We start from the raw sequence: 120119 nt of genomic DNA on the forward strand, positions 1-120119 counted from the left end.
CCCAGTACCCGACACACACACACACACACACACACACACACACACACACACACACACAAAGAGAGAGAAAAAGAAAAACTTTGGCAATACACAAAATGCTATAACACCAGAATGAATGTGTGAATGAGAAATCAAGTGGTACACACCATGGAAGAACTCACTTTCACACTGTCCACACGTGTGTGTGGAGGGGCTGAGTGCTGGAGGTGGAAGCCCTTGAGTTGCACCCCAGGCCCTAACACTGTACTCTTTGTATATTCATTACTATTCCCCCACTGGAACTCGAGTTTACCTAATTCCTATTTAGTATAAAATCTTCTGTGTTGTTGGCAATCCTGAAAATTTCCACTGCACTCTGAATCTTGAATTAGAGATTTTTTTTTGAGACAGGGTTTTGCTATTCCAAGCTGGCCTTGAATTCACTATGTAGCCCAGACTGGTCTTGAAATACACAGACCCTCCTGCCTCAACCTCCTGAGTGCTGGGATGACAAGTGTGTGCCACCAAACCTGGCTCCTGAATCTTGAAAGCCTTCTTTCTGTAACCTGAATCTCAAAGTGCTGGAGGCACAGTCCTCCACGCCACCCTCCACACCCTCATTTCTAAGGCACCACCATCCTGGGTCTGAAGGCCTCCTTTAGGGCCTGAAGGTGTCCCTGTCCGACTTGAAGAGGGAGGACAACTCCAGATGGGAGGAGAGCTCCATGTCCTCACAGAAGGCCCAAGATGCACAGGTGCCAGGAGCCAGCTGGCCTCCGGCCAGGGCCAGGACCCATCAGTGAGGGCTCTGCCAGTGTCCTCAGTGTTTTCTCTGTTGCTAGGAAACCTTATTTCACTGCAGCTCATTGATTAGCACCCCCTCTCGTGTCCATGCCCAGTAATAGCACTAGAGTTTGCACCTAGAGCCTCCTTTCCTCTGCGGGCCTTTTTGCTTGCTTTCTTTCCTTCTTTTTCTTTTTCTTCCTGCCTTCATTCCCTCCCTCCCTCCTTCCCTCTGTCCCTTCCTTCCTTCTTTCTTTCTCTTTTCGTTTCCTTCCCCCTCTTTTCTTCCCTCTCTCTTCCTCTCCCTCTTGCTCCCCCCCCCCATCCCCGAGTTCTGGGGATTGAACCTTTTTATTTTTTTGTTTTGAGACATGGTCTTGCCAAGTCACTCAGTTGTCCAGGTTGGGTTTGAATTTGCAATTCTCCTGCCTCAGCCTCCCAGAGTGCTGGGATTACAGGAGTGTGCCACCATACCCAGATCAATTGCATTCTTTTCTGTACTTGCAGGTGTTTCCCTTGTAGCTTTTCTTTGTAGGAATGCTAAGACAGTCTTGGTTTTGTCTGTTGGAGAACTTTATGTAAATAAAATTTTACTCAATATCATGTTTGTAAGGTCCATCCGTGCAGGTTGCTCTTCCATTTTTGTTGCTGTATAGTGTAGGGAACAGGGGAAGGGGACGTTACCAGAACCTCTGCAGTAAGTCCTAGTCTCCTGCGAGCCAAGGCAGCACACAGCGAATTACAGGAAAGGTAGAAAAATGAGACTGAGAAGAAGCTGAGCTCTGGGTCTGATCCGTGCTGCTCTGGGCAGCAAAGACAATAGCCCCCAGCTTACCGCACCTTTTATTCAGTACCTCGTAACAAATGACTTGCAGAGAATTCAGAACATCGGGAGAAACAAATGTAACAAATGACTTGCAGAGAGTTCAGTAGTTCACATTGGGACGAACAAGGTGTAACAAAAGGCTTGCAGAGAGTTCAGTACATCTCGGGTAAACAAGATGTTAACAGTTCAAGAACAATGAGGAACTGAGCAGATGTTTGTTCTCCTAGGATGTTTCTTGTCCTGGAGAATCACAGCATCACTGGATCACTGAAGTCTCAGTTGTGACCGGAGGCCAAACTGGAGTTATTCTGTAGCTGGGCTGTAGGCAAGAGAACTAGGCTAACCAAATGATTTCTCCCTAGAATTATGTAGCATTGCTCCCAACATCCCAACACATCAATAAGTAAACAGGAATTTTAAAAAGGACTGCTTTTAAATATGGCTGATTTGTGTTTTGTTTTGTTTTCTGAGACAGGGTCTCGCTATGTAGTTCAGGTGGCCTGGAACTCATGGGGATCCTCCTGCCTCTCCCAAGTGCTGGGATTATAGACCGATGAGTCAGGCAGGGATATTAGAGGTGGTCAGATAGGCCAGGCCCTATCTGAAACACCACAGCTGCACCAGAGGGAGACACATCGGTTGGAACGTGGGCCTCAGGATAAAGACAAGCTGACCCAACCTGCATACTTGGTCAAAGAGCAAGCACTGGGCCTAGTGAAGCTGAGACAGACATCGGCCACCCTGGTGGGTGACCAGAGACCTCTGGACCCAGCACTTCCTAGGAGAATCTTTGTCTTTCCATCCACGCTTGTTACGTGACTTATCTCCCTATTGGACACCATTGGCTAAGCGACTGCACTTGTAACCTTATTGGATGGTCAGGGCTGTGGCCCACATTGTACCCTCTGTAAAGTTTAAAGATCCCTATCAGTCCTAGTTATCCCACCCTTTGTTCCGGACACCACTATCTATAGAACAATCTACAAAGCATCTGCTGACTAACAGTACATGTCTTGCTAATTAACATACAAATGTAAGACCACTGAACTTTTGTTCCTTCTTCTGTAAACTTCACCTGTTAACTCTCCTGCAAGCCCCTATAAAAAGAGCCTCGGACTCTGGACTAGGCCTCTCTAAGCTACTTTGCTTTGGGAGTGCCCTCTGGCCAGACTAAGGTCTGTTTCACTTTCCAATTTGTCCGGTGTGTTCCTTCCTGGGTGTTCTCCACTGCAGTCAGCTCCTTGGATCATTTGGTAAGGCCTTTGGTCTTACATTCTGGAGGCACCGCTGGGACCCCCAAGTGTGCTCCACTCCGGCTCCTTGGAGCATTTGGTAAGGCCTTTGGTCTTACATTCTGGAGGCACCGCTGGGAACCCCGGGTGTGCTCCACTTCAGCTCCTTGGAGCATTTGGTAAGGCCCTTGGTCTTACATTCTGGAGGCACCGCTGGGATCCCTGGGTGTGCTTCACTATAGTCAGCTCCTCAGAGCTTTTGGTAAGGACAGAGGTCTTACATTTTGGAGGCCCCAGCGAGATCCCTGGGTAAGGAACCCCGGTTCAGCCGAGACTCTGGCAGGATCCAGCAGGAGACTCTCAGGCACAGACCTCAGAAAACCTCTGGAGGTAAATTTTTGGCCGGTTGCAACCGTTTGTTGTCAGGAGTGAGGTGGCTGATGGGCCGGTAAGCCTCCCGACTCCAGGTTCCTGACGAGGAACAAGGGAAGATTTAGTTTTATTTTTGTTGTGGCGCCTGTTCGTCTTGTCGTTTATAAGTTAGTGTCCTATCCGTTGTGTGTTTAATTTTGAATTTCTTTCCAAACCATCAAGGACAGAGATGGGAGGATCCTGCTCCAAGACTACCCCATTGGACTGTTTCCTCACTAATTTTAAATTGGCTTTTTCCCCCGAGCAGGAGGACGAATATGGGGTTAAATTTTCTTGCGGAAAACTTCACTCCCTGTGTCAATTGGAATGGCTGGCCTTCGGAGTTGGATGGCCAGCCGAGGGCTCCTTTGAGCCAAGCCTCTGTCAGGTGGTATGGAAAAGAGTAACCGGGTACCCTAGCCATCCTGATCAGTTTCCATATATAAATATCTGGGTTCAGGCTTGTCAAGAGCCTCCGGCTTGGTTGAAGCATTGTTCCTTGTGAACAAACTCTCGCATTTTGGTTATGGCCCCAAGGGAACCCCGAGAGGTCAAAGCTCAGGCTCCCAAGCCAGTGCTCTCACAAGATCCTGATCTCTTAGACCCCTTTGTAAGACCTCCACCCTGTGTGGAGCCATCCTCTCCTCTGATAAAACCGGCCCCAGATCTCGAAACCCTTTCTACTCTCCTCTTCCCGAAGAAGAAAAATCTCTGGATTCTGTAACCTCCCCCTCCCACATGCTAACAGGGTCTGCTTATGGTCCCAGCGGGGCTCCCACTGAAGGGACTAGTTCAGTTCCTCTTCTGCCTCTTAGGGAAATAGAACAGGGTCATTATGTCTATATCCCTTTCTCTACCAGTGATTTGTATAATTGGAAACATCAAAATCCCCCCTTTTCAGAAAAAAACCCAGGCTTTGATCTCCCTCCTAGAATCTGCTTTTCATACCCATGACCCAACCTGGGATGATTGTCAACAACTTCTCCAAGCCCTTTTTACCTCCTAGGAAAGAGAAAGGATCAGAGGGCAAGCCATAAAGTCAGTGTTAGGAGGAACGGAGGGCCCACTCGATGAACAAGAGCGGGCCCGTATTGAGGCGCAACTTCCGTCCACCCATCCCCCGTGGCAAGCTAATTCCTTGGGCAGGAGAGAAGCTCTCCACAGCTACCACCAGCATCTCCTAGCCAGCTTGAGGGGAGCCGCTCAAAAGCCTACCAATTTGAGCAAAGTAAGCGAGGTCCTTCAAGGACCTGAGGAATCCCCTTTCTGCCTTTCTGGAGCGTCTGTTGGAAGCATACCGTATGTATACTCCAATTGACCCAGATGCCCCTGCAAATTAACAGGCGATTAATTTGGTTTTTGTTACTCAGTCGGCCCCAGATATTAGGAAAAATTACAGCAGATGGAGGGGTCTGAGGGAGAAAACAGGGAAAAGTTGATGAGTGTGACAATGAAGGTGTTTAACAACAGAGATCCTTTTGAGGATAGAATGGCTATATTCTTGAAAAGGGAAAGAGAAGGCTGGCAGAATTGAGAGTATCCACAATTCTCCAGATTCTGAAGCCAGGCTCAAAGAAACAGGTGCGAGAGTTCCTAGGAGCCATTGGCTATTGCAGGATTTGGATGCCTGGCTTTGCTGAGATTGCCAAGCCCCTGCACGAGGCCACTGCAGGAGGAAATACACCCCTCGAATGGACTGAGGCTCACCAGCACGCATTTCAATTGCTTAAGACTGCACTTGCATCAGCACCAGCCCTGGCATTGCCAGACTTAAACAAGCCCTTTACCCTGTATGTGGCAGAGAAAAGTGGGGAGTGATTACTCAGCTTTTGGGCCATGGAAGTGGCCTGTGGCATACCTCTCAAAGAAGCTCAACCCAGTGGCCTGAGGGTGGCCTACTTGTTTGAGGACAGTAGCAGCAGCAGCTGCTTTAACCCAAGAGGCTGACAAATTGACCTTTGGACAGGATTTGACTTTGAAAAAATAAGACTGAGATATTGGCATTGCTACAAGCAATCTGGTTGCCTTGAGAGGTCGCCATCACCCATTGCTGCGGGTACCAGAAGGGGCTTAGCCCCGAGATGATTGGTAATAATGCTACTGACCAGGCAGCAAAACAAGCTGCCCAAAAATCAGTGGGGAAGCAAATGGTTCTGTTTCCCACACGGGTACTCCCAGAAAAACCTGAATACACAGATAAAGAAGTAGCGGAAATGAACAGGAGACGCTGGACTCAAGGATGGTGGATGACTAAGGATGAAAAGGTGGTGCTCCCAGCCGCTGTAGCAGATACATTGCTGCGAGAACTACATGAGTCCACCCACCTCGGTGAGAAAAGGATGATGGCTGCCCTGCAACCTCATTTTGTCAGCGAGGGATTAGCCCAAAAGGCCCAGAACATGGTGAGACGATGCCCCACCTGCCTCAAGATAAATGCAAATCGGGTAACCGGGCCCCCTGGGGTCCGACACAGAGGACTAACTCCAGGAGAACATTGGGAATTGGACTTTACTGAAATGAAGCCTGGCATGTATGGGTACAAATACCTGCTAGTTTTTGTGGATACATTTTCAGGATGGGTAGAAGCATACCCCACTAAGAGGGAGACAGCTGAAGTAACAGTTAAAAGGCTCCTGACAGAAACAGTTCCCTGTTTTGGTTTGCCCTTAGCTCTGGGGTCTGACAATGGTCCAGCCTTTACGGCTAAGATATCTAAATTAATTAGTAATATTCTTGGAATAAAGTGGAATCTACACTGTGCCTATAGGCCTCAAAGTTCAGGACAGGTAGAAAGAACAAATCAAACTTTAAAGGAGATTCTGACTAAATTATGCTTGGAGACTGAACTAGGTTGGGTAGAGCTTCTCCCTTTTGCCCTCCTCCGAATGAGGTGCACTCCCAAGCCTCCCCTCAATTTGTCCCCCTTCCAGATTGTTTACGGGTGATCTCCCCTAATCATTCCATTAATAGATGTAGAATTAAAGGAAAAGTTTTCCCACCTTCGACTCCTTAAATCCTTAAAAGCAGTTCATCAGCTTCGGTCAGAGCTACGAGACATTACAAAAGAAAATGTCTAGTCCAAATGAAAAACCTCTACAACCTTTACCCTATAGGCCGGGAGATTTGGTTTTTATTCGCAGGTTTGATTCCAAGACCCTGGAACCTCGTTAGAAGGGACTGGTTCCTGCTGTCCTGTCAACTCCCTTGGCGGTGAAGGTGGCTGGACATTCTGCCTGGATACATCGAGACCATCTGAAAGCAGGACCCCCAGCAGACATCTAAAAGGACAAATGGAAGGTTATCAGCCAACCAGGCGACCAAAAGCTAAGATTGGAGCGGGTTGGAGATGTTTCACCTTCATGATAATATAATCTGGGACACTGGCATTATTGCCCCCAAGAGGACTAGATCAAAAAAAAAAAAAAAAAAAAAAAGAATGTATGGATTCAATTGGCAAACTTGCTTAATTTGTCTGAATTTTATCTAAATGTTGATGTAAATTTCCATCATGTATTGGGGACGTGACCCATGTCGTAAACCTAAAAATGTTGTCGAATTATACACCCAAGGTAATTATGTCAAATAATACCCAATGTGCTATGTATGAAAATTATACAACTAAATGTCTGAGGATAAAACAGTCGGAAGGGATGTCCTGCATATAAAACAATTGGAAGACTTGGCTCAAAGGGTACATAATGAAGATGGCTGGGACTTGAGCCAATGGCTAACTAAATGGCTGCCCAACCTACAATGGTTAAAACAACTTTTTCTAGTCATTACAGTTGTGTGTATATGCTTAATATTGTCATACTGTTGTATACAATGGATGCCTATGTCTATAAGTAAGATTACTTAAATTGTAAAATCAGTGGGGAATGTAAAACTGCATAACTCTGTAATCATAAAACTCCCCTAGCCCCAACTGTGATTGAATATGAGTAAATAGATAAAGATGCTTCGTAGTTCCGGGACACTAGATAAGATCCCTATCAGTCATAATTATCCAACCCTTTGTTCCGGACACCACTATCTATAGAGCAATCTACAAAGCATCTGCTGACTAACAGTACATGTCAGGCTAATTAACATACAAATGTAAGACCACTAAACCTTTGTTCCTTCTTCTGTAAACTTCACCTGTTAACTCTCCTGCAAGCCCCTATAAAAAGAGCCTCGGACTCTGGACCAGGCCTCTCTAAGCTACTTTGCTTTGGGAGTGCCCTCTGGCCAGACTAAGGTCTGTTTCACTTTCCAACTTGTCCGGTGTGTTCCTTCCCGGGTGTTCTCCGCTGCAGTCAGCTCCTTGGAGCATTTGGTAAGGCCTTTGGTCTTACATTCTGGAGGCACCGCTGGGACCCCCGGGTGTGCTCCACTCCAGCTCCTTGGAGCATTTGGTAAGGCCCTTGGTCTTACATTCTGGAGGCACCGCTGGGACCCCCGGGTGTGCTCCACTCCAGCTCCTTGGAGCATTTGGTAAGGCCCTTGGTCTTACATTCTGGAGGCACCGCTGGGACCCCCGGGTGTGCTCCACTCCAGCTCCTTGGAGCATTTGGTAAGGCCTTTGGTCTTACATTCTGGAGGCACCGCTGGGACCCCTGGGTGTGCTCCACTCCAGCTCCTTGGAGCATTTGTTAAGGCCTTTGGTCTTACATTCTGGAGGCACCGCTGGGACCCCTGGGTGTGCTCCACTCCAGCTCCTTGGAGCATTTGTTAAGGCCTTTGGTCTTACATTCTGGAGGCACTGCTGGGAACCCTGGGTGTGCTTCACTATAGTCAGCTCCTCAGAGCTTTTGGTAAGGACAGTGGTCTTACACTTACATTTGGGCCACCTTGTTTTGGTGGCGCCCTGAGGGTGGCAGGCAGCAGCAGCACAGGGCTGTCAGGCAGCCTCTGATGCTCCTCTTCAGAGCCTTCCAGCATAGCCTCCCTCTGCTGCTAGGGGTGAAGGTAGGGCTGGACCTAGAGCAGGAAGCCCCAGGGCCAGGCTGGCAGAACACCCTGGGAGCGGCAGGGATAGGCTGGCAGAGCATGCCAGGAGTTGGGGTCCTGGGGATGGGAATGGGTGACTGGGAGCTTCCGCCGCCCTGCCTTCCTGTGGGCTCCACCCCAGGAAATAAGAGGCCCGTGCAGGTGACAGGTGAGCTGGCACTCCTCCAGGGGATGAGAGATGAGGGTGCAGGAGCTGTTGAGGATGATGCTATTTCATCTGGATCCTCATCCTCAGGTGCCCACGCAGTCTTCACATGGACCCTTAAGGGTGGCCCCTGGAGTCCCTGGCTCTGCGGCAGCAGGAATGTGGTCATCTCCTTTGTCCTCACTGAGTCGACGACCTCCCGTGGGTTAAATCCCATGCCATCCATAACGTTGATTGCCATTTGGGGGGCCATAGGGAGCAGCTCAGGAGGACTGGGGGGTGGGACACCTTGGAGCCAGTGGTGCTGCAGCACCTCCTGCACTGTGGGCCACATCCTGGGGTTGGAGTGCATGAGGTTCCAGATGAGATCTTGTGCATCCCGGGAGATGGACTGGGGGCAAGAGCACCTCCCAGATAGAATAGCTCTCATCTGTGGGGTATCCCAATTAAAGGGGAGCGGCCCCATGAGAAGTTCAAAAAGGATAATTCCAAGGGACCAAACATCCAAGGGAGGGCCTCTATAGCTCTCAGGCAAGAGCCACTCTGGGGCACAGTATTTCCGAGTGCCATAAGTCAGGGCCACGTCCTGCCCAGGGAGGAACCGGGATCCCACCCCAAAGTCACAGATTTTGGCGTGACCTTCAGCATCGATTAAAACATTTTGGGGTTTGAGGTCCGCGTGTACAATTCCCTGGGTATGACAATAATCCACAGCTCCTGCAATATCCCGAAATATCCCTCGGGCCTCCTCCTCTGGCAGCCTGTGGTTTTCAGTCCTGCGGATCCATCCCCACAGGTTTCCCCCCGTCACATACTCTAGGACCAGGTATACTTTGTCCTTGCTTTCGATGACCTCCAGTAGCTGTATGATATTGGGGTGTTGAAGGTCCTTCAGCATCCCCACCTCTGATATAATGCAGGCTGCTGGCATCTTTGTCTTCACTATCGCCTTCACAGCGACCAGCATCCCTGTGCCACGGTGTTTGGCCAGGAGGATCTCACCAAAGCCGCCTTTGTCAAGGAGGCGCAGCACCTCATAGTTTTCCTGGAGGCTGTCAGTGCTGGAGCTGGTGGAGAGGCCCAGCCAAGATGTTCTATCAGACTCATGACCCAGAGGCCACATCTCGATGGAAACACAAGCTCCACTCTCCACACCACCAACCCGATCACCAAATCACCACCAACACTTGCCATCCAACTCCTACGTCACCCACAAACAATTCACCTGAGCCTCGGCCTTATATAGCTAACAACTGTGACCTCACACTGGGTTCTGTGAGGTAGCGGAACCAATGGGCCCAGGCAGATCTGGCCACACCCCCTAGGGCCACCTCACTCTTGCCCACAAGGACCCTTTGTTTGTCATAAAAAAGGTTACACAGTCCTTGCTTGTGTGGGTTATGGAGATTTTAAGTTTTTAAGTTTTTTTTAAGTAAGTTTTTAAAAATGAAAATCCATAGGATGCTCCAAAATCCTTTTCCCTTCTGCTCTGAGAATCTGTGATACCTTTTGCTTTTAGAGATCTCATGATGTCTACGCTCAACATATCCAATTCATTTTTCTTTAAATTCTTACTGGTCTCAGAGTGATGCTACAATTTCATTGCCATTAGAATAATGTACTGTTCTGTTTCTGAAACCTGTCAAGGCACATTAATGCCTATGAAGCTGACAGGAAGATACCTATCATTGTCAGGTAAAAGGGCCGAAGACCAAGACCAGACCAGGCCACAACAAGCCTTTATTAGGGGAATAGATCTGCCAGGCTGTCTCTGAACAAAGGAGAGACAAAAGCAATATGGCTGGGGCAGGGAGAGTCTTTTACAGAGACTGGGGTGGGGTTTGTAGGGGCTGAGGCGGGGTTGACTGAGGTAGTGACTAGGGAATGGAGGAGCTGGTGATGTCACTAGGTGGTAGGAGGTGAGCGAGTATTAGGTTACTCTCTAGGTGGGAACGGGCATGCTGGGAAGAAGGGTTTGTTCTTTGGTGGGAGCAATCATCTTGGCATGACATCACACAGGGGAAGGGGCAAGGCACCATAGGAAGAGGGCAGCTACTATACATAATAGCTGCTGAGGTGGTGGGAGACCTATCAATCATAATCACAGACAAGAGCAAGAGACTGGGATGCAGGGTCAAAAGCTGATTCCAGCCAGCTTCTGCACAGAGCAGCATGTCACAGGGTGCATGAGGCTCAGGTCGAAACAAGGTTTCCTTTGACTCACAGTGTGAATGGTGTCACCCACAGGTGCTTTGGGGGAAAGTGGACACCTCAGGACAGCTGGGAAGCAAAGAGAAAGAAAGCAGGGGCTGGGGTCCCATTGTCTCCCCCAAGGACGTGCCCCCATTGACCTGCTTCCCCTAGCTAGGCTCCACCTCCTAAAGGCTCCCCCACCTCCCATCAGCTGGGATTTGACCAAGCTTTGGCCACCTGGGGCCCTTTGGGATCCAAATTTGGGTTGGCAGGCTGGGGAGATTTGGCTAGGGAAGGACATTAAGCGGGTTGGGGGCACAAACCCCAGGGATCACAGGCAGTCTTGGGGAGCTAACAGGCAGAAAGGGGCAGTGTCTCTTAGCCCTCTCTGAACCTCCAAACACCCCAGGGGCTGGTCAGAAAGCGATTTCCAGCTCTCAGGGCACCATACCCCCCCCCACCCCCCGAGCACCAAGGAGCAGAGCCCCCCCCCCCCCCGGGGAACCAAGGAAGTGAGCCACTTGGGCTCCAGCATCACCCTCCACCACAGCTATGCCGAGCCATTACTTGGATCCACACCGCAGAGTTGCAGGGGTCATAAAGAACATTGTTTTGTGCTCCAGATGATAGAGCAGAAGTGAACATCAGAGAGGGCCTCTCTGAGGCTCCTTGATGAAAATTAAGGCCCATTGGAAAAGTGAGTCTGAAAGAATATCCCTGCAATATGGGCACACCAGACCACCTTAGTTGGGGGAGCAGTGGTGTGGACCAGAGCAGTGTGACTGCAAGCAGATCCCAGCCAGGGCTCCGCCCCGACCCCATAGGCTGGGGCACACTGGCCCAAGCCAAGCGTACCTGGAAAAGAGCTGCACAGGTGCACAAGCAACAGCCAGAGGCTCGCCCTAATACCATTGATATGTGCATGAGACCCTAGCCAGAAGCTTGCTCACACAACAGGAACTGGGGTACAAAGCCCCCAGCCAAAGGCCCTCCCAGACAACAGGTACATAGGGGCCTTAGCCAGAGGCACACCTAGATACCACCCCAAGTGTACACAGGCCCCAGCCAGAAGCCCACCCAGATAACAGGTCAGCTCAGAGATCCAGAAGGCCGCCACTGAACCCAGGAATTAGTGTGCTGGTGGGCAGCCAGGAAAAGACAGGTCAGTGGCTTGCTGAGAATTGAAAACCACTGGGTGGCAAAAAGTTGCCTCAACAAGGGCACAGCAGGCTGCATCTGTTGAAATGAGAAGACTCGTAAATAAATCTCAAAACCAGACTTCCAGATCACCTAAGGCAACCCCAAAGGGCAACAAGATGGAACAATCTGATACTCAACCACCTGGACTCCCTGAACTGGCAACAAAAGAGAATCTGGAAAAAAAAAGAGAGAGAGAGAGAGAGAGAGATTTCCAGGCCAGACCCCTGCAACTGTGATTCAGACAACTTGGGGTGCCTAGCAGTGCACACTGAAGGGGTTCTGGTTTGGGGCTGCATGGTGTGTTGCTAGGCCGTAGCAGTTACCTCTAGAATCCTGGCTGGCCCTCTGGCCCATCGGCTGCTGCTAGTCTATTGTCTGTTCCCACAGGCATCGAGGGCCATGGATGGCACAGTAGCTTGGCAGCAGAACACTGGGCACACTGCCCCTCAGTGGCAACTGTGAGTTGCTGAGCCTGTCACAGGGCTGGCTGGGGACTTGGTCTCAGTCTCTAGCCTGGGCCTACCTTCGTGCAGGTCCCCCTGCCCACCAGGGCTCTCCTGGCTCCTCAGCACCTCTGAACTTCTGCCAACACAGCACCGATGGCCGAGGGGTGTGTCTGTGTTCCCTAGAGGCTTGGGCAGGGGGACCCTGGGGACAGGGCAGGCCATGCAGACAGGACACTGAGCCCCAACAAGCTGTGAAGAGTCTTTAAGAGGGAGTGGAGTGTCCGCTGGGCCAGGACTGTGGGACTGCATAACTCTGTAATCATAAAACTCCCCTAGCCCCAACTGTGATTGAATGTGAGTAAATAGATAAAGATGCTTGTTAGTTCCGGACACTAGATAAGATCTATATCAGCCATAAGGTCCCAAAGTAAATTATTCAACTCTTTGTTCAAAAACTGATGTTCCAGGACACCTCTATCTATAGAACAATCTACAAAACATCTGCTAACCATCAGTACGTGTCAGGCTAATTAACATACAAATGTAAGACCACCAACCTTTGTTCCCTCTTCTGTAAATTTTGCCTGTTAACTTCCCCGCAACCCCCTGTAAAAAGAACCTCGGACTCTGGGCTTGCTGCCTCTCTAAGCTACTTTGCTTTGGGAGTGCCGTCTGGCCAGACTAAGGTCTGTTTTACTTTCCAACTTGTCCTGTGTGTTCCTTCCCGGGTGTTCTTCACTGCAGTCAGTTCCTCGGAGCGTTTGGTAGGGCCCTTGGTCTTACATTCTGGAGGCACCGCTGGGATCCCTGGGTGTGCTTCACTACAGTCAGCTCCTCGGAGCATTTGGTAAGGCCCCCGGTCTTACAATGGTAAATTCCAGCCCAGCCTGGGCTACACAGGGAGTTCAAGGCAAGACTGTACCACAGAGCAAGACTCTGTCTCAAAACAAACAGGCCAGGCATAGTGGAACTAGCCTGTAATAGCAGCATTCAAGAGGCTGATGCAGGATTACCATGAGTTCGAGGCCAATCTGGGCTACTTAGTGAGTTCAAGGCCAGCCTGGGCTACACAGTGAGATTCTGTCTCAAAAAAAAAACCAAATCAAATGCAGGGTGTGGTAGTACATGGTTGTAATCCCAGAACTCTGGAGGCTGAGGCAGGAGGATTCCCCTCCAGTTTGAGGTCAGCCTGGGCTACATAGTGAGTTCAAGGGCAGCCTGAACTACATGGTGAGAACTTGGCTCAAAAAAACCAAACCAAATTAAAAATCAAAAAACAAACACAGAAAGAGTGATGGGGTCTTGCTCTGTTGTCCAGGTTGGCCTCAAACTCCTGTGCTCAAGCGATCCTCCTACCTCAGCCTTCTGAGCAGCTGGAACTACGGGTATGTGTCACTCCACAAGCCACCAGCAACTCTGGGTCAGTTATCATCCAAGCCAAGTGGCACATACAATAGGTGCCTAAGGATGGTTTGTGTTTTGTTTTGCAGTGCTAGGGATTGACCCAGGTCCTGTGCTAGGCAAGTGCTCTACCTTCTGAGCTATGTTTCCAGCCCACTAGTGATGCTTCTGAACAAGAAATCAAGGTCACCCCAGTGGCCAGGTGTGGCGATGCACACCTGTAATCCCAGCACTCAAGAGGCTGAGGTAGGTGGATTGCCAGGAGTTTGAGGCCAGCCTGGGCTACATAATGAGTTCCAGGCCAGCCTAAACTGCGTAGTGAGACCCTGTCTCAAAAAATTGAAAACTTTCATTTTTAAACTATTTCTTTCCTTTGAGATAGGGTCCCACTGTGTAGTCAAGGCTGGTCTTGAACTCAGTATGTAGCCCAGGCTGACCTCGAACTCACAGCAATCCTCCTGCCTCAGCCTCCTGAGTGCTGGGATTACAGACGTGTAACACCCCAGGCAGCAAAAAAAAAAAAAAAAAAGAAAAATTTAAACCCAGAAAGCTAGGTGTGAAGACAGTCTGTCCCTCCACAGCCATATGTCCTTTAGCAGTGGACACAGCCTTCCAGAGGGTCAGTTTTTGTGAAGTAAACAGCACAAAGATATTTCCCTGGCTTTTTCTCTGGGTAAGGTAGGGATAAAGTACATGCAGAGTCCTGTCCCCTCTGAGTCCCTGAGAAATGCCAGCACTTGCATCATGATCTCCTTGCTCCAAATGGTCACAACTATTACAACCACCTCAACTATTACAATCCCAGCACTCCTGAGTGTGCATCACCACACCTGCCCACTGGGTGACTGATTTCTTGTTTAGAGAAACAAGTGGGCTGGGGACATAGCTCAAAGGTAGAGCACTTGTCTAGCACTGACACAGGGTGGGGTTATATTCATTACCTGTTTCCTTTTTGAGTCAGGGTCCTAGAATGTAGTTTAGGGAGGTCTTGAACTCACTATGTAGCCCAGGGCCTTGAACTCACAGTGATCCTCCTCTTCTCCTCCCTCAGCTCCCAGAGGGCTGGGATTGCAGGCGTGTGCCACCATGCCCAGCCCACATTTATTATTTTATCCTAAAGAAAAAAAAGTCTGAGATATTTATTGCTAGGGATGGAACCCAGGACTTCTCACATGCTAGGCAAGTGCTCTACCACTGAGCCACATCCCAGTCCTAATTTTTACTCATAGCTTCCACTGCATGGGCTCTGTTTCCCATGCTGTGTTTTCCACATGTTACACAACAGTGGTGTTCAGTAAGTTGAGTGGCTTCTAAAGTGGGTATGAGCCTGGAATCTCATTTTATGAGACTGGAAACTGTGCCGAAAGCTAGAGTGGTCCTGAGTCTCCCTGTTACATCCAGGGGCACCTAGGTTAGGCCCTGGGTCACTCATGGACAGCCAGACAAGGGGGCTTCGGGCATCTTCACGCTCCGCTGCTGCAAAACTAGACGTAAAAAGAGAGAGTTGGTGCCCCCTAGTGGGCACAAGAGGACATCGCAGGGAAGGACAGGGAAATTCTCAGTATACGCCTAAATTTTTTTCCCTCGGGAACAGGAGGTAGTTTAAAATAATCTACACTAATTTTTAAAGCTACATTTTTATAGAGATGCTCATAGATCTAGATGCAGTTATAAGAAGTAATGCAGAGAGATCTTGTTACCCTTTGCTCAGTTTCCTCTGATGACAACATCTTTCAAAACTAGAGTATGTACTGGGGGAGATGGCTCATCCAGCACTCGTGAGGTCTTGGGTTTGACTGCCAATGCTGAAGGGAACAGAAAGGTCTAATTCTTTCTTTGGGGGGTTTCTTTGAGATAAGATTTCACTTTGTAGTCCAGGCTGGCCTCAAACTCATAGTGATCCTCCTGCCTCAGCCTCTGAGTGCTGGGACCACATGCCCTGCTCCCTTTCTTCCTTTCTTTTTTCGTTTTTTGGAGACAAGGTCTTGCTGTGTAACCCAGACTGGCCTTGAACTCATGGCAATCCTCCTGCCTCAGCCTCCCAAGTTCTGGGGTTGCAGGCATGCACCACCACACCTGGCCATCTTTTTCTTTCTTTCTTAAAGAAAAGTCTAATTTCATGTTTTAATTCCAATGAACATGTCAATAACTCTCCCCCCTGGCATCTCCTTTCTATTTTTTTTTCTCTGCAGTGTTGGGGTGAACCCAGGACCTCCTGTGTGACAGGCAAGCATTCTACCACTGAGCTGCATCTCCAGCCCTGAATTCCACTTTTCTGTTCCCTGTACTGGGGATGAACCCAGGGCCTTTGCATTGAGCCGTATCCCCAGCCCTTTAAAAAATTTTTATTTTCAGATGTGGTCTCACTAAATCACTAATGCTAAAGTTGCCCGGGCTGGGTTTAAACTCGGGGTCTTGCCTCAGCCTCCCAGAGTGCTGGGGTTACAGGCATGTGCACCACACCCAGATTGAACTATACTTTTATTTTTATTTATTTATTTACACCCTCCCACACACACACACATGGGATCAAACTCAGGATCTTGCACCTTTGAGGCAGGCGTTGCACTACTGAGCTAAATCCCTGGTGGGTTGAACTCTATTTTAAAATGGACAGATGTGACCAAAGGGTCCCAGGACTGTCACCAGATGAGATACGGTGCTGCTCCCCTTGCTGTAATTCTGTGGCGTCTCCTGGAGTTTCTATACCTGGGGCCCAGCAGGCCCCCGGCCCCTCTGCTTGCTGAAAGTATGATTATAAGGGAACTGGGAAGGGTGGAGAGAGACCCTTCTGGGCAGATACAAGGCCCAGCACAGCGATTATAGAAACAGTACAGGAGGCTAGGAAATCTGGAGGTGGTTTCTCAGGGCTCCGCCTGCACGGGGGCACCTGCATCGCAGGCACCAGGAGGCCTCTTGTCTGGGGCCGAGCCACCCACAGGGCTCAGACTGGCTGGCTCTGGCGGTGGGGACAGCTGATGCCCAGGAGAAAAATCAGTTCTCAGGAGACAGCCTCGAAGGCAGGGCCAACCAGGGGCTCAGCGTGGGGCTTACAGAAGCAGAAGCAAAAAGGCTGAGACAAAATGGGAGAGGCTGTGAGGAAGGAAGACTATAGGTGGGAAAGATGTTCAATAACATCAAATGCCAAGGAGACCAAGGAAGAACAAAGCATCCCTGAATGTCCCAATACAGGCGCTGTGAACTGGCCCAGTGCTACTCAGCAGACATGGGGACCCGGGGGTGCAGCCTCCCAGGAAGGGGTGGGGGACAGAGCAGCCAAGTGGATGTGATTAGTGGCTACAATAGGAGACCTCTATCTGTGTGTGTTCCACGGAGCAGAAAAAGAGCTGAGTATGTGAGAAAGGGCTCCTCCCTAAGACTGCAGCCAAAGACAGACGAGGACATTGACAGAAAGGACCACGGTCATGTTCCCAGCCCGGGGTCAGGGCCAAGGCTTGGAAGGACAGGAGCAGCGGGCCAAAGCAGGCTTCACTGGGCTGGAGGAAAAGAGCCCACCACGGGGGTCTCGAGCTAGAGCCAGCTCTCTCCTGGGAAAGTAGGGGCACACCTGTGATCCCAGCAATTAGGAGACTGAGGCAGGAGGATCGACACAAGTCAGAGGTCAGCCTATGAGTTTAAGACCAGCCTGCACTCCAAAGCGAGACCCTGTCTCAAAAAAGAAAAAAAAAAAAAGAAAACAAAAGAATTGGCTGAAGCTCATCTCAAAAACCGAAAGCTCTAGACTGTGGCGTGGTCACTTGCTTGGGACAACCCTAGATGTCCACACGCAAGGCCTCTCTGGGTGCAGACACCCACTCCTCGTGTTCTGTTCTGGAGACTGAACCTAGGGCCTCTGCAGTGAGCTACACTCCCAGCTCCTCTTTCATTCTGGGACAGGGTCTTGCCGACTCAGCTGCAGAGGCTAGGCTTCAATTTAAGGTCTTCCTGCCTCAGCCTCCCAGACTGTGGGGATGATAAGCATGTGCAACCAGGCCTGGCTTAGCTGCCTGCTTGTCCAATCCAATGTTACAGACCCGGAAACAAGACTGACAGACTGGGGATCCAGAGCACTTGGGTAGCTATACAAGGTCCTGGGTTCGTTTCCCAACACATCAATAAGTAAACAGGAATTTTAAAAAGGACTGCTTTTAAATATGGCTGATTTGTGTTTTGTTTTGTTTTCTGAGACAGGGTCTCGCTATGTAGTTCAGGTGGCCTGGAACTCATGGGGATCCTCCTGCCTCTCCCAAGTGCTGGGATTATAGACCGATGAGTCAGGCAGGGATATTAGAGGTGGTCAGATAGGCCAGGCCCTATCTGAAACACCACAGCTGCACCGGAGGGAGACACATCGGTTGGAAAGTGGGCCTCAGGATAAAGACAAGCTGACCCAACCTGCATACTTGGTCAAAGAGCAAGCACTGGGCCTAGTGAAGCCGAGACAGACATCGGCCACCCCGGTGGGTGACCAGAGACCTCTGGACCCAGCACTTCCTAGGAGAATCTTTGTCTTTCCATCCACGCTTGTTACGTGACTTGTCTCCCTATTGGACACCATTGGCTAAGCGACTGCACTTGTAACCTTATTGGATGGTCAGGGCTGTGGCCCACATTGTACCCTCTGTAAAGTGGGGTCCCTGGATATCCACTCAGGACCCCTCCTGCCCCTCAGGAGCTTTCCTATCATTAAATATCTTCTTACTTTAAAACAAAAACATAAAACTAGAGTATGGGGCTAGGGATTTAGCTCAGTGCTTTCACAGCCTGATGTGCAAGCATAAGGACCCGAGTTCGATCCCCAGTACCAAAAAACAAAACAAAACAAAAAAACTAGAGTATGTAGAGCATGGGAAAAGAATGGAAAGTCCAGGAATAACCCAGACATTGATGGACAATTGATTTCAACAAGAACAACACACAAGGGCCAGGGATTTAACTCAGTAGTTTCACTGCCTGCTGTGCAGGTGCAAGGACCTGAGTTCAAACCCAAGTAACAAAAAAAAAAAAAAAAAAAAAGAATGACACACAGTTCAATGCAGAAAGGAATAACCTTTTCTTTTTTGGGGGGAATAATCTTTTCAACAAATAGTGTAAGGACAGCTGAAGTTGGACCCCTACCTCACACTATATAAAAACCCCAAAGCAAAATAAGAGCTAAAAAGCACAAATCTCTCAGAAGACAACATAAGGTAAAACTTAATGACCTTGGCTAAAGCAGTGATTTCTTAGGTATGACACCAAAAGCCCAAGCAACAAAAGACAAAACAGATAAATGGAATTTCATCAAAATTGAAAGCATTTGTACTTCTGAGGACACTATCCAGAAAGTGAAGCATGTGGGTAAACACACACACACACACACACACACACACACACACACACACACACACATGCATACTGGGCATGGTGGCACATGCCGGTAATCCCAGCTATTCGGGAGGCTGAGACAGGAGAATCACAATTCCAGGCCAGCCTGACTCCATAGCAAGTTCAAAGCCAGGCTAGACTACATAGTGAGACACTAGCTCAAGAAACTCAAACCTGAACTAAACAAAAAAAACTTGTATATGAACATTTACAGCAACATTATTCACAAAGAGCCCCAAAATGGAAATAACGCTATGTCCATCAATGGATAAACTATGATGTAGCCATAAAATGGAACATTATTCAGTTGTAAAAATGAAATACAGAGTCATGCTACAGCATTAGATGGATCTTTTTCCCTCAGTACTGGGGACTGAACTCAGGGCCTTTGCACTGAGGGACATCTCCAACCCTTTTCCTTTCATTTTTTTTTCAGGGTTTGGGTGCTTTAATGATTGGATAAAAGTGTCAGGATTATAATGGAAAAAAATAAAGGAGGTTTCAGTCCTCGTTTCTACCCTGTCACAGCCTATAGGGGACTGGCACCATTAGAAACCACGGCCACAAAGTGAGGAAGGGCTCTGAAGGGGCTATCTGGAGGACTGGAGGGACTTCCACTCCTGGCAGTACATCCTTTCATTTTTTAATGTAGAGATAGGGTCTCATTAAGTTGCTAAGTTGCCTGGCTGGGCTCAAACTTGCAATCCTCCTGGCTCAGCTTCCCAGAGTGCTGGGGTCACAGTCATGCCCCACCACACCTAGCTTTTTCTTGCCCTTTCTGTAACTTGTGTTTCTACAAAGGACATAGGAATTATAATGAAGAATGCATACTGCATTTAAAAATAATAAAACCCTTATAATTATTGGGTAGGCCATATTCAGAGCCAGAGCAACAGCCCACAATTCTCACGGTCAGAAGTATGGAGTAAAAATTGCTCTTGGTAGTCTTACAGAATTAATAGAATCCTATAAAAGGATATTTTAACCCAACACAATCATCTGTATTTCATCATCTTAACACAATTCAAATATTCAGTGTTCTTTTTTTTTTTGGTACCAGGGATCAAACTTGGGTCCTTGAGCTTGCGCAGCAGGCGGCAAAACCACTGAGCTAAATCCCCCCCCCCTTTTTTTGATAGCCTCCTGCTAGGTAGGCCAGCCTGGCCTTGACCTCACTATGTAGCCCACATTGGCCTGGAATTCAGGGCAATCCTCCTGCCTCAGCCTCCTGAGTGCTGGTATTACAAGGATGTGCCACCACTCCCTTCCTAACATCCCTTTTTAAAAAATTTATTTATTTATTGGTACTGGGGATTGAACTCGGGTCCTTGTGCTTGCAGAGCAGGTGGGGGAACTACTGAGCTAAATCCCCAGCCCCTAACATCCCTTTTAAAGGGTCTGGAATATTTAGTCCGATGTCTATGCCATAATTTTCTTAATTATACCCTTTCGATGGACATTTAGGGTTTTTCCAACCACCTTGCTGCCAATCTTGGCAGCCGCAATTCTGTTTCATTCCGTTGAATAATTTCCTTCTTCTGAGGTGTGGGGTTATGGATGATCGGTTTTGGTCATTTCTGGCTCTTGACAAGTTCCCGCTGGGACAAGATCCACTTGCTCCCAGCCTCAGGCTCTATCAAGCCAGACCCCTAAAGGCTGTCGCTCCTCCGTCGCGGCTGTCACCTGGGATCCCCGATCCAGCCCCGCCTCTGCACACCTAGCTCACCAGTTTTGCCAGTTGTCCCCTCCCCAGGCAAGCTAGTGTTTGCGCATCGCAGCGCCGGGCTATGCCGACTCGACCCCGCCGACGCCCTGCGTGGCGCTTACCTCAGCCTCAGCGGTCCCGCGTGGGTCCCCAGGTGGACAATCCGGGGCGAAGCGTTATTGCCCTGTGGCCGCCGGCTCGCCCCGACGCGAGGCTGATCCTTTCCTTCAGGAAGCTTCTTGGACATTAACAAATAGGAAGCATGTGCACCAAGAGCAGGTGTGACAGAGGCTGGACAGAAACGAATTAGTACAGCAGTGCACTGCATTCGTTCACTCACTGAGCAACTATTACAAGCCAACATTACCCATGGCAGAGAACAAAAGACAGCGGAAGCAAGAAAGTAAAAACATAGGGTGTTGATGATGACCCAAGCTTGGAACGAAAATCAGGCCGAGGAAAGGGACTGAAAGTGAGGCGCTGCCAGGAAGGCCTCCTGGATAAGTGACAGTAACGACAGGTGACATTATCTGAGTGTCCAATGTGGGTCAGGGGACTGTGTCCCTCACATCGGAGAGCCCTTGCATCAGGAGTGCATGAGAAGTGGAGATGAGTCTCAGGTCACTGTGGGGTCCGAGCAGCGGAACACCATCCGCCTCAGGGCCGACAGGGTTAATGGAGACGCTAGCTGCAGCGGCCTCTTGTGCGCAGGCGCGGGGCTTGAAGGGTGCAGGCGCAGAGCGCATGGCGACGTGGCCGCCAGAACCCGGAAGTAGCCCGGGTGGGACGGGAGCCGGAGTGTTATCCGCCGCGTAGCTAGGTCTCCGTGCCGCTGCTTGCGCCCCTGCCGGCATCACGATGTTGAAGAAATTCGACAAGAAGGACAAAGAGTCCGGTGAGGGGCCCGGGAGCCCTGGGGGAGGGAGGCCGGTGGCGCAGGTTCTCCAGCCCTCCCCCGGAGCCCTCCTTCGTGGCCTTTGTCCGAACGCGGGCGCTGAGGCCCAGCGACGGCCAGAGGCTTGGTTCGCAGCTGGCCTAGTAGGCTTCTGGGAGCCCCAGAGAGCCCCGCTGCCTCCCACTCGTGAGCTCCAACCGGGATTTGCTGCGTGGCCTTGTGCGGGGCATGCGCCTGTGTGGGCCTCAGTTTACCCATCTGTCAGGAGGGGGCCGGGCTGGATGCTTCTTGTTCTTTTTCTGTCCAACCTTTTGGTGTCTGCCCGGCCTGCGTTGGTGCTGGCCACATTGGGGCGTAATCTGTGCTGTGGGTGACAAGTGTGGCTCTTCATTCATTAGATCAGAAAATAGGTTGCGCACCTGCTGAATGCCAGGCTCTGTAGGTGTCCAGATCCTGCAGCAGGACAAGAGAGACACAGGGTTAGAATGGCCACTAGTGCAGGAGACAGATATCAACCAAGTAATTGCACAGGTAATTAGTTACAAATTGGTGTCTTACGCAGTAAGGGAAATTTGGTCACAGGTAGTTGGTTGGTACCCAGGGACTCAAGTATGGGTTGCATGAATGACTGCAGAACACGGCGCTTGAGAGATACAGAGGTCTGTGCCAGGACTTACGGGTGAGTGTGAGTGGTTTGGGGCAGAGTGGAGCCCCCTGGTAAGAGTGTGGTAGGATCCGTAGTCAGACTGTAGATCCTTGAGTGCCATTCAGGAGGAGTTTGAACTTTCTTGGGTAGAGAATGTGGACAGCTTTCCCTTCCCTGTGTCTGGGGAGTTTGGAAATTCAGGGTCACCACCTGAAATCAGTCTCCTTGGTTCTCCTTGACTGCAGGTGGAAGTTCCAATCCATTCCAGCACCTGGAGAAAAGTGCAGTACTCCAGGAGGTAAGTGACCTTTGCTCCTCTGTTCCCACCGTGGATGTTCACCAACAGTGCAGGCAGAATATTGACAGCTTCATAGTGCTGGTCTCCAGAGCAACTGGGGAGAAAGCCTTGCCAGAAAACACAGGAAAGCTTGGTTCCAGCAGAGAGTTTATTAAGCTTGTTTTTGTTCTTATTTATCATTTCTCTTTCCACTTAGAAATGTTTGCTAAGCATCTGCTAGTCAGTAAAGTCAGCACATCCCTAAAAGTTAAGGAAGATTTTTAGGAATTATTAATAGATTAGTTAAGAAAAACAAACTCTTTCCTTGTGAGATAATCTTGTATAGGCAAGTGTATTTATTTCCTGTGTGACTTCTCAGATCCTGAAGTACCTGAGGGGAATCAGTAGAAGAGAAATGTGCTGAGCTTAGAGCTAATACGTTTTGTTGCTTCTTCTTAGGCCCGTGTCTTTAATGAAACTCCCATCAGCCCTCGGAAATGTGCCCACATCCTCACCAAGATTCTTTACCTCATAAACCAGGTAAGTGGGTGAGGCTTGGAGCAGGGGAAGGTGGTGCTGGGGTGTCGGGAAAGGTGCATCATTGGGCTGTTTGACAGCCTCTCTGAGGTTGTAGCTCTTGGTCCCACAAGCATCCTTCTCTGATTCGCTGCCTTTGATGGAGCCCTCCAGGGTCTGAGGGTCTGACCTAAGCTGATCTTAGGGGAAGAAGCAGGCTGATCTTTCTCCCAGGCTGAGTTTCTTTCTTGATCCCCACAAGGGGAGCATCTGGGGACCACTGAAGCAACAGAGGCCTTCTTTGCTATGACCAAGCTTTTTCAGTCCAACGATGTAAGTGTCCTAACCCCAGCCTTCCTGCAGTGATGTGGGTGCCTTCACCTAGGCTGGTGGTTTCTTCTCCCACCTCTGGTGCCCCTGCTGAGCAGGCTGATAGGGCTTTTCCCATCTCTTTCCCAGCCCATGCTCCGGCGGATGTGCTACTTGACCATCAAGCAGATGTCTTGCATCACAGAGGATGTCATCATTGTTACCAGCAGGTGACTCTTGGGGCCATGGGAGGTGGCTCCATGGCGCCTGTTGACAGACTCTTTTTGTGTGATGTGTACAGATGTAGAGGCTTTCTATTGACATTGGGCCGGGTGCCCTTTCCTCCGTTGTCTGTCATCCTGCAATCACTGAAGGCACCCATGATGGCCTCCAGAGTGGGCCATTTCCCTTTGACTTCCCTGGCCTTGACTTGGGCACAAACCTTTCCTTCCTGTGATTCTTCTTAGTCAACTGAGCCAGCCTGGAACTTTTTTGTTTTGTTTATTTGAGACAGGGTCTCGCCATGTGTTTCAGGCTGACCTTGAACTCACTGTGTAGCCCAGGCTGACCTCAAACTCATGGTGATCTGCCTGCCTCAGCCTCCCAAGGGCTGGGATTGCTGAAGCCTGGAACTTTCACAGAGACTTTAGCGCGTGCTACAGAACAATACAATAAAAACCGTCACAGAGAGTGCAAGGGCTATATGAATAGGCCTGCTGACTGGGTACTGCTTTCTACATTAGGCTGAGTGATTCAGGGGACAGATGTCCCTGATGTGTAATCCCTGCTTGTTCAAGCTGGTGTTCCATTCTCATTTTTTGTTGCCACAGGTGTTTGTGCAAGGGAAGGGCCCACACATTCACTGGTAGATTCATTTAGAAAATATTTACTGAGTGTGTTTCAGTTTGTGTGGAGCTTTGGGGATACGGCAGCAAACAAGACAGCTGTGGCCTCCACAGCCCTAGAATAACAAGGAGTTAGCCAGGCTCCTGGGGGCTTGTCTGTTCTGTGCCCAAGAAGCTACAGAAATAGAGGAGTGAGTGAAAACAGAGGAGCAACCTGGTCGGTTCTAAGTTATAAAAACCCCTCCAGGGCCGGGGATTTAGCCCAGTGGTTCCGTCGCCTGCCTTGCAAGCGTAAGGACCCAAGTTCCATCCCCGGTACCAAAAAAAAAACACCAAAAAACCCCTCCAGCTGCCCTTTAGCTGGGTGGGAGGAATAGAAGGCCAGCGAGAGCTGGGAGACTTGTGCAGCAACCCAGCCAGATGTGGTGGTAGGGGAGCCGGAGAGGACTGGGCCAGCCTCAGCACCCCACATGTCACTGTGTCCCCTGTCCCCCGCAGCCTGACAAAAGACATGACCGGGAAAGAGGACAACTACCGGGGCCTGGCCGTGCGCGCCCTGTGCCAGATCACTGATGTGAGTCCACGCCCTCCTGTGTCCTGCACACACTTCTGGTTGTCCCCTGCTCCTTGGGTCAGGGTGTGCAAGAGCACCCAAAACAGTTGCTACCTTCCTCCCTGTACTCCTCTGTACCACACAGCGGCACTCCTGAGGGTCCCCACCTCCCTGCTCCTGTCCCCACAGAGCACCATGCTGCAGGCCATTGAGCGCTACATGAAGCAGGCCATCGTGGACAAGGTGCCCAGTGTCTCCAGCTCTGCCCTGGTATCTTCCTTGGTGAGTAGCTGCAGCCAGGACCTTTGGGATAGGAGGAAAACAGAAGAAAGTATCAGTCCGTTTCCAGAGTGTGTGTGTGTGTGGGGGGGGACTGTTCTGTACCCCAAGTCTGAGGGTCCTGCCTATCTCCTCAGTGAAGAGAGCCTGAGTTGCTCAGCAGGGCCTTGGTGCATGCCCTTGAGCCACCCATGGGGTGACAGGCTGTTGAGTTGGGATCTGGCAAGAGGTCTTCTGCTGGCCAGGGAGCCCAGAGAGGGGTTAGTTTGTCCTCGGAACCAGGATGCTGGGAGCTAATGGGCTACATCTGGGAGAGGTCCAGGGCCCCTCCCCAGGGTGGGCAGCAGGTGGCTGTCCTGGCTGCCCCTTACCTGCTCTGTGCCCACAGCACCTGCTGAAGTGCAGCTTTGACATGGTCAAGCACCGGGTGAATGAGGCCCAGGAGGCAGCATCCAGTGATAACATCATGGTCCAGGTAAGGTGCGAGGGCAGATGATACTGAAAATACTCAGGGAGACCTGAGGTGGTGGCACATGCCTGTAATCCCAGCACTCTAGGAAGCTGAGGCAGGAGGGAGAAAAGTTCCAACCCAGCCTAGGTTACTTAGGGACTTAGGGAGACCCTGTTTCAAAATAAACAGTTAAAAGAGGGGTGCAGATGTAGTTCAGTGCAAAGGTCCTTGGTTTAATCCTCAGTACCATGGGGGGAGAGGGGGAGTGTGGTGCATGAATTTAATCCTAGTATTCAGGAGGCTGAAGCAGGAGGAGCACTTGAGTCTGAGGCCAGCCTGAGCTACATAGTAAGTTCAAGGTCAGCCTGAACTACGTAATGAAAATCTCCTGTCTCAGAAAACCAAAAAAATAAATCTGAAGCCCAGAGACATACAGTGACTTACTTGTATGTCCCCGCTATCGCTGTCCTCTAAGTACCATGCGCTGGGGCTCCTGTACCATGTGCGGAAGAACGACTGCCTGGCTGTCAATAAGATGATCAGCAAGTTCACCAGGCACGGCCTGAAGTCACCCTTTGCCTACTGCATGATGATCCGCGTGGCCAGCAAGCAGCTAGAAGAGGAGGACGGCAGGTGATCAGTCCACCTCCTGCTGCTGGAGCTGGGCTTGGTCCTGTCATGCTGAGCTGTCCTCAGCTTCTCCTTGCCGCCACCCCACCCCCCTACTTCTCTTACAGTCGAGACAGCCCGCTGTTCGACTTCATCGAGAGCTGCCTTCGGAACAAGCACGAGATGGTGGTGTATGAAGCCGCCTCGGCCATCATCAACCTGCCGGGCTGCAGTGCCAAAGAGCTGGCCCCGGCCGTGTCAGGTCTGGGAGAACATTCTGGCCATCACTCGGGAGCGGCCCTGGGCCAAAGGCCAGAGATGGGGGAGAGAGGAGATGCCTTCAGTAGGCTACTGGCTGTGGGGCGTTAAGCCAGAACCTCGGCTGGGGATTTAGCTCAGTGGTTCCGGCACCTGCCTTGCAAGCACAAGGTCCTGAGTTCGATCACTGGTACCAAAAAAAAGCCAGAACCTGTTTGGCACCTGCTCTTGGCCGGAGAATGTGTGGGGACCTATCCCCGGTGTTACTTTTGGAAGTGGGCTATTTATTTTTTTGGGGGGGCTACCCAGGAACAAACTTGGGTCCTTGAGCTTTCAAGGCAGGCGGCAGAACCACTGAGCTGAATCCCCAGCCCAGGAAGTGGGCTATTTTCAGGTCCATTTTATACCAAATTGCTGAGGTGAGCCAAGCATGTTGGCACACACCTGTAAGTGAAGCTCTGTGGGAGGCTGAGGCAGGAGGGTCATAAGTTAGAGTCCAGCCTAGTCACCAAGTCTGCAAGACCTGTCTCAAAATAAAATAAATGAAAGGGGTTGGGGTTGTAACTCAGGGTGAAGGCACTGGGTTCAATCCCTAGTACTTCAAGGGAAGAGGGCTCCTGGGAAAGCCAGGACTGGGCTGTCCTAGGTGAAGAGGGTAGCAGGCCAGCCATGGTTCCAAGCCAACCCTGGAGCCAGACAGCTGGGTTAGAGTCCCGGCTCTGCCCATCACGGGGGTGACCTGGGTGGTCACCCATCTTCTCCAGTCTTCAGGCCCCCCTCACTCTGCAGCGCATGTGACAGTCATGCCTGGCATGCAGGGTCGTCGAGGTCGGCACAGATGGTGTAGCATGGTGTCCAGCTCCAAGGCAGACACAGCAGACTTGAGTGTTTGTGGCTGCTCACAGAGAGCGGGAAACATGCAAGAGGCATTCAGGCTGGTGTGGACAGCAGGTGAGCTGAGAGGATGGAGAAGCCCCCTTGAGGGGCTGGGCCTGGATTCTGAGGGCAGGAGAGAGGGGAGACAGCTCGAGCCAGGACCCTACAGGTGAGAGCAGAGATGCTGAGGTTGGAGAGTTAGATTTGCAGGTTTTAAGGCTTTTACATATTTATTTTGTTTCAAGGGATTTTTTTGAGACAGGGTCTCCCTATGTAGTTCAGGCTGTCTGGAACTCTCGCCAATCCTCCTGCCTCAGCCTCCCGAGTGCTGGGATTACAGGCATGCGCTACCACACCCAGTTATGTTTTAGGGCTGTTTGGAGCCAAATGGGAAGCATGCCTCTCATCCCCCAACTCAGGAGCCTGAGGTAGAAGAATCTCTGTGAGTTTGAGGCCAGCTTGGACTCTATATTGAGTTCAAGATCAACCTGGATACAGCAAAGATCCTGCTTCAGAAAAATAAAAAAAATAAAAAAGTGATTGGACACCCCCCCCCGCCTTGTTTTTTGTTGTTTTGTTGTTTTGAAATAGGTTCTCACTATGTAGCCCAGGCTGTCCTTGAACTCAAGGCAGTCCTCCTGCCTCAGCGTCCCCAGTGCTGGGATTACAGGCGTGTGTCACCACACACAGCTAGACCCCCATGTATTTCTAGTAATCCCCACAGTGATGTTGTAAACCCAGTCAGGCCGAGAGATGGGATTCAGGTTTGGAGGGAGGTCTCCCTGCCCCCTTGTGAACAAGCACAGAAGGAACAGGTGAGTTCACCCACTGCTCTGTGTGCTCATCCATATCCCCTGTCTCCAGGGTAATGGAAACCATAAAGTAGAGCTTTTGAAATAAGGATGGTCCTATTTAAGTAAAGAAAAATTTAAAAAATACAAGATAATGGAAGCCAAGTGATGAATAAAGGGATGAGGGAGCCCCTGAAGACGGCAACCCCAGTTTTTTGTGGGTTTTTTTGGTACCGGGGTTCAAACTCAGGTCCTTGCGCTTTCAAGACGGGTGCCGGAACCACTGAGCTAAATCCCCGGCTAACGGTAACCCCAGTTGCCATGTGGTTAAGTGAAAACTTTAGCTCTGAGCTCCTGGGAGCAGGGCAGAGAGGATTTGCTACCTGATGCAGCTCTCCTAGAGATGGGAAATAAACTGGTCTTTTGTTTATTTAGCCATACTGGGCATTGAACTCAGGGCCTTTGCATTGAGCTACCAGCCCTTTTCATTTTAAGACAAGGGCTTACTAAGTTGCCCAGGCTGGACTAGAACTTGTGATCTTCCTGCCTCAACTTGCCAGAGCTGAGATTGTAGGTGTGTGCTACCACACCGAGGTTTATTTGTTTATTTTGCAGTGCTGGGAATCTTACTGAGAGGTATTCTTATCACTGAGCTGCCTCTCTAGTTTTGTTTTTTTTTGTTGTTTTTTTGGTACCAGGGATCAAACTCGGGACCTTGCGCTTGGGAGGCAGGCAGCGGTTAATCTTTTTAATTTTGAGCAGGGTTTTCCTAAGTTGTCCAAGTCTAGGTGTTGTGGATGAGTGAGTTTGGACAATAGGGATGGGCCACACTCTGTGTCAGATTCAAGCCCATTTATTACAGCTGGCGGCCGAGGGGAGCTAGCGCCTAGAAAGGTTCCTCGGCAATGGGAAGCAGTTTGATTTCTCCTTTTAAATCATGATTTCAGTTGGGGAGGGCGCAGGGGAGAGCAAGCAGAATCTTACAGAACCAGAACTGTGCCAGGTTAGTGGGGGGTACAAGGAAGTTTCACATGTAGTAGGTGAGCTACAAAGCATCCTGAAACTGTAGCAAGTTTACTGCCAAGCAGGATGTGGGGGTTTTGGGTGCTTTTTTTTTTTTTTTTTTATGTGCAAGCACTTTGTTTAAGCACAGGTACAAAATGGCATTGAGGCACAAGATGTAGCTGGGTTGTCTATCAGATAGTCTCAAACTTGCAATCCTCCTTGCTCAGCCTCCCAGGTAGCTGGGATTACAGGTGAATCACAGTGCCCAGCTATCCTGGTGGCTTCAGAGAGGACTTTATTCCTCCATTCCCAGCACCATGGGGAAGCCCTGCTGCTTCCTTGTGGATACTGTGAGAGAAGTGTGAAGTTTGACTTCCTAGTGGCTAAGAGCCCAGGCTGCAGATGTGGCCAGCCCTAGGTTCTAATCCTGCACTGCCACCAGCTGGCTGCCAACCTCAGGGCACTTCAGCTGCTTTACCCCTCCTGCTTCAGTCTCCTTCTCTGGAAGGAAGCATGGTAGTTGCTGCTGCCCACTCCAATGTGAGGAACCAGTGACACAGGGCTGGCAGCAGCTGCCCCTGGTGCCTGGCCTGGAGCTCGGTAGGCACAGCTGGCACCCGTCCCTGGGAGCCCTGTGCTGTGCTGGCAGCTCGGGCCATGCTGGGATCTGAGCTGAGCTCGGCTGTGGCTCAGAGGGTACAATTGCCCTTGCTCCTGCTGTGCAGTTCCCGATATGTGTCCCCTGTGTCCCCACAGTGCTCCAGCTCTTCTGCAGCTCCCCCAAGGCTGCGCTCCGTTACGCTGCCGTCCGCACCCTCAATAAGGTAGGGGTACAGGTTTGGGCAGACCCAGTCCCTATGATCCTCGGGACACTGAGACCGGACTCAGCCCTGCACAGGGAGTGACAGATGGGTCCTGCCCTCTTTGTCCCTGTCCTCCCCCAACCAGGTGGCCATGAAGCACCCATCCGCCGTGACTGCCTGCAACCTGGACCTTGAGAACTTGGTCACAGACTCGAACCGCAGCATCGTCACACTGGCCATCACCACACTGCTCAAGACAGGCAGTGAGAGCAGCATTGACCGCCTGATGAAGCAGATCTCGTCCTTCATGTTGGAGATCTCGGATGAGTTCAAGGTGCTGTGCCAGGCTGGGAGGGCTCCAGGCCTGCTGCCTCGTGCTGCCGGGGGACCTTCAGCAGGGATGTCACCCTGTAGGTCTTCAGCTCTGAGAATGTGCACAGCCCCATCTCCTGCCCTCTTCCACTCGGCCCTTCTGGGATAGTCGGGTTCACCGATTCATTCTTTAAGAATTTATTAACCACTGGCTGTTCACTGTAGAGTTTGAGGAGAAGGGAACACAGCAGTAAATAGGACAGGGACCTGCTCTCATAGAGCTTCCTTTTTGGGGGCACGTAATCCCAGCACCCAGGAGCCCAAGACAGGAGAATTGCCAAGTGTGAGGTCCACCTGGGGTACATAGTGAGTTGGAGACCAGCCTGGAGAACACAGCCAGACTGCTCATTGAAAAGTGCTGCTTTTCTCTCCAGTGGATAAGCATTAAGTAAACAAATGAGTGAGCTCGAGCTTGGCCTGGTAGCACACACCTGTAACCCTAGCACTCGGGATACAGAAGCAGGAGGATCACCACAGATTCAAGGCCAACTTGGACTATGCAGCGAGACCCTGACTCAAAAAACTAAAAAAGGACTGGGGATGTAGCTCAGTGGCACCGTGCCTGCTTGGCAAGTGCAAGGTCCTGAGTTTGATTCCCAGTACCAAAAAAAAAAAAAATTTTTTTTTAAAGCCGAACGAGTGAGCTGGATGATTTCAGGCAAGGGGCATGCCACAGAGAACCTAAACCTGCAGTCACTAAAGGTTGCTGGTGAGGAGAGCAGGGCTGGGGAGCCTGGATTCTCTTCTGGGGAGACCAGGTCTGCTGTGGGTACCCCTTTGTGAACCACCTATTTGGTGGCTAGGGATCACAGGCTCCCCAGCATGCCAGTGTAGTCCTGTCTCCCTGCCCTAGTGTCACTCCCAGAACTGGGCCTTGCCAACAGGGAGATACTTCCTTGGCACTCAGGAAGTGACTCACAAGGCTACTCTCACACTGGTCTTGCCTGACCCAGGTGGTGATTGTCCAGGCCATCAGTGCCCTGTGTCAGAAGCATCCTCACAAACACACTGTCCTCATGAACTTCCTGTTCACCATGCTGCGGGAAGAGGTAAGGCTGAGGCTGTTGGGGATCTGCAAGGGCAGGAAGTGAGCTAGCTGCTGGCTGCGTGCTCCATGTGGAGTGAGAGCTCCTCTTTGTGGGTGTGCCTCGCTCACCCTGTTAACCAGCTGTTTACCTGGTGCCTGTGGCCCTTTAAACACCCATGCATACATGATGTAAGCATAGTCACAGTAATGACACAGTGACTCACCAGCCTGCCATTGCTCAGGTGCCCGGAGGTGATGCTTGTTGCTGAGATGATAAAACGCATGTTCTCTACTGGTGGAGTTGAGCAAAGAAATATTCGGACTGTTCTAGGAGCTCCCGGGGTGGTGTCTTATGAAACTGGCTTTAATAATGTGACATGGGTGCTATGTTAGTTCCTCACATGGATTAGTGATTGCACTTGTTAATGTCTCAGCAAGACCCATTCATTTCCCAGGAGCAGAAGCAAATTTTCACAGGCTAGATTTGGTCTCCAGCTAAGTGGTTCCCCTGCCCTGCCCCAGAGGGGTCAAGGATCCAGCAATAGAGAAGCCATTGCCCTGGGTGTCTGGGGTGTCCAGGGGCACCAGGAGAGAGGGGACCACTGACACTTCCTAAGCCCTCAGCTCCTGGCCTGGCTCTTCAGAGACAGTATGCAGTGTGCGGTCCTGTGACCCTCCATCCCTGTTTGTTCCTGAGTTTTAAGTATGGCTACTAATTCAAAATGTTTAAAACTGCACACTCTGCGAGGTGGAGGGTGTTGCTCAGTTCTGAACACATTAGATGGCTTTAGCACAGGTGTTGTCTACAGCAGAGCTGCTGGAGACCAATAACATCGCCTAGCTGTGAGACTTCCCAAATTCATGTTTTTCTAAAGTCACTTAAGACCAAGCGAGCTGAGCGTGGTGGGCGCACCTGTAATCCCAGCACTTGGGAGGCTGAGGCAGAAGGATCCCTGCAAGTTCGAGGCCAGCCTGACCTACCTAGCAAGACCCTGTCTCAAAAAAAAAGATCAAGTAAAGCTAGGGAATTTATTTAGTTTTCCTTGGTAACAGTCTGCTGACATCAGATTCAGGAGGGATTTCCTCTTCGGATGGTGCTGTCAACCCAGGACCACCACCCGAAGTAGTTCCTATTGCTAAGTTACATGCTTCGCACCTCTGGCCTCTTAACTTTCCCCCTCTCATTAACATCTACTGTGCACAACCCTCGTCACCATCCATCTCATGATGGTGACATTTTCAGCTGCAGGTGTGTCCTTGTTAACAACTAGCTGTGCGTTGTTCCCCTCCTCCCAGGCCCCAGGGTTGTCATTCCATTTTCTGTCCCTGACAGAAAGTGGCATTGGACAGGACTGGTCTCTTTCTGCCTGTTTTAGTTCACATAGCACCATGTCCTCCAGGTTTATCCAGGTTTCAGCCCGTGTCAGAATGCCCTTCCTTCTTAAGGCCTGGTGAGTGTAGACCACAGGTCTGGATCTTTTCAACCCTGGGTGGGCACTCAGGACACTTTTACCTTCTGGTTGTTAGGCTCTGCTCTCAGCTCAGCAGGGTGCACAGCTGGAAGTAGAATTGCCAGGTCAGTGATGATTCTGTGTCTGATATTTTGGGGACCTGCCATGCCATTGTCTGCAGCAGCTATCCCACCCATTCTGTCTGGGTCTCATCTCAGTCAGGACGAAAAGTGGGCTGTGAAATGTTCCCATTAAACTCTTCCTGTTAGCAGCAGAAGAGCCCAGTCCGAAGCTAGGCCAGAGGCCGAGGCCCAGCGAGCCAGTGCCTCAAGGCTCCAGTGTGGCCTGCCGTTCCTGGTCCCAGGTCTGGCCGGGCTCTGGCTTCAGGCTCAGCTCTGTCCTTCCCACAGGGTGGCTTTGAGTACAAGCGTGCCATTGTGGACTGCATCATCAGCATCATTGAGGAGAACTCAGAGAGCAGAGACAGGGTTGTCGCACCTGTGCAAGTTCATTGAGGACTGTGAATTCACGGTGCTGGCCACGCGCATCCTGCATCTGCTGGGCCAGGAGGGGCCCAAGACCAACAACCCCTCCAAGTACATCCGCTTCATCTATAACCGTGTGGTGCTGGAGCACAAGGAGGTCCGGGCAGGTGCGTCTGGGTGCGGGCAGATGGGGCTCCCGGATCCTTCTCCACTCAAAGGAGTGGCCCTGCAGAGGGACCTGCATGGTGCATGTCCTCGCATCACAAGCTGATTTCACATCATTGTGGAAAGGAGTTTAGATGTCATCTAGTTAAATGGTAGGGATGTAACTTCTGTAATTCGTTGACTCTTTTCTTCTTTTTTTAGAAGTATCTTTTTATTCTTTTTTTTTTTTTTTTTGGTACTAGGGATTGAACTCAGGACCTTGTGCTTATGAGGCAGTTGGCAGAACCACTGAGCTAAATCCCTGGCACTCTTTTTATTCTTTTAGGCAGGATCTTGCTATGTAGCCCAGGCTGGGTGCAAAGTTGGGATTGCCTGCCTCAACCTACCAAGTGCACTGCCATGCCCTGCTTGACTTTTTTTTTTTGATACCAGGAATTGCACTCAGGGCCTCACGCTTGCCAGGCAGGTGCTGCATCACTGAGCCACAGCCCCGGCTCTTTTTTTTTGAGCCTGAGTCTCACTGTATAGTTCAGGCTGGGCTTGAAATCACTATGTAGACCAGGTTGGCCTTGAACTCGCAGCAGCCCTCCTGCCTCAGCCTCTCAAGTGCTGGGATTACGGGCATGTACCGCCATTCTGTTTGCAACCATCCTTTACTTAACCTTAATTTTGTTTATATTTTATTTTCCTTTTATGCCATCCCATTAGGCAGCTTTCCTTTTAGCAGCTGATACTCACTAAGTACTGGTCATTTCCTGGTTTGTATGGACCTAAGGCTTGATTGCGAATGGGGGCTGTTTGGAAACTGAGAAGCCTGACATCATAGGCCGCTTCCATGGCCTTGTCGCAGTTGGTGTGAAAATGGTTCCTGGGACCCTAGGTTGGGAGCCACTGGCAGTGCTGGCTCCCTGCCCCTCGCAGTAGATGTGGTGTGTGGGGTCAAGTGGTTCCAAGGCTAGTGTGGTGTGGCGCCACAGGGAGCTCCTAAACCACCTTTGCTTTCTGTGCAGGTGCCGTGAGTGCTCTGGCCAAGTTCGGAGCCCAGAACGAAGAGATGGTGCCCAGCATCCTGGTGCTGCTGAAGAGGTGAGTCTGGGCCCACCCTGGGACAGTGTTGGCTTGCGCAGGCAGCTTTCCTTTATCTTTTAACGAAGAGGGGAGAAAATGTACAGAGCTGTTGATGATATGAAAAAATAAAATAGAAAAGCAATGCGTGAATCCCATCACCCACAAGTGACTATTTGTAGTTTGTTTGTTTTTTTTGGTACCGGGGATTGAACTCAGGTCCTTGCACTTGCGAGGCAGGTGGCGGAACTACTGAGCTAAATCCCCGGCCCTCACAAGTGACTATTTGTAACTGGAGTGTTCCATTTTTAAAAATAGCTTTATTAGCGGGCATGGTGGCACACACCTGTAATCCCAGCACTCCAGAGGCTGAGACAGGACGATTGCCATGAGTTCCAAGGCCAGCCTGGGCTAACTTAGCGAGATCCCAAAAGAATAAATAAAAATTTAAAATAAATAAATTTAAAGCATTTCTTTCACCCCAAAAAGAAACTTTCCATTTTATAGCCATTCCCCTCCAGTCTCTCCTGTCTGCCTTTTATCCATATTTTTAAAGTGAATTACTTTTGTAGCATGCTCCAGTACTTTAGTCCTATTTTCTTTTTCCTCCCTTTCTTTCTTCCCTCCTTCCTTTTTTTTTTTTCTTTTTGGTGGTACTGAGGATTGAACCAGTGCCTTGCATATACTGGGCAGGCACTCTACCACTTAGGTGCCTCCCACCCCTTTTTATTTCTTATCTTGACAAGGCCTTGTTATGTTGCCCAGGCTGCCCTCAAACAATCCTCCTGTCTCGGGCTCCAAAGTAGCTGGAACTACAGGCACATGAGACCATGCCCAGCTATTCCTTTCTGTTACCAAATGTTTCACTCTGTAGATAAATTACATTTGGGTTATTTCTATTGTGGGGCTGTTATCAGCAACACTGCCATGAATGTTCATATCCAAGTTTTCACATTGCAAATGGGTTGTCCTGTCTCTTGGGGAAGTGGTTACTGACATAGGCTGTTGGAGATAGAAGTGCCACCCTCACTGGGGATGGAACCCAGGGCTTTGCACCTCCACTGAGCCACACCCCTGGCTCCTGTGTGTGTTGATGCGCAGGTTCAAATGTTGCTAGGTCCCCCCCCCCCCCGGTTTCAGGAGACCTACTCCCCCCACTGCCCCTGGTGACACCCTGCAGGATCCTTCCTGCTGTCCCTGCCAGGCCCCGTCAGGAGCACCTTGTGTCCTGGCTGCAGGTGTGTGATGGACGATGACAATGAAGTGAGGGACCGAGCCACCTTCTACCTGAATGTCCTGGAGCAGAAGCAGAAGGTGCTCAATGCCGGCTACATCCTAAACGGTGAGTCTGGTGGCATCTATGGCCCTCTGCTCCTTGGGCAGAGGAATCTGAGACATGGCTGAACTTGTCTGGCGGCCACATGGCATTGCCATGACCTTGGGGGACACAAGGTCATCAGAGTGGAAACAGCCTAGTAAGTGGGAACACTTGTCATTAATAAAAACTTGTGGGGCCAGGGATTTAGCTCAGTGGTGCTGTGCCTGCCTTGGAAGCCCAAGGTCCTGAGTTCGATCCCCGGTACCAAAACCAAAAAACAATAAAAGCTTGTGTCTTCACACCAGTTTACCTTTGATAAGTCACTTGGTATCTGTGTTTATTTGCTGAGCAGAGGTTGAAAGTGTTAATCAGTTTGCTCCTGTTCAGACCACTCCCCTCCTGCAGTCCTCTCGCCTTCTGTTGTACTGTCAGGTGACCTTGCTCCGCTGGCCTCTAGGTCTGACTGTGTCCATCCCTGGGCTGGAGAGAGCTCTGCAGCAGTACACCCTTGAGCCATCGGAGAAACCCTTTGACCTCAAGTCTGTGCCCCTGGCCACCACACCCATGGCTGAGCAGAGACCAGGTGAGGGTGGGCTCCCTAGATGGTTGCCTTGGCTGCCAATCCTGGAACTTCGCCAGGGTGGGCAGGGTCCTCACTTTCAGGAGTTGGAATTTATACTGTGGGTAACACCAGTGGGCCAGCGCCCCTGCCTCCTGTGCCCGGAGTTGTTGGTCACCCTGTGTGTCTACTCCTGCAGAAAGCACCCCCATCACAGCCACCAAACAGCCTGAGAAAGTGTCAGCCACCCGGCAGGAGATCTTCCAGGGTGAGTAAGAGTGCCCCAAACCAACCACTGGGGTCAGTATGGGGTCCGCTACCCTCCAAGGCCTAAAATACTGATCCCATGGGCCAGGTAGGGTCTCCTCGGGGATTAAAAGTGAGCACTTTAAGGTAGACATGGTGCCAGACACCTGTCTTCCAGAATTCAAGAGGCTGATGCAGGAGGATTGCCACAAGGTTGAGGCCAGCCTGAGCTTTTTTCATTTCTTTCTGTTTTTATGAGCTTTGAGCTATATAGTGAGATGCTGTTTCAAAAAAAAAAAAACCCAGGGCCAGGGATTTAGCTCAGTGGTTTTGCTGCCTGCTGCACAAGGGCAAGGACCCAAGTTCGATCTCTAGTACCGAAAGAAAAAAAAAAAAACAACTTTAGAGACCAGGGGTGTAGCTCAGTACTAGAACACTTGTCTAGCATGCGCAGGGCCCTGGGTTCAATTCCCAGTACCACAACTGAGAACAAGAGTAAGAACTTGATGGGGTCTCTGGTTTGTCAGCACCTTTGGTGTGCCAGGAGGTTGTGAGGTCCAGCTGGTGTCTAGCTCCAGCAGAGAGTGGTTGGCACAGGTAGAAGATGGAACATGCTGGAATTAAGGTACAGGGGAAAGTGGCTTGGAGCTGCTTCTGGAGCCTACCCCACCGGGACTCGGAGACTGTGGCACATTTTAGATTCCCTGTGTTCAGTCCACACGTCCATCCTCCCCTCTGGGCCTCAAATGTGCGGGGCAAGTACCCTCACTGAGCTCTAGTGCCTGTCAAGGCTCCTATCGTGAGAGGAGAGACCATATTGAGGTGCTGAGCTCTTGTTGCACTTCATTGCTCCATCCTGGGCTTGCCTGCACCTCCTTCTGGAAGCCTTTCCTGCTCTCTCGAGCGCCTTACTTCCGTCTACTCTGATCCTCTGTGAGCTGAATAGTTCTCCCTGCCATCTGGCTGTGTTGTGCATCTGTCATAGCAGTGGCCCGCCTTCTTCTTGGTGCCACCAATCAACCACAAACCCCCCTTTCTCCATCCCATTCCAGAGTTGTGTCTCCTGTTAACACATTCCCTTCCACACCCAGACAGCGGCCTGAGATGAATGGGGTGTTTGGTGTCCCGCTGCTGCTCCAACACAGGACCACAAGCCTTGCAGCTTAACATGGGTGGCCCATGGCCATAGAGCAAGGGAAAGCACAGCTGGCATTGTAGGCTTGCGTGTGTGTGTGTGTGTGTGTGTGTGTGTGTTTTGAGCCAAGGTCTCATTAAGTAGTCCAGGCTGGCCTTGAACTCACAGTGATCCTCCTCCTTCAGCCTCCTGAGTGCTGGGATTCCAGGCACATGTGACCATACCCAGGGCTGTGTGTCTTAATTGGACAGTGTTAAGGGCTGACTTGTTCTTTGCTGATTGTGTAGCTATAGCAGTGTGCACTTCATCTTCCTAGTCTTTTCCTGGTCCCTACTTTTCTTTTCAAGAATCCTTGCTGTGTCTCTAAAGGCAAAGGAGCCTCCAGCTGGGGTCAGGCCTAGGACAGTTCTCCGTGCTGGCTTTGCTTCTAAAGTCTTCCAAGGACAGGGGAGGAGAGGTCCCTGTGGGGTACAATTTGAGCAAGTGAGCAAGATGCAGACTGTTCAGGAAATAGCAAGTAGCCAGTGCTGTAGACACCATGTGTGTTTTGGGTAGGTGGGAGACCTTGAGAATTGGCCATGGCACCTGAATAGAAACCATCATACCTAGATGTGGTGGTGTGCACTTGGAATCCTAGCACTCTGCCAAGGCAGGAGGATTGCAAGTTCAACTTGTGGAATCTGTTTTAAAATTAAAAAGGACTGGGAATGTAACTCAGTGCAAAGGCCCTGGCTTCATTCTCCTGTACATGTGGGAAAAAAAAGTATTCTTAAATTGGCCTGGGGGTAGAAAAGCTAAGCGCATGTGGCTTGTGGGTTTCAGAGCAGTTGGCAGCAGTGCCAGAGTTCCAAGGGCTGGGGCCCCTCTTCAAGTCCTCTCCTGAGCCTGTGGCCCTCACTGAGTTGGAGACGGAGTACGTCGTCCACTGCATGAAACACGTCTTCACCAAGCACATGGTGTTCCAGGTAAGCGGGGCAGGCTGACTGCTGGGGTCCCAGGTCTGGGATTCCGTAGGATCCTGGCACTCCTGCATGGAGTTGACAGCAGGGTTTGTCACTAGCAAGAACTTCCCCCAAACCTCCTGACCAAGGACCTCGCGGGGGACTCCAGACTGGCCTTGAACTATGTAGCCCAGGCTGACCTCGAACTCCTGGAGATTCTCCTGCCTCAGTGTCCCATCACATTATTTCTTTAGGATAGATTCCTGTTTGGTCAAAGGGTGAGCATGACTTCAGGACTTCAAGTCCTATTGTCACACTACTTTCTAGGTAAATCGGACCCATCTGTTTGGCAGGCAATTGTTGCATATCCTGAAAAGCCCTTCCCATGCCTGTTCTCCGAGCGTGCGGGGTCCCTCTGGAGTGTGAGCAGGGGCCTGGCCCAGTGCCACTGCAGTGCAGATCATGGTGTTCAGAGACGGACCAGCAAGCCTCCTCCTCAAGGGACAGCCACTGTGGAGCACAGCTGACTTTCACCCCGTGTCACCGTGGGGCCATAGTTGAGGGGGCCACATGCAAGCCCACATGGCCCTCAGACTCTGCTCCTTGAGAGCTGAGCCTGGCTTCCTTCTGCTGCAGGAGCTGGGCCTTGCTTATGTCCACCCCAGATTCCACCTTCAGGGCTCCCTGAGGGTCTGTGTGACAGGACCTTCAGTAGCTGCAGTCAGTCCATGGTGGTGGCGGGGTGGCCACTGTCAAGTTTCTAGTGGAGGCCAGGGATTTAGTTCAGTGGTTCCGATGCCTGCCTCAAAAGCACAAGGTCCTGAGTTCGATCCCCGGTACAAAAAAAAATTCAATAAAAGTTCCCAGTGGAGATGTAGCCAGGGTGCCAGTGTGTCAGGCCCAGAGGTCACAGTTGAGAGCAGAGGGAGAACCTGCTGAAACACAAATGGCCACTGCTGGGCCTGGTGGTATACACCTGTCATCCCAGCACTGGAGAGGCTGAGGCAGGAGGAGCGCCATGCATTCCAGGCCAGCCTGAGCTACATAGTTCAGGGCTAGTCTGGACTATATACAAGACCTTGTCTCAAAAAACCAAGAAAAAAAAATCGCTGCTGCTCTGGAACCTTGTGTGGTCCCCTCGGACAGACAGGCACAGGAGGCAGACCTGAGTATCCTGTGTCCCACAGCTAACAACTCTAGGACGAGCAGGACACTGGTAGATTGACACTAGGGGTGAGAGAGTTTCATGTTGAAGGAGCACCACTTGGCTCTGAGGGCCACTGCCCTGGCACACTGCTCTGTCCCCGGAGCCTGCCATGCCTCAGTGCCAGGCACACACACCTGGGCACAGGTGGAGAGTTGAGGACAGTGCCCAGGGGTGTGAGGTGCACACAGAGAACTCCATCCCCTGGAAATAGTGTCTGACTCGAAGGAGTGAAGGGAGGGGAAGGGGAAAGGAAAAACTATGAGAAAAGAAAAAAAAAATGGAAATGAAATCTATGTAAATAGGGAAGGGTGGAGGGGGTGAAGAGCGCACAGGTAATGGGGAAAAAAAATAACCAAGATACATCATGTACAGGTACAAACACCCAATGATAAATGTAAATGAATTGTATACCTAAAATGTACCAATAAAAGAACTAAAGAAAAAAGAAATAGTGTCTGACTCCACCTTCTTCCTAGCTGGAGGACCTGGAGGTCAGTGTGGCTGATCACATCCAGAAGGTCATGAAAGTGAACTTTGAAGCTGCCTGGGATGAGGTGGGGGACGAGTTTGAAAAGGAGGAGACATTCACGCTATCCACCATCAAGACGCTGGAAGGTAAGGGCCCAGCTGCTGTCTCCACCACCTGCCTTCCAGACCCTCGGGCTGCTGATGGCCTCCTCTCCTTCCTGCCTGAGCAGAGCCACTTCCCTGAGCCTTCAGCGCCTGGGTACAAGATTTAGGACTGAGAGGCCTGCACAGGCCCTGGGTTTGGTCTCCAGTGCCACAAAAACAAGCTACTTGGCTGAACTCTGCTGTTTTGTCCAACAGAGGCTGTGGGCAACATTGTGAAGCTCCTGGGAATGCAAGTGTGTGAGAGGTCAGACAAAGTGCCAGACAACAAGAACACACACACACTGCTCCTGGCAGGTGAGCAGCACTTCCAGGGGGAGGGCTGGGGACCCCACTGGGACATGAGGAGTCAGGGTCCACTGCTTCTAAATCTTGCACACTTGGAATCCTAGACTTGGAGGCCAAGGCAGGAGGATTGCAAGTTCAAGTCCCACCTGGGCAACTTAGTGAGACCTTGTTTCAAGATATGGGCTGGGAATGTGACTCAGTGCAGAGACCCTGGGTTCAAAATCCAGTACCACAAAAGGCCTGGGGATTTAGCTCAGTGGCACCACGCCTGCCTTGTAAACGCAAGGTTCTGAGTTTGATCCCTGGTACAGAAAAAAAAAAATCCAGTACCATAAAAAAAGGGGAAAAAATTCACAAAGTATAAAAAGAGACCTGTGACAAGATGTCCCCCTTCCCTACCTTTGTTGCCACCCATCTAGCAGGTGACACTGTTATAAACTGCCTGTGTATCATCTGGTCATTTTATGGCTGTAAAAATATAGGAAGCTGTAATCTCAGCTACTTGGGAGGCTGAGGCAGGCGGACTGAAAGTGTCTGCCCAGCCCTGGCAAATTATCAAGACCATGTCTCAAAATAAAAAAAGCTGGGACCGGGGCTTTAGCTCAGTGGTTCCACTGCCTGTCTTGCAAGCACAAGGTCCCAAGTTCGATCCCTGGTACCAAAAAATAAATAAAAAGAGCTGTGGGTTAGCTCAGTAATAGAGTGATTGCCTCATGTGTGAGGCCTGGGTTCCATCCCCATAACTGCAAAAAGAAGTTAATAGGAATACATTTCCATTGTTAAACTCAGATGTATAAATGGTATACATTGTTCTGCACTTGACTTTTTCACTTTATAGTGTGCCTGGGGATGATCCTTGTCAATATGTAGAGCTTTCTTATTCTTTCACCTCTTAATTATGGTTAAATATATATAATAAGCTAGGCATGATGGTGCATACCTGCAATCCCATCCTTCTGGGAAGGTGAGGCAAGAGGATCATACTTTTTTTTTTGGTACCAGGGATCGAATTCGGGTCCTTGCGCTTGCGAGGCAGGTGGCGGAACAACTGAGCTACATCTCTGGCCCTCAAAATTTAAAAATACACAAAAAGGGCTGGGGATATAGTTCAGTGAAAAGGTTCAATAACCAGTACCACAAAAAGGAAAAAAGAAAAAATGTAAATTTTTTTGGAGGGTGTTACTGGGGATTGAGCCCAGGGCCCTTGCACTGAGCTATATCCCTAGCCCTTTATGTATATTTTATTTTTTGTTTTGGTTTGGTTTTTTTGGTACTGGGCATTGAACTCGGGACCTTGGGCTTTCGAGGCAGGCAGTGGAACCTCTGAGCTAAATCCCTGGCTCCCTTTATATATATATTTTAAAACAGGGTCTCACTAAGTTGCTAAGTTGTCCAGGCTGGACTTGAACTTGTAATCCACCTGCCTCAGCCTCCCAGAGTGCTGGGATTACAGGCCTGTGCCACCACACCTGGCTAAAAAAATTTACTATTTTTAAGTGTACAATTTAGTGCATTAGGTACTTTCACACTGTTGTGTTACCATCAGCAGGATCCATCTCCAGAACTTTTTCATTATCCCAAACTGCATGAATCCCTAATCCCTTTTTATGACAGCCCAGTAACCCATTGTATAGATGTACTGTATTTCATGGAATTGCCCCCTAGTGATGGACATTTAGTTGTTACCAATTTTTTGTTATGGCCAATGATGCTATGACTAATCACTCACACTTATTTCATATGTGCACACTGAGAGTATCTGTGTTAAATTTCCCAGGACACAACCGGGTCAAAGTGATTGACATTTCTCCTTTTGGTAAATAATTCCCAGTTGTCCTTAAGAATCATATGCCTTTCCTTCGACACTGGGGACAACAGAAGATAGCATCAAACTTTATGACTTTTGCTGGTCTGGGTGAAAAATGTTATCTTCGTGTAGTTTTAATGTCCATTTCTTCTGTTTGGAATGAAGTTAGCCATCTTCCATTTGTATTTCTTGTTCAGTGGTATGCCTACTTTTCCTTGTCTGAGTGTCTATTGGCATGGTTACTCTTTTTGTTTGTTTGTTTGGAGATAAGAATCTCGCTGTGTAGCCCAGGCTGGCCTCAAAGTCATGGCAATCCTCTTGCCTCTGCTTCCCAAGTGCTGGGATTACAGGCATGTGGCACCACAGCCAATTCTGGTTGCTCTTTTTTTTTTTTAATTAATTTTTTTGGGGGGACTGGAGATTGAACTCAGAACCTTGCACTTTTGAGTCAGGCACTGGAACCACTGAGCTAAATCTCCAGCCCTGGTTGCTCTTTTCTAACAATAGGCATTTGGGGCCAGGGATTGAGCTTAGCGGTACAGCGGCTACTTAGCATGTGGGAGGCCCTGAGTTGGATCTCCAGCACCATCAATGGGCATTCAAGCGTCTCCGTTTAGAAATTTTCAGATGTACACAAAGATGGAAGAGTGTAACGAACCCCAGAGTTCATCCCCCAGCCTCCACATTAGCAGCACCTGCACTCACCCGCCAGCATTTCACATGTGAATATTTCAGCATCTGCACTTCTCTTTGAGATAACGATGCTGTGTGAATAGTTATACGTATAACACTTAGTGTAAGGAAATGGGACTTTTTAAATTTTGGCTGAGTGTTTATACTCAGGGTTGGGCGGATGTCTGCTTACAGCTGACAGCCTCCACCCCCATCCTTTCTGGCCACATTGAAGCAGCTTGGTCCCCTGGGCCCTGCAGCCACCTGCTGTGCGGTTTGTCTTGGTGGGACTATCCCTGTGTGAGCGCCTCTGTCATATCAGGCACCAGCCTTAAACGTTCCATGAATTCATTTGAGCTAGGCAGGAGCTGAACAATGGTATCCTTATTCCCTCCACTCTGTGGTTGCAAATCCTGGGGCTCATTGAAGCCAAGTGGCTTGCGTAGGCCCAGCTTGGGGACCTCACCCCACTGCTCTCCAGTGCTGCCTTCATCAGCTGTTGCAAACAGCAGCCTCAGCCAGGCCTGCAGCCCTTCTGCCTCACACAGCCTTATCTCTCTCTTCCCTGCCAGGCGGGCTCCGGGGTGGTCATGACATCCTCGTGCGCTCGTGGCTGCTGCTTTTGGACACAGTGACAATGCAGGTGACAGCCCAAAGTTCAGAGGAGTTGCCAGTCGACATCATCTTGGCATCTGTGGGCTAAGAGGCCCCCACAGAGGCCCATCCTCCTCCCCAACACTATGCAGAAGTCTCGCCTTTCTTTAGCACGAGTCTGGTGGAAACCCCTTCCCCAGCTTCTGTATTCAGACACAGACGAATCATTATGGCTTTTGTTTTGAATTCTGTACCCTCATTCAGAACTGCTGGAAGGTAGCTTTTTAAAACAGGATTATTTTAGGTTTTCCTAGATCATGCTGTCTTGCCTGTGAGGGAAGAGACATCACAAATGAATAAAGTTCATACCTCTTCTTGAATTTATCCCCAAAGAAACATATCCCCTCCCTATATAATAAACAAGCATGTATTTATGGACTGACATCTTCTTCAGCAGGCTCATCCTTGGGGCTCCACCTTCCCGCTCCTGTCCCCTCTACACCCACAGCCCTGCCCAGGACCCAGCCCCTCGGGTGCCTTCACGGCCGTCCTCTGTAAATGATAAATGGGGGTCCCAGTGGTCGGGGGTTAATGCCCGGGTTTCTGCTCCGTTAGTTGGGTCCAGTGAGTGGCAAGCCAGGAGTGGCCCAAATACACCGGAAGTGCCTGTTTCTAAAGCGGGAGCCTCGTCGCGGTCAGGAGGATCCCAAGTTCAATCTGGTGGGACCCTGGCTCAAAATAATAAAAAGATGAGGCAGCTCTGCAGAGGCCCTAGGATTCCACTCCGGTACCGGTACATATGCAGGGTCAGCCCTAGGACATTGGGATTGTTTGCCAGCATGGGAGAGCCGAAGGTCTCGCTCTGGTGCTCAATGGTTTAGGCCACTGGTATGGGCCAGCAGTTTCCCCTTTTCTCCAGTTGGCCCACCCTGAACATCCACGTGGGTTGAAATTGAGAAAGCAGGGTGCCCAGGAGCCAGCGAGGGGTGGGGGGTGGGGGTGTTAACCTCGCCAGTCTGAGACGCTCCCGGCCACGCGTCCCTTCAGGCGCTGTCTCGGGTACTTCCGGAAGGCCCTCAGCCCCGAGGGGCCGCGCCGCTTGGGGGCGGGGCCTATCCCGGGCCGGGCCTGGCGCCAGAGCGAGATTGGCAGGGTTGAGAGCACACCCCCATAGTGAGGGAGGCGACACTAGGCTGGCTCCCCGGCTGAGAAAAGGTGAGACGACGCTCCGCTCGCGCGCGCGGCGCTCAGTTCAAGGCCGGGTTTCTCGAGGTAGCGGGAAGGGGCACTGGGGCCGGGGCCTTGGGGCCGTCCGCGCCCTCACGTGGGTCGAGCCGCTCTTCACCCCCCAGACCGAGCGGGACCGGAAGTGGGGTGGATTGAGCCACCGGGACGGGGCGCGGGCTTCCGTGCCACAGGGTCCGAGCTTGGAGTCGGCCACTTGGAGTCGGTCGGGGACCCTGCTTTCCACTTCCGCGGCTCGCGTGTTGCCGGACCGGGCCCCGAGGTGGGGAGCAACACGAGCAAACCCTGCCAGGCGGGAGCTCTGGGAAGTTTCCAGAGAGCCGCGGCGGTGCTGCGGATCGGATCCCAGCACAGGCATCTGAGGCTAGAGGATCGCCGCCAGTCAAGGCCAGCCTGAATGCATAGCGAGACCCTGTGCAAAAAAACACAAGAAAAAGCCCCAGCGTCGGAGGCCGGGGAGCGCTCCCCTCCCTGTGCTTGCTGATTGCAGGGCGAGCGCGGCGACGATGTGTGGGCGGACGTCCTGCCATCTGCCCAGGGACGCGCTGACCAGGGCCTGCGCCTACCGCGACCGCGGGGGCCCGGCAACGGCTCCCCGAGTGGAGGCAGCCCGAGAAGTACCGCCCCTCCTACAACCAGAGCCCGCAGAGCTGCAGCCCGGTGCTGCTGTCGCGCTTGCACCTGGAGAAGGTAACGGACACTCCCAGCGGCCCGTTGCACCCGTGGGTCAGGGTACGCCCAGCCTCGGGATGACGTGTGTCCTGGTCCCTACTTGAGGGCCACCCTGAGCCCCGCGGAAAGAAGTTTTAACCTTGTTTGCTAAGTTGAGACGACTCCGTGTTCTTCGGCCATTTTAAGTGTAGTTCCTGTAACACCCTTAATGCGTGCCCAGTTTATGAGCCTTAAATTTGATTTGTTTTAAGACAACAGCTTTCACCTCACTTATCATCGGGATCATTTAAGTATCCTAAAAGAAAATTACCCCCAGCTGTGGTAGCACACGCCTGTCCTCCCAGCACTCTGGAGGCAGAGGCAGGAAGATCACCTTGAGTTGTAGGCCAGCCTGGGCTACAGAGCAAGACCCCATCTCAAAATAAACTTTTCTTTCTGTACCCCTTTACCAGACCAGCTGAAACACCAACTGAAAATTTTAGCTGGTGTGTCAGCACACACCTGTCATTCCAGCTACTCAGGAGGCTGAGGCAGGAGTATCACTAGTTCCATGCCCACCTGGACTACATTATTGAGTTTGAGGCCGGTTTGGACTACATAGCGAGACTGAGGCGCTGCTTCAGAAAACCAAAACAAGGAGAAAAGAAAAAGACAAGCTAATTAAAAACACTTGATATTTTTTAAGCATTGAAAAATTCTGTTCTTTTTGCTCATGTTTTCAGCCTTTTTATTTTGTCTTCTACTAAAACTAGAAAGACATGTATTTGATTTGGTTATCCGAAAAATTTTTTTCCTCTTCAGATACTGGGAATTAAATTTAGGGCCTTCACACTGAGGTATATCCTCAGCCCTTTTTAAAAATTTTGACACAGGATCTCTAAAATTGCTAAGTTGGCCAGGCTGGGCTCAAGGAAACTGTCAGGTAAAAGGGCCGAAGACCAAGACCAGACCAGGCCACAACAAGCCTTTATTAAGGGAATAGATCTGCCGGGCTGTCTCTGAACAAAGGAGAGACAAAAGCAATATGGCTGGGGCAGGGAGAGTCTTTTATAGAGACTGGGGTGGGGTTTGTAGGGGCTGAGGCGGGGTTGAGTGAGGTAGTGACTAGGGAATGGAGGAGCCGGTGATGTCACTAGGTGGTAGGAGGTGAGCGAGTATTAGGTTACTGTCTAGGTGGGAACAGGGGCATGCTGGGAAGAAGGGTTTGTTCTTTGGTGGGAGCAACCATCTTGGCATGATGTCACACAGGGGAGGTGGCAAGGCACCATAGGAAGAGGGCAGCTACTATACTTAATAGCTGCTGAGGTGGTGGGAGACCTATCATTCCAGGCTTTTGTTTTATGATAGCTGGGCGAAGGTCTCTTCTTCTGGAGCTGCTTCCTGCTGACAAGGGGCGAAGATCGGGGCTAGACCTGGATCTGATGAGGCACGTGGCAAGTGGGGACCTCCTCCTTTTGCCGTACTGGCTGGTACCCTGCCATGATGGACTCTGTGACTGGCTGGTGAATGCCCTCAATCGTTTCTGCAAGAAATTTTGAAAACAGCGAACCAGGCACGGTCCAAAACAGAGAATTAAACAGATAATACTGAGGGGTCCCAAGAGTGGTAATAGCCAGGTGAGCCATGAGCTCCAGGAACCAAACGTACCCTACCATTGATTAGTACCTTGGGGGGCATATCTATCTGGCCCATTGAGTTTTAATTTTTTTCATTTGACATGTAATTTTTTATTTATTATTTACATAGGTTTTACAGAGACAGCTGGATGTTTAGGGGCTCATTTGTTATAGAAGTAAGAGACTGTTATGGAAGAGATCATAGCTCCTGATCTAAGGGCCCATGTGTCATGTCCTTGCTCTTAGAGAATGAGTGGAAAAGTGATAAACACAATTTATATAATCTTTATAATCCTTTTTTTGGGGCGGGGGGGAATATAAAAGGTGTATGTAACTGAGCAAATGTCTTTTGGAGGCCAACATACCGATGAGTGTAGTATTACTATGAACCTGACTTCTTCTTTAAATTCAAGGCCAGGACAGTTTTATTCCTGTATCTCTCAGTTTTTGGAGGCCTCCTAGATATATTTAAAAATAAAGAGAACTGATAACCTCAACAAGGACACTGGACGACTTAAGGTGATCAAGTGTAACATAAAAGGCTTGATCTTTTTAGACAAGGGTAGGTATCCAGGAAATATGAGCACAATGAGAAGAGGCATCATAAACAGAGAACAAGGATGTACATTATTTTAAAAGGAATAAATCTTGTAGCTGCTTGGTATAGAACTTATCCTGACTGTGGCTGACAAGCACGTGATTTTTTCTCAATACTCCTACTTTATGGTTTGTTTGGGTTTTTTTTGATCATTACACGATAGTTAATTAGTTATCACAGAATCAGAAAAACACTTATCTAAAAGGAGAGATCTGGAGACCAGTGGTTTCTAGGATTGGTTACCTGTAAAGAATTTTTAAAATTTTTTTTGAAAAGAATCTGTACACACTTGTAGCTAATTAATGATTTTTGCTTCTATTTAGTACCCAAAGTTTTGTCTTTTTGAAATGGCTGTGTCATGAGTGAACCAAAAGATTTTAATGGGTGGGCTATGTCTTAATTTTTCTGAAGTCTAGCTTTATTATTATGTCATTGTTTTGTGCCTCTTTTGGTTATTTTTTCTGCTGGGTGTTTAAGACCAAGTTAAAGTGAGACCTGTGTCAATCAATATGAACCTCTTGTTATCTATTAAGGTCAGTTAAGTCTCCCCAGGCCATTACTTTGGAACCATGCATAGTGACTCTCTGCTTCTCTGTCAGTGTCAGCCATCTGGATGGGTTATGTCCTTGTTTGACCAAGTTGTTTTCAGTGAAAGCAGTGGAGAGTTTTTTCTTGGTGACCCTCCTTTGGCACACAGTACATTGTCCTCTGGTGTCCAGCAATCTCCCAGTTTAGGAGGTTGAGTGACTTACCAAAGATGTAGGACCCTGTAGAGAAGGTTCCCTCATGTCCTGGAACTTTGTTGACCTTGAGGGGCCAGGGCCAAAATATTGGCTGTCCTCATAGCCCAGTTACCTTTTAGTTTTGGTCTCCAAACTTTAGTTGTTGAACACCCAGAAGAGAAGGTCAATAGCGTTAGCATTGTAACAAGAATAATGAACTTAACTATTATAGTTTTACCTGAATAATAAACAGTTTGGAATTTAAAATATAGAGAACTGTTACTGTTATCAGTCATGGTTGTTTTTTAGTAGTTGAATTCCTGTAGAATATTAACAGAAAAAAGAGCCACAAATAATATTTTAACATGACAATTATGATGACTTTACCTTTGTAACACATTTAAATGTCCATCTTGATATAAAATAGCCATCATTAAATGTACTCATTTTTTTTAAAACACCAAAAGTTTTTACCTAAATTATCTTTAAAAAAAAAAAAATAATAATCTTTTGATAGGATACCATCTAAAGAAAATAGTCCATATATGTATCTGTTATCGTAAATAGCTAGAGTGTATGAAAAGGCAAATACCTGAATCAAAAAGAGGTTATTATCATAAACAAATATTAGAAAACCTGTACAGTCAGAAAGTATAAATACTTTAGTACACTAGAAAAAATAAAACCTTGTTATTGTTGTTTTTTACAGGATATGTAGTCCTTTGAAAATGACCAGTGTAAGCACACCATAATAACATATTTAGAATTTATCCCTTTGATGACAATTGATATAAACAGTATAATAATATATTTAAATAATATTTATTCCTGTAAGTCTTTTATAAGGCTATGAAAACTATCGGGTCAGTCTCTTGTAAGATGAAAACTGTTGAGGTCCCCCTAGTGAACAAAGACTGGAAAATATTTCCATGCGGCCGCTCCTTTGTTCACCAAGGGGAGCATGCCTTGAACTTAATAACCTTTATCTATAAATAAAACAGCTGTAGGATTGGACAAAAACAAAGATATAAGACAATTTCTAAAACTAGAGTGCACTCAAATATATTTAGCCCAATGGAATTATAATCTCTTTATAATTTTAGGTTTATAATTATAAATAAGACTATTTAAAACTTTTTGTAAGTCAACAGAGATCTCTTGTAGAATTAAAATCAGAAGGAATGAAACCTATTCCTGTAAACCTTTTATAATAAACTTGAAACCAACAAGTAAACATATATATTTCCTTTATAAATCACTTTCGCACACCTTCTTGATGTACTTAGGCCTTTTGGTCTTGTCCTGCTAATAAGACAAACATATAAAATCCTTTTATATCAAAAATATATCTTTTACTTATAGCTTTTTAAATATTTTGTCTCCGACTCACTATAAACATTTTATACTTTTGTCCATCATTATCTCATCCCTAGTGGTCTTTGTTAAGTAAATAAAGTTCTAATTCCTGTTTAATGGTTAGACACAGGTGGTTTTTGTCACTGATTACAGCCCTAAACACATGACAGTTAAGGCACACATATCACAAGTTTGTTCAAGGATTTTCACTTCATTCTTTAGTTAGGATGTTATCTATAGTGGAGCTACAAATCAAAGAAGCTATATAACCTTCACTTTGAACAGCAGAAGCAATGGGCTAAGGCAAGTTTTTAAAGGGATACACTACCTAGTTTGTTTCCACAACTACTTTAATAGCTAATCTATTAAACTTTAAAACTTTTTCTTATCAACAGAGTTATAAAGTGGGGGAGGTATGAGCGGTGAGTGATCGGCTCAGGCTAGGAGTACTTGAGGAGAACAGGTTTGACAGAGGGAGGGTTAAGAGCATAGGTAGAAAAGGCTTGTGTGTAGGGGATTTCTGACCATTTGCCATTGCGTTGACCGAAGTTGTGTAAATCACACAGCATGTTAAAATTGAAAGTGCCATTTTTGGGGCGTGGAAACCCCTTATCTAATTTATACTGAGGCCAAACCTGATTACAATAGAAAACAAATCTTTTTGTCTTAAAGTCTGGTCCCAACAATCCGAGGGGTTTGAGTTGTGCCAGAAGGCAGCCCAGAGGCGTTGAGGGGTGGGGTTTGGATTGTTGGGCCCCCTGATTAGAGCGGGTGAGGAGGAGGCAGCCCCTGGGGAGAAAGACAAAGGGGAGAAGCGTCCTTGTCTCCTTTGACAATCTCCGAGTGAGTCTCCCAGAGGGAGAGAACGAGAGGAGGCGGGCCGATGGGACGTCTCCCAGGGGCACGGTCCTGGGCCCAGAGGCCGTGGGGGTTTCTCTGACCAAGCGCTTGGATTTCTGAGAAGTCCCCGGAGGGAGAGAGAACGAGACAGAGAACCCGACGAGAGGGAGGCTGAACTCCCTACTCACCCAGACATTGGTGACCGGTGTGGATGTGTAGCGTCAGCAATGGCAAAGGTAGAAAGCCCCGGAGGGTCCTGGCAACGGCAGATAGGTCCGTTGGAGATGGCCAAAAGGTCAATCAACCCCGTCCTGCGGGGGATCGTCCATTAATGGACCATCTACCATCCGAGTCACGGCACCAGAAATGTCAGGTAAAAGGGCCGAAGACCAAGACCAGACCAGGCCACAACAAGCCTTTATTAGGGGAATAAATCTGCTGGGCTGTCTCTGAACAAAGGAGAGACAAAAGCAATATGGCTGGGGCAGGGAGAGTCTTTTATAGAGACTGGGGTGGGGTTTGTAGGGGCTGAGGCGGGGTTGAGTGAGGTAGTGACTAGGGAATGGAGGAGCCGGTGATGTCACTAGGTGGTAGGAGGTGAGCGAGTATTAGGTTACTGTCTAGGTGGGAACAGGGGCATGCTGGGAAGAAGGGTTTGTTCTTTGGTGGGAGCAACCATCTTGGCATGATGTCACACAGGGGAGGTGGCAAGGCACCATAGGAAGAGGGCAGCTACTATACTTAATAGCTGCTGAGGTGGTGGGAGACCTATCAGAAACTATCCTGCCTCAGCATCCCAGAATGCTGGTAACATAGGTGTGCACCACCATACCTGGCTTGGTTTATCTGAAATTTAATTGTATTTATTGTGTTTACAGTATTTATCCTTGTAGTGTTGGAGTGTCTATTAATTTATAATAAAGTTTAAGTTCTTTTTCTTTTCTCCTATTCCAGAAAGCAAAAGTTTCTCTATGTCTTAAATATTTTAAATGCTTTTGATAATGTTTTTCAAAGTCATGATTGGGCTGGGCATGGTGATGCACGCCTGTAATTCCAGCTCCTGGGAAGGCTGAGGCAGGAGGTCTCTCAAGACCCAGTTTGGCAACTTGGCAAGACCTTGTCCCAAAAAATAAAAAGGGCTTAGGATGTAGTTCAGTGTGGAAGCCCTGGGTTCAATCCCCAGTACGCAAAAATAAATGATTTTTTAAAAATTTTGTTAAAAGATTGCTGTTGTTTCTTAATTTAATAACTATTTGATATTTTATTTTTCTCAAACTTGTAAATTTTAAGACAAAATTAGAAGCATTTTAGCAACTCATCCAAATTCTTAATGGCCAGCATTTGTGTATGGGTTGCAGCATTTGCATTTGAAACCACTGATTTGCAAATTACTTCCTCTTTCATTTATCTGTCCCATTGCTGCCCACTGTTCCCCTCGGGAGTCCTTTGGGGGAGGAAAGATGACTAATATTGAGAAGTATTTTCAGTATTTTGGCTTCTCACACATTGTATTTGTTGCCCTCACGATTGGGTTTGGTTTAAATCGTCCAGGGAGCGCACTGAAGTCAGAGGTGACAACAGAACCAGTGAGGACCAGGTTTCTCAGCCTTGACAGGCACTGTTGACCTTTTGGGGCCTGATAATTGTTAGATGTGGGGTGCTGTGCTGTACATTGTAGAATATTTAGCAGCCCCCCTGGCCTCTACTCCTTGGGTACTAGCAGTACCTCCAAGTCGTAATCAGAAGTGTTCCCTGGCATTGCCTGAAGTCTGTGTGATGGGAGGGGTGTGTCAGAGTTACCTGGTTTGGATGAGGTCAGAAGAGGGGCCCTCAGAATAGAGAGGGGAACCTCAACTTACCCTGAGGAGTGGGTTCTTGGGGTTTTGTTTTTGTTGTGGTTTGAGTCAAAGTCTCACTATGTAAGCCAGGATGGCCCAGAGGTCATGGCAATCCTTCTGCCTCAGCCTCTTCCAGTGCAAGGATCACAGGCATTGGCCAACACACCTGCCTCAACCCTTCATGTAATTTTATCTCTTATTTTCTTTTATGCTGCTGGCAGGGCCCCTTCGGCTTGGCAGGCATATTTGACTTTGGAAGGGAGAGGATTTAGTAAATCTTTGTTTTCACCCATTTCTCAAATATACAGGCAGTGTTTATAGTTCTTCAATTCCATATTTGCATATTCACCTACTCTAAAATGTATTTGTAGCTCCAAATCTATACTAATGATGTTTTCACAGTCATGGGTAGACACAGAGCAGGGAGAAATTTGAGTAGCCTGATTATATTCACATTTCCAGGTGAATAGAGCCAGCTCTTTTTCCACTCTTTTTTTTTTTTGGTAATTTTTATTTATTTAATTTTTTTGGTACCGGGGATCACATTCGGGTCCTTGCTGTTTCGGGACAGGCAGCAGAACCACTGAGCTAAATCCCCAGCCCTAAATTTCACAGGTTGGTTGGTTTATTTATTTATTTATTTGGTGCCGGGGATGGAACTTGGGTCCTTGCACTTGCACAGCAGGCAGTGAAACCACTGAGCTAAATCCCTGGCCCTGTTTCCACTCTTAACACTGCAAACAAGTGGTGTCTCTTTTGTGGTCAATCTAGTGCTATGTTTATTACATTTCTGTGCTTTTTGTTTGTGATTTCACTGTTTGAAAAGACTCCCAAGCCTATCTAGTGGTGGATGCCTGTTAATCCCAGCACTCTGTGAGACTGAGGCAAGAGGATCACAACTTTAGCCTGGCCTGGGAAATTTAGCAACTTAGTAAGACCCTGTCTCAAAATAAATAAGAATGGTGGCCGGGGATTTAGCGCAGTGGTTTCGCCACCTGCTGCGCAAGCGCAAGGACCTGAGTTCAATCCCCAGTACAAAAAAAAAAGAATGGACTGGATATTTAATTCAAGGCAAAGGTCCTGTGTTAAATCCCTAGTACCAGTGGGAAAGGGACCCCCCAAGTATAGTGCTAAAGTGCTGGCTATTGTCCTTAGCCACGAGGGACCTGGAAGATGCCTTGAGAGGGAGAATATTAACTAGGCGAGCTTCTTTCAGGCCTGAGGTATCTGGTCTTGTTAAATGTAAAGTAAATGAATCAGTGATACAGATCAAAGAAGGTGTCTTTAAGCCAAGCAAACAAAAAACAAGTTATGTATTGACTAGTTCTTTGTTTGGTTTTTGGTGTTAATAGTTTTTGTTTTATTTTGAGTTTGTTTTTGAGACAAGGCCTCACTCTTCCAGATTATCCTGGAATTTACCATCCTCTTGCCTCAGCTTCCTGATTCAGATTACAAGTGTGCACCCTCATCCCTGGTAATCTCTTCATTCAGACAAACTGGGCAGAGTAAACCTCCTTGTCCAGTGGGAAAGGTATGAACGATCCTGGGGGTCAGCTTGTAAGTAGACCCTCCTAAAAGTAGCATCCTCTGGCCTGCTATTAACTCTTCTACACAAAGCTATGAGTGCTTTATTCAGTGCTGGGATGGAACCCAGTACTCTGAACATCTAGGTAAGCATGCCACCGCTGAAGTACATTCTTATATTCCCTTTTTAAAAATTTTGAGACAAGGTCTTGCCAAGTTGCCCACGATGGCCTCAAACTTGCTATCTTCTTGCCTCAGCCTCCCACTAGCCAGGATTGCAGGCCTGTGTCACATACATGGGTGTTGAAAGCTGAGGCCACATGAAGTCTGTCTGTCCCAAAAGCACGGATTAAAAGTGTACAGGAACTTCAACTCTTTGTGTTCCCTCCCTGTCCAGGAGAATGTCCTAACATCCCAGTACACAGGATTGCTAAAGAATTCAAGTCATCTGTATCATGTAAACCATTACAATTGTTTTTCTTTTCTTGTTTTTTTTTTTTTGGTACTGGGGATCAAACTTGGGACCTTGTGCTTTCAAAGCAAACGCCGGAACCACTGAGCTAAATTCCGAGTCCTACAATTGTTTTTAAGTAGACTTCTTTTGAAAAATTGTGTGCAGTTTGTCTTTTCATACTAATAGTAATGTGATGCATGTGTCTGTTTGGTTTTTCAGACTTCATTGTATCTCACTGGTCAATCTTAACCTTTTTCTGTGACAGGATGCAGACTCATCAGAGCGGATCATTGCTCCTATGCGATGAGGCCTGGTCCCCTCTTGGTTCAAAGAAGGTGACCCTTCCAAGCTGCAGTTCAACACCATCAACTATCGCAGTGATACCATCCTGGAGAAACGGTCATTCAAGGTAGGTTGCTGGTCTAGGGAGAAGGCACATGCTCTGGTTGTTTTTTTGGTACCAGGTATCAAACTCAGGCAGGACCTTGCACTTGTGAGGCAGGCACAGCACCACTGAGCTAAATCCTCGATCCTTGTTTCATTTTGGTTTTTGCAGTACTGAGGATTGAATGCAAGGCCTTCACTGAGCTATATCTCCATCCTTTTATAATTTTTAATTTGAGACAGGGTCTTGCTAAGTTGCCCAGGCTGGGGTCTAACTTGTAATTCTCCTGCTTCAGCCTCCCAGAGTGGTGGGATTATAGGGATTACAGGCATGCATCACTACTACCAGTGCTAACATAGTGATTTAACTCAAAATGGTTCTCTCATGTTGTATGGATATACTTGTAAGCAGATGATAGCTGGGGATGGATGTCCATATGCCATCTAGGCTGGGAGGGTTAGGGCTAGAATAACTGGAAGCCTTTCCCATGCCTAGCTCGAGGGTATGGGGTCAGCAGGCTCTGACACGGCAGCTCACGCATAGAGCTCATGACCCAAGAAGGCAGGATGGGTGCTGTGGACCCTCCCAGGGCAGGGTGGGAGGGAACATTGTGGGGTATGGATACTGGGAAGTGTGCATGGTTAACTGGGGGCCAACACTGGACACCAGCTACCAAATGTACCTGCTTATTAGAAAAGAGCCACTTGCTTTTATGTACTTTATATCTTTTCAATATCTGTGTAATTGAATGGTGACTGTACACACAAGAAAGCCAGGTTCAGTGGCTCAGACCTACAATACCAGCTGCTTGGGAGGCTGAGGCAAGAGGATTACCAAGTTTGAGCCCAGCCTGGGCAACTTTGCAAGACCCTGTCTCAGAATAAAAAGGACTAGAGGATAGTTCAGTGGTAGAGCACCTGCCTAGCATGTGTTAGGCCTAGGTTGCATCCTCACTACTGCAAAGAAAACAAAAAAAGTGAGATACAGAGAACTCTCTGTAAGTAACTCCTGGGTCACACCATGACTGAGATTTTTAACTCAGTTACCTTAATGCCATCGCTGAAACACGAATGTGTCACTAAGGCCATACCTTGCCTCACTTTTCTTTCAGGTGCCTCTAGGAAAGGGGAGACGCTGTGTTATCTTAGCAGATGGATTCTATGAGTGGCAGCGATGTCACAGAACAAACCAGAGACAGGCGTACTTCATCTATTTCCCCCAGATCAAGATGGAACAGGTGTCTGGAGCTGAGCACACAGTATACCTGTGGGAAGGACAGGGGGCCAAATCATGCTGTGTACCACATGACGATGTTTCCATCAGTGATGCACCGTGTATATTACAGTTCTGTGCCATGTAGCCTGGTGTGTAGCAGGCTCTACTGTCTATACCCTGTTGTGCTCACACAGTGCTGAAATCACCTAGGATACATTTCCCAGAAGGGCCCAGCAGTGATGCTTGCAGTGATCCAAAGTAGGACATTTTTTTCTTCCCTCATAGAGGTGGTTTTGTTTTTGTTTGGGGTGGGGGGGTTTTTGTTTTGTTTTGTTTTGTTTTGGTACCAGGGATCCAACTCGGGTCCTTGCGCTTGCACAGCAGGTGGTGAAACCACTGAGCTAAATCCCTGGCCCATTGTTTTTATTTTTTTGAGACAGGGTCTCACTATGTAGTTCAGGCTGGCCTTGAACTCACTGTAGCGAAGGCTGGTGTGGAACTCATGGTGATCCTCTTGCTTCAGCCTCCCCAGTACTGCAATAACAGGTGTGTGGCACCACACCCTGTATGTTTTTTTTTTTTTTCAGGCAACAGCTTCACTGAGATAGGGTGTGTTGTTTTAAGTTTAAACCATTTATTATAGCAAAAGACACATTGCCATGAACTCCCCTCAAAATACTTCCCCTTACACTTCCTAAAGCAGTTTTCAAAGTCCTCTTTTTTGAATGTCTAGTCACATTGCTGTGACAGCCTTAATAACCTGAATCAATTCAAATCATTTACCTTTCAGGATCATTTTGACTTTGGGGAAGAGCTAGAAATTTCATGGTGCCAGATCCAGTGGATAAGGTGGATGAGGACTCTGTCATGTTTTTACAAATATGCCTTTTCATTGGATGGCACTGGGCAGCAGCATTGACTGTATTTTTGATCATCCCAAAAGCTAATGGTCAACCTACTATGTAGCCCACCATAGCCTCAAACTTGTGAATCTCCTGCCTCAGGCTTCTCAGGCCTGGTATTACAAGTGTGCACTGTGCCCGGCTAACACTTGAAATAAATAAATCAATCTATCTTCCTTCCTTCCTTCCTTCCTTCCCTCCTTCCCTCCTTCCCTCCTTCCCTCCTTCCCTCCCTCCCTCCCTCCTTCCCTCCTTCCTTCCCTCCTTCCTTCCCTCCCCTGGGATCAAACTCAGGACCTTGTACTTGCAAGGCAGCGGCACCACTGAGCTAAATCCCTGGCCGGCCTGCCTTCCTTTCTTTCTTTCTTTCTTTCTTTCTTTCTTTCTTTCTTTCTTTCTTTCTTTCTTTCTTTCTTTCTTCCTTCCTTCCTTCCTTCCTTCCTTCCTTCCTTTCCTTCCTTTCCTTCCTTTCCTTCCTTTCCTTCCTTTCCTTCCTTTCTTCCCTCCCCTCCCCTCCCCTCCCCTCCCCTCCCCTCCCCTCCCTTCCCCTCCCCTCCCTTCTCTTCCCTTCCTTCATTCCAGCACTGAAAACTGAACTCTCAGGACCTTTGCACACGTAGCATTCCCATCCCACCACACACATTCACACACGCGCACGTGCGCGCGCGCGCACACACACACGTACATCTTGCTAAATTACCCAAGCTAGGCTCAAACGTGGATCCTCCAGGCTTCCAGAATGCTGGGATTACAGGCGTGTGCCAGCAAACCCGGTTGTTATTTTGGTTATGGTTTTGGGGATTTTTTTCTTTTTCTTTTTATAAGAGTTGAGGACCAAACTCGCAGCCTGGCACTTGGTGCACCACTCTCCGCAATTCTAATTACATAAGTGCTAAGTGGTTTGATATTGCCCTGCAGTTCTCAGATCTCTCTTCTGTATTTTCTTCCTGGGGTTCAGTCTGGGTAGTTTTCATTGACCTTAGTTCAGTGTTTTTTGTTTTGTTTTGTCTTGTTCTATTTTAGTAGTAGAAATTGAATGTAGGACCTTTGTAATGAGCTACATCTCTGGCCCTTTTTTTTTTTTTTTTTTTTTTTTTGGTACCAGGGATCAAACTCGGGTTCTTGCATTTGCAGGCCAGGCAGTGGAACCACTGAGCTAAATCCCCGGCCCTATTTTTTATTTTTGAGACAAGGTCTTTTACCTAGAGTGGCCTCGAACTTCCAATCCTCCTGCCTTAGCCTCCCAGCATGCTGGGATTACAAGCATGTGCTACCACACCCAGCTTTGATAGCATTTGATTGTTGTCAGACATAACATGTAAGACAGAAACTGAGATAAATAATACTTACTTCTGGGAATTCGTCTATGAGTTCAGTCTCACTGAGTGGGCCTGACTTGGGCTTTGGCTGAAATCGTGCTTCCGCTTCTTTGGTGGTGTGCTTTGTCAAAGGTGACTGCAAAAGGCTGTTGCCATAGTCCTGCTGCAGCTGTGGACCCCCTGGGAGCCTGGCCTTGGAAAGGTCTCCTCCACTCTCACTCTGCCCACATGTCACTTGGTGCTTGCTGAGCTGCAGATGACAGTGGTTCTTTGTCATGGTTCGATCCTAGGCAGACCTGGGTTGCAGGCCATCAGTCTCTGGCTTTCTCGGTCCCTTTGCTCCTTTCCCTGAGTAAGTCTTGCCTTCTCCCCGGATACCCGGGTCACCACTGTGCTGGGCAGCATGTTCCTCAGTACATCCTCCTACAGAGGAGCCCCACTCTTTGGCCTCCCTCTGGCACATTGGGGAGCCTGTGGCAGTGGCCTACAAGTGTCCGTGCTCTGCTTGCTTTCCTCTCTTTCCTCTCTTTCCTTTCTTTCCTTATGCTTTTTTTTTGGTACTGGGGATCGAACTCGGGACCTTGTGCTTGAGAGGCAGGCGCCTGAACCACTGAGCTAAATCCCCGGCCCTTTCCTTTCTTTTCTTTCTTTACCGAGGATCGAACTCAAGACCTTGCACTTGCCAGGCAGGTGTAGTGCCACTAAGCTATATCCCTGGCCCTCTGTGCTCTGTTCTTAAAAGTGGACATAATTACCTCTGAATCTTTCTGCTGTGTGAAGGCCCCATCTTCTGCCTTTTGCCACTGTCAGCTGGCATCTTGTGTTCCAGCTCCCCTCCAGGGCCCCATCTTTCCTTACCGTTTAGGCTTACTTGTTGCCCAGCAACCTCAGCTCTCTGATAAGTTTGAGAAAACCGATGATTCTGTAAATTCTATAGCTTTTTTCCTTATCATTAAGATGAGAGGGACACTCTTCACAGCTTTCTGTATTGTAAGTCTTAAACAGAATCTTGCCTAATAAGTAGGAGTTGCGTGATGAGAGGGAAGGGTGTAGGGACATTTGGGCAGAGGGCGCCAGGTCTCGTAGGTCCTTGGGTTATGGCAGCTGGACAGTACAGATTAACATCGTGGGACTCAGTGACGCACACTCACCTGGTGTGAACAAACACCCAGCCAAACGTGCGTGCCAGCTGCAGTGGCCTGCGTGCTGAGCAGAGGGAGTTTTATGCCACCAAGCCTCTTTTCCTCCCTGGCAGTGGGTTGGGGGATTAATGGTGATGGGCAGAGTCAGCACACTATCGAGTGTGGAGCAGTGCCCAGGATGTGCATAGACATCACCTGCCCACTTCGCTTGCAGCCAGGCAGCAGTGAGGCTGCAGGCAGTGCTGAGGATTGGGAGAGCGTCTGGGACAACTGGAGGCCGCTGACAATGGCAGGGATCTTTGACTGCTGGGAGCCGCCCGAAGGAGGAGACCTGCTGTATTCCTACACCATCATCACCGTGGATTCCTGCAAAAGCTTGCATGATGTCCACCACAGGCAAGCTTTTCTGTCTCCAGTGCTGGGGATTGAACCTGGAAGTGCTGAGTCACAACCCCAGCCAGTGTTTCCTCACTTTACTTTGAGACAAGTTCTTGGTAAGTTGCCCATACTGGCTTCAAGTTCATAATCCTCCTGCTTCAGCCTCCCAGGTGGCTTAGCATTATAGGTGTGCATCACCATGCTTGGCTAAAGTCACACTTAGTGTCCCTGGATCCAAAAAGATGCAGATGAGAGTCTGTCCTCTGTGCTCTTAGACAGGTAGCTTTAAAGAAACTAGCCAGAGGTGGTGACGCACACCTATGATCCCAGCACTCCAGAGGCTGAGGAAGGAGGATCATTACAAGTTCAAGGCCAACCTGAGCTGCATAGCAAGACCCTGTCTCAAAGAAGAAAAGAAACTAAGCTGTTTTACAAATAGTTAGAATCAGTTTGGTGATTATATGATACATGACATGCATTTTTAAAAGTCACACTGCAGATTAGCTCAGTGGTGCCTCACCTGCCTTGCAAGCCCTGAGTTCAATCCCCATTACCCCCCAAAAAAAATCACTACAAAATTGTGGAATAAAAATCACATAAAATCTATCAGGATTTCAAAGATTTTAAAATAATTTTAGGGCCTGGAATTGTGACTCAGTCATAGAGCACATGTTTAGTATTCATGAAGTTCTGGGTTCAAAAAATTTATATATACCCAGGCGTGGTGGCACGTATCTGTCATCCCAGCACTTGCAAGGTTGAGGCAAGAGGATTGCTACGAGTTCAAAGCCAGCCTGGGCTACACTGAGACCCTGTCTCAAAAAATAAAACAAGAGTTGAACATTTGATCCAGTTACTAGCTTCCTCCATTTAATTTCTACATCATGACTGGAAATGTTTTTATTTATTTTGTATGTGTAGTGCTGGGATCCAACCACTTGGGTGCTTTTTTTTCTCTCTGTCCTGGATATACTGAGCGTAGCTCAGGCCTGGCACATGCTAGGCGGGCACTTTGGCACTGCAGTGGGTCTTGGCTCCAGCCCTGGAAATTCCTGTGGGCTGTTTCTGTCTGTGCTGCAGCTTCTCCTGACAGCAGAAAGCACTGTCCCACAACTACTTGCACTAAAAGAAGCCAATTCTGTAGTGTTTAAGGTCTTTATATAAAATAGTGCTTTCTCTTTGTAAGAAAACGGTTTTAGCTTTTTTTTTTTTTAAAGAATCTTTCCATTGCTTCTGCTCCTTCAGGCCTGGTCACCTCAGCTTCTCAGGGCTTCTTGAAGCAGCTCCAGCCATGGATGTTTCTTTTATTTTTGCAGTGTTATCACTGCTATGGATTCCTTTATATCTGTTGCTCGGGAGATAATCACATGATCTAGGTTTTCTTTCAAGATGCTTTATTATTTCAAGCTTCTCTGTGTTTAAAATGTTTCCATTTGAACATACACCAGGAAGTTCCCAGGTGCTAAGGGGTAGCACTCAGCCTGGGACCTTCCTGGCGTGCAAGTGCAGGCAGCCTGGTTCTGAGGCCGTGTGTGTCTCTCAAGTCCCGCCCAGGCTCTCAGCTGGGGCCCTTCCTATGCCACGGTTCACATGCGTGAAATGGAGCAGAAGCACATGCGGAATTTGCATTTTGCTCTGCCTGCTCCCCAACACATCAGTCACATTGAACAGATTTGCAGTTTAAAAGCAAGCACTGGCAGAACAGACTGTACCTGTGTGATTCCTTTACGGTTGCCGCCAGCTCTGAGCACACGCCTACGTGAGGTTTTGCTGTTCTCTTGCAAAGAATGTAAGGCTGCACCTACTAGGATCACCTGCTTAGCCTGGTCCTGAGCTATATCTGTGAAACTACACTGTCCTGTGGTGTAGTTGTTTTGTTTATTCTCCACCTGCCACCTTTTTAAAAAAAATTTTGAACCAGAGCCTCTAGCTTCCCAGGCTGGGCTTTAATTTGTGGTCCTCCTGCCTCAGCCTTCCAGAATGCTATAACATCATTTCATATGTTAAGAAAGGTAAAGCACTGTTGGCTGGGTGTGGTGGCCCACAGCTATAAGCCCAGCACTTGGGAGGCCAGCCTAAACTACATACCAAGACCCTGTCTCAAAACAAAAAAGTACTGCTAGTTATTGCCAAGTAATGTATAATAAAATGCGAAGATGCTATTTATCATAAAATGCATCCAAAGGGTTTCCTTTCCTTAGAGACTGGGTCTTGGCCTGTGCCCAAGCTGGCCTTGAACTCCTCAGCTCAGACAATCCTGCCTCAGCCTCCCAAGTGCCCAGCTAGCCCTTTCTTACTGTATACTTTCACAGGTGGTGAGGCTGGAAGCAATTGTTGATAGACAGTTTTCCGGGATCTGTTGTCCATTCTAGGCTGGGGACTGTAGAAAGCCCACTCATTTGTTAGCATGGGTGCTGGTGTGGCTCTGCTCACTGTGTCTCTGAAGCACAGAGGAGACACAGTCCCGGGCGCTGCCCTTGCGGCGACTGCTGTCAGCTGGCTCAAGTCTGTGTGTCTGCCTCCCCTCACTGTACCGACATCCCATCCCGCAGGATGCCTGCCATTCTGGACGGTGAGGAGGCCGTGTCCAGGTGGCTGGACTTCGGGGACGTCCCCATGCAGGAGGCGCTGAAACTGATCCGCCCCACAGAGAACATCACCTTCCACCCCGTCTCCCCTGTCGTCAACAACTCGAGGAACAACACCCCTGAGTGTCTGACTCCCCTCCACTTGGTGGTCAGAAAGGTAGGGGCCCGTCATGTCTCCCAGGCTATGGCCTTTCCTAGTCATGGCTTTAACCCCTAGAAGCTCTCACTCTCCCTGGTCATCTCCAAAAGAGTTCACTTCCCTATAACCCCAACACTCTGGAGGCTGAGGCAGGAGGATCCCTGCGAGTGCAAGGCCACCGTGGACTATGTAGCAAGGCCCTGCCTCAGAAAGTCCCCACAGTCACAAAAAGAAGTTGCTTTGGAACTGGGTACAGGGCTATACACCTGCAATCGCAGCTACCCGAGAGGCTGAGGCAGGAGGCTCACAAGTTCAAGCCCTGCCTGGGCAATTCAGTGACTGAGAGCCCTATCTCAAAATTTTAAAAGGACAGAGTTCAGTTCCCAGTACTGCCCCCCCCAAAAAAAGAAAAAGGAAGAAGGGAAACAAAAGGAGGCATTCTTGTGAACCTGATAAATGAGGTTCTCTTGAGGGTAACTGAAGAAGAAATAAAAGCCCTCGGCCCACTGGCTTCTGCTGTCTCTTCCATACCTGCTTCTGCGGCCACAAGGTGGAAAAGCCCCTGTCCACCTCCTCAGAAGCACCTGTGCCATCTCAGACTTCATAGGACCCAGGCTGTAGGGAGGGAAGGTGGCAGGGTGGAAGGCCCGCAGTGGGGAGGGACTTCTACGCTTAACATCAGCCCCATAGAGCTGGGTGTGGTGGCACAGGCCTGTCATCCTAGCCATCAGGCTGAGGCAGGAGGATCCCCAGTTTGAGGCCAGCCTGGACTACACAGTGAGACCCTATCTCAAAAAGCAAATAAAAAAGCAGACCCCAGTGACATTAAGGGGGACGGAGCCGAGCTGTGTAGAGAGACCTGCGGAGCTCATGCTCAGAGCGGTGGTGCGACGGAGACCACAAGGGCTGCTGCCCTGTCCCGTTTCTCTTACAGTTGCTTTCCCCTTACTCATGATCACAGTCATCTTTTTTCTTTTGTCTCAGTTCTCTGCAAACTCCTGCCACCCTGACACTTTTTCCTCTAAAAATAGACCTGTGTTCATTTTGCATCAGACACTGCCCAGTTTCTGCATGGACCTTACCCTGCGAGGGCACGTTGTGCTAATTCAGAACCTTTGTGCTCAGGGCTGAATCATTTCTCCATTCTCTTCTGTGCTTGGAGCGGCCTCCAGTGCCTTTGCCCCTTCTGGCTCCTGGCTGAGTCAGCCCCTCCCAGAAGCTGGAGCTGGGTGCTGTGAACTTTTCTCTCTTAGGAACCCAAGGTTAGTGGCAGCAGCCAGAAGATGATGCAGTGGCTGGCCACAAAGTCACCCAAAAAGGAAGACCAAGAGACACCCCTAAAGGATGAGACCAACACACCCCAGTGGTCCAGCCAGTTCCTGCAGAAGAGCCCGCTGCCCGCCAAGAGAGGTGGTGCGGGCCTACTGGTTCGATGGCTGAAGCAGGAGGAGGAGGAGGAGGTGCCCGCGGCCAAGCGGCCTCACAGTCAGTAGCCGGCCCGGCCCTGGACACTTTAGGGGTGTGTTCGCGTGGGAGGTGGCAGCACTGGCTAGATGACAGTTGCAGCTCACCAGGAAAGCAGCCACTTTGGCCTTGAGCAGCAGCTGTGGGCATCGGGAAGAGGGGCTGCCTGCTGCCCGTGTCTGAGGGGCCGGAGCCCTCAGCCTACCCTGCTGCTCCCACAGGGCTGTTACCTGCACAGCCGAGGGAGCAAGCCCAGCATGTGGGCTTGGCTTGACTTTGGTTTCCCTTGAAGTGTAAAAATTATTTTTCAGAAATGTCAAGACAATCACGTAAAAAAGGGAAAATGTTATCCTCCACTTGTCCTAGAAATAAGGAAGGCATAAAATTGCTTTTTTAATTATGGAAGTTGGAAGCTTAGCATCAGCATCCAAAGTAAACAACAACAGACATTTACCATGCAGTTTGGATTAGTTTGATTGGGGTTTCCCAGAGGGGTTAAGACTATTTCTTCTGTCAGTTCCCATCACCAAAACAATAAAAAGCAGCAAAAAGTAAACCAAGCGGTGGCTGAGACATGGGAGGATGCCACCTGTAGTGTGTCTAGGCCACGTGGGGCGGCCCTTGCTGGGGACATGCACTGCCCTTCCCTGCAGCAGAAGTCAGGCTTCTCTGTTCCGCTCAGGAATTGCTTTGCTTATTTATCTTCTTTTTACTTCTTGGGGCTTGCAGAAGAGCACCCCTTATTATGTAGCACAAAGTATATACTGTCACAATCTTATTTGTTACTCCTTTTACTAAAATAGTTCAAATCAGTGTTTTTAACCACACTATCAGAAAGCTCTGTTTCTCTGCACAAATTGAAGCGGTGTGCCCAAAGGCCAGAGCGGGCAGGAGGGGTGGCTGCACCACTGTCATCTGCAGATGAGTGTCACTGCCAGCCCAGGACACAGACCAGATGTTCCAGTCTGTTCCTAGAAAGCAGCACAGATACTGTGCACCCCCCCCCACTATGAGAAATAGGCACCTCTGCCGTTCTGCAGCCATACATTTATAGGAATTTGTTTCTTTAAACAAAAATCAATAGTAATGTATTTTCTTCCTCAACAAGTTTCAAGGGGGAAAAAAAAGGTCACTTTTTTCTTTCTCTGGTGTGTACCTAATAATTTTTGGGTAAAAATGTCCCACTCTGGGCCAGGGGTTTAGCTCAGTGGTTTCGCCGCCTGCTGCACAAGCAAAAGGACCTGAGTTCGATCCCTCATACCAAAAAAAAAAAAAATGTCCCACTCTAAAAAAATGTGCTGTACAGATTCTGACTCCAGGATAGACCAAGCCACTGGCCTTGCCAGGGCTGGAAGGAGAACTCTGTCACAATGGGAACAATAGAAACTGAAGCCCTGCGAGTGAACTGCCCTTTGGGTTCCAAGGCCAGGAGTCAGCAGCAAGTCAGCACTGGGAATGAAGGGGCCTCTGAAAAGCCACCCCCGCCCCAGCCGTTGGGAAGACTTTCCTAGAAAGGAGGGCATCACCCTGAGTTGCAGACCCCTAGGATCCCTACAGTGGACAACCCTATTGGGCCTTGGCTTTGTAACTGCCACCTACACCCAGGCTTACAGAGTGGCTGCTGGCTTGTACCTGCGAGTATGTTCGAGGTGTAACTATCACAGACATGCTGTCCTTGAATGCCATCCCAAGGTGGTGTTGAGTCTGTGGCAAGCAGGAGGGGTCTCAAGGGAAAGCTCCCTGGCCCCTCAGGGATGCCTATGCCCCTCTGGGCTATTTTCCAGGCCCATTTGCAGGTCTTGGGAACCTTACTGCTGTGGCCAAGCCATCCTGATCCAAATGACTCCCATGGGCTCCCATGGCTGGATTCCCACCCAGTGTGGACCCACAGCCCTGTAGGGGCTACTAAGCATGGCCAGCCTGGCTGCCCACTTGGGCAGGCAACACCCAGTACCATGGCCAGCAGACGGGGATCTCACACCTAACAGCAGCTCCCTGACAGTCCCTGAGATACACCTGGGCACACGGCCCAAGGCTTTCCCAAGAGTGTACAACCCAAGGCGTGACGGCAAACACAACACAACCACTCAGGAGAGGCAGGGAAGCTTCCCATCCACCCTCACATGGTCCTGTCCTTCACCTGGGCTGACACGAAGACCATGTTTTTGGGCTCTTCAGCTCTTGCTACACGAAGCTAAGTACCATTGGGAGAGGGCAGCCAGTGGTGTGGGGACTGAACAGAAGTGAGTGGGTACCAGGGCTGCTACAATGGTGTGAACGGTGTCACCAAGGTGGCCTGTCCCTCTCCCAGGTCCGGGGGTCTCACCTGGAAGGTGCCACAGCATCACCTACCCCTCTGGGCCTGTCTTCCTGTCTCCTCCCTCTGGTTTACAGCTCCCAAGCTGGGAAAGAGGCCAGAGGCCAGGAGCAGGGCCAAAAGGAACCTCGGGGACCTCACTTAGCCACCAGTGGCTGAGTAGCATGCTGAAGGTCACACAGCAAACTAAAGCCGGAGCCAGCTCAGGCTTCTCCCTTCCGCGGAGAACAGAACTCAGTGTGGGTGGCCTTGCAGCTGTCCTTTGGTTTGGGGTGCAGTCAGCCCTGGGGAGGCCACTTGAGCCCAGACCCAGCCATGGCCCAGCTCTGCCTGACCAGAGACAGAGATGGTACAGAGTGTTGGAAATGTCGAGGTGAATACTACACACAAGCAGCAGCTGCTATTGACCTCCAGGTATAGGGGCACCCTGAAGTCCCAGGACTGAAGGTCAGAAGAAGAGCAGCTTCCAGTCAGCCTGGACACAGTGACTCCTCCAGGATACAAGGCCCTGGCCATAGCAGGAGGCAGAAGCCAAGTGGGGCCATCTAGGGGCAGAGGGCGTGGTGAGATGGCCTTACTGCGGATGGACCCCCGGGCAGATCTGGCCTGGCATCCCCTTGCTCACTGCCAGGGAACAGGGACTGAGGCTGTCCAGGACGCCGGGCTGTAGGAAGTGGGCGGGTGCTTCTGTTCCCAAGTTGGCTGGTGCAGAGGCGGGAGATGGAGGGCTGGTCATTGGTGTCACTGTGGAGCCAGAGCGGCCAAGTCCTATGTACAACTCACCATGGAGACAGATGGCAGGGCCGAGGTCCAGGCAAGGCCAGGCCCCGAAGGTGCTGGAGCTGGTTCCAAGGCAGGTACTGCTGGATGCAGGGTTTGGAGCACGCTGCACATCTCCTGACGATGGCCTCCTCACTCAGGTCCTCACAGGGTCTTGGAGCAGCCGATGCAGGTTCTCATGCATCTCCAGGACCTTCTGGCGCACACCACCAGAGTTGGAGCCCGGCTGGCGTCTACCCTGCTGAGCTGGAGCTGGGGGACAGGTGGGCGGCCAGGGCAGCTCAGGGCACGGCAGGTGGGGTGTGCTGCAGGGAGGCGGACGAGAACCCTTTTCGGAGGCTGCCTGCGTGGGAGGAGCCTGTCACCTGCCAGCGGCTTCACCTGGAGCTCCAGCTGCCTGGCATCGGGGCACGAGGGGAGGGGTGGTGCAGGCCGGGGAGGCCTCTGCGGGGCTGGGAGGTTGTCCTGAAGCCAGAGGGTTCTCCCGCCCTGCCGGCGAGGGCCTTTGCTGCCCAGAGCAGCGGCACCAGCTCCTTCCGCTCCTCGAGCTTCCGGGAGCAACTACTTGTGCCTCTCGTGCCCCTTCCGCCGGTCATCGTGGAGGAAGCCACGGAGCTAGCTAACGCAGTTCCTTAGTCCTGCAGCCGCTGAGCTCCAGCATGGGGCCCACCTCACCTGCCGCACCAGCTCTTCCTCTGAGTGGCTGTCACCGGCAATCCCCCCGCTCCAGCCCCGGGCAGAGAGGGGCGGGACTTGCTTTCTTCCTGAAGGCTCTCCAGGTCACCCTGCTGGTGCTCGAGGAGCCAGGGCACCAGGTATCACTCAACACTGCTGCACTCTGCGCCTGGTCTCTGCTGTCCTGGGAGGGAGCGATAAGAGGACGCGGCGCCGCTGGTGTCCACAGCAGGCGGGGGGGCTGGTGCGGGCCAGGCCGCTGGCTGATTTCCACCTCTCATGGGTGAGGAGCTCCCTGCGGTTCTTTGAGCGAAAGTTTATATTGTGCCGGGGTCCCTGAGCTGTCCCCCCTGGAGGATCCATCCTTCACCTCTCCCATGGGAGGTGACACCGGGGACTGGTGCCTCCCTCCTCCAGGAGTCCATCCTGCCTGACTGTCGCGCTGCCTGCTGTGACACCCTTTTTGTGTTACTACCTCCCTCTAGCCCCTCCGTGTCCACCGTGTACTGTGCGGACATTGCTGTGGGTGGTGGTTCATTTTCCTTTCGTACAGGAGATTGAATTCAGGGACTTCACACTGAGCTACATCCCTGGTTCCTTTTTTATTTTTTATTTGGTCACTAAATTCCCCAGGCTGGGCTTGAATTTGCATTCTTCCTGCCCCAGCCTCCCAGAGTGCTGGGGTTACAGGCATGTGTGGGAATCCACTTAGAAGGCTGAGGTGGAAAGATCTCGGCCTGGGGGCACAGAGGAGGGTCGGCAAGTTAGGCCTCCTTTGGCAGCATTCCCGAAAGCTGGCAGCTGGAAGTCTCAGAGAAAGAATCGACAGACAGCTGAGATCTAAGTGAGACAAAATGTATGCCTGGGCACACTCTGCCAATTAGAAACAGATAAACCTTCCTTGAACCTGACTTCACAGGATTGCTTGCTCCCTTTTCTAAGTGAGGAGCACCAGCACTGCCAGTCCCAGCCTCTTTGTCCACTAGAGGCAGGAGTCCCCTGGGACCCTCTTCTGGAATTATCTATGTGTCTTTTGTCTTTCAGCCTCTTCACCCCCTCCAGCTGGGTGCTCCTAGCAGGCTGGTTTCCTGCAGGCATGCACCACCAAACCTGGCAGGTGATTCTTCTTGGTATTGATCTGATGTACAAACACACCTGCTTTAGTATCATTTCAACTTATAAATCCATATCCATTTCTGACCTGAACCGTTTGACCGTGCCAAAGACTTTGGTGGCAAGAATTTTTTGCTCCATCTTCATTCCCAGTGGTGGCTGCAGAGTCAGGGTCTACCCTCACACTACCACCTACCCTGTCGTGAGGGGGCCTGGGCTCTTGGGCAGGATCCTGCAGGAGGGTGGTGGCGGTAGCCTGGCCCGCCTGCTCGTGCCACCCCGTCTGCTCTTGCTTGGGCACCTTGGTGACACTACATGGTTTGGCTGGTGGGCCTGGCTGGTGATCAGACCTTTTTTTTTTTTAATTCTTTTTTTTCTAGTACTGGGAATTGAACTCAGGACCCTGCATTTGCCAGGCAGGCAAAGCGCCACTGAGCTACATCCCTAGCCCCAGATCTTGAGTTTCTGGCTATGCTCTTGCTCTTGAGCTCCCATTTCATCTTAGCATCCCTGGTTGGCTTTTCAGTATGTTTTATTTAATAAACTTAAGGCTACATTTTTTTTTTTGGTACCGAGGATTGAACTCGGGTCCGTGCGCTTGCGCAGCAGGTGGCAAAACCACTGAGCTAAATCCCCGGCCCTAGTCTACATTTTTTCAGGGTTTTTTTTTCAATTTTTTAAAATTACTACTGTCCATGTTTGCAGTACATAAGGATCTCATCCTTGTGTGGAGTTGGCACATGTACCTCACATCTCAATTCTTTGTATCCCCTTCCCCTCACCTGCTGTCCTCCTCCATCTCTTGGTTCCTTTCCCTTTTACAAAAGATCTCTCTGTTTCCTATTATCCTTCTTTTATTTTGCTAATTTCTTTTTTTTTTTTGTACTGGGGATCGAACTTGGGTCCTTGCACTTGTGCAGCAGGCGGCAAAACCACTGAGCTAAATCCCCGGCCCTTGCTCTCTAATTTATTTATACTTTGGTTTCTCATATAAGAGAAACCATGCAATAGTTAAGTTTGTGTTGATTTATTTCACTTCACATTATGGTCGCAAGGTGCATCCATTTTCCTACAAATGACTGGTTTCTCCTTTATGACAGAATAGTACTCCATTGTGTATAAATACCACACTTTTTAAATTCATTCATCTGTTGATGGACATATAAGCTGCTTCCAAGATTTAAATATTATAAGTTGGGCTGTGATGCCAGACATAGTAGTGCATAGTAGTGTTGTAATGCCAGCACTTGGGAGGCTGAGGCAGGAGGATTGCTGCAAACTTGCACCCAGTCTGTGCTACAGAGTGAGCTCAAAACCAGCCTGAACTATATAGTGAGATCCTGTCTCAAAAAAGGGAAAAGAAAGGAAAGGAAAAGAAAAAGAATTGTGCTGCTATAAACATGCGTGTGCACATATCACTGTGGTATGATGTCTTTAACTCTTTCAGGAAGATTCCTAGAAGGGGAATAGCTGGATCAGATGGAATTTCTAGTTTCAGTTTTTTGAGGAATCTCCACACTTATTTCCACAGTGGTTGTACTTTTTCTATTCCCACCAACAGTGGAGAAGGGCTCCTCCCCACCACCCCTAGTCTTCCCAGCAGTTATTATTTGATTTCTTGATGATGGCCATTCTTTCTGGAGTAGGATGAATCTAGGTGTTAATTTGCATTTCTCTAATGGCCAGCAACAATGAACATTTTCTCATGTATTTATTGGCCATTTGTTCTTCTGAAAACTGTTTATTTCAGTTGTCCATTTTTTCATTGAGACTTTTATTTTGGGGGGGGTCTAATTTTTTTGAATTCTTTGTATATTCTATAATATATATTATATTAGTCCTCTGTCTAAGGTCCAAGGAACAACTGGCAAATTTTTTTTTCCCCATTCTGTTCTGTCTTCCTTTTGGAAAACCATCCTGGGGGCGGGGGTCTGACATTTCTGGAAGCCATCCTAAGGATGGATTTTGTTACAAATGGGTCACTGGGGCTTTCTGAACAAGAAGGCTTGGGGGGGGGTGCGTCCTTCTAGACCTCATCCTTTTAACATTTTTAAATTTATTTTTTAGCCAAAGTCTTGCTAAATTGTGTGGGTTTACAGCTTGCACTGCCATGCCCATCTGCCCCTCACTGTGAACCTTGGAAACTGAATCTTGTAGCTTAAAACCATACTGAGTAGCCACTGAATTCATCTTGACTTAGGCAGAACAAGGACCCTGTCCTTGCCACATGGAGCTTCGATGGCACCTGGGTGAGGAGCACTGGCCGAGATCCCCCCTCCCCCTTGTCAGGATGGAACAGGACCCAGGGGCTACCCGGCTGGGGCTGTGCTCTGAGATCTGGAGCCCAGACCCTGAAGGTCAGAGCCCTGTAGTTGGCACTGTGCGATCCCTTTTGGCTCCTGCTTGGCCCCAATGACTTTCTAATTAATAAGGTATTGGTTTGGGGTGTGTTTATTATCTCTCCTTCCTCCTTGAGGCATCTGGATGGAAGGAAACCACACTGCATGAGGCTCATGTGGCAACACCAGCTTGCGGGGTAAGATCCAGCTGCTGCTGGTGGGGCACTGGCCCTGGGCCCTATGCAAATCAGGGGTCAAAGTTCCCTGCAATCAGAGGGTGAGGATGGCAGTGAGGAGGCAGATCTGGGACAAGTGCAGGACCCCGCCTAACCCCTCCCCTTCCACCTTTCCCTCTAAATTCTGTTTGAGCTTCCTCTCCCTTTGGGTTGTGGGATGGGGCCACTTGGCCTGTGGTGGTTACTTCTCAGGCATGCCAGCCTCCAGTTCTGGGGCTGTATTTTTTGTGGACTTTGGTTGTTTTATTAAGAAATCTATAAAAATTCAGGTAACTTATTAGTATATCCACTAGATAACATGTACTTGCTTCAAGTTTACTAAATAAAATTCCCTGTTTTCCCTGACTTCCTCACCCCTGTTGCTCCTGGTTTGGTGGCCTTTTCATGGGGCAATTATATTTCCCAATGGGGTGTGGATAGCTTTTTGTCATTATTATAGTTTCATAGAAAAGCACACTCTTACATCTGAGGACAGGCTTCATACATTCTGGGTTTTCATAAATTGTAGGGGACAGGGGAAGGGGACGTTACCAGAACCTCTGCAGTTAGTCCTGGTCTCCTGCGAGCCACGGCAGCACACGGCGAATTACAGGAAAGGTAGAAAAATGAGACCGAGAAGAAGCTGAGCTTTGGGTCTGATCAGTGCTGCTCTGGGCAGCAAAGACAAAAGCCCCCAGCTTACCACACCTTTTATTCAGTACATCGGGAGAAACAAATGTAACAGATGACTTGCAGAGAGTTCAATAGTTCACATTGGGATAAACAAGGTGTAACGGAAGGCTTGCAGAGAGTTCAGTACATCTCCAGCAAACAAGATGTTAATCAGTCCAAGAACAATGAGGAACTGAGCAGATGTTTGTTCTCCCAGGATGTTTCTTGTCCTGGAGAATCACAGCATCACTGGATCACTGAAGTCTCAGTTGTGACCGGAGTCCAAACTGGAGTTATTCTGTAGCTGGGCTGTAGGCAAGAGAGCTAGGCTAACCAAATGATTTATCCCTAGAATTATGTAGCATTGCTCCCAACAATAAATGGTATCCTCTTGAGCATTTCCTGCTGCAGCTTTTCTCTCTGAGTCACCATGTCACTGATTTACCCCTTCCTCCCGGGTCTTGTTCTAAAGACTACAAAAAATGAGGTCCACAAACAGCACTGGGGAACAACCTGACCTGGGAATGGTTTATTAGAAAGAACAAAGAAAAGCTCTTGTTAGTGGAGAGGGGCTCCAAGCAAGGATGCAGGAGTGGTGCCTAAACCTAGAAGCTTGGATGCAGGTTTTGCTGGTTGCTTCTGGCGGGTATGTGAAACCAGACAGTTTGTTATTGGTGGGTGCTGCCTGGTGCGGCTTCCAGACTTGGGAGTTCGTGAAAGCTATGCAGTTGCTGCTGTTGTGAGGCTTCCATCATCAGGGCAGCGGACTTCACTAGGTCTTTGCCCTTTGCACTCCAGTGAGGCTTATCCCAGCTTGCTCAGGCCTTTCTCCTCATCTGCCTCTAATCAGATAGAGCCCGGACAGGGTTGGTGCCAGCTCAGATGAGCCCATCACCATCTCAGAGAAACATGGGTCTCATTTTACTTAGTTCACAGAGGACATGACAGCAGGTTACAAGCAGTTCCCCGAGAGGTCCCTCTGAGCTTTGGCACTAAACCTTCTTGGACTGATGAGTTTGAGTCCCCTCCCTTCTTTCCCACTGTCTACTTTCTCAACCAGCTTTCTGAGGTGTGGCCAAACTGCTCTCCAAAATGTTGCTCATTTCAGAGGTACATGAAGCCCTGTTTCCCCATCTTCCTGCCTATATTTAATCCTAGTTACTACAGCAGGAGGCCATCTTCTGCAGTCTTTTGACTTTAACCAAATCTTGCAGACCAAATAGGAAGCACTCACCTGCCTGTGGTGTGGCCTGGGACAGTCAGGGCCCAGCCTTCTCTAGACCAGTGGGACAGTGTGCGGGACATGGTGGCCAAGTACACAGTGACATCAGAGCATCCTGGCAGCCAAGGGAGGAATTCTAGGAATTCTGAGAGCAAGACCCGAAGAAGCTGATTGGTTACACCCAAGGACTGCCACAGCCCCAGAACAGATGGTCTGACCACCACAGAAAGTTTCTGTAGTGTAGTTGCTATCATGTTTGCCTGAGTACCTCAGCAGGAACAGGGGATAAGCCGGGCAGATACCAGCACAGGAACTGCATAAGAGACACTGCAGAACTGCAGGTTAGACACAGGCATTGTGAGACCAAAGTGACTCCATTTTGCTAAAATCCACCATTCCCCTAGCCTCTCAAATTAATGGTTAAAATGTGTTTGCTCTGGAACAAAAGATACAATCTGTAACAAACCAAAGTCCCTAAGTTAATTACTCAGCCATCTGTTTACCCAGGAAATGAACATCCTGGGCCCACTATCTGTAGGAACAGTCTGTTAATGTGCTGATTGTCAATGCTGGGTGGTCGTGACCATTAGTCACCGTGTCTGCTGACCATCAATACGTGACAGTTGCCCACTAACCTTTGTCCTTCTTTTCTTTTGTAAAACCTATATGTAATCACCCCTTACCCCTGATGAGTTCACCCAATCAGAAATGTGCACTTCATGCATGTTAAGTGCTGACCAATCATTGTAATTGCTAAGTGGAAAATCTCCAAACCTTGCTGTAACCTCTATAAAAACCCCACTAATTTGGAACTCGGGGCTCTCAATCTCGATCTGCTGTGTCGGTGACAATTAAGAGTCCCTGCTTAAGCTTGAATAAACGACCCTCATGTGCTTATATCGGAAACGGCCTCCTGGTGGTCTTTGGGACTTCGTAACCTGGGCACAACATTTGGGGGCTCGTCCAGTATCCCAAGACCCTCAGGATCCCCGTACCGGAGGGTCAACGCCGGCTGGTGAGTGTGTTTTTTGTGTTTGTAAAGTCTGGGCCCATTTTCTGGGAAGGTCGGCAGACGGTCTAGGCGGACGCGCTGCGAAGGCCGCCGACCTGGGATCCTCGAAGACGTTCCAGATTCCGCTGGTGGGGACGGAGTGCCCCATGAGTACGAGTCTGTGAGACTCCTGGGGGGATGGTGCGGGTTGCTCCCTCGGTATGGCGTGAGGCCGTCGTCCCATTTTCATTGCCTCCGATAGGGCAGAGGACGGTTTTGTCTTGCCTTGTGCTTTTCTGTTGTGTTTGTTTGTCTGTTTATTGTGTTGACTTGGACTGAAACGATGGGACAGACTGTGACTACCCCTCTTTCCCTCATGAAGGACCATTTCAAAGAAGTCAGGGAGCGCGCTCATAACCTAAGTTTAGAAATTAAAAAGACTAAGTTCATCACCCTCTGTAGCTCAGAATGGCCCACCCTTAGGGTAGGATGGCCCCCTGAGGGAACTTTTGATTTACAGGTTGTACGCAGAGTTCGTAAGGCCATCCTTCATCCTGACCAGGTTCCCTACATTGCCATTTGGGAATGTCTAATCTATAACCCATCCCCATGGGTTAAGCTCTTTTTGCCTGCACAGAAACAGCAGCCAAAGGTAATCCTGACAGCCTGTGAAAAGACTCCCAAAGGGTGTGACAACAAAAAGCAAACTGAGACCAAGCCGACCGTGCTGCTTTACCCAGTTCTTCAAGGAGGAACAGATGAATATCTCCTCTTTCCCCCTCCCTACCACCCACACCCCACTCCTCCACTCCCACCGGCGGGGATGGAGGAAAGAGGGCCGGTGGTGGCCAAGGCGGAGGCACCTGCCCCAGCGGGCGCCACTGGAGGAGACGGCCCCACCCAAAACACCCGTAACACCCATAATCGCTGCCCGGCCTCACTGGCAGGGCCGACAGATTCCACTGTCCTCTCATTAAGGGTGGCTGGACCCCCTGATGAGCAGGCCCACTTGGGACTTCAACACAGCAGAAGGTAAGGAGAGGCTCCGGGTCTATTGCCAGGCTCTGCTGGGAGGTCTCAAAGTGGCGACACAGAAGCCCACCAATTTGGCTAAGGTAGGGGATGTACAACAAAAACTAGATGAAAGCCCTGCTGTTTTCTTAGAGAGAATTCAGGAAGCCTTCTGTAGGTATACTCCTATGGACCCAGAAGCAATTGAGACAAAGGCATCTGTAATAATACATTTTGTCAACCAGGCGGTGCCAGACATTAAGAGAAAGTTACAGAAAGTAGATAGGTTAGGAGAGAAAAGTATTCAGGACTTAGTGACAGTGACAGAGAAAGTGTATAACAATAGAGAAACCGCAGAGGAGAAACGGAAAAAAGCTGATGACCGCCAGACCCGAAACTTAGCTTGGATCCTTCTGGCTGCCACTGCGGGTGAACAAAAGGAATGTGAACGTAGACTAAGAAAGATTGTGATGGAAGGAAAAAGCAAGGGGAGACCCAGAGAGCATCCCCAGTTAGGAAAAAAAATCAATGTGCTCATTGCAAAGAGAAAGGCCACTGGGCCAAGGATTGTCCCAAAAAGAAACAGCAGGAAGGTCGCCCCAAGGCTCCTATCCTGGCGGTGGATGAACTGAGTGATTAGGGGGGACGGGGTTCGGCACCCCTCCCCGAGCCCAGGGTAACCCTAAAAGTGGAGGGGAAACCTGTCGAGTTCCTAGTGGATATGGGGGCTCAACATTCAGTCCTACTTGAACCATATGGCCATGTTTCTGATAAAACCTCCTGGGTTCAAGGAGCCACAGGCATGAAAAAGTATTCATGGACTACCCAAAGAACAGTGGACTTGGGAGTGGGCAGGGTAACCCACTCATTCATGATTATACCAGACTGCCCCTATCCCTTATTGGGAAGAGACTTGCTCACTAAATTAAGAGCCCAAATTCATTTTCAGCCCAGAGGCACAGAGGTCCTTAATCAGGAGGGAAAGCCCATCCAGGTGTTAACCATAAGCTTAAAAGATTAATATCTGCTACATCAGAAAGGGGCCCCTCCTGATCCTGACATGGAACAATGGCTCGCCATGTTCCCCCAAGCATGGGCGGAAACCGGGGGAATGCGACTGGCTGTGCACAGAGCACCAGTGTTTGTAGAGATGAAACCGGGAGCAGACCCTGTGCGGGTCCGCCAATACCCTATGCCCCTAGAGGCCCATAAGGAAATAACTCCACACATCAGAAGGTTGCTTGCTCAGGGGATTCTAAGGCCTTGTCAATCAGCCTAGAACACCCCCTTGTTGCCGGTGTGGAAACCCCACTTGGATGACTATCAACCAGTACAGGACCTCCGTGAGCCTTCCGCTGGCACCCAAAAGCCAACACATCTTCACATTTGAATGAAGCGACCCTGAACAGGACATCAACAGACAGCTGACCTGGACCCGACTTCCTCAAGGATTTAAAAACTCGCCCACCATTTTTGACAAAGCCCTGCATGAGGACTTGGGCTGGACAGAGGCTTTCCCCACCAAGCACGAAACGGCACATACTGTGGCCAAAAAGCTTTTAGAAGACATCCTACCAAGGTATGGTTTCCCAGTAATGCTAGGGACTGACAATGGACCCGCCTTCGTTTTCAAGGTGAGTCAAAGCTTAGCGCAGGTACTGGGGCAGATTGGGAATTACATTATACATACAGACCCCAGAGTTCAGGACAGATAGAGAGAATGAACAGGACCCCAAAAGAGACCTTAACTAAATTAACCTTAGAGACTGGCGGTGACTGGGTGACTCTCCTTCCCTTTGCCCTCTATAGGGTACGCAATTCACCCTATAAGATGGGACTAACTCCCTTTGAGATTATGTTTAGAATTCCCCCTCCCATTGTTCCCAACCTTCAATCGAATGTGCTTGTTGAATTTGATGACCAAAAATTGCTACTTTCTTTAAAAGCCTCCAATGTGTACATGAGGACATCTGGCCTAAATTAAAAGCCCTGTACAAGACTAGGTCTTTGTCTGGAGACATCGACAAAAAGACCTTGAGCCTCATTAGAAAGGACCCTATGTCACAGTCCTGACCACGCCCACCGCTCTCAAGGTCGACGAGATTGCCTCGTGGGTGTAGTGCACCCACGTCTGCCCCGCGGATCCACACGCCATCCTAGACGACTTCATCCCATCATGACAGGTGTCCAAAGAACACGACAACCCTCTCAAACTCAAGCTGCGTCGTCGACAGTCATGATTGTGGTAACTGTACTTTTAACACCAATATTAGGAGGACTCTGCATCGCCTTAGGTAAAGAGTGTTGTTTCTATGTAGATCAATCAGAGGTGGTCAAAAAATCTATGGCCAAAGTTAAAAAAGACATCACCAAACAAAAATGAGAGAGAGAACAAGCTCAAAATTGGTTTGAATCCTGGTTTAATTCCTAGGCCCCTTGCTTATTCTGTTACTACTGTTAACCTTTGGACCTTGTATACTCAATAGACTAGTTTCATTCATCAGAGAACGAATTAACGCTGTACAGTTGATGGTACTCAGGTCTCAGTACCAGCCAATTCCCACCGACCTGATAAAATTAACCCCCAGAGGCCCATGATTGGCCCTCCATAGCATCATGAGAAGGGGGGAATGTGAGACCAAAAGTGACTCCATTTTGTGAATGTGAGACCAGAATGACTCCATTTTGTCCAAAATGGAGCAGTAGTCTCCTTTGTTCTTTCAAATTAATGATTAAATGTGCTTAATCTGGGACAAAAGACATGATCTGTAACTCAAGATTCCTAAACTCATTACTCAGCCATCTGTTTGCCCTAGAAACAAGTGTCCTGGGCCCACTATCTATAGGACAATCTGTTAATGTGCTGACTATCCACACAGGGTGGTCATGACCATTAGTCAAGATGTCTGCTGACCATCAGTACGTGACAGTAGACCACTAACCTTTGTCCCCATTTTTCTTGTAAAAACCTATTCGTAATCCCCTTCAACCCCCAATGAGCCTAGCCAATCAAAATTCTACACCTCATACTTGCTAAATGTTAACCAATCATATGGCTGCTAATGACTGAAGCTTGCTGTAATCTCAATAAAAACCCTGCTAATTTGGAACTCGGGGCTTTCAATCTCGATCTGCTGTGTCGGTGACAATTGAGAGTCCCTGCTTAAGCTTGAATAAATGACCCTCGTGTGCTTACATCGGAAACGGCCTCCTGGTGGTCTTTGGGACTTCATAATCTGGGCACAACAGGCACAACAGCATCTCCAAACAACAACTGGGGTTTCCTCCTGAGCCACATACTCTAGCCTCTAGCAGAGAGGGACACAGACTCTGCAGCATCTCCATGGGAACCAGGTGCTCTCCCAGACTGCCTCGAGTGGGACCTGAACCTCTACTCAGTGAGTGACTTGGACTCAATTTGGTCTCATATTCGTGGTGAATGACTAGGATTGGGCCTTATACCCATTTGTGTGTCCCTTACAGAGGAAAGGTTTTATATGTGAATAAACCATGCACCCAAAAGACAATATTGATCTGGTGAGTGATCTGGTTGAGTCCCTTACTCTGCCGTAAGGTGCTGACGACAGGCAAGCCCAGGATGTGGCTGTATGCCCTGACTTTGCTCCCAAACCCTCCCTCAGTGGCCAGGCTCAACCAGAGTGCTTAAGGGAATTATGCACAGCTGAGCTAGATTGCAGGGAACAGGGGAAGGGGACGTTACCAGAACCTCTGCAGTGAGTCCTGGTCTCCTGCGAGCCACGGCAGCACACGGCAAATTACAGGAAAGGTAGGAAAATGAGACTGAGAAAAAGCTGAGCTTTGGGTCTGATCAGTGCTGCTCTGGGCGGCAAAGACAAAGACCCCCTAGCTTACAGCACCTTTTATTCAGTGCATGGGAAAACAAATGTAACAAGTGAAATGCAGAGTTCAGTACTTCACATTGGGATAAACAAGGTGTAACAAAAGGCTGGGGGGCAGTGGAACTCTAAGAACAATGAGGAACTATGCAGATGAAGATTTGGTTCCTCCCTGGCGTCTCCGGCAGTTGTGGTCTTGTCCTGGAGATTACAGCATCCGGGGATCACTGAGGTCTCAGTTGTGACCCGAGGCCAAAATGCAATTATGTCTGGAATGTCCTAGCTGGGCTGTAGGCAGGAGAACTAGGCCTACTCAAATGACTTTTCCCTAGAATTATGTAGCATTGCTCCCAACAGTATAGTATTTCAGTCTCTGCTTATACCACAGCTGACCCAGTATCCCGTGGTTGGACATGTGGGCTGTTCCCAGGTTGATGCTCTTTTGAACAGTGCTACTATGAACATTCTTTACATTGCCTAAGTTGTGCTGCAGAAACACACACATTTCTCCAGGCTATGTACATAAGAATGAAATTGCTGGGCCAAAGAATATGTGTGTATGTTTCTTTTCTTTTCTTTCTTTCTTTCTTTCTTTCTTTCTTTCTTTCTTTCTTTCTTTCTTTCTTTCTTTCATTCTAGCAACTCAGTTTTTATTGAATATGTTTCAAAATGAGGTTTAGTCAAAAAGCCCATCTCATCATCAGACTCCAAATTCTTTGCTTCTACTTCTTCCTTGATGGGGAAAGCGGCGGTGGAGGAGGCAGGTCCACCAGCCCCTGTATTGCAGATGAGGCTCCCGGTGTTGACATTGGCCAAGGTCTTTGCAAATAATCCAGGTCAGAAGGATTCAACACTGATGCCAGCTGCTTTTATGAGAGCATTGAGCTCACCCTCCACAAAGCTCACCTTGCTGTTGTGCAGGATGAGGGTGTAGTAGATGCAGGTGTTGTGCCCAGATTGTGAAGTCCCAGAGACCACCAGGAGGCCGTTTCCGATGTAAGCACACAAGGGTCGTTTATTCAAGCTTAAGCAGGGACTCTCAACTGTCACCGACGCAGCGGATCGAGATTGAGAGCCCCGAGTCCCTAACTAGCAGGGTTTTTATTGAGAATACAACAAGCTTTGGTTATTAGCAGCCAGGTGATTGGTTAATACTCAATACATATGAAGTGTAGGGTTTTGGTTGGCTAGGCTTTGGGGGTCGAAGGGGATTACGTATTGGTTTTTGTGAGGGAGAAAAGGGGCAAAGATTAACGGCCAGTTGTTACATACTGATCATTAGCAGACCCACTAATGGCCGCATCTATCTTGTGTGGACAGTCAGCTCATTAACTGCTTATCCTACAGATAGTGTGCCTGGAACGCTCTCTCCCCGGGTACACAGGTGGTTGGATAATAAACTCAGGAATTTCAAGTGGTGAATTCCTAGTTTAAGCACAAATTTGAGAGAACAAAGGAGACAGCTCCAAAATGGAGTCATTTTGGTCCCACACAGGTGAGCTCAGAGAGAGGAGCATGGCCTTAGCTCCCTCAGAAAAAACCTATACACCGGTGGCAGCTGAGGAAAGGCAATGTATTTCTGACTTTACTAGATAATGCCAAACAACTTTCCAAATTGGCTCAACAGCTGGACATAGTAGTGCATGCTTGTCATCCCAGCACTTGGGAGGCTGAGGCAGGAGGATCACCACAGGTTTGAGGCCAGCCTGGGCTACCTACTGAGTTCAAGGTCAGCCTGAACAACATGGTAAGACCCTGCCTCAAAACAAAAACAAAAACAAAAAAGTTGCCACCATGGTTTCTGGCAAGGGCCTCTCCTCCTTGCTTGGAGATGCCCCCTCCCAGATGGGTCCTCCATGGCAGAATAGGGCTTTGGTGTCTCTTCCTTTGTCCACAGGGAGTTGGACTGGGGCCCTGTCCTCATGACCTCGTGCCCTGTCACCTTTCTCAGACCCCGCCTCCAGGCGCACCCACACTCCGGTGAGGGCCTTCACCATGGGTCTTGGAGGACAAACTCAGCCCACAGCATCCCACTGCCCCGCAGCCTGGAAGCTCCGGGCAGCACTGGGCTCACTACAGACTCACAGCCCGGTGCCCTGTCTGTGGGACCACAGTCCCCAGGGTCTGGTGTCAACAGTGGTCTCACAGCTTCTCTCCTCTTTCAGGCTGGAGGGCCTGTAGTCCCTGTCCCTCCTCCAGGCCACCCTGATGGTTTCAACACTGAAGCACAGTGTCAGGGTGCTGCAGGTGGAATCCAGGCTGGAGGCAGTGAGACAGCAGGAGCTAAGGATGCAGAGTACGGGACCCTGAGTGTGGGGTCTGAGGACGATGTCCCGGGGGAGCCTTGTAAAGATCCCCTTTATTTGGTGGCCTGAAGCACATACTTTTTTATTTATTACTATTTTGTTTTTTGGTACCAGAGATTGAACTCGGGACCTTGCACTTGCGAGGCAGGCGCTGGAACCACTGAGCTAAATCCCCAGCCCCTGTTTATTACTATTAACTTTTGGCAGTATGGGGATTGAACCCAGGGCCTCCACACTGAACTACATTCCAAGCCTTTTTAAAAAAATGTTTTATTTTGAGACAAGTCTCCCTGAGTTCTAAATAGCCCAAGCTAGCCTTGAACTTGCGATCCTCCTGCCTCAGCCTCCCAGAATGCTAGGATGACAGGCATGCACCACCATGCCCAGCTAAGCCCATACACTTGAATTTCACTACCACAACTTTCTTCTTTCGGAGAAAAAAATAGTGGTCAGATTTTAAGCAGTTCCCCCTACCTGCAGCAGCTGTACCACTTTTTCCAACAGTCATTTAATCATACATCAGACTTTTATTGAGACTGTGCTACAGGCCAGGCTCTGCCTGCCCTGACTTCTGAGGCCACAGAGATGGGTCAACACTTACTGGAAGCCTGGTGTGCTTTTCCCAGGGTCAAGGAGTGCCCAGAGCCAGTCATCAGGCCCAGAGACAGAAAGTGCTGGAGGTGGGGACAAGAGACCACTGCCCTCACGGTGCACAGAGCACCAAGCACCAAGCACAGAGCACTGAGACAGACCATAGCCCCTCCTGTCCCACTCATGGATCCAGCACAGCAGAGATAGTGGGGATGGGATCCACCCTGCAAGCCCCCCTTTCAGCCTGCTTTCTTGGCTGGGTCCACGGCTTTATTTTTAGACGCCCTAGACAGGACCTCCTGGGATCTGCTGGAGCCCGAGATGTAGCCAGAGCCCTGGCTGGGGTGGCCCTGAGCTGCCTCAGGACAGTAGCCAGGGTAGGCCAAGGTCAGCAGGGTCAGGCTCAGGTCCTCCCAGGCACAGGGGGTGGGCTGGGGGAGGGCAGCAGCCAGGCCACCTGAGCCCCTCCATGGACACCCAGGTCACCAGCAGAACTGAGGCTGTTCTATGTCCCTGTTCTTCCTGTCCCTGGGGTGTGCCAGCTGAGGTGTCCCCAGCCACACACTGAGAAGCCTGAGGGTGCAGAGAGCAGTGGGCCACATCCAGGCCTACTCGCTGCTAAAAACTAGAGATTTTAAAAAGTTAGGAGCCAGCCAGGAATTTAGCTCAGTGGTTCTGCCGCCTGCCTCACAAGCACAAGATCCTGAGTTTGATCCCCAGTACCCCCCCCCCCCCAAAAATCAGGAGCCAGGCATGGTGGCACATGCCTGTAATTCCAGCACCAGGGAGGCTGAGGTAGGAGGACTGCTATGAGTTTGAGGCCAGCCTGGGATACATAGTGAGTTCAAAGCCAGTTTGAACTACACAAGGAGACCCTATCTCCAAAACGAAACAAAAACCAAAACAAAGCAGTACAGCACTTGTCTAGCATGTGTGAGGCCCTGGGTTCCATCCCCAGCATCAATCATTAAATAAAACCACATAACAATCAGAGTAAATTACACAGACTGTAGAATTTCCACCTGTGTGTGAACACCCAGCTCAGTGGCATTGAGCACATCCATCCACACAGCTATACAGCCATCCCCACTGCCCATCTCCAGAACGTGGATGAGCAGAATCACCCAGTATTTGCCTATGTGGCTGGCTTGTTTCACTAGCCCAGGCTAGCCTCAAACTTGCAGTGATCTTCCTGCCTTAGCCTCCTGAGTGCTGGGATGACAGGCATATGCCACCATGCTTGGCTCTTTCTGCCTTTTGGCTCTAATGAATGACTCCGGTGTGAACATAGGTGTCCAAGTATCTCTTAAAGTCCCAGGAGTGCAGCCCAAGAAGTGCAATTGCTGGATCATACAGCAATTCCAGTTTTAATATTTGAGGAAGCACCATACTGTTTTCCTTAGAATTGGAAATTAAAAAAAAAAATTGCCAACATTTTTAAACCTCTGGGTTTGGGGTTTCTATTGACAGGAAAGGTCTGACATCGCTGGTCCTATGTTCACAGGACCAGACTCCTCCAGCCCCTCGCCGGCCCAGCCAGGGCCAGCTCCTAGGGTCCCCTTGCACAATTCCTGAGTCTGATGACCCCAGGGCCATCCTGAGAGCAGGGGTTGAGGATGCTTGGCCTTGACCACCCACAGTTCATTTTCAGCCACATGTGGTGGCCATGGCTGCCATCATAGCACTCTCAGAGGCTGACGCAGGAGGGTTGCAAGCTTGACCCTAGCCTGGGTGACTTAGTGAGACTTTGTCTAAACAAAAAAAGAGAGATAGTTTAGAAAGGGCCAGGAGTGTAACTCAGTATGAAGGCCTGGGTTCCGTCCCCACTACCCGCTTCCCAGTGCCCTGCCCAATGGACTCGGGTGGGTCACTGAACTCTTTGGGCCTCTATTTCTCCATCTGCAAAGTGAGGGAATTCATCCATCTCAGGGCTGCGTGAGAATGAACCTGAGTGATCTCTTTGGCTGTACAGACCACCACGGGCGCTGGAAAAAGTGCCTCACAAAGTCTGTGAACTCAGTGGAAACCCCGACTTTCCCACAAGTTCAAGAGTTCTCATTGCTTCAATCATTCTTTATATTCCCACTCTGGTCCCCTTTCTTTATGTTCCCTAGTTTGTCACTGTTGCCCTTGATGTGTAAGTCTAGAACTGAACACATGCTCTTGGTTTTTTTTCTTTTGTTTTTGTTTTGGTACCAGGGATTGAACTCAGGACCTTGTGCTTGTGAGGCAGGAGGTGGAACCACTGAGCTAAATCCCCAGCCCTGAACACATGCTCTTGGCATGACCTGGCCAGTGTAAAGTAGGATCTATTACTACCCCCTCCACTCCAGACTCTATACCTCCATTAATGGAACCCAAATAGGTAATGGATTTGGTCTTGTGCCCTTATGTTATGCATTAGATATAAAATGTCCCCCCCAAAGTCTCATGTGGTTAGAGGTAGGGCTTCTGAAAGGTGATTGGATAAAGTGTGCTAGTCAGAGTTCTCTAGAAGAATAGAATCAATAGAAAATATATGTATAATTATGCAAAGGAATTTATTAGGTAGCTTACAGGATCAGAAGTACGACAATCCACAATGGCCATCTGTACACTGGAGAATAGCAGTTGCTCAGGACAAGAAGCTGGCAACTGTAAAACACTCTTGTTCTTGTCAAGGATGCAGCACTTGTCCAAGGGTAAAAGCCTGGAAACTCCCAGGAGGGTCTCAGGTGTGAGTCTGCATTGGAGGCTAGAGAAACTGGACTTTGAGGGCCAAAGGCAACAGCAGCAGAAAGCACATCACTCAAGCAGGCTGGAGCTCTTCACAATGCAAACTTCCTCCTTCTTCCCTTTTATTTCATGTAAACTACAAGACTATTGGTTGGCACCACCCATAGCTGGGGTGGGTCTTCCCCCTCAGTTTGCTGGCCTGTGTATCAATCATCTCTGGAGACACAGATATACCCAGAGCCACACTTTTCATTAATTTTTTATTTCTTGTGACAGGGTCTCACTATGTAGTTTAGACTGACCTTGAACTCACGATGTACTCCAGACTGGCCTCTAACTCACAGCAATCCTCCTGCCTCAGCCTCGAGAGTGCTGGGATTACAGGCATGGGCCACCACGCCTGGCTTCAGAACTATACTAATCTGCTATGAATTTCTTACTCTAGTCAAATCAGAATGAACAACCCCAGGAAGACTCTAATCTCATCAAGGGATCAATCCATTGGGGAGTCCATACCTGAACAGGCTAATAGGAGGTGGGCCCAGCTGGAGGAAGCAGGTCACATGACTGAAAGATTTATCTTTTCTCTGGCTCATTCCCTATATCTGCTTCCTGGCTGCCATGAGGTGAGCAGATTTCCTCCACCTGCCTTTCCACCATGCTATTCCTGCCTTGCAGCCAGCTTGCCATTGGACTGACCCTTCTGAAACTGTGAGCCCAAACAAACTTTCCCCCGTTTAAGTCATGTATGTCAGGTATTTTGTCCCAGCAACCGAAAGCTGGCTCACACACATATCCTGATCCTTTGATGCTTGGTGAACTGAGACTACTAACATCCCAGATCTGTTTCACAAGAATGTTCACAAATCTCTTTCTCCTATCCCACCCCTATGTGAGTGAAGTGTTGGACCTAAAGTGGGGCACTAAGTCTTTATCCCTTCTTACACTTTATCCAGTAGCAAAAGTGCCCACCTTAACTGATGGTTCAAGGGAGACCCCAACTGTGTCTTCACGTTCAAGGAACCTAAAGGAATGTGTAGTTGACTCTTTAGAAATGGAGAGAGAATGTTTATTTGCATCTTGATCAAGTCCCAGGCTATAGAGTTGCAGGAAGAGGCCCAAATGCTGTGGCTTTAGTGTCCAACATCTTACCTGTGTCAGGTTCACTGTGGGGACACAGCACGTGGTTCCAGCATCAGGGCAGTGGTCTGTCTGTCACAGTGTGGCTCTGTAGGAGCTGAGAGCTCCCAGCATGGCTGAGGACTTGGAAGAAGCCAGGAGTCCAGAGAGATCACAGTTGCAGGCCCTGGCAATGGCGGCAGCCGGGGCTCTTCCTGCTGCTCTGGGTGTGCAGGGCCAGCCCTGCTCACCTCCATCCTGGCAGCAGACCCTCAATCCTGTGCTGCTAGATGGGACCCCTGCCCAGCCTCTGCCAATGGCCACACCACATGGAGGGAAAAGTGCTCTTTATTGCTTGGCTCAGTCTCCCATGTGTCACCCAAATGTCACTGTCCTCATGGCCTCAGGAGGTTTGTGGTCAAACCAGGGCTGTGCAGCTGCCACCCAGCAGAGGACTCATTCCGTCTTCCGGAACCCTGGAAGGCGAAGTTCAGGTTGCCTGGTTTGAAGGCAGCCAGGACGTCCCCACCACCACTCCAGATGCCCAGACCCCACAGACTGGGCTGAGGAGGCTCTTTCCTGCAGCCACCATGGGTCTTCACAACCCACGGCCACAGTGACGCATGTCCCCTTCTTTGATTAAAGGAGAGAGATGCTTCCCCAGCACAGAGACACAGCCCCCTGGCTTCTCTGGTCTGAGGCATAAGGGTGAACACAGAGCTGCTGCTCAGCAAGGAGAAGCTACTTCTTTTTTCTTTTTTTTCCAGTACTAAGACTTAAACTGCATGCTGGGCAAATGTTCTATCACTCAGCCACATCTACAACCTTTTTCTCTTTCTATTTTGAGACAATGTCTCACTAAGGTGCCCAGGCTGGTCTTGAACTTGTGATCCTCTGACCCAGAGTACCTGGGATCTCAGGTATGTGCAACGCACCCAGCTGAAAGAGAATCTACTTCAGCCCAGGCTGCCCCATCTAGCTGTGTAACCCAGGCAAGTTTCTGCAGCTCTCTGAGTTTTGGTGTTCTCACCAGGGAAACAGGATTGCTAAGGCCACCTCCCTGAGCCTTCAGGCAAACCCTTTCCTAGAGGAGACTACGCTTGGGAAGGGAGCGTCCCATGAGGTACTGAGCCCCTCGCCCCTCGCTTTCCACAGCATTTTGAATGCAAGGCCTCCCTCTTGTCCCATCCTCAGATGGCCGGCATATACTCTGTGCACTGGGAATTACTACACCTGTTATCCAGGGACAAAACTGAGGAGGCTCAGAGAGACTATGAGAGGGCTCAGTTCCCACCCAGCACTGCAAAAACAAAACAAAAAAACAAAGACGTGCACGAGCCCTTCCAGAGTCACATAGCTCACAAAGCTCATAAGCTAGCAGATATAGAGTCCAAACCCAAGCAAGTCCCTGCCTGCCTCTAAAATCTTTCCTACATGTTAAACCTCTTTCAGAACAGAAGCTGGAAGCCAGGCATGGTGGTACACACCTGTCATCCCAGCACTTGGGAGGCTGAGGAAGGAGATTGCCATGAGTTCAAGGCCAGCCTGGGCTACATAGTGAGTTCAAGGCCAGCCTGGACTGTGTCGTGAGACCCTGTCTCAAAAAAACTAAAACAGAAGCTGTGCTGGGGGACCGAACACATGCCTATAATCCCAGCACTCAAGAGGTTGAGGCAAGAGAATTGCCACTAGTTGAAGGCCAGCCCAGGCTACACATATCGACACCTCATCCCAAAAAACAAAACAAACCAGGGCCAGGGATTTAGCTCAATGGTTCTGCCACCTGCCTTGCAGGCGCAAGGACCCGAGTTCAATCCCTGGTACCAATAAAAACACCAAACAAACAAACCGAAACAGAAACCCCTCCGGGCATGGTGCCACATGTCTGTAATCCCAGCACTCAGGAGGTTGAGGATTGGGAGTCTGACACCAGCCTGAGCAACATACTGAGACCGTTTCAGCCCCCATCCCCCAAATCCGTCCTAGGCAGCGACAGCCCAAGAAGATGGTGAACATGAACCTTACCCAGTTGCCTGAACTTCTGGAAGAGCGGGAGGAAGCCACGCAGCACACTGTGGATGCGGTACACTGTGCGAGGACAAAGGGCTCCGGGTCAGGCTGTGTCCCCTCTACCCGCGGCCACCCCAGGCAAGGGCCCAGCCCATACAACACAGCTCCACGGTGGGGCTCCGGGCTGTGCTCAGGTGACAGAGCAGATGTTACGACTACGCAAACACCAGAGGCCCAAGCCCAGCGGACTCAGCTGCAGCTCCACTCGTCCTTTCTGGGCACCTGCTGGTTCCGTGTTGTTCACGTTAAACTGTTGCCACTGAATTTTTAGAGAATGGTCCATTCCCCCCCCCGCCCCCGCGAGATTCTGCCAGTGACCTCACCCTGACCTTGCGAGTGGTCAGGAAGAAAATAAGGGCACAAGAAAAGTAAAACAGGTGCTTCGCGGGCCAGCTGAGACTCACCCAGCCCGAAGTAGATCCCCACAGTCTCCAGCGAGGCGAAGGTGAGCAGGCCGACGCCCAGGGACATGAACCAGTCTGCAGGCAGCGAGGCGGGATTCGACCTGAGGCCGGAGCCCTCCCCCGCCCCGCCCCGCCCCCGCCGCCACCAACGCCCGCCCCTCTCCCCCCTTGGCCCCGCCCCCGCTCACCTCCGTAGTAGTGGTAGCTCACCAGCAGGGCCCCGATGCCGAAGCACAGCAGCACGAAGTGGAAGAACTCGTCTGCCAAGGCGGAGGCGGCACCATTACTGTTGGCCCCTTCTCTTCCTGTCTGTCATGTGTACCTTGTGTGTGTGCGCCCGGGGGCTGTACCTCAAGGCCTCTCACACGCTGGCCAAGCGCTCTACCACTCAGCCGCACCCCAGAACTCTCTTGTTTGTGTGTTGTTTTGAGACAAAGTCTTGCTATATTGCCAAGGTGGCCTCAAAGTCCTGGGCTCAATGGATCCTGCTGCCTCAGCCTCCCTACCAGCTGGGACTATGGGCAGCTCTCCTGTTCTTCTATGACAAAGCCTCTGCTCAAATGGAAACATAAAGAGACACTGCTCCTGCAGTGTCAGACCAGCCAGATTAAAACATGGCTGGTGTTGTGGGCACACTTGTCATCCCAGCACTCTGGAGGCTGAGGCAGGAGGATTACCATGAGTTGGAAGCCAGCTTGGGCTACACAGTGAGTTCAAGACCACCCTGGACTACATAGTGAGACCCTGTCTCAAACAACCAAATAAATAAATAAACCAGCCCCAAGACCGTGCCTTTCTGCCCCTTATCTCCCCGTGTTATTTTTATTGCACACATTGCCATCCGACTTATGTCATCTTCCTGTGTTCTCATCTCCCCTCCTCCCTACCCTGCTCTGGTCAGCTCTGGTGGACAGGAGCTTAGTCAGGCTACTTCAACATCCTCCAATGTTCTCCAGGTCTGAAGGAAGCCCTGGCAGGCATAAATGTTCTGTACTTTTTTTGTTGAATGAACGTTAGAACAATAATAAGAAATGCAGGTTGGGTGCCTATCAAAGGCCTTTAGATAGACCCTCTGTAGAGTAACTCTAACTGCTGATCACAACCATGACCCTCTTCAGCTGGAAGTAGCCAGAATGGTCTTCCCCCTTTGCCCCCTCACAGCAGTTAGGGGTACTTCTTCAGAGGAGGGAATACTCCAGATAGATAAGTTAATTAGATATCTTGTAGCCAGTTAGGACCAGCCCAGGAGGAGCCAACATGGAGGACAGTGAAGACACATTCACTGAAGGCCAAAATTGTACACAAGAAACTGCCACACCCATGTAGGATGAATAGCAGTGATTGATATTCTAAACAGATATCAATCACCTGGGTGGGGGGCCAAGGTCTTAACCCAGCCTCTCCAGGAAATATCCCTGACCCCCACCCTTACTGAAAATCCTTGTACGCTTGCTATGTGACTTGCTCCCCAATTTGACCCCCATTTAATCAGTATTACCTGGGTGACTGTACTTGTAATCTTATTGGTTGGTCATGGTTTTGTCCCACCTCATGCCCACCTTGTAGTTGTTCTTTTTTTTTTTTTTTTTTGGTACCAGGAATCGAACTCTGGACCTTGCACTTGCGCCCGGCAGCACCGGTACCACTGAGCTAAATCCCTGGCCTGCCCACCTTGTAAATTTCCAGTGGGTCTTATAGTTCTGTCCCACTTTGTAGCTGCCACACCACATGCTTTGCTGTATAAAACATCTTTGAAAAGTGGGGTGAGCAGGCAACCCACTTTCTGGTCCCCCTTCTGTCTCTCTTAGGCAGAAGCTTTCTTTCTCCCAATAAATTTTTCCTACTCTAAAAAACAAAACAAAACAAAAAATGCAGGTTGGCCAGGGGGATATCTCTAGGGTCCCAGGGGTGTGGGGGTGCTGAGAGGGCAGGCCTATGCCCCACACAGGACCCCAGGGTGCCTGTGACAGAGCAGAAGCCCTTGTACTTTGCCAGACTCATGGGGGCCACCAGGGAGGGAGCACGACTCTCCTGCTTTCTCCAGGCCTTGACAGGGGAGTTTCAGAAGCTTTGTGTATTTATTTGGTGGTACTGGGGATTGAACCCAGTGCCCTCACACTGAGCTCCATCCCCAGCCCTGTTTAGTTTTTATTTTGAGACAGCATCTTGCTAAGTCTCTGAGCTGCCCAAGCTGGGCTCGAACTATTTTTTTTTCCCTTAAATTCTTTTATTGGTACATTTTAGGTAAACAATACATTTACATTTATCATTGGGTGCTTGTACCATGGGCTTGAACTTTTGATCCTCCTGCCTCAGCCCCCCAGAGTGCTGGGATTTTGGGCAGAGCCACCATACCCAGGACAAAGATTTTTTCAAAGAAAAAAAGGGTTGGGGGTGTAGCTCAATGGGGGAACACTTGCCTAGCATGCACAACAAAAACCAGCAGAAACAGAGAGACGACAAAAAAAAAAAAAAAGAACAGAAAGGAAAAAGCAAGGACAATCTGGAGAAAGGTATATGGAAAAAGGCAGAGGCGGAAGTGGGTGCGGAGGCTGCAGGGATGCCCAGCACAGCTACCCCTGTGCTGTGAGGCCTCCAACCACTCCCTACCTTTCTGAGCCTCAGTGTCCTCACACAGGGCCTCGAAGGCCACTGGAGCCTGAACAGCACAGTGCTCTGTGAGTGACAGGTGTCTCCCAACCGAGCCGTGGTCTTGGCCAGGGTGCAGCTCCGTGGGGAGCACTCATCTGGCATGCAGGAGGCCCTGGACTCGTCCCCAACACCCCTCACACAAACAAGTCCAAGCCCACCATGGTCCCCTCCCCACTCTCCCCCACCACGGGCTCCCATCCTGAGCCCTTCTACCCAGAGCCTGGTCCTGACCCCCTTGCGGCTCCCTCCCCCTTCCCAGGTCCAGCTCCTATCCTGGCCGAAGGCACTTATCACTCCAGTGACTTCCCACAGTGCAGAAAGAGCCCCAGACCAGGGTTGGAGGCCAGTCTGTGCCTGCTGCTCCATAGCAGTGAGGCTGCCCTGGCACCTCAACTCTCAGTTTCCACATCTGAAAGTGGGCATTGCCACCCCACCTTCCCACAGGTTCAGAGCAGAGCAGCTGTGATGATTATTTTAGGCCCCCGCTGCCTCAACCCCAGCCGTGTGGACAGACAGACGATGTGGCTCTGGATGCCAGTTTCTTACCATCCTTCTTTATATTCAGTCTGCTTAACTGTGAGTCTTCTGCATCTCCTGGGAACAAGTGAGAGACAGAATTTCACTTGGACACAGATACAGGCAACAAACAGAAACAAATAAAAAACAATTTGCCAGGTGCAGTGGTGCCTGCTTATAATCCCAGCACTCGGGAAGCTGAGGCAGGAGGATCACTGTGAGTGAGGCCAGCCTGGGCTGCACAGTGAGTTCAAGGCCAGTCTATCTCAAAAAAACAGAACAAAAACGGGACAGCAGGTGGGAGTTTCTTGTCCCTGCCCCATGGAGGCCTGAGCTTGGGGAGGCTTTGGAGATTGGGACACTCACTGCATGGCCGCTGTTCTCGGAGCCTGCTAAGCCTTCTCTGTCCTGTCCCATCAAGGTGACACTGGCTGGCTGGGCATCCCTGCTGGGATGGACCCACCCTCTCAGGCCCTGTTGTCCCCTACACCCCCAGGACCCAGGCACTCCCTGCTCTCCCCAGACACCTCTACCTTCTGTGGAGTCCACGCCTCTCTGTCGGAGTCCTGCAAACAGAAACTCAGTGTCAGTGCCCGGTCAGTGTGGGGTCCTGGACCGTCCCTCTGCCCTAGTGGAGGCCACAAGTGACCTAGGTAAACATCCCAGGGACAATCTGCTGTGGCCAGTGGCATCCCCTACCCTCCCACTGCCCATCTCCTGCCACAGCCTGGCCTGTTTGCCTGTGTCCCTGGAGTTTGCCATCATAGTGGCACCTCTGCCAGGAATGGCTGGTGGGTCACCGGTACCAATGACTCCTGGCCCCTGCCTGGTCACTTACTTGCTTCCCCAGACGGCTCCACCTCTCCAGGGCCATCTGCAGAGAAGGAAACCAGCAGTCACACAGGCACATCCTCAGGCAGGAGGCATGGGGTGGACATGGACCCTGCCCAGGGACTTGCACCTGGTCTAGCGAGGCCAGGTGGGGATGGGAGAGGGCAAGGGCTCCTACTTCATCTAAAAGGGCAGCCACCCATCTGCCAGCTACCCAAAGCTGCTGCAAGGTCATCTGCTGAGTTGTACAGGTCTTCCACTTTTCAGAAGAGGCCAGGTTTACCATAAACTTCCCATTTTATTTATTTATTTGTTTATTTTAGTTTGGGGGTTTTTTGAGGCAGAGTCTCGCTATGTGGTTCAGGCTGGCCTTGAACTCACTATGTAAGCCAGGCTGGCCTCAAATTTGTGGCAGCCCTCGTGCCTCAGCCTCCCAAGCACTGGGATGACAGGCATGTGTCACAGACTGGGCTTGAACATCCCCATTCTAAAGAAGGTTGGTGGCCCTGAATGGTGGCACACTCCTGTAGTCCTAACCTTTCCCCCAGTCAGCCCCTCCACCCCTCAGGCTCATTGGGCTCCAGTGCACACCTGTGTGTCCTTCTGGGCGGCCCCAGATCACAAGTGCCACAAGAGGGAGCTGTCCCCAGGGCTGCCACCAAATAGGGACACCGCTTGCAAAGTGACCCTGCATGGAGAGCGCAGAGAAGTCAGGGAATGACTGAGCCCCTCGGATTTCCTGGGGAAGAACACGTAATTCACAATAGGTGACATGCCAGCAGGCTGGGAGACCAAGGCAGGAGGATAGCAAATTTCAGCCCAGCCTGGGCAACTTAGTGAGTCAGGGAGGCTCTGTCTCAAAATAACAACTAAATAAACAGAAAGGGCTGGGGATGTAGCTGTGTGTGAAGGCCCTGGGTTCAATCCCCAGTACTGAAAAAACAAAACCCAAGTAGATAACTGTATCTACATTTTCCACAGCGAATATAAATTACTTTTATGAGAAAAATATTTTAAAATACACATAAACATAACAGCTTTGCTTATTTTACATCCAGTGAACCCTTTCTTAAAGTATTTGAGAAATGAAACACATTTCCTTTGTTTTCAGGGGTGGTGCTGGGATGGCTCCTGGATGACTGCAGCCCACCCTGGGCTGTGTGAACCAGGTAACACTTTCTGCAGAAAAAAGCAGCATCTTCAGCTAAGCAAATGAGAACATAAAGATGGTTCACAGTGCTGCTCCCAGACGCAGCCTCAAGTCTCACCGTGAGGCAAAGCATGTTTCTCTTTTTTCTCTGAGAGGTACCTAAGTGTTTCCTGCTGGTTTTCTTGTGCCAGGCTTCTGCCAAACTGGTTTATTCCCTCGTAGTGCTCCCAGCCAAGGTACCATATTGTCTATACCTCCTCCCTGCAGTGGCCGGGAGCTCAAGGAGAGCCCAGCCCTGACATCCTTAAATAGCCCAGGATCCCAAGCAAGGGCCCTGACCACTCCCATTTTGCTGACTAGATGCAGAGGTCAAGAAAGTGGGTGACCCATCCAGGTCACCCCACAAGTTGAAGTTATAGCTGAAGCAAGGAGGAGGCCCTGCAGCCATCACCATCTGCCACTATTCTGCCAGTCATGACTTCTGCATCTGCTCGCTTCTCCCCACCAGCCCTGCAGCCCTACATCTTCCCCAGCCACCAGATGACCTATTACCTCTGTAGAGCTGGAGTTCGTCCTTTGAAATGCCAGGCGCCTCGTGCTCAGCTTCAGCCCCTGGAGGAGACAAACCCTCAGGTGAATTCCCCATCACCATGTGCTCCCCCTCTGTGTTCAGCTCCATGGGGCTAAACCGAGGAGGAACACAGGCCTGTGTCTGCTGGGGTTCGGCAACCTGACGAGTGCCTTCCCTTTCACTGTCCCACCCCTTTTGGCTCCTCCAGAGGGGACAGCACCCAGGTGATGAAGAAAGAATGGGGTGCGTGAGAGGACCCAGGCCATGCTCAGTAAATAATAACCACTGTTATTTACTGAGCACTTACTATGTGTCATAGTGTATAAGTAATTCATATTTACTATTTCATATGATCCACATGGGTCTCACATGAAGAAAATATTAACACAACTCTACCTGATTGATAAGAAACTGAGGATCAAAAAGGTAAATTAGAGCTCAGAGTATAGCCCAAGGGTATAGCACTACCCCAGCATGCATGAGGCCCTAGGCTTGATCTCCAGCACCAGAAAAAGGATAGAAGGGAGGAAGGAAGAGAGGGAGGAAGGGAGGAAGGAAAAAAGTTAAATTATTTTCCTAAACTCACATAACCAGTAAGTAGCAACTCTGTTGGGTCTGCATTTCTTTTTTTTGGTACCGAGAATCTAAGTCGGGACTTTGTGCTTTCGAGGCAGGTGGTGGAACCACTGAGCTAAATCCCCAGCCTTCTGCATTTCTAATCTATCTATCTGTCTGTCTGTCTATCATCTTTCTGTCTTCCTTTCTTTTTCTTTTTCTTTCCTCTCCTTTCCTTTCTTCCCTCCTTCCCCTCTTCCTCCCTTTCTTCCTTTCTTCCTTTTGCAGTGCTGGGATGGAACCCAGGGCCTCCAGCTCCCAGGCACACCGTCTATCACTGAGCTGCACCCTGGCCTCCCCAATCTTTTTGTTTTTTATTTTCATCTCAAGCAGGTGAGCCCTGTATCTATTCCAGCCTCCTGGAATCAGCTAGGAAATTTTCCTGTGCGCCAGGCTTGGTGCTGGCATTAATTCAGTTCTTTCTCCTGTGCTTTTTTCCTACTCAAAAATTACTCTCTTTGTGGGCCAGGGATTTAGCTCAGTGGTTTTGTCGCCTGCTGTGCAAGCGCAAGGACCTGAGTTCGACCCCTGGTACCAAAAAAAGAAAAAAATTACTCTTTTTGCAAAAAAATTATTTCCTTCTGGTTGTAAAAATAAAGCATACTCATCATAAGTTATTCATAGGACAGTTTAAAATGAGAGAAAATAAAAATTCTCAGAGTTTCACCATGCAGGTAACCACTATCAACGTTTTGATATTTTTCCTTCCAGTTGTTTGTAACCATATAAGTGTGCATTTTTCCAAAGTATACATGAGATCAAATGAACTCCATCACTTGATATCTTTTTCTTTTCTTTTCAGACAGGGTCTCGCTATGTAGCCCAGGCTGGCCTCAAACTCCTGGTGATCCTCTTGCCTCAGCCTCCTTAGTACTGGGATTACAGGCGTGGGCCACAACACCCGGCAACATTTTTCTTTTTCCCTTCAGAGGCAGATGAAGGGCAGAGGTGTGGCTGGACAGGTGCTGAGCCATTTACCTATCTTGCTACTACTGGACACTAGGCCCCTTCCTATCATGGCCCACTTTAAATACTGTGGCAAGTGACATTCTCACTCAGCTTGGGAGCCCCACTGTGACCCCTGGGACAGCCTCTGCCTACCGCATGGGCAGCCCCCGTGGGGGTGTCCTGTGCCCCGGCTCTGTCCATGCTGTCCAGGAACTCTGGGGTGCCGGTCCTCATCGCTGCTGTCTGCTGGGACAAACACAAGCTGAGGGCCTCCACTTGCTGCTGGAGGAAGGTGCTGTACTCAGGCCTGGGGACCTGCCTCTAACCTTCTGTGTCACTTGCTGGTTCTGTTGGCTCCTGGTCCAACGTGTGCTTCCTTTGCTGCCATGCCCATGACCTGGAGTGTCCATGAGGACCAGACCAGGGCCCCTGAGGCCTGATGACGGGGACAGGGACAGTTTCTTTCCCCAAAGTGCAGGCAGTGTCCTCTCTATACCCACATCCTGCCCTCTGGGTGCTTGCCATGTTCCCCACCCCACCCACAGACAGCCCTCCCCTGTCTCCCTACTGAGGTTACGGAACTGTCACATCTCCACTGCCCCTGCCCTTAGCTCTGTCTGTGCAGAACCCAGGGAAACCCAGGCTCCAGTGGTCCTGTGATGCTGATCTCTCAGGGCCTTGAGCTCCTAAGGTCATGGCTGGGTCACCTGCGTCTCAAGGACAGCCATCCTGGAGCAGGCACTTGATCAGTCAATCAATTGGGACTCAAAGGATGCAAGTCGCTTACATTCGGAGACAGCCAGTGTTTGGGATAATTCAGGCCCAGAGTTTGTGGCTCCAGGACCAGAGAGCTCCCTTCTTCCCAGGGTTCCAAGATGGCTTCAGTGGAGCTCAGGGTCCCTGGGCAGGTTGGGGACCTCTGGAAAAACATGGGTACCCTGAAGAACTCCAGGAAACCAACTCAACTTCACATAAAGACCAGTGCATCCACGGTCTTAAGTGGACACAGAGAAAGAGGTATCGCTAGCACAAGAGGCAGCGTATGACAACCCCACCCTATGGCTGTGGGGGTGGGGGTGGGGGGATTAGTTCTAAGGTGCGGCACAGAGAGCAGAAGCTGTGGAGGCTCCCTGCCTTAGAATGGTGCACTCTCTGCACAGAACCTACGCGCATTGCACTCACATACTTGAGTCATCTCTGGATTACTTACAGCATTGATTTGTTTTTGTTGTTTTGAGACAGTTTCACTATGTAGTGCAGGCTGTCCTCGAACTTGCAGCCATCCTCCTGCCTCAACCTCCTGAGTGCTGGGATTACAAGTGTACACCACCATGCCCAGCTGCCCCAGGAAAAAAAATCTTAAACCTGAACCAGTGACAGACCACAGGGCAGGCGCTGGGGTGGAGGGAAAGAGTCTGAGCCCTAAGTGCCCCAGGGAATCTTGCTGAGGGCTCTTGCAGCAGGCCCCTCTCCTGCCTCAGAGGCCTCACCGGCATCATGGCACTGAGTCATTGCATGTCAGGGGCAGGGACGGTAACTGGCACACAGTAAGCACTAGTAAATGCTACCCTGTTGCTGCTGCTATAAATTTAGCCTTGTATTTCAAATTGGAAGAGTGAAAGTGAGACAAGATTGTTATTTCATAGAGGATAATGTGGTAATGTGTAAACAAGACCCTGCTAGAGATGCCATTTATTTCTGTAAACCTCCAGAATCGCTGTGAAGGATCCATGTTGAAGTTGTGATTTATACAAAACAAAACAAAAAACAAACAGACACACACAGTAAAACCTTTGCTCGGAGATGCTATGAACGTAATAAACCCAGGAAGGGGGGGCGGGGCTTAACAATGAGTTATTTTTAGAGCTTTTACTAATGTTAGGTGCTGAGGCTTTTTATATATAAAAAGATTTTTCTTAGCTAGGCACAGTGGTGCTCACCTGCAATCCCAGCACTCTGGGAGGTTGAGCCAGGAGGATTTCAAATTTGATCCCAGCTCAGCTATTTAGTGACTTACTGAGACCTTGTCTCAAAATAAAAAATAAAGAAAAGGGCTGGAGGTGCAGCTCAGTGAAAAGGCCCTGGGTTCCATTCCCAGAGTGAGGTAAAAAGAAAGAGAAAAAAAGACTTTTCAGTGCTGAGAATGGAACAAGGCATACTAGGCAAGTGCTCTACCACTGAGCTGCACCCCAGCCCCTCTGTGTTTAAAGAATTTAGCCCTCAGCATTTAGCCCTGGGTTACTGGCTATTGCTATCCTCATCTGCTAGGCACAGGGTGCAGGGGCTACAGGGTTCGCCCTTTACCCAAGGACCCATAGCTGCTTAGGGGCACAGACAGGATATGAGTCCTTGACAGAGACTTCAGCCCCTGAGTACCCCTGAGAGCCCTGCACAGTGCTCTACTGGAGGCGAAGCCACTCCAGGGTTTGTTCAGGAAATGAAAAATAGCTGCAGCCGGGCATGGTAGTGCATGCCTGTCATCCTAGCACTCAGAAAGCTGAGACAGAAGGATCACTGTGAGTTCAAGGCCAGCCTGGGCTACATAATGAGTTCAAGGGCAGCCTGAACTACATAGGGAGACCCTGTCTCAGAAAAAACAAAAACAAACAGAGTTGTCTACTTGATTACAGCTCAGCTGTGCCCAAGGACAAACAGAGGTGGCTGGGCATGGAGGGGAAGAGAGAGAACAACCCTGATATATCAAGTACATCACTTACTTCAAGGGTGAGGGATTGTGCTCTTAAGTGGTGTTTTTTTGTTTTTGCTTTCCTTTTTTTTTTTCTTTTTGAGTCGAGGCCTTACTATGTAGTTTTGACTGGCCTTAAACTCAGTATGTAACTCAGGCTTGAACTTCAGGCAATCCTCCTGTCTTAGCCTCTCTAGTGCTGGGATGATAGTCATGTACCAGCACACCCAGAGGATAGAGTGTTTTTCTTGAAAACAATTTTGATCTACAAATACGCACACATACTTGCACGTATACTGTATCTTAAATCAGTTTTTGTTGTTGTTGCTTGGAGAGTGAGCCCAGGGCCTTGTGCACGCTCAGCAAGCGCTCTGTCACTAAGCTAACCCTGGCCCTGAACGTCTGTGCTATACCTGAGGAAGAAGAGGAGGAGGAGGAGGACTTGTCTCTCTTATATTGCTCTCCGGAAAGCAGCCCAGCTTTCCCGTCTTGCTGGCGGAGGTCCATCTCTCCGTCTGGGAGGCACACAGCAAGGGGTGAGTGTCCCCACCCATGCCCCCAGGACACCGGTTCTCCAGGGCTCTCTGGGGGCCCATGGGAGGCGCAGGAGGTCCGGGCTCTCTAGGAAGTCTCCAGCTGGACTCTTCTGAGCAAGGAGCCTAGGAAGGGGCTTCAAAGCTCCCTGCCCAGTCCAGAGAGTACGAGATAGGCAGCTGAGAGCAGATCCAGAGCCTTTCCACACTCGGCCCTGGGGCCACCAGGGCCCTGCCCATCTCTGGAGGACCCTCCCCAGGGCCGCCCAACCCCTGCCCTCATGGTTCTGGGAGATGTGGAGAGTATCTGAGGTCCTCTCAGCAAGGGGCAGCCCGTGGTGCACCTGGGAAAAGTCCCAACTACCCATGGAGCCCCGTGAGCTCAGCAGGGTTCCTGCCCCATATTATCCCCCGCCCCACCCCCAGAGCCTCCGTCCAGAAACAGAGCTGGCAAACATACAGGGCGGGCCTTCTGCTTCTCTGTGGAGGAGATTGCTATCTTGAGGTTGGGAGGGTGTCCCTGGAGTCTCCATGGCACCCCCTGGAAGAATAACAACAAATAATTAATTTCACTTCAGTTAATATCCTTACTATATAAAGAGTTTGCCAAATAAATAAGAAAAAGAAGCCCAGCATGGTGGCACATGCCTATAATCCTAGCATATGGGAGGCCGAGGCAGGAGGATCACCATGAGTTTAGGCCAGCTTGGGCTACCCATATTGAGTTCAAGGTCAGCCTAAGCTACATAGTGAAAATTTGTCTCAAAAAATTAATGAATTAATTAATTGCCCTGGACATGGAGGAGAACTAGCCAAGAGTCACCTCTATGGTCTGCATGTCAGGCAGCAGTGTCAAGAGGGGTGGTGGCAAGCAGGGGTGAGCTGGATTTCAGCGGGGGTGAGGCAGCCACAGAGTCTCATGGGAGCAGAGTTGGTCGGGTATGGAATCTGCTTCTCAGCAAGGGCTCCATCCACAGGCCCAGTGTGGTTCACTCGGACCCCAGTCACTCCTCCCTGAAGGTGACAGCTGTGTCCCAAACAGCAGGCATGCATCCAGCCTCCCACAGTTGGACTCCCTGGACCAGCTGCAGAGACAACTGGGTCCTTCCAGCCTGGATATCCTGACACCCTGACCCTCCCTTCTAGTCAAAACCTTTGAGGTTCATCTGCCACTTAGCAAAGAACTCTGCAACTCAGGAGTAACATGATTGTAAGAGGGCCCAGAGCAGCAAGGACCTATTTGGGACACTATCAGCAGGCCCCTGAAAAGCTCCCTAATCAGGGACCTGGTGTTTAAATCAGTCTGGGAATGTGTGCAGTGTGCTTATACAGAAACAGCAGTTCAAGGCTCTGACAAGGCCTGCAGGAGGGACAGGACTCACTCCATCCCATCTCGTCCTCCCCCAACACATGGCTGACAGTGTCCAGCACACCCATGGGAAATGCCATCAGGTGAGTGTCCCTGATGTTCCTGAGACCGCTTCTTCTCCTGGCATCCAGGTCTGGGAACCCTCACTCCCCACTCTGAACAGTGCTGCCTTCCAGGCCCTAGTGTTCCTCATCCCTTCCTCTCTCCATCAGGACAGCTGGGGAGGACACTGAAGCACACATAGACTTGGGGGACCTGGCATGGACATGAACGGTCTTTTCCCAGCTGCAGGATCCTGAGGTGCAGCTGTGTATCCTCAGGGACTCTCATGCCTATGTCACTGTCATGAGACCCCTGGACCTTTCACTGCCCTCCTTGACAGCCCCTTCTTAATGCATAAAACAGGGATTAGGGCTGGGGTGCAGCTCAGTGATGAGCACTTGCCTAGCACCAGTAAGGTCCCAGGTTCTATCCCCTGCACCCTAAGGAAAACAAAAAGCACAACTATTATGGCTTGTCTCTAGATGTCCCCCCAAAGCCTCCTACGCTCATAGGTGGGGCTTTTCAGAGCTGGTTGGATCTAGGGTATGTGATGCTGGGATTAGGGGTGTGTGGTACTAAATTAGTCCACTGACTGGAATTAGCATAGTTCTATTGTGGATAATGGAAGCCCCACCCTGGATATGGATGGTACCAATCAATAGGTTTATAGCTTGGGTGGAATACAAAAGGAGAGAGGGAAGCAGGCTGCTGCTGCTGCTTCACTGTCTCCTGGCTGCCTGCCTGCCATGTACTGTTTCTCCTCTGTGTTGCCCCTCTGTCATGCCACCCTGCCTTGGAGCCAGCCGATTATGGACTGAAACCTCTACAAACTGTGAGCTGAAATGAACCTCTCCTCCTTAACTTTGAGTGTTGAGTATTTTGCCTCAGCAACAAGAAAAGTATATGTGCTGCCAAAGGGAGCACATCAGCAACAAGAAAAGTAACTAAGACAATAACAAACAAAAACCAGGGTTGCTACACAAGGGTTCTGGGGCTTCCATGGGGCTGTGGGTAGGAAAGCACAGTGGGTCATCACCCCATGGCCAGGACACAATCTCAGGCAGCAGGGGCAGAGCCCAATTCAGTACTCGCTACCCAGCTCTGCGATGTGGGAACTACCCATTTTCTCTCTAAATCTGTTTCCCCAATTGCAAGATGGGGACAGGAAGTGACACTATCTTGCAGGAATGCTCTCAGAGCCCAGATAACAAGGACTCAGAGCCCCTGGGGCAGGAGTTGTGGCTTTGTCCCCAGAGTAGGGATGGAGCTTCATGAAAAGAAGATACAGCACTCTGCATTTGAGAGCGTGGAGACACAGCAGCCTCCGCATCCCTTCCCATCTCCAGCTCCTCATTCATGCCCTTCTCCTTCCTCTCCACCCTCCCTGCTTGCCACAGGCTCTCATTATCCCCCTGCTCCTCAAATTTGGGGCTTCTCTCCTTCCCCAAGTTAGAGAAGATCACAACCAAGGCCAGAGGTGTGGTGAGTACACCTGTAATTCCAGCACTGGGTAGGCTGAGGCAGGAGGATCACCAGGCCATCTGGGGCTAGATCCTTTCTCAAAAAACCAAACCAAACAAAACGTACAAAAACCCCCTGAGGCCCAGAAAGGGAAGAGGACTTGCCCAAGGACACACAGTGAGGAGTATGGAGAAGAACACAGATCTGAGGACAAAGTCCTTGTGAGAGGATCCTGCTGTAGTTTGGATCTTGAGTGTCCCTAAAGGCCATGTCTTAGAGGCTTGGTACCTCAGTGTGGTGCCACTGGGTGGTGATACCTTTAAGAGGCGGGGCCTAGGAGGTCACTGAGGGCATGGCTTTGAGTGGTGTGGAGGCCCTGGTCTCTTCTTCCTTCTCTTTCTTCCTGGCCATGAGGCCAGGTGTTTTTCGTCTTGATGAGCTGCCTGCCCACCATCCCGAGCAATGCACCCTCTGATCATAGGCCAGAACCTCCAAAGCTGTGAGCCACAATGAACCTTTCCTCCTTGTACCTGATGACCTCAGGTATTTCACTGCAGTGACACAGAGGCAGAGAAGTGAAATGCCAGTTTCTACTCTCCACCTTGTTTTGTCCCAGGTCAGCTAGGAAGTTTAATGGGTGGATAACAGCTCACACTGCCCAGCCAGCTGAGGACAAGCAAGGCAGACCCTGTGGTCACCATTGCCCAAGATGCAGCCAGGACCTGGTGCCACCTCCGAGGGGCCAGGAGGGGACCTAGATCAAAACAAGGTGAAAAGGGACACATTCAGGTGTGACACCCAGAAGCAGAGTCCACCATGAAGATGACCTTCCCTCCATCCTTCACTGCCACCAGGATCCAGAGGATGTAGGGTATGGAGACTGTCCCCAAGTCTCCTCATGGGCACTGCCAGAAGAGAGCCCAGGCCTGCCGACCTGAGAGGGGAGGGTCAGGACCTTGCAGAGTCACCCAGTGTACAAATAATTTCCTAAAAGCAACAGCCTTGGCGTGGTCCTGAGCATGATGTGGTGGGGGGAACAAGCTCATGAGTGGCCGTGGCTAGGGCATGTGACCTGAGCTCAGAATCTATCGGTCTCTCAGGCAATGATCACCAAGGTGAAGGAGGAAAAGGAGAGAACATTTATTTTTACATGCTTTAAACTACAAATAGTAAAGAGTATAGAGCTCAACCCTGCTGTGTCCCTCATCCTGCAGGTCATACACTATACGTCACACCCCCAAGTAGGGTCCTGGGAGCCCAGCATGGAGCCCACAGGGCAGACAAGTGTGTGTTGCCCTTTTCTCTGTCAACTACTGCTCTCTACTGTGGTGTAAGTAGGAGGCCGGCTGGGGGATCTGAGGCTCAAACAACAGTTTTCACTGAATCAGTCCCCTTAGTGGGACAAGTAAATTCAAAGAGTCACTGAAAAGAAGCCACAAAAGAAGATAACTCTAATCATGAGTGTGCAAATGAGCGACAGGAAGAGGAAAGAACAGGCCGGCCCCACTCCTAGTTTAAGTCCTGTGTCAGCCCCATTACCACAATCGGACGTGATCTCTCCCATGAAACAGCAGCTCACTGGAGTAATCATAAGGATACACCTCGACAGGTGGATTTCCACGCATGTCACAGTGATGAAACCCTCGCTTGGTGACGACTGGGCCTTGAGACATGAGCTGGTGGCCCAGCTTCTTGTATACACAGAGGCTCCTCCACTTGCAATGGGCTAGTAAGTTGAAGGCATCTTAAGTCACAAATGCACTGAAAACACCTAACATAGCCAGCATGGCAGCTCAGCAACACAGCATGCTGCAGAGTGAGCTGTGTCATGTGTCCTGTGACCCCTAGTGGCACCCTGATTCGTGACCTCAGGTTGACTAGGCACTGCTGCCTGTCCTGCCCAGCATCAGTCATCTGAGAGGATGGGTCTGCATACCCTACCCCAGGAAAAGACCCAGACTCAAAAGTCAACACATGAGTTCTGCAGAATGTATGTTGCTTTTGCAGCATTATAAGGTTGGAAAATTGTAAATGGAATTGTCATTAAGCCAGGGACCACTTGAGATTTATAAATTTATCCATGTTCATGTTGGAGGTACCCAAAGCCCAAAGCATCTTTCTTTCCACAGCCCAGCTTCTTTCTTGAGAAGATTGCACAATCGCTGTTAGGGTTTAGATCTAAAAGTCCCCCAAGCCTCATGAGCTCATAGGTGAGGCCTTTGGGAGGTGACTGGATCATGGGCATGCTATACTCATGGTCTACTGATGAGTTTATAGATAAATGTGTTGTTGGGTTGTGAGGCCTGGCCGGAGGTGGTCCCTGGGGGTATGGCCTAGAAGGGTCTAGATTCCTCCCTGGCTCCTCCCTTCTCTCTCTGCTTCCTTGTTGCCATGAGGTGAGCAGCTTCCCTCCACCAGACCCAGAGCCAGTTGACCACCCAAGGACTGAAACTTCAAAAATGTGAGCCAAAATCAACCTCTCCTCCCTTAAGTGGCAAGTGTTGGGTATTCTGTCCCAACGACAAAAAAGTGACTAAGATGATCACAAAGTTGGATGACAATTGCTCTAGATCCTTACACCTTGCCAGGATCTTAAACCTGCTTTGGATTTTCAGGTCAAATCATAATTTGTCCAGGTTTAGGAACCAAGAAAACTAGGAGGACATGGTCCCCAACAAAACTTTTTTTGAGGCCTCATTGATAAGTTTGAAGGTTAATAGGGAAAAGATATTTTTGTTTGTTTGTTTGCTTTTTGGTACCTGGGATCCAACTCAGGACCTTGCACTTGTGAGGCAGGCAGCGGAACCATTGAGCTAAATATCCAGCCCCCCAAAATATTTTTTATAGTCATTGAAGGCTTTCTCTAGCTCTAATTGTCCAAGCCTGATAGAGTGACTAGTTCAGTGCTCCATAACCCGAGCCACATCAATCTCTTCTCTCTTATTCTCCAATCTCAATCTGTCTCTTCCACCTATCCGTCTCAGTTTCTGTCTCTCTCTCATACGCACACTCATACACAATACACACATGCACACGACCACAATAGACACCAGAAAGGAAGCGTCCAGCGTGAGCACCAGGCTGACCTGGGTTCAGGCCGCCTGTCCCCCTCACTGGCCTCAGGAAGTGACATCCACTCTCACAGCCTCAGGATCCTCACATGGGCAAACAGACACAGGTACACCTCCGCAGTGCACAAGGAATAACCCATTTCAGAATGGTCAAAGGCTTGAACAGATGTTCAGATGCATCAACAGCATCATGAGAGGCACCATGTCATTTATCACTGAGATGCCACTTGACAGCCACCAGCATGGTCACTCTGAGGCACTCAGACAATAGCAAGCGTTGGTAGGGAGACCCAAGAAACTTTAGGCTTTGCTGGTGGGATTGGAAAATGGTAGCTCCTCAAAATGTTAAACACAGAGCTATACCAAATGACCCTGAAGTTCCAGTTCTAGGTGTAAGCACAAGAGAGCTAAAAACCTACAACATCATGAAGACTGGAACACGGATGCCAGTTTATAGCAGCATTAATCAAAACAGTCAAAAGCAAAAACAACCCAAATGCCACCAGCTGCTGAGTGGGTAAACAAACTGTGATGTAACTGCATAATGCAGTGTTATCAGCCACGCAGGGGAAGTACTGACTCTTGCAACAATAGGGCAAACCTCGACAGTACCATGCAAAAGAGAAGCCAGCAGAAAAGCCTAGCCCCAGCCTGGGAGGTGAAGCTGTCTGCTGCTGCCAAGGGAGAAGACAGAGGAAGTGACTACACTGATGATAAAAATGTTTTACTTAGGCCAGGGTGATGGCTGAATGTACTGAAAACCACTGAACATACATTGTGAGAGGGTGAATTTGATGGCATGCAAATCATATCTCAACAAAGCCATTCTATGGGGAGGAAGAAAGATGAAGACCTCACACACAGGGCTGCTGTGAACACGAACAGCACATGACGTGGCCCCTGGGCACAGTGGTGCATCAGATCCCACGACTGTGGCTTCCTGAGGATCTCTGGCACAGGCAGCCCAGTGTTTCCAGAGAGGCACCAGCCTGAGTTAGAGCCAGGGCTTTCTGAGTGCAGAGGGAGTTGTTACTCACATATCTGCTTGGTTAGAACCTACAACAAGCCAGGGCATGATTCCCTCCCATAATGCCCCCAACACACACTCCTGATTCCCAAAGAGAGCTCTAAACAATTCTGGGTTTTTAGTTTTGTTTTTATTTCATTACTGGGGATGAGACACAGGCCCTCTGCGCTGAGCAATATCTCATCCCTTTTTTCAGTTTTTATTTTGAGACAGGGTCTTGCTGAGTTGCCCAGACTAGGCTTGAAATTTCTGTCCTCCTGCCTCTGCCTCCCAGAGTGCTGGGATTACAGGGGTGTGCCAGTTTCTGAATAAACAGAAGAAACTTCTCATCCCCCCTTTAAAGGAGACAAATGCTGAGCCAGGCGCGGTGGTGCTCACCTGTAATCCCAGCACTTTGGGAGGCTGAGGCAGAAGGATACAAGTTTGAGCACAGCCAGAGCAACTTAGTGAGACCCTGTCTAAAAAAAATTGCAAAGAGCTGGAGATGTAGTTCAGGGCAGAGGCCCTGGGCCCAATCCCCAGTTCAGTCAAAAATAAAAAGGAAGCTGGCTGGCTTGAGGCCTGAGAGTCAGGACGCTGGGGGCAAAACCAGCCCCAGGATATGGACTGATGTCCCGGGATAGGGGTGGCCCCAGGGCTGAGGGTCAGCCAGGCTGCCCCTCCCTAGGCCACAACACCTGTGTAGGAGGCTCTGAAGGCAGCAGGGGCCCTCCCCCAAGGCCCAGCTTTTTTCAGCTTTTTCTGCTTGCAGGTACCTTCAGCCCTTGGTTCCCCCCAAGCCCATCAGGCCCAGACCCAGGGCAGTTTCCTCCAGGAGGGAGGGCGGCTGCCAGGGCAGCAGAGGCTGAGATCTTTGGGGACAATCCTTGCCTTCCTGTGCTGTTCCTTCTGGCAGCAGCAGGGTGAGAAAGCCATTATCCACCAATGGGGAAGCCGAGCCCCAGGGAGGACAAGGGGCTTCTGAACAGTCCGCACCAAGCTGGTCTCATACCTGGTGGCAGTCTCAGAACAACCCCGGGACTGAGCACCTGTCATCCTCCCTGATTTCTCCTGAGAGAGAGGAGGCTCTCAGCGCTAGGAAAGTGTAGGACTTGCTGAGGCTCCAGCCACCCTTGGGAAGCAGCCAGGTCAGCCGGGGAGGACCTGACCCGCACCCCATACCCCCCACTGCCCCGCCCCAGCCCACAGCCACTACCTGTGTGAGGAGCAAGGTGAGCAGCGAGGTGTGCAGCCAGCTGTGTGGCCGGAGCAGACAGCAGGGAAGGAGGCAGGCGGCACCTGTGACAGCAGGAGGCGGGGCAGTGATGTGGCCCTGGCCGCTGGCTCACCCAGGGGGCATTCCTGCCTGCCTGCTGCCTGCCCGTGGAGCTATCTGCCCCAGGCCTTCCTGTCTGACTGGACTCTTCCCCCACCCTGAGAGAGGCCGGTGGGCGGTAACTCAGGAGGGAGGAGGTGGAGTGCCCTGTCCCGGGTGCCCCTCCATCCCACTGGGGGTGACTCAGGTCCCTGTCATGTGTCCCAACTGGCCTCACCAGTCACTCCCCACTCCTGAGGCTGAGGTTGGGCCCCATGGAGGAGGAGACCAGGGGACTCAGGAGGTTTCGGGATCCTGTAAGTGAGCACTGCTGTTCCTTCTCCAGGGCAGAGGGAGCCAGGTCGCTTCCCTCTACCTGCTCCACAACCGCTCTCACCCTGAGGCTGCCCTCATTGGGGTGCTCCCTCCTATCCTGCCTCTGTGCTTTCTCAGGTAGAGCCCAAGTTCTTAGCCAGGCCTGCACCATCTGCCCCACATTTCTCCCACTCCTGACCTTGACTCCTAGGGCCTCCTCTTCCACTGTGCTGCAGCTATACTGGCCTGAGTCCCAGATACTCTCACAGGCCCCAGGGCCTTTGCACAGGCTCTTCCCAGTCTCCCCCAAAAAAGCCATGCATCCCTGCTTCCCTTCCTTGGTCTCTATTCGAACATTATCTTTTCTGAGGCCTTCCCTGGCTCCACACAGTAGTGACCCCAGCAGTGCCCTTCCCTCTCGCCCTGCACCACTGTCACCATTTGACATCATTCTGTGTGTTTCCTCAGTACTTATTTGTCCCATTGTCTGGGATCTAGGACAGGACAAACACACAACAAGAACTCAGTGGATTCTGCTGAATGAGTGTACTGAAAGGTTGGCCAAGGGGCTTCCGAGGGCAGGAGGTACCACTGTGCTGAGTGTGTGCAAATCACCCACAGTTCCAAGGGAGAGTGGGAAGGGCGAGCCGCATAGATGGGAACTTAGGAGCCAGACCACAGGGCTATGAGCAGGATGCGTGCAACCAACACTACATTTCATATAGGGTTCGTGAGGACGTGGTGAGGGGCAGGCATCTGTGTGCCAGGGGCCATGGCCAGGGAGGTGGGGACTAGGGACAGGGGCAGGGGAAGTGGCCACCAGCCACGTGTGGTCATGGGGCCCCTGATCTGTGGCCATGCAGACCTGAGATATGTTATCAGCGTGAGGTACATGTTGGATTTCAAAGACTCGGGTGGAGCTGGGCGTGGTGGTGCACACCTGTAGTCCCAGCACTTGGGAAGTTGAGGCAGGGGAATCACTGTGAGTTCCAGACCAGCGTAGGCTACTAAGGGAATTCAAGGCCAGCCTGAACTACATAGTGTGACCCTGTTTCAAAAACAAAAAGGAAGGCTTGGGTGGAAAATATATACATATACATATATGTATATTTTACATCATTAATAATATTTTCTACTGATCATCCGTTAAAATGATAATATTTTGATGGTGCATGTCTGTAATCCCCACCATACAGGAGGCTGAAGCAGGAGGATCCTAAGTTCAAGGCCAGCCTGGGCATCTTGGAGAGACCCTACCTCAAAATAAAAAATAAAAAGGCCTGGGGATGTAGCTCAGTGCAAAGGTCCTGGTACGGCCAAAAAACAAGAAATGACATATAATATTTTGGACATAATGGGTTAAATGAAACATGTATTATTAACATTTTCAGTTTTCATTGTAGATATGGCAACTTTTAAATCTTTGGTAGGTGCAGACTTTCTAGGTAGCTCAGAATGTGTATCTGTTGGACAGTGCTGATTCAGAGAGCAGAATGGACAGGCCTTGATGGGCGATGGATTGTGGGGGACAGAGACCCTCGGTTTCACCATGTGCCTCCTCTCCCTTCCAACAGCTCCTTTCTGAAGAGACCATTAGGCCAGAGGCCACAGGGACAGCATGCAGTGTCAGGTTCCTGCTCCAGACAAGTGCACACAACTCCTGTCAAGATAAGACCTAGAAATGAAGTTGGCTGATAGGACAGGCAATGAGCTCTCCATCCCTAGAAATATGCAAGGAACTTGAGGACTACCCTTATGCAGGAGAAAGGAGGTTGAACTAAACTATTCTCAAATTGTGGTCCCAGAACAATACCAGGAGCCTTTTTAGAAATGCAGGTTCCCAGTCCAATGGAATCAGAAATCCAAGAGTGGTTTCTACATCTGTGGAGGTTTTCGTTGTTGTTGTTTTGTTTTGGTACCAGGGATTGAAATCAGGACTTTCCACTTGCCAGGCAGGCGCTGTGCTGCTGAGCTAAATTCCCTGCCCTCTGCCTCTGTGTTTTAACAAGCCCTGTCCTGCCATTCTGATGACATCTCATGTGTGAACATGAAGACTGAATAATGCTTCCTACCATGGAAAGGCTTAAAGGCTTGGCACACAGTAGGTACCCCAGTCCCAATATAAGGTGCCTACCTCTCTGAGCCTCAGTGTCCCTCTATGCTCCCTTGCAGCACCAGTGGTATGTACCCAGAACAGGACAGAGGCTCAACCCAGGGTCATTTCCTACCTCTCCACTGAGGGCAGACGTCATGGAGCACTGAGCCCAGCTCCAACAAGAGTGACCTCCTGTATGCATGCATGACTCTTGGGACAACCTTCCTCTGTGTGGACACAGCTGACACCCCAGGGTGCCAGCTCAGCAGTAGAGCTTGTCATCCGGCTTCCCCACATTCCAGAACCGCCCGCTGGGTGCCTGATTCAGCAGGCACATGTGCCCTGCAACAACAGCTAGGCAGCATGGCCTCAGTTTCCCCATCAATAAAGATGAGACAGAAGCCACATCACAGCAGACTTCTGGGCTGCATGGAGAGCATTTTAAGAAACTGCCACATTCTTTTTCAGAGTGGCTGGGCCACTTCACATACCCCAGCACTGGACAAGGGTCGAGTTCTTCCATAACCTCACAGGGTTGGGTGGTGTTATTTTTTTATTTTAACCACACTGATCATTCTCATGGTGTGCTTCCCTGAGGGATAAGGAGGTAGGACGTTGGCCCATGCACGTATTTGCCATCTGTGCCCACCCTCTGGGGAAATGTCTGCTTTTGTCTTTTGCTCATCTTCTGACTGTCTGATGTGCTTTCACTGTGGACTGCTGAGAATTCTCGATGTTCGGCAGATGACGATTCTGTCAGCTCTGTGGTGTGCAAACACTCTGAAGGCGCTGAGGTCATTCTCTTGCTTCCTCATGGCCCCTGCAGCCTGGCTGCAGACTCTCCAGACAGGAAGCCAGGCCCAGAGGTCACAGGGCATCTTGGGCAGAGGTGGGACCTGGCCCAGCTCACCAGGCCCTCTGCAGTCAGTGGAAATGCCAGCCTCCCAGAAAATAGGTGGGTGCCACAGCCACACGGTGAGCTTCATGGGAGATGCCAAGGCCCAGGGAGGCTAAGCAACTTGCTCAAGATCACAGAGCAACTCCCTAGTGAGATCTGGAGCTTCAGTCACCTAACTCCTTGCAGCCTCCTCCTTCCTGCCATGATCCTGGCTTCTCCAGGAAAAGAAGTTAAGAGCCCTCAGATGTATTTAGTGGTTTCCAGAAGGATGAACATTTCACTTTCAGGAAATGGGAACAAAAGCTTTCCCTAGAGAAAAGTGACTGGGGACAATCATGAGGTGCTGTCCTTTTTCCTGGTGACATTGGCAATGCTTTGGTCCATTTTCCTGTGGCCAGGTATGAGCTCCAAGGCTCATAGGGGTTTTCTGAAATGCAAAGAGCTGGGGTGAGGGAATGAAGAAAGGTCCCTATCAAATGGGGTTCAGCTGGGCCCTGGGTCCCTACAGGCCTGGTCAGAGAGCAATAACCTCCAGTCACGTGGCAGAAGTACATGAAGATGCCTCTCAGTCCACTGCTCTGAGGGGCCAGCACATGATCCCCATGGAGACAGGAACACAGGATATGAGGGCCGACCCCACCCAGCACTGCTGGGCTCAACAAAGAAGTCAGACATGGTGGCACATGCCTGTAATCCCAGCCACTCGGGAGGCTAAGGCAGGAGGATCGCAAGTTGAAGCCCAGCCTGAGCAATTTAGTGAAAACCTGCCTCAAAATAAAAAAATGTTGAAGTCAGGTTCCTGGTCTCAGCACGGGGTCAGAGTCTGGCACAAAGCTGAGGATTTGAAGAAGGGAGAGGATATAGCTCCTGTCCCAGTTTCCCTGATAGTTGGTCTAAGAAGCAAACCATGTGAGTCTTAGCTGGAGATTCAGAGCCATACAGCCAGGAGCCACACACAGTAGCAAGGTAGAGGAGCACAGCCTTTCTGGAGCAGCAGGTGAGAGAGCAGCAGGACAGGGGCAGGCTGGGGAAGCTGGCTGTAAGGGACCTATAGTTCACCTGTGCAGGAGGTGCCCTGGAGTCAGCCCTGCTTTCATCCATGGCTCAGATCATGACAGCTATGACAGCATCAGGTCCCAGAATCACATAATCAGAAAGAGGCTCACTGTCAAATTGTCTGGGTCCTTCTGATGAAGTACAGCTCGGCAGTTATGACTGGGGATGGAAAGCCTGGGCTTGAATCCAGGCTGTGACCACTGGCTGTGTGACCCCAGGGAAGTAATTTCACTTCTCTGAGCTGTGGTTTCCTCATGTATAAAATGGGGTAACAATAGTACCTACCTTACAGAGTTACTACGTAGTTCACTGAAGCACTTACAACAGTCCTATTCATTAGCAAATTCAGAAAGTCTCAGGGTGTTGCCATCTTCAGCACATCCTCCCATTTGTACCTCTCTCCGAGCTCTCCCTGGTGCTGGGGATGGAGCCCAGGGGCTCCCACATGCTAGGTGAGCTGTCTGCCGCCGAGCTGGACCCCAGCCCATCCTTCTTTATTAAAGTGAGCATGAGTCTAGGCCCATAGTCCTCAGCAGGCAGCAGTATCTAGTTAGAATGTGATAACCCTGCTCATCTTTGCTGATATTTTGTCTATTTTTCTTCCTTCCTTTCTTTCTTTCTTTCTTTGTTTTTTTTTTTTTTTGGTACCAGGGATCGAACTCGGGACCTTGCGCTTGCGAGGCAGGTGATGGCACCACTGAGCTAAATCCCCAGCTCAATAGCTATTTTTAATTTATGTCAGGTAGTACTGGATTTCCATCTTGAGTGGTTATAAAATTTTCTTTGAAAATAAATTATTTTAATCTGGCATGGTGAGCACCCCTATAATCCCAGCCTCCTGGGAGGCTGAGGCAGGAGGGGACAAGCTCAATATCAACCTGGGCTATATAGCAAGACTCATCTCAAGTAAAGTTAAAAAATGGCTGGGGTGTAGCTAAGTGGTACAGCACTTGCCTAGCATGAGAGAGACCCTGGTATCTACCTCCAGTACTGCAAAAAAGGAAAAAGCATTCTTTTAAGATGTGAAAGTTATACTGTAATATTTAAAATTATAAATATTAAAAGTATGTATTAGATGAAAATACAGTGGTTCTGGAAAGACGTAGATGAATGAAGTTTAGGAAGCTTTGGTGCTGAGGACAGGAATCCAAGAGCTGTGTACTAAGGCTTGGTCCATAGAGCGGGACAGACAGCATCGGTCACCGCCACCCCCACCACCCCCGCCTATGAGGGGCTGACCCAGCAGAAACAGCAGCAGGGAGATGCTTCTCATGGCTACCGTATCTCTCTGAAAATAAGAGCCAACTGGAAAATAAGCCCTGGCATGATTTTTCAGGATGCTCATAATAGAAGCCCTACCTCAAAAATAAGCCCCCATTAAGATGGTCAGCCAGGAGCCAGGGATTTAGCTCAGTGGTTTTGCCACCTGCTGCGCAAGCACAAGGACCCAAGTTCGATCCCCGGTATCAAAAAAAAAAAGATGGTCAGCCAGATAGACTCATTTAGTACATCTGTTGCAACACATGATGGACATACCAAATTATAAAATAAGAGTATATAATTAAATATAAATGAAGAATATTATTGACATTAATACTTAAAATAAATGATAGTGTAAATTATAATTAAGTATTTGTAAATACTCAAGAAGCACCTATGGATGAGAGGTAAACACCTACGTAAACAGATGAATTCCAGACTTATTGCAGAATGACCAATCGGAATACAAACATGATGCACAAATAACATGTGCACTCGATAACGAACAGACGTGGTTGGGTCTATGAATCTTAATAATTTGGTATGTCATGTGTTATAATGGTCGTACCTAATCCACTCATGTGAAGTAAACAAACACTTTTTGAATTTTGGTACCTGCAATTTTTCACCAGCTACATTGCCAATGCTCTATGACCAGCCTGCATGGATAGGAAGTATTGATTTAAGGAGAGCTCTATTGCTGGACATGAGAGTTTAGGACCAATGATTCAACAGGAAGTGGAATCACAAGAAATTGGCTGGAATTCAGGGTTTGGAGAGTTATGACAATGTTCTAGAACAGGATGACATGACTGTATTTGAATAAATGTAGAGTTTCATACACGAGTAAATAAATAAGTGTAGATTGTTGATTTTTTTTTTTCCGGTACTGCGGACTGAACTTAGGACCTTGTACTTGCCAGGCAGGCGCTGAGCCACTGAGCTCAATCCTTGGCCCTAGATTGTTGCACATTAGAAAAGAAGAGGGCTGGGGGTTTAACTCAGTGGTGCTGCCACCAGCCTTGCAAGGTCCTGAGTTTGATCCTCGGTATCAAAAAAAGAAAAAAAAAGAAGAAGAAGAAGCCAGCCCCTGAAGTAAGCCCTATTGCTCCTTTTGGAGCAAAAATTAATATACAACCCAGTCATAATTTGGGGGAAATACCAAAGGTACAAATAGACCTCTGACACACCAGGGAAATCTGAGTCTACACAAGTATTACATTATTTTAGGAATTACTGTCATCTTCGTTAGGGACTCTAGGGACAATTATGGCATGGCAGTGATGTGGAAACAATGTGAGCAATTGGTGCCGCAGGCTGAAGTGACTCTGAGCGCTGTGACACTGTCTGGGTGCTACTTGGCGGGAGATAACGCAAGGCCAGAGGGAGTAGAGGCTCAGCCACGACCTCCTCTTTTTCCTTACTACATGCGGGCTCAGAAGGCCCCGTAAGCCAATGTTTAAGGCTGCAGGGCACCATGGGGCCACGCTCCCCAGCATGAGAGGCAGCACTGTTTCTTAGAAGCTCTCAGGCCCGGGATTTAGCTCAGTGGTTTTGGCACCTGTTGAGAAAGTGCAAGGACCCAAGTTCAATCCCCGGTACCAAAAAAAAAAAAGCTCTGGACCATGGAGTCTGTTGAACTCAGAGAGACACAGGCAGTGACCCAGTGTGGGAGATTCTGGGTGGAAATCTCATATGGACTCTACCACAGTGAACACACCTGGCTTGACAATCCTGCTGGGAGGGGCTGGATCTGTTCTTTCGGGCAGATCAACAGACTGAACAAATGAGCATGCTCAACAGACTCTGTGAACCGATGAGCATTAGAGGCCAGGCTACAGCTCAGCAACAAGGTGCTTGCTTGGCTAGCATGGGTGAGGCCTGGGTTTGATCTCCAGAACTACAGAAAAAAACACGTGTGGCCTTTGTGACAAATAAAGAGGGAAGGAGGGAAGGAGAGAAAAGAGAAGAAAGGATGGAGGGAAGGAAAGAGGAGGGAGCAAGGGAGAGAGGAAATCAAGAGAACGCCCTTAGGGGTACCCTGAGAGCCATGCCCTAGTGCTGGGAAAGGTGTTTCGGAAGACTGCTCTCTCAGCCTGGGAATCCCCTCCAAGAGCTCCAGAAGCCACTCCCAAGGGCAGCATCTGGCTGAGCTCAAGCCCGGGCAGATGTCACAGAACACACCTGTCCTGTGGGTGTGAGGCAGGTGTGGTGTGGCATGACAGGAGCTGGAACTGGTGCCTGCTCCCCTGCCAGGAGATGCTCCTGGCCCCTGTGCCTGGCTCCTAAGCCCACCTTCCCACGTCCCGGTGTCAGCCAGAGTTCCCCTAAGAAGCAGGACTGACAGGGCCCAGAGACACAGACGGAGACACGTTGGAAGGACTGGGGCCGGGAAGAAGCACAGCTCCAGTCCCGACCCCGGGGGCTGAGGGCCAGGAGCCCACAAACACCAAGGCCAGAGAGGACCACGTCCCAGCTCCAGCAGAGAATTCGAGGGCGTGAGGTGGATCTGCTGTCCTCAGGCACTGAGTCACAGGCCGATCCCTTCTAGAATCACCTGGCAGACACCCAGCTATGACATCTCACCAGCTCCCAGGGCGTCCCTTAGCCCTGCCCAGAGCTGACACACAGGGAACACCACAGTCCCTGCGGCTCTGGTGGCCACTGAGGTACACAGCACACTAGATGTGTGTTGGCACAAGCCACCTTCTGCAGGCTCACCACAGGTGAGTGTCTCTGCCAAATGCTCTTCCTTAGGAGGTGGGTGCTGTCATTTCCGTTTACAGAGGGGAAACAGACTCAAAGGGATTGAGTCATTTAGCCCAGGTCACATAGGTTGGGGGGCTCAAACAGCTCTGTCCCCTCACAAAGCAGTGTTCCTAAACACGACTCTACCTACCACCTTGCCTCTCTGTCCCCGTATGCACCCAGCAGCCTGGCTCTCTGATCACTGCCTGAAGGGACACTCACCACTTCCACCCTCAACATCCCCCCAGGCTGGGCTGGAGGGCCCACACCACGGCCTGCCACAGCACCCTCTTCCGCAATGGGTGGTGGACAGAAGAGAGGCCAACCTTGCTTGCTCCATGCCACACGTCTTCCTCCTTCCTGAGCTGGAAGTGCAGGAACCCAGCTGAGGTCTGACTGGAGCTGTGTGGCCTCAGCCAGGTGTGTCACTCCAGGAACCTCAGCGTCTTCAGAGGTGGACAGTGAAGCCCCTGTCCCGGGCAGGCCCCTGCCTGTGCCCAGCAGATGTCCTCTCTGGTTCTCCAAGGGAGGCTGTGGGATCCTCCAAGGCCATAACCAGATCCAGAGAAGAGGGGGACCCTGGGACCGCAGAGGATGACTCCGGGTGCAGGGACTGAGACTGGGGGTGCTGACCATGGACTGAAGCTTCTGAAACTATCGGTCAAAATAAACCTCTCTTCCTCTAAGTTGTGAGTGTCAGGTACTGTGCCTCGTCAATGTAAGAATGACAAAGACAGCACGGTTGCACACATCTATAATCCCAATTACTCAGGAGACTGAGGCACGAGGATTACAAGTTCAGGGCCAGCCTGGGCCATTTAGCCAGACCTTGTCTCAAAACTAAAAAATAAAATAAAAAGGGCTGGGGATGTATCTTAGAGTTCCCTAAATTCAATTTCCAGTACTGAAAAAAAAAAGTTTAAAAAGAAGGAATTGTTAATAAAGAAATTGGCAAATGTGGATAAATCCCCCAAAAAAGGTATCTTCTGAAATAATACAAATAACTGGAGTTCTACAAACACAAGACAGAATTCAAACCTATACTGAATAACAATCCATATCAAACTAGAGACATTGTGGTTCAAGCATTCTAAGATTCTTATATTATTCAGAAGGAGGGAGGCACGGATATTAATTAACTTATAAATTAAATTTGGGGTTAAGTAAATTAACTTTGTTAAAATATTAAAGATATCCTAGAACCTAATAAAAATAGAATGTACAACTTTCAAAATATCAAAGGGAGGGCTGGTGTTTCCTCTGCCTGCCTCACAAGTACAAGGTCCCAAGTTCGATCCCCGGTACCAAAAAAAAAAAACAAAAAACAGGGAAGCATCTATAATCACTGAAGCAAAGGTAGATTTCTTTTTAACTTTTTCCTTTTACATAAATTATAGATTCACAGGAAGTTGCAAAAGTGGTCCATAGAGTTCCCTGTGTTTTTCACCCACGTCCTTCCGACAGTGACACCTTACAGGGCTGTAGTACAACACCAAAACTAGGAAACTGACAGTGGCATAATACTGTTAACTAGATGACAGTCTATTCTGTTTTCACCATTTCTCACATACAGTCATGTATGTGTAAGATCTTTTTTCTTCTCATTTCTCTCTTTTCTGCTCCATTCCTTTCCTTTCCTCTCCTTTCCTTTTGAATTCCTGGGGATTAAACCCAGGGTCTTGAACATACTAGACAGGCCAGCACTCTACCACTGAGCTACATCCTCAACCCCATCTATCCAAGTCCTATGTAATTTTATATAGGAATTCTGTTGTTCTATGTACAACAGATCCATGTGACCACTACCATAATCAAGATACAGAGCTATTATACCACTACCACAAAACCACCTCAGGCTGCATCTTCCTATCTCTGGATTTTTAAACAAATGATGTTGGGGAAATTGGGTAAACATCTAGGAAAAACAGAAAGAAATTAGATCTATTTCTCACACCATACTACAGAAAAATGTAAAAAATAATTATAGATAAAATTAAAAAACAGCTGACAAACTGGGAGAAAATATTTGCAAAATCACCACACACAGGGGCCAGGATGGCACCGCACCTGCCTTGCAAGTGCAAGGTCCTGAGTTTGATCCCTGGTACACACACACCAAAAAACATCACCACACACCCTTGACAATGAGGACAGGATACCCAGTGTCAACTCCACTCTCCACAGAGCTTGGAAACTGTAACTCCACCCTCACCACAAGAAGACGCTAAACAAATGAAAACCAGAAACTTTTCTGGCACCCATCAGAAAACGAGTTGCTGGGTTTAACTATCACACTGAGATCTAGAGAGAAGCGAATCCAGAAACTCACAACTAAAACTGCCTTGTCCAGAGCAAAAGCCATGGAAACGATGAACTGGTGGGACCCTGAGAGTCATTTTGACACTCCAGATGATGTGACTGGGCTCTGCAGTGCAGGGGGGGAGTGCCGTATCTCTGTGGGTTTAACTCTAGGAACCTTGCTTAGCTCTCACAGTGAAAAGCTGAGAAAGACCCCCGCCCCAAGTTGGCAGAAATCTGATATTCATTTACGATTAAAAAACAAAAACAACCTCAGCAAACAAAAAACAGAAAAATGTCCTCATTTTGATTAAGAATGTTACAAAAAGCATCCAGCTAGCATCATACTGAGTGGTGAGAAACAATGTTTTCAGATGTAAAGTAAGCAAGAAGGCCCTCTCTCCTCACCTCCCTTTAACATCCTGCTGGAAGTAGTAGCTCCTAGACTATGACAAGAAAGGCAAATTGGAAGTACAGATTGAGAAGGAGGATACATAACTGTCTTTGTTCAGAGATGATATAATTTTTTTGGTAGAGAGTCCCTAAGAATAGACAGACAGACAGAAAGACAAAAAAGAGAAAAGGAAGGAAAATCCCTAGAACTAATAAGCCAGTTTAGCAAGGTCACAGGACACAGGTTAATATATAAAAGTCAAGTCGGGCATGGAGGCGCACACCTGTAATCCCAACACTCAGGAGGCTGAGGCAGAAGAGTTGATGTGAGTTCGAGGCCAGACTGGACTACATAGTGAGTCCAAGGCCGGCGTGAACTATATATGAGACCTTGTCTCAAAAACAGACAAACAAGGGCTGGGGATTTAGCTCAGTGGTTTCGCTGCCTGCTGTGCAAGCTCAAGGACCCGAGTTCGATCCCCGGTACCAAAAAAAAAACAAAAACAAAAACAAAAAAGCAGACAAATAAACAAAAAAGAAAGTCAGCCAGGTGTGGTGGTGCAAGCCTGTAATCCCAGCACTCGGGAGGCTGAGGCAAGAGGGTTGCTGCAAGTTCAAGATCAGCCTGGGCTACATTGTGAGTTCAAGGCCAGTCTGAACTACATAGTTGAAACCCTGTCTCAAAGAAACCTTAAAAAAGACAAACAAACAAACAAATGAGACACCAAGAAAGTCAGTAGCTTTCTTATATACCAACAGTGTAAAATCATAGTCTGATTATAAAGATACTATAGACCAGTGGTAGAGAACCTATGGCATACATGTCACAGCCAGCTGTTTGTTATCACTGAAAGCTCTAAAATGTTTGCCATCACTGCTACTGCTATAGATTAGATATAGTTTATGTATATGCAATTTATAACATCATCATCTAAGAAAAGAAATACTTAGGAATAAGTCTAACAAAATAAATATAAGATATGTATGTGGAAAATTACAAACTGATGAAAGAAATTAACGAAGTTCTCAATAAATAGAGAAATTTTGCGTCCATGGCTTGGAGGACCCAGGTTAAGATTGTTAAAATGCTAATTCTTCTTTGATATATTAATTTAATACAATTCCAATAAAAAATTTCAGCATCAGAACTGATTATAAAATTTATATGGAAAGGCAGAAACCCTAGAAGAGCCACGACAATACTGAAGAAGAACAAAGTCAGAAGGCTGACACTAAGATGTATTATAAAGCTACTGTAATCAAGACAGTATGAGATTAACACAACCGAATACAGTCAACTGATCTTTGACAAGGCAGCAAAAAGCATGAAGAAAGAATAGTGTTTTCAACAAACTATAATCACTCTATGCAAAACAATCTAAGCACAGAACTTATACTTTCCACAAAAATTAACTCAAAATGAATCGTAGACTAAAATGTAAAGTTAAGACTGTAAAATGTCTGCAAGAAAATATAAGAGAAAAATCAATGTGACCTTAGGTTTGATGATAAGCTTTAGATACAACATCAAAAGTTTAATTCATGATGGGCCAGGGATTTAGCTTAGTGGTTCCGGCGCCTGCCTTGCAAGTGCAAGGTCCCGAGTTCAATCCCCGGTACCAAAAAAAAAAAAGATTGATTCATGAAAGAAAAAAGTAAGTTGGACTTTATTAAAGTAAAATCTATTGCCCAGCAAAAAAGACTCTTTTTGGTACTGGGGATTGAACTCAGAACCTTACTC

General features: G+C 49.5%; 2 protein-coding genes, 1 long non-coding RNA gene and 2 pseudogenes across 7 annotated transcripts; 2 read left to right on the plus strand and 3 right to left on the minus strand.

Annotated features, from left to right (window-relative positions):
• Positions 1-1549: 1549 nt before the first annotated feature.
• On the minus strand, positions 1550-9491 carry LOC147822437 (sperm motility kinase 2B-like). The gene is made up of 2 exons (XM_087196785.1): positions 8053-9491; positions 1550-6509 (listed from the first exon to the last, which is right to left on the minus strand). The coding sequence occupies exons 1-2, from the start codon at positions 9489-9491 to the stop codon at positions 6362-6364; spliced, it is 1587 nt and encodes a 528-aa protein (XP_087052911.1). The 3' UTR covers positions 1550-6361.
• On the minus strand, positions 1550-22961 carry LOC147822438 (uncharacterized). Its single transcript, XR_015445658.1, has 3 exons — positions 22253-22961; positions 20803-22028; positions 1550-3291 (listed from the first exon to the last, which is right to left on the minus strand). It is a non-coding gene; the product is annotated as an uncharacterized LOC147822438 (long non-coding RNA).
• Positions 21440-44199, plus strand: LOC147822439 (coatomer subunit gamma-1-like; annotated as a pseudogene). Its single transcript, XR_015445657.1, has 23 exons — positions 21440-21575; positions 22467-22519; positions 22958-23038; position 23189; positions 23277-23347; positions 23474-23553; positions 24667-24742; positions 24911-25003; positions 25389-25475; positions 25927-26084; positions 26189-26322; positions 29747-29814; positions 29939-30127; positions 31119-31214; positions 33054-33295; positions 34304-34379; positions 35597-35700; positions 36134-36259; positions 36435-36503; positions 38439-38581; positions 40241-40379; positions 40593-40691; positions 43734-44199. The product of XR_015445657.1 is annotated as a coatomer subunit gamma-1-like (transcript).
• A 562-nt stretch (positions 44200-44761) lies between these two features.
• Positions 44762-64537, plus strand: LOC147822440 (abasic site processing protein HMCES-like; annotated as a pseudogene). Its single transcript, XR_015445656.1, has 7 exons — positions 44762-44970; positions 45491-45690; positions 54886-55029; positions 56117-56242; positions 59798-59979; positions 62514-62706; positions 63942-64537. The product of XR_015445656.1 is annotated as an abasic site processing protein HMCES-like (transcript).
• A 7684-nt stretch (positions 64538-72221) lies between these two features.
• On the minus strand, positions 72222-107456 carry Tmem40 (transmembrane protein 40). 3 transcript variants are annotated; one of them, XM_004870565.4, is made up of 12 exons: positions 107217-107448; positions 99512-99592; positions 98932-99033; positions 95986-96075; positions 94251-94310; positions 92556-92591; positions 92251-92283; positions 91748-91795; positions 88738-88809; positions 88550-88624; positions 88101-88163; positions 72222-86551 (listed from the first exon to the last, which is right to left on the minus strand). In XM_004870565.4, exons 2-12 carry the CDS (start codon positions 99582-99584, stop codon positions 86532-86534), a joined length of 672 nt encoding a protein of 223 aa, XP_004870622.1. In that variant the 5' UTR covers positions 99585-99592; positions 107217-107448; the 3' UTR covers positions 72222-86531. The 3 variants fall into 3 exon arrangements, with proteins under 3 accessions (XP_004870622.1, XP_021104478.1, XP_087052920.1); XM_021248819.2 differs by lacking the exon at positions 95986-96075 and having other exon boundaries at positions 107217-107454; XM_087196794.1 differs by lacking the exons at positions 95986-96075; positions 98932-99033 and having other exon boundaries at positions 107217-107456.
• Positions 107457-120119: the final 12663 nt, after the last annotated feature.

This window comes from Heterocephalus glaber, unplaced genomic scaffold, assembly GCF_053883595.1.
Source record: "Heterocephalus glaber isolate CG9 unplaced genomic scaffold, H.glaber_assembly_v1.0 deba00001614, whole genome shotgun sequence".
NCBI lineage: Eukaryota > Metazoa > Chordata > Mammalia > Rodentia > Bathyergidae > Heterocephalus > Heterocephalus glaber.

What these genes read in the sequence shown, in the direction of transcription:
- LOC147822437 (XM_087196785.1), bottom strand. Translation starts at nt 9,491, where the DNA reads ATGTGGCCTCTGGGTCATGAGTCTGATAGAACATCTTGGCTGGGCCTC. An exon ending in CAAAACAAGGTGGCCCAAAT is followed by an intron (nt 6,510 to 8,052) that starts GTAAGTGTAAGA and finishes TTGTCCTTTTAG; the next exon opens with ATGTCTGCTGGGGGTCCTGC.
- Tmem40 (XM_004870565.4), bottom strand. Translation starts at nt 99,584, where the DNA reads ATGGAGACTCCAGGGACACCCTCCCAACCTCAAGATAGCAATCTCCTC. An exon ending in CCACGGGGGCTGCCCATGCG is followed by an intron (nt 94,311 to 95,985) that starts GTAGGCAGAGGC and finishes TGTCTCCTCCAG; the next exon opens with GGGCTGAAGCTGAGCACGAG. An exon ending in ACTGAATATAAAGAAGGATG is followed by an intron (nt 88,810 to 91,747) that starts GTAAGAAACTGG and finishes CCGCCTTGGCAG; the next exon opens with ACGAGTTCTTCCACTTCGTG.